Consider the following 140087-nt stretch of genomic DNA (forward strand, 5'->3'; position numbering starts at 1 on the left):
CAAGAATTGATGCTCTTTGTAAAGAAAAACATGCTATCCCATGTATTTATCTAATCCCCTAATTTTGTTCCAGAAAGGAGGCAAATAAGCTATAAACCCAAAATTAAATGAAAGATTTTTAAAGAGAATGAGAAAGTAAGACAGAGCGGAAACCACAGTGGAAGAGAGATGAGATCAGGAGAGCAGGCAGGCTTCTTTGCTGGAATTAACTGATCTGCTGCAGCCAAGATGCACAGCCTCCTTAACACAGGGATATTTTCCCCACATAAGAAGCCCAATCATTCCAGGTGCTGATTCCAGAGAAATATATTCTGTGGATTCTCTGTGTGTTGCTGCAACAACATCCTTAGCGTAAAAGTCATTTATACAAAGGCAGAAAAAAATCTGTGGAAACATCTCATACCTGGAAGGTGATGGGGGAAGGAGCAGGAATTGGCCCCATTTCTATGGAGGGCAATTTGCCTGTGGCCTATCAAAATTTTACATACCCTTAACCCAGAACTACACTTATTGGAATTTATCCCACAGATATATTCACATTTATATAATTAAGAACGTTGATTACAACAACATTGGTAAAATCTAGAGGTTGGAAGCTTTCTACATGCTCGTGGATAGGGGACAGACATATGGACCTCCCTCACAATGGAATACTATGCAGCCTTAGAAAAGAATGGCCCCACTCCTTATGTCCATACACGGAGCAATCTCTCAACTATTATAAATGGGGGGAAATTATATTGCAAGGCAGAGTGTATGCTCGCATATGCATTGTTTTTTTTTTCCTGAAAGAATACACGGGAAACTTAGATGTTGCTACCTCAAGATGTAGATGGGTAGGAAAAAGAGACTTTTACTTTTCAGTTTAGAATATACTCTTCTGTACTAATGTACTTCTCTCATCAGTAGCAAGCGTTATCGTCTTTTTTAACTGAATTAAGTTATTTTTCCTAGAACAAAAGGGGGAAAATATTAAGAAAACGCAAAAAAACACACAAGAGGGAGCAAACAGCGAATAATGGCAAGAATCTCTGTAGCTTACTGTGTCCTCGTCCATAGAATTTAATACGCTCTAACCCAATTATTCTTTACAGTAAACTTACGAAGGAGATATGTATGGCTCCATTTCACAGGTGAGGAAACTGACATTCAGGGAAATTAAATGACATAGGTACTAAGTGGCAGAGAGCGGATTCGAATCCCTAACTGTAGAATCCTAAAGCCCACAGGGCTTTTCCTCGCGCACCGCGGGTCTCTGTCTGCAGGCGGGAAGGGCGCTAAGGGAACGCCGGGCCCCACGCAGCGCAGCACCCCAGCTAGTGCCCGGGCGGCCCCGGCGCGCACGGGGTTCCACGCTCAGGGAGCGCGCGCGCACGCAGCGGCGCGGGCCCGGCGGCGGCGGCGACGACGTCACAGGCCGAGCTTTCCTTTTCGGGAGTCCCCGGCACACATCCTGTGTCCATGTTTGGGCATTTACGTCACGGCGGCAGGGCCGGGGCCTCCCGAAATGGCAGTGGCCCGGGGAGTCGGAAGCCCGGAGCCAGCGCGGCCGCTGCTATATAAGTGGGGGGGCCGCGGATCGGGGGAGCCCGGCTGCGCTTTGGAGAAGCGAGGAGCCGCCGCCCGAGGCAGGTCCCGGCGAGCAAGGGCGCCTCGGACCCCCGTTCCCTTTCCCAAAGGTGAGCACCTGGAGCCAGGAGCCCGGGTGCTTGGGTGTGTGAGGCACAGGGCACCCCAACAGCTGGCCTCCCCGTCACCCGCGCGCAGCCAAGCCCAGCGGGCGAGGCCGCCGGCGCCCCGCAGCCGCCGCCGCGCCATGCTTCACCTTAGCGAGTTTTCCGGCCCCGACGCGCTTCTGGTCAAGTCCACCGAGGGCTGTTGCGCGGAACCCAGCACTGAATTGTCCCGGCTGCCCGGTCGGGACGCGCCGGCGACTGCCGGCTACCCCGGAGGTAAGGAGAGCGGCGGAGGGTGCTCAGACGGCGGCGCAGAGCGGGGGCGCATGGTGCCTGAGAACAGACAGGGACCTAGACTGTAGAGCTGTGGGGGGTAGAGGTGGTAGGAGGCTCCAGGGTCCTGAGGTGCGCACCCCATCCCCAGCCCCTCTGTACCGCCAGCGCCTCCGCAGGAACCTGTGGGTTTATCAGGGCGTCCTTTTGCCTGTGCACGTGTGTTTTCGTGTGCATGTTTGTGTGTGCGTCTTGGGCGTATTCGGGCTCCAGCTGGATCAGAATGTGCAAAAGGCACCTTTTATGTGTCGGTGCGCCCCCAGGGTTTCGGGGTAGGGGCTTGCAGACTCTGAGGCGCGTCCTTTGATGTGCCCGGAGCTGATTCCTGCTCCCTCCTCAGCAGGCGACTTCTTGAGCTGGGCTTTGAGCAGCTGCAGCGCCGGGGGGGACTTAGCCGATTCCTGCTTCCTGGAGGGGCCTGCACCCACGCCCCCTCCTGGCCTCAGCTACAGCGGTAGCTTCTTCATCCAAGCAGTACCCGAACACCCGCACGACCCGGAGGCACTCTTCAACCTCATGTCGGGCATCCTGGGTCTGGCACCTTTCCCCGGCCCTGAGGCGGCAGCATCCCGGTCTCCGCTGGACGCCTCTTTTTCCGCAGGCCCCGACGCCTTGCTGCCGGGTCCCCCGGACCTTTATTCCCCGGATCTGGGCGCTGCCCCCTTCCCAGAGGCGTTCTGGGAAGCCTCACCCTCGGCAGGCGCCCCCTCACAGTGCCTGTATGAGCCTCAGCTCTCCCCGCCCGACGTCAAGCCAGGCCTCCGGGCGCCCCCGGCCTCCCCTGCGCTGGACACTGCCTCGGCCTTCAAAGGCCCCTACGCTCCCTGGGAGCTGCTCTCAGCTGCCCCAGGGAGCTGTGGGTCACAGGGAGGCTACCAGGCCGCCCCCGACGCCCGTTTCCCCTCGATGGGGGCCAAGATTGAAGACCTGCTGTCCATCAGCTGCCCGGCGGAGCTGCCGGCCGGTCCCGCCAACAGACTCTACCCCACGGGGTCTTACGACGCTTTCCCGCTGGCCGCAGGTGACTTAGGAGAGGTGGCCGAGGGCCTCCCGGGTCTCCTGACCCCTCCTAGTGGGGATGGGGGGAGTAGCGGCGACGGTGGAGAGTTTCTGGCGGGTACTCAGGCTCAGGTTTCTCCCCTGGGCCTTCGCAGCACCGCGGCGGACTTCCCGAAACCTCTGGTGGCAGACATCACTGGGAGCAGTGGCGTGGCCGAGCCTCCGGGGCCACCGCCGCCGACCCCATTCCCACCCACCAAGGCGCGGCGCAAGGGGCGCCGGGGCGGCAAGTGCAGCGCGCGCTGCTTCTGCCCGCGGCCTCACGCCAAGGCCTTTGCTTGCCCAGTGGAGAGCTGTGTGCGCAGCTTTGCGCGCTCCGACGAGCTCAACCGCCACCTGCGCATCCACACGGGCCACAAGCCCTTCCAGTGCCGCATCTGCCTCCGCAACTTCAGCCGAAGCGACCACCTTACCACCCACGTGCGCACTCACACGGGTGAGAAACCCTTTGCCTGCGACGTGTGCGGCCGCCGCTTCGCGCGCAGTGATGAGAAGAAAAGGCACAGCAAGGTGCATCTCAAGCAGAAGGCGCGCGCGGAGGAGCGGCTCAAAGGCCTTGGCTTTTACTCTTTGGGCCTCTCTTTCGCCGCCCTGTGAGGGGGAAATGGGTTTGTAGTTTGAGGCGCTGCCGCCCGGCACGAAAGAGGAGACCTGGCCCGACCCCCCACCCACCCCTTTTCCGGCACGTCCCGGGGCCTGCCTCTGGTCCCGCTTCCAGTTCCCTTGAAGTGCCCGTCGTTCACGCCTCGTTCAGCACCAGCTCCGTGGACAGCTCCTGCGGTCCTCGGCGCTGACTCCCGCGTCCGCCGCTCTTTGAAGAAGTCCTCTCAGGCCACCCACTGAGTAGGCACTTCCATGAGACTCAAGATAGCCTTTTGTAACTAACTTGGCGCACGCCCCACGCCCCTCATTAGAACCCCCAGAGTCAGGCTGGGGCAGCGCCGAGCCGGTCTCGCGCGGGATTTTGTACAGCAATGTCGTTTCCAGCAGCCATTGGATGTAACGTTTTGCTTTGGGGTTATTTCCTTTTGTTGTTGTTAATTTTTGTAAAGCAGACGCTACTCTCGAGCAGTTGACAAAACTGTTTATTTTTGCAATTAAAATTATTGTGCTAAAAGCTTACTGAATCTGCCATCTAAGCTCCTGACCCTTTCCCCCAAGTCACTCCCCCAGGAGAATATGTGCAAGAAGAGAAAGGAGATATTCAGCCAAAGGGATCATTACGCAGCTACTGTCAGGCACTGTGGCACATACTAGGCATTCAATAAATATGTACTGAATTAACAAATGCATTTAATCACATCTGACCTAAGAGCTCAAAGTTTTATCTGAAACTTGAGAGTGATTGAGATGTTGAGGTATTAAACATTTGGGGATATATGATCCTAAATCTTCACAATTCTAAATGCAGCAACATATATTCCATTTCAAAGGTGAAGGAGCAAAGTAGGTAACTTGCTGGGTAACCCGGCTAGTAAGTGACGGGGTCAAACTCAGATCTGTCTGGCTCCAAAGTCAATAATTTTTTTTTTTTTTTTTTTTTTTTTTTTTTTTACCAACCCGAGAATGGTGGCACTTCACCTTAATAGCGCTTTTGGAAAGGCTTCCTACCAAGAAGTGAGATAGATTCGGGAACTAGAGGAAACCCAGGCAGTAGCCATGACAATGGAAGACTGCAGTATGGCAGAGCTGTCTGTGAACAACCGAAGTATTAGGTATCACAGAAGCTCCAGCCAGTGGCTGTGCATCTGTATGAGAAACAGGGGCTGTCAGGGCCAAACGGGACTCAGCATTCAGCCAGACCATGGATGGGCAGAGCCAAGCCACACAAGGTGTTTGCCAGATTCTCACAGTCATGTTAGTTGCTCCCAAACGATCTTGTTTAGGTGGCAGCAGCCCCTTTACCATCCAGCCATGCACCTGCCATAGTCGATTTTCCCTAACTCTCCTTCCAGGTGAACCCTTCATGGCTTGGGGAGGGAGGTGGGGAAGATGGGGAATTGTTGCAACTTGGTCCCTCTTTACTCCCTGAACTCCCAACTCAAAAGCTTTTCTGGTCACCTTGAGCAGACTCTGGAAGAGTAGAAGTCTGCTGTTCACCCTCTCTCTCCTCCCCTGTAATTCCTTTCTGCTAAGGAAAAGATAGGGCCTGTCTACAGGCTTCATTCTTTTCTCCTTCAAGCTGAGCTGTTCTTGAGCTAAGAGTGCCTTACAGCCCTGTGATGCCAGATCAGCCAGGCTTCGGATCCTTTGGCTTCTTTGTCCCTTCACTGTCAGACATGCTCACCTTCCACCCCACAGTTCAGTTGACCAGAGACAAAATAATCAAGTCAGAGAATTCCATCCATTTCTCTCCTCAGGTGTTAAGTGCTTTCATGTGATCCGAGTATCTCATATTTACTAGACCAGTTTGTGGTGAAGGACTCCACATTACCTCTTCTAGAAGAGTTAACATTTTAAGAGTAGCCTGCAGAGGGCAATGTTTAACCCTGTAAAGAGGCTCAAATGATGGACCATCAGGCATTACAATAGGTAACTTGTAGATTCACAGACACAAAAGATAATGGTGAATTTCATCAGCTTCCTATTTAAGCGACCACACCTCTCACTTATAGGCATGGACCACCTGACTTCACTTTCCATGCAGAGTAAGGTAATGAAGAGCACAAAGGCCCAGATTTCAAGCAACTGGTTGCAAACCGTACAACCTAGACAAAGAAGGAAGGGCAGACAGGCTGTGGGTGGGTGGTGTCTAACCATGTCACCCTTGCCCTCTTTAACATCATTCTATCAAGTACCGTCAGCTTTATTGTGCCCCATCTTGTCCTCAAACACACACCTAGGCCTAAACATCACAAAGACGGGAAAATTGACCCCCACAGAAGTGATTTAGTCATGCTGCTCGTACCAGAGCCCAGCCTAGTTCTAGAACTCCCAGCTGAAAAGCTCCTCATAGTATTCCCAAGGGAAATTGTTCCATATGCCGGAGCTTCCCCTAGGGATTGTGAGGGAAGAGAATGTAAACGTCAGAGATGGAAAGAATTTAAATAAAATCATCAGAAAATCTACCCAAACCCAAGACCCCCACAGAATCAGGGACAGAGAGCTCTCATCTTACTTACTCCTCTTCGTCATCTAGCCCTCATAATAAGGGTGTTTTCTCAGACTTCGCTCCTAGCTCTCACCTTCCCTATTTCAACACTTGTCTTGGAAAGCACATTCATTTCCAGGCCTTTAGCGATTACTGCTGCTTAAATGACTTCTAAGCCAGCCAGCCCAAGTATCTGCCCCAGGTGTAACTCCTTGGTCAGATTAATGAACAACTCCGTGTGGGTGTCTCACTGTCATTTAAAATACTGTCTAAAACCGTATCATTCATCTATACACCCAATTTCTGCTAATGATGACTATCATTTGTTTGGGTCCCTAGACTCACCTGAATAACTTATAGTTCTTCTGTGGGATTCATCCTTGACCCCTCCTTCTCCTATATCCAGGCTGTCACTCAGAACTGTTGGATCTTACTAGGGTGCCTGGGTGGCTCAGTGGGTTAAGCCTCTGCCTTCAGCTCAGGTCGTGATCTCAGGGTCCTGGGATCTATCCCTGCATCAGGCCCTCTGCTCAGGAGGGAACCTGCTTCCCCCTCTTTCTCTGCCTACTTGTGATCTCTGTCTGTCAAGTAAATAAATAAAATCTTAAAAAAAAAAAGAACTGTTGGATCTTACTGAAGATCTTCAGGGTCTTACCTGCTCTCATCCCTGGTACATTGTTTCCTTTTATGTAGTGTGATTTTTAGCTGTGAGTTCACCTTCAGTGGGCATTTACCTGGCAATAATACTCTGTGGCCTGGGTTGAGGGTATGTTTTTCCTGAGCAATTTTGCGTTTGCTTGTGCCGTACATCCCAAAAATACCAATGGAGATCAGTCTTTTTGTTAATTTCTTTGCCTGGGTTTCCTGTATCACACAGGGGTTGTGAGTTCAAATGCTAACTCATATAGTTATGCATCCTCAAGGGAACTCCCCCAAATGGGGCCCAGGTCAGCATAGGCAAGCAATAAACCTCCCTCCCCATACCTCCTGGGGTTACTCACAGCACATCCCATGCTTATATTTCTTGGTCTCCCAGTTCTACGCCCAGTTTTGGTCCATATAGATTTTCTCTCCGTGATTGCATTTTTGGTTAAGCATTTCAGAGGTCTGTTATATTTTGTGAGTCAGTCCACATATTCTGTAGCAGGAGGGTCTTTAGTTTATCTATTCCACAATACTGATTGAAACTGAAGCCTGAATATGTTGGTTCCTTTAGTGAAACATTTTCCATGTTTATCTTCTCTGTGCCTATTGCCAGCATCTCAGTCCATGCCCCTCCCTACACATACACAAACACCATGGATATGACAATCACATAGAATCACATAACATGTAGTTGGAAGGAATTTATAAGAACATCTTTTCTAACCCCTCTATGTATAGAGAAAGAAACTGAGGCCTCAGAGATCTGAGGATTTTCTTAAGGACACACAGAGAGTGAGAGACTGAAGTGGACCTTGAACCTGGGCCTTCCAGTTCCAAGACCAGCATTTCTCCTGCATATCTAGTCGTTCCACAAACATTGAGCATTTACCATATGCCAGGCCAGTGGTTCCCACTTTTTTTCCTTTCCAATATACTGGAAGTATTCAACACATACATGAGTAACAAAGGTCATTCTAGTCTTGACTTTCATCATAGAGATACAGGGAAGAGTAATTAAGAATCTTGATAAAGTGGGAGATTTTGACAAAGCAACTTGGAATGCCTGCTATTTCTTCCCTCATCCCCCCAACTCCTGTGCCCCGTTTGAGACAAGCCTGTACTGTACCAAACTGCTTTCTGTGGTCTCTCTCCCTCCACTCCACATTGCATATCACTACTGATACAGCTTCCCTAAAGCACTCATGGTGTTGTATCCCAACATGACCACAGCTTCCACTTTCCTACAAAAAAATATACACTGCAGTTAAAGCCTTCCATATCTGAACCAGATTCATTTTCCATCCTCTGTCTTCTCTCCTTTTGCTCTCTCCTCTCCCCTTGTGTATTATCCAAATTGTCCCACACTTGAGCTCCTTCAAGAGCAGAGACCACATCTGATCCACATATGCGGGCTCCATATCATCATGCCCACTCCCCAGCACATTTAAGTGCTTAATTTTTTTTTTAGATTGATTATTTATTTATTTATTTATTTATTTGACAGAGATCACAAGTAGGCAGAGAGGCAGGCAGAGAGAGAGGGGAGGGGAGAAGCAGGCTCACCGCTGAGCAGAGAGCCTGATGCGGGGCTCCATCCCAGGACCCTGGGATCATGACCCAAGCTGAAGGCAGAGGCTTTAACCCACTGAGCCACCCAGGCGCCCCTTAAGTGCTTAATTATTGAGTGGATTGGTTCCCCCCCAAAAAAGGTCTAAAGTGCTAAAAGGAGAAGGGAAAGGAGAAGGGGAAAAGAGGAAGGAAAGCAGGTGTTTGGAGAGCATGAAGCTGAGAAAAGATCAGGAGGGAGAGATGGGCAGAAGCAGGACTGATGTCCTGCTCCAAGCCATGGGGGTGTCATGAGTGGGACCATAATTCTGGCTGGTCTGTGTCTGTCCAATTCTGGCTGAGCGCATGATTCTGTACCTCAGCTCTGGACCCCAGATGTGTCTGCCACTCAGTTCTCTCTCTTTTGGTTTCTCGGGCCCACATGGAGTGGGATTCAGTTTAACATTTTTAGAACTGTGGTTCCCATAACAACCAAGCAGGAACTGTTGTCTGTGAAATGTAGCATAAGCACACATGCGCACACGCGCACACACACACACACACATATGTGCATGTACGTATACATGTGCACATCCCACACGTGCATGCACATACACATACACACACGTGCATTCACTGAGACACATTCATACATGCACAGCATCTACCCACATGTGTACACATGCATGTATTCATCTGTATGTGTACTCACACTTGCACACGTGTGCACATGCACAGCTATGTATCTGCATGCATATACATATGCACAAAAGGCATACACAGGCATGCCCTGGATTGTTTTTGCATATCCATAGGAAGCATAGTGTGAGGACGGACAAACATCACCAGGACAAAGTTAGAATCAAGACAATATATGGACATTTTTGGTTCTCTGCAAAAGCAGGTGGATTTGGGGAAACTGTACTTTGGCGGAGGAGGGTCCAGTAAGCTTAATACAGCAAAAGGGTAGCAGGAGGGCACTGTGTTTAAGTGCAGACTTTAGAGTTCATGGACTTGAGTTCACATCCTGACTGTGCCATTCACTGGGCTCTGAACTTTAGCTTCCCCATCTGTAAAGTAGGAATAATAATAATACGTATTTAACAGATTTATTAGGACAATTGAATGATATGCATGAAATGATTAGTGTGATGCTTGGCACTTGGCTAATAGAAGCTGTTATCATTTAGGTCTTAGAAGAAGTGATTTCTCACTTGCTCAACCAAAGAAGACTTTCTGGAGGAGGAAAAAAATTCAGGAGGTCGGGGACAGAAGAGAAGATGTTGGGAGAAGGGTAGTTTGACTTGAGTGGCTTATTCTGCCTCAATCCTTATTAAATTTGCTTGTCCTCCAAAGCCACCAGACAAGTCTACAAATTATCCTTCCTCATATTAAATGTTCAATGCCTTTTTCTTAGCAGGAGTAGGATGGGGTCAAGAAAAGTCTCCATCAGCCTCATTTATTGGAGAATCCTCAGGCTATGCTGATTTCTGTGCTGTTGCAGCCAGACTGTCCCTCATAGCTTTGGTGCTCAATCCTGCCCAAGCTCACCTCTGGGCCTTTGCCCAAGTACTACCCACAGCCTGAAATGCCATCTCCCCTTTTCCTCCTCCAAAGCCCAGCTCAGCCATGGGCTTGATAGCCCTAACACCATGTCTGATCTCTCAGGGTCCCCCTGCAGCTCTGTGGACTTCCTTCCAGTCCAGGCAGATTGTTCCTGCTTCACTGGCTGGGTAGGCCTTAAGCCAAGGCCCCTCTAGATGCTCAAGTGCTAGGGAGCTAGGCTTCTCTCCTATCCAATTTCAAGGCAGGGTGGGGGTGGGGGGTTGAGAGGTGGGACTCAGGGTGAGGTGGAGGATTGGGTTGGGGTGGGTGGAAAGGAACCAAACCCGAAGGCCACTGTCTCTCTGCCTCTTTTCTCCCCCTCTAGGTCCGGGATGGGATTTGTGTTGGGGACAAGTTCTCCTCGATGATATCCTCAAGGGCAAAATTGGGTCCTGGGAAAGCAATCACTGCCGGCTTTCCTGGTTCCCTAGGGATGCCCAGAGAGAGGGGATCGACTCAAGCAATCTTGGCGGAGACCAAGCATTTGGCTGGAGGTCGCTGAGTGCACAACCTAGGGCGAGGCCCACGAGGCTGCTTAGTGACCGTGGCGCATACCCCAGGAGCAGCGCAGCGCACCCGCTCTCTTCCTGACCCACAGAACCCCATCCCCCTCCCCCGGGATCTGCCCTGAGTGGTAGCAGGCCTAAGCCAGAGTGGTCGGGCTAGGGCGGAGAGGTCTGAATTAAAGGTGGGCAGTAGAGGTTCCTGGGGCAGGGAGAGTGCACTGGGCGGTGCCGGGAGTCTGGAAGACCCAGACCCCAGGAGAAGCGCGGCCCAGCGGCCCCAGCACCCCCAGGACGGCGCCGCGGACCCCTCCCCCATCGAAGCCACCTTCAGCGGAAAACGTGGGGTCCCGGCGCAGCCGCTTCTGGCGGCATCTGCCGCTCCCCAGCTCGCAGGAGAGCCCGCCCCGAAGGAGGGGCCGGCTCCGCCCCACCTCCTAGCTGCCTCCCTCCCCCTTCTCTTCCTTTCCTCCGGCCGCGAGCCCCCTCCTCCTTCCTCCTCCTCCATCCTTCCCCCACCCGGTTTGTGTGCCCCTCCCGCTGCGACTGGCTGGGAGGCTCTGCCGCCCCCGCCCCGAGAGGGAGGCGGGGGCGCTAGCCGCGGCGGCCACCCGAGGCTGAGGAGGAGAACGAGATCCGAGGCCCCAGGGCGGCCCTGCATCTGGACACGGCACGCGGGGGCTGCCTGTGCACCCCCAGCCGAGGGCCGCGGGGCCTGGCCTCGCCGCGGGGTGGAGGAGGTAAGGGCGAGTCATGGGCGCGCTGCGGGACCGCTCCTGGAGAGAGAAGGCAGGGAGGACCCCAGCCTCTGCCTCCTCCTCCTCTTCCTTCACCCCCACAGCCCTCGGGAGGCCCGCGAGGCTGCCGGACGGGGAGGGATTCTGGGCAGGCCAGGCCAGAGGCAAGGAAGGGGTTAATTTAAGGAATTAAAATCAGAACGTTTGAGACCAGGCTTCCCATCCCCCCTTCTAGTCAGTCGCTCCCCGAGCCAGGTTGGGGGTGGGGGCGGGCTCCGGTGGGACTCTGGACCTTGGAGAGCCGGGCCAGAGGGAGGGAGCAGGAAGGGGAGCGCCCTCAAACCCAGCCCTCTCCACCTGCTTCTGGAAAGGGGTGGGGGAGGGGCGTGGTGTTGAGGCCTGGCTGGGCACCTGTGCGGGAGTCTGAGGGTGAGAGGCTTTGGGTGTCTGTGTGCGTGCTGGTGTGCACGTGTGATGGTCTGGACGATCCAGAGGTGTGCGTGTGTGTGCACGCATGTTTCTCTCTTCTTGTAGCCCAGTGCCTCCGTTGGTGACTGTCCACGGTGATCTGGCTGTGTGCTCCTCACTGCATTGCTTTGCATGTGAGTGTGTGACACGGCGCCTGTGTGCGCGTGCCACAGCGTGCCTGTGGGTAGGAGTGGGGCCTGCTCTCTCCTTAGGTCGAATGTGCAGTGAGGAGGGGCCCAGATGGTTTTCTGGGTGTGGGATCCAGGTGCTCGAGCCATGTGTGTGTGACCTTGGGAGGTGTGTGCTCGCTTGCAGGAGCACAAGAGTGAAGAGGAGCTTAGAACAGAAAAGGCAGTGTCAGGGCTGCGGGGAAGCAGGGGACTGGATGCATTGATCCCTGTGGGTCTTCACTAGACTGCTCTGGGAGGTAACCTGTGGTGACCCCAACCCAGGTGTGGAGAGCCAGAACCCTGTCCTTCTTGGGGGATTTGGAGGGCTTTGGAGAGAGTCGGGGGCATGCCTTTATTCTCCATCCACAGGGACACTTCCAGCTGCCTCCCCATCCTCAGAACACCTCCTCCACCTGCTGGCAGATGTCTCCCGAAACCACTGAGCTTAGAGCTTCATTTCTTTGGCCTCTAACGCCATCTATTAACATCCAGATCTTCCTTCCCCATTTCTGTAAGTTCTACCTTCTCTGCTCCTTTCCTGCATGCCAATTTTTATGGAAAGAGGGAGAAAGAGCTCTTGGGCCCAGAAGGCCAAGTGAGAGGTAGAGGAGAGGCCAGAGGGGGACACGGGAGCCAGGGAGCATGACCAAGAAAAACCCAACTCTGCTAACTTATCCATTTGCCTGCTCTGAATTTAAAAGAGAAAGAGACTGAGAGGAAGTTTGGCTATAGCCACACACTTGTTTCTAGATTTAGGGATGCCTAGCCTATCTCTGGTTTGGGAATATTTATAGCTGGAAGGGGGTGATGGTTGTTGAAAGGTAACTGCCAACCTGCCTTTGAGTTCCCTGGACTTTCCTGCCTCTCTGGAAGCCCACCACTCCCTTTATTCAGTCATTCAACAAATATTTATTGAGCGCTACTATGGGCCAGCCAATGAATATTGTAGAGTTGGTGTGACATTCTCCTCCCAATCAGAAGAAACATATATTAAGACTAAGAGCATGGGTTTTGAAGTCAGTCAGGTAGTACTTGGTTCAAATCCTAGCCTATCACTCATTCCCTGGTGTGTAACAAACCACCCCAGAATTTAGGGGCTTAAGACAAGAATGATTTTTATTCTTAATGGTCTGTGGGTTGGCCAGGACTGTGGCCCTGGCTGTGGGCTCTCATGGCACCTCTCAGCAGCATTCAGTTGAGGGACTGGCTGGAAAGGAACATCAAGATGGCCTTTCATCCTCCAGAGCCTCTCTACATGGGACGTCTACTTGGTCAGTAATTTAGCCTGTTTTTTAATATGGCAGCTGGATCCCAAATGGAAGTATTCCAAGAGGATAAGCCCTCTGTGACAACAGCTTATCAAGCCTCTGCCTGCTTGCTAATGTCCCATTGGCCAAAGGAAGTCACATGGCCAAGCTCTGCATCAGTATGGGAGGGGACCACATATGGGGAAGAATCCTGGGAGGCATGGTTCCTGGGGGCCATCAAAGCCACAGTCTGTTCCAGTCACTTCCTGGCCTTGGGCAAGTAATTTGGCACTGTGAGCCTCACTTTCCTCCTAAAGTAGACACAGTACCACCTGTGGGCAGCAGTGTCTTGAGGATTAAATGAGAAGCATGGTATCTGAGCAGAGTAATTAGTAGGTAAACGTTCACTGTTCAAATTATTAGACTGGAAGCATCTTGGGGGCGTGACTGTCTTATTCATCTTTGTGTCTCCAGTGGTGGTCATGGCCCCTGTGTTTGATGTCTTTTTTTTTTTTTAAAGATTTTATTTATTTATTTGTGAGGGAGAGTGCACACGTGCACAAGCAGGGGGAGCGGCAGAAGGAGAGGGAGAGAATCTCAAGCAGACTCCCCACCAAAGGGAGCCCATGGAGGGGCTTGGTCTCACCACCCTGAGATCCTGACTTGAGCCCAAATCAAATCGGATGTTTAACCAGCTGAGCCACCCAGGAGCCCCTGTTTGACATCTTTTTGTTGGGTGGATAAACTAGAAAGAAGCAGAGAAGCCCTAAACCTTGGAGCTCTGGTAGAGTGACAGAGTCATGGGAAGAGACAGGGAAGCACTTGTTATTCCAGGTGATTCTTGGATTGACTTAATTATAACCAGATTCATCCCGTTCCATAATGAGGGGCAGAAATCACTTCAGCTATATGAAATCCATCAGTTCCTCCATTATTCAGTGTTAGTCCTCTAAGAATGATGCACTGATGTCTGCTGTGTGGGAGGAAGGTGTGAGGGTGAATCATTTGCATTGTCCTTGCCCGCCAGTGTGTGCATGGGGTGGGATCTGATGTGCAGATAGGTCTACGACCATCCAGCCTGTGACACCTGTTGCCATGTGTGAAGATCTACGGTAAGGGGTGATTCACACTCCAATGTGCTTTGAGCCGAAGGAGGGAGTCGAGGAGGCTTCCTGAACAGGTAGCATTTGAGCTGGGCCTGCAGAATTCCCCATGTGGAGAAGGGAGTCCCAGGAAGAGGGACTAGCATGAGCCAAGACTTAAGGGTGTGACAGCTCATGGCACTTCTCAGTGAGCTAAGGCCCACAAGCCTCATTAAGGTTGCACATGGGAAGCGGATGCAAACACTAGGCTGGCAAGGCTGAGTGGCGCTCGGGTCCTGGCCCACCTTGAGGGCAGTCAAAGCACGGTGGACTTTACCTCCCAGAAAATGGCCTGCGCTCAGAGACTTATTTGAGAAGAAGAGTGACACGACTGGATCTGTATTTGCAGAAAACATGAGAATTGAAAGCTGGTGGAATTAGGACTACAGTTAGCAATGGTATCAATGGATCAGATAGAAGGGGATGGTTATGGTCTGGGGCAGGGGCTAGAGGAAAGAGAGTCAAGTATTTAGAAGGTAGTATTACAAAAACTGGTGATTGATGAGGTCTGAGGAGGACTTTCAGAATTCAGAGATGCTTTGCGGGTTGTATCCAAGGTGAAGAGTAGATAATGAAGATGTTGGTCGAGACGGGGAAACAGGAGAAAGAAGCAGGCTTGAAGGTGAACATCGTGCTATTGTGAGTTCATTATTAGCCATAGTAAGCTCTGAGCCCCCGACATTAAAATATCATCCTTTTCATCCTCTCCCTCTGTGCAGGCTGCTTGTAAGGTGCACTTAAAAATTAAAAAAAAAAAAAAAAACTGCTGTAAATGTCAGGTCTAAAGCTTTGGGTTATGTGTGCCTCAGGATACCACAAGTGATGGTATAGATGAGAGTTAGGTTATCCCTAAGAAGCATTTAAATATGTTCAGGTGTCTCTCCTCTTAAAAGCTCTGTTTGGAATCTCCCACGCTGCTTCTTCCCCCTTCACAATTGAGGTTCCTGTGTCTACTCACTGTCTCTACCTCACTCTCCCTTTAACCCCATCAACTGGGTTCATGAAAGCGGGGCTCCCTGAAGTCCCCAGTGGACCCTTTGCGCCTCTGCTCTGGCTTGTGTCATCAACGCCTGCTGTTTACACTACTGCCCACTGCTTCCCTCCTTGACATCCTCTCTTCCCAAAGGTTTCCCACCAGAATTCCCACCAGAATCCCCTGGCTTCTGCCGGTTCTTAGGATCTTCTTGGTTCTTCTCCCTCCTCCACCTCTCTGAGGATCCACTTCTCCCCTGCTCCCCTCTCTCTGCACCCTCTCCCCGATCCTACTCATCCACTTTTACGCTTAAGGTGCGAAAACTGTATTTTTGGCTTCACATTGCAAACTATGTACTATCTCTACTTCCAGGGCCCACTGGGACCTCAAACTTGTGACAACTACAACCAAACCAATCTCTCCCCCAAATGTGCCTTGCTTCACTTTCCCTGCAAACTGAACCACAGCCCCATCTACCTAGATGCTCAAAACTCAAAGCTGAGATTGATCCTTCACTCCTCCCTTTAATACCAGCCACAATTATTCTGTCACCAAGCCTTCTTGACTCTCCTTCCTATGCTGCTTCCATTTCCATCCTTCTCATTGTGCTCCTGCTGCCTTGGCCAACAGTTTCAACTTCTTCCTGATCTTTTTTTTTTTTTTTAAGATTTTTATTTATTTTTTTATGTATTTGAGAGAGAATGAGTGAGAGAGAGCATGAGAGAGGAGAAGGTCAGAGAGAGAAGCAGACTCCCCAAGGAGCTGGGAGCCCGATACGGGACTTGATCCTGGAAGTCCGGGATCATGACCTGAGCCGAAGGCAGTTGCTTAACCAACTGAGCCACCCAGGCGCCCATCAACTTCTTCCTGATCTTGATCCCCGGTGGGCCGTACTCTTCACTGTACCTGATACATTCATGGCACAGAGGATGGACTCAATAAATGTAACATGAATGAATTCATGTTTTAATAAAGCCCAGGGGAGAATTCTAGCCTAAAAAATATCAATTTGCGAGAATGTTAGGACTTTTGGTCACAAGGGACAGAAATAACCATTCAAATTACCTTATGCAAAAACGGATATGTACCGGGGCACCTGGGTGGCTCAGTGGGTTAAAGCCTCTGCCTTCGGCTCAGGTCGTGATCCCAGGGTCCTGGGATCGAGCCCCGCATCGGGCTCTCTGCTCTGTGGGGAGTCCGCTTCCCTCTCTCTCTGCCTGCCTCTCTGCCTACTTGTGATCTCTCTGTCAAATAAAATAAAATCTTTAAAAAAAAAAAAAAAACAAACAAAAACGGATATGTACCAACTCAAATAACTGGAAAGAAGGGGGAGTGGGTTTGGGGCATGACCGTAGCTGGGTTCTCAAAAATGTGATGAGGATTCTTCCTGGTTCTTGGTTCAGCTTCACTCTGTTGCCATACTTTTCCCCCCACCGTGCATGGACTTCCTCCATGTGGTAGGTAGAGGTTACACAAGGCCGTAGACCGCTTCATGTTCACTAGCCAGTGATCTCAGAGGAACAGGAGACTCCTCAGTCTTTCACTTATATTTCCAGGGAAGGACTCTGTTGGCTCAGCTTGAGGAATGTGGCTGTTCTGGTGTCATTCACTGTGGCCAAAGAGGTGGGGCACCATGCTAGGCCAGGCCTGGGTCACGCAGCCCTGTCAGAACCACAGGGAATGGGGAGGGGCAGCTTACCAAAGAAGGAATGAGATGTTCTATCATCAGAAGGTGAAGAAGGCTTGCCAAACAGAAAAAAAAATGTGGAGGTCCACCGCGGGAATTCTCAGGGCCTGTTTGGTAGTGGAAGCCGTGAAAATGTAGGATTCTCTGTGTTTCTGGCAGAGACCATGATCATGTGACAGTAGACAGGAGCCAGGGAAGACACCCATCTCGAGATGGTTGGCCTTGTTTAAGGAGATGAGACTCACATACCTGAAAACTTTACCAAAAAAAAAAAAAAAAAAAAAAAAAAGTCAATGCCTTTGGTTCAGCCTGGAGCATCCTTCCACCCAATGAAAACCTTCAGCTGGGCTTAGAAGAAAGGAGACTTGAGATAGGCATTTCAGAAGTGGGGTGGGGAACAGAACAGGTCCTGCGGATGGTGAGGGGGCGGGTCCTGGCTGAAAAAGGAGGCAGGTCTTAGGGCTGCAGGGGTTGCTGATTTGGGGAGACCAGAATGCAAAGGAAAATCGCCAACTGTTCTGTCATGATACTAATAATACAGGACTGTGATCAAATTTGAACAGGCAACACTTCTATTTTTCTTCTTCTTCTGCCTCCCCCTCCCTCCATCATCATCTTGTCAGCATTTGGGCAAAGCTTATACTCACGCTGAGGAAGTGTACACATCTAGGCAAAAATATTCCTAAGAATGATTCATAAGCCATTCCTCTGCTCTGGCCTGTGGAGGGAAACTGTGGGGCAGGCTGGCCTCAGTGAAGAGCCACCTGGACCTGAGAAGTCCCTGTTCTACCCTGCATAGCCACACACAGCCTGCACCCCCAGACTTTCCCCTTTCTCGGGGCCTGGCTAGCAGGGTATTGTGCAGGAAGAGGATGCTTCAAAAGTATATGGGGAGGGGCGCCTGGGTGGCTCAGTGGGTTAAGCCACTGCCTTTGGCTCAGGTCATGATCTCAGGGTCCTGGGATCGAGTCCCGCATTGGGTTCTCTGCTCAGCAGGGAGCCTGCTTCCCTCTCTCTCTCCCTCTGCCTGCCTCTCTGTCTACTTGTGATCTCTCTCTGTCAAATAAATAAATAAAATCTTTAAAAAAAAAAAGTATATGGGGAGGGGAGAAGGGAGGCTGGTCAGTTCTGATGTCCGACAGGGCCCCCACAGAAGGGACCAGCACTTGGGATGGTCGGGTACACATGGATGCCTTGATACCAGGCTGACAGGACATTATGGAATAGCCCTGTTCCTAAGCAGGTGTGTGTGTGAGTGTGTGTGTGTGCTGAATTCTATTTCTTTCTTTCTTTTTTAAAAAGATTTTATTTATTTATTTGACAGACAGAGATCACAAGTAGGCAGAGAGGCAGGCAGAGAGGGAGAGGGGGAAGCAGGCTCCCCACTGAGCAGAGAGCCCAATGCGGGGCTCGATCCCAGGACCCTGAGATCACTGAATTCTATTTCTAACATCTGTGGTCACTTTGCCAACTTCTTCAATTTCATCTATAGTTGCTAATTTATTCAGGTTTTCTATTTCTTCTTTGGTCAATTTTGGTAATTTATATTTTCCTGGAAAAATATGCACTTCATCCAGATTTTCAAAAATTTGGGCCAAGAGTTGTACCTGATAACTTTTTAGTAATTAAAAAAAAAAAAACAAACAAAAAACAAAACAACTCTGTGAGTGGTTCTATCCCTTTTCTCATTCATAGTGTTATATATTTATTTTCTTTCTTTCTTTTTTTTTTTTTTTTTTGCCCCTTGAATAGATTTGCTAGAAGACTCTTTATTTTGTTGGTCTTTTCAGAGAACTATCTTCTGGATTTACCTCTAGGGGCTACTTTTTGGTTTTAATATACCTAAATGATGGTGATGTTAGAACAGTGACTAAGTATTTTTTTTAAAAAGAAATTTAAGTCCTTGTCTTCTAGGTACTAAAGTACTTCTTGGGTAAAATAATATAAAATCTTGGATTTGCTCAAAGTTATTCAGTGGTGGGGGGGGAGTATAAGGCAGGGAAGCAGGTGTCAGATGAAAGAAATTTGTCATAAGTTGGTCACAGTTGAAATTGGATGCTGGGTACATAGGAGTTTACTGTATTTTGTATTTTGAATATGTGTGGAAATGCCCATGACAAAAACCTATGTTTTCCTTTAATCCTTGTCCCACAATGCATACCAAAAATTTTTGGATTTTACAACTCCATTGTATAAAAGGAAACCATACAGCTTGAAGTATTTGCATGCTACCAAGTCACTGTCGGTTTATGCTATTATGGTTATTTGTTTAACGCCCTTAATTTAAAAAATTGTTCTAGACTTTTAAAAAAAAGGTAATCACAAAGTACGAAAAGAAAGCATATATAACTGTTTATATAGTCTTCGGGTAGGCCTGGACTCAGTAAACTTGATAACAAAATCAGAAATCCTAAAGATTTTTACTGAAGCAAACTATCAGCTTTATTATATCAGTAAAGACCATAAACAAGCCAATCAACACACTGGAGAAAACCATTTGTGGTATATAAATGACAAGGGATCAATATTAGAAAAAGCCTTTGAATATCAGTAAGAAAATATGAATGTTCAGTATAAAAATGAGCAAAATAGCGCAGAGGCAAAGTCACCAAAGAAATAAAAGGAATGCTAAATGTGTAAAAAAAAAAAAAAAAAAAAAAATCCCGCAATAGTAATCAGAGAAAGGTGAGTAAAGGGGCACCTGGGTGGCTCAGTGGGTTAAAGCCTCTGCTTTCAGCTCAGATCATGATCCTAGGGTCCTGGGATTGAGCCCCGCATCGGGCTCTCTGCTCAGCAGGTGCCTGCTCGTGATCTCTGTCAAATAAATAAATAAAATCTTAAAAAAAAGAAAGGCAAGTAAAACAGCCAGGCCACTTTTCACTCTCAAACTGGCAAGAGTACAGCAAGGCCAAAGAGAAGCCGAATTTGGCTGCAGTTGGTAGACGTTGGGAACCATTGAAAGGGCATGAGCAGGAGTCCTCTGTAGATAGAGGAGTCTGATGCCTAACGGGACAGAGGAGAGCCCCCAGCTGAAGCCCGGGTCAGCACTCTGGGTGTGAGGAAGAGCACAGAGCAGGAGAAGAGAACCACCTCAGAAAAAAGCCCATAGGGTTTTTTTGTTTGTTTGTTTGTTTTAAGAGTTTATTTATTTGACAGAGATCATAAGTAGGCAGGGTGGGGTGGGGGCGGGAAGCAGGTTCCCCGCTGAGCAGAGAGCCCAAAGGGGCTTGATCCCAGGACCTGGGATCATGACCTGAGCCGAAGGCAGAGGCTTTAACCCACTGAGCCACCCAGGCGCCCCAAAATCCATAGGTCTTGATGGTGAGCAGAGAGCAAGGTCGGGATGGCCAGTGTGTGGTGTGACTGGGAGGACAGTGAGGAAACAAAGATGGATCCTGGGGAGTGGGTGAGGGGAAGTCCAAGGTTTGCTTTTTGACGCCGGATGTCATGGTTTCAGTCTAGAGTTTCATTACCAGTGACTGGCAGCAGAGTCAAAAGATTTAGGCTACAAAAAGGATTTGCTGTCTCTCACAATTGACAAGTCCTGGACTGAAGTTTCAGGCACATCTGGATCTGGATGGCCAAGGGAGGTCATCAGGAGTCTCTGTGTTCTTGTCCAAGGAGGACAGAAATGGCCACGGACAGCTCCAGGCCCACATTCTCCCAGCAGGCACAGGTCCTGTAGTGGCTGTATGGGCCTGGAGTGGGAAATGCGACTGATAAACAGGCTAAGGTCATAGCCCAACCCACAGTGGGGGGAATGGTTCTCCAAGGGAAAACTGGGAGTCTAGTCACAAAGGGGGACTGGAGCTGAACAGCAAAAAGTATACGTGTCCCCTGCATCCGTCCTCTAAACAAGATCTACACAGATCCTGCTACCTGTACAATTTTTAAAATGCTTCTCTTTATGGTAACACAACGATCTCTCACAAAACTTAAAATACCCTTGTCCCATCTCCAGAAGGAGATGTTCTAAGTTCTCATCCATTTAGCAGTCCGGCCCCAATTCAAGATCTTGGTGGTAGGCTGTCTCTTTGGCAGGTACTGAGCTAGGCCCTCATGGTCTTTCAGCTGAGGGCCAGACAATGATGGAGGAAAGACCAGACAGCTGAAAGCACAAAATCCTCCCAGCTGAAGAGGGGAGATGAGGAAAAATACTCAGTGATCACAGACCATATGTGGTCCACATACTCTACCAGTTGGGGAGGACGGGATTCCCGGACTCCTGTTTTCGGCTTCTTTGGTTCTGCCATCTCCAAGAGCCTCCCTGGTCCTTCAGGTTCTGTGCCACGCAGAAAAGGGGCCTTGGGGGCTCACCTCCCACTGATGCAAGTGTAAGGGGTGGGGAACACTAGATGCTTAGTAATACCTGGCCTTTGTTTTCCAGGTTTGTGGGTTTTTCTGGCAATACAATCCCCTTAATCATTAGGAAGCTTTCAGTCAATTTGCATTCAGTTGTCCCCAGAGCCATTAACCAAACTAGAGACCTCATTGGAAGTTGTAATTCTTGAATCAAGTCCCTGGTGATGGTGTTGGAGGAGGAGCAGAGGTTGTCTCTTAGCAACAGCCCTTGGTGCCCTGCCCATCCCAGAAGCCCATGGTTCTGTTGCTTCTTGGGAGGCCTCTGCCACAGGGCAAGGCAAACCCTTCCTCTAGGGTGGGAGGCAGAGTCCATCTGCCCCTTCCCACTCAAGCCGCATCCCAGTGGAAGGCTGTTTCTGATGAAAGCAATGGTGGCACGGCAGGAAGTGTTCTTGAACGCCTGAGGAGTCAAGAGCCTGCCATGGCCCAGGTTTGTCTCTCTGTGTTTCCAGCCTCCCTATCCTTGCTTGAGCTGACTTTACTAGAAGCAGAGAACTGACTCTTAATTATCTGACTCTCAGCCATATTGGATTACTGGCCTCAGGCAGAAAGCGCCTCTCTAGGCAAAGCAGCATTTTCTTCCTCTGCTTTCAGATGGGCCCCTTTCAGCCATGTGTCTCTTTCTTGTTGGACCTTACTGAGGCTGAGGGAGCGGCCACACCCCAACAGGGTGACCTTTTTTACAAGGACCCTAAAGTTCCAGGTAGGAACATTACCTGAGCTCCAGAGACAGTGGGAGAGTTTCATCAGCTGCTTTGCTGCTGGGTAGCAGGCAGGGGTCACCAACTTCTGAGGGGGGAAGTGGTACTATCTTACTTCCCCTCTTAGTTCAGCTAATTCCTCCTTAGGGTCTATTCCTTTAAAAAAAAAAAAATCCCATTTCTCATTCTAGTTTCTGAGTTAGGACTTCTTTCTAGTGCAGGTACCACAGACCTGACTCCAAATGGCTTAAACAACGAAGGGAAAGGATTGGCTCACCCAACTGAACAGACCAGATCTCAAACAGTGTCTGTGAGAAATCTCTTTCTCCATTCCAATTCTGCTTCTCTGCTTTGGCTTTGTTCCCAGGAGGTTCCTCCCCAAAGAAGCAAAGATAGCTCTTGCAGCTCTAGCCTTCCCCATCAGCTTAGACACCTGAGGCCAAAGAGGATGCTTTCCCCCCAGTAGTTCCAGAGAAGTCCTGGAGGGAGGAATGACCCCTGGACTCAACCTGGGTGATCTCTGCCCATCCTGGGACTCTGTTTGGCCAGGTCCATATTACTTTCTTACCCCTGGAGCCGGGCTGGACCATCAACCCCCACTCAAAGCATGTGGATGGAGAAAGTGGGGAAGGAAGAATGTTTCTCCAAGGTCAAAGAAGAATGATTTTATCAGGAGAAGGACTGGGTGCTGGGCTAGTAAAGGGAACAGTCACCCATACCCCCATATGGAAATCCCTGAAGGCGATGGGAACTCGAGAGCAGGTCAGGATGGAGATGCAGAGCTGAGAGTCAGTGGCTTAAAGCTAGGAGTGAACTTGTGGAAGCAAATCCGACTGCCAGGAAGAGGGCAGATGCAAAGAGGGTGTGAAGGTGGACCTCTCATCAGGAAGATTCAGAAGGCAGTAGGAAGAGGAGGTTGGAGAACCCAAATGGGCAGCTTCATGGCAGCCTGGATGGAGGGGCCAGTAGTGTCAGCCAAGGGACCAAGTGGGTGGAGATACCTGATGACAACTGGATTGATAAACGGATGGTCTGTGACCCAGAGGAGCACAGTGTCAGCAGAGGGTGGCTGAAGTCCAGTCACAGGCAGTTAGGAAGAGGAGGGCAGTGATGAGTGGGGTAGAGATTCCACGAGGTAGAAGAGGTATGACCAGAAGCCAGAGATGAGGGATGAGAGGCAGTGGGAGTTCAGGGTGACTGGGGGTAGGATGTCAGGAAGGGTGGTGGCTTGTGCTAGAAATAGCCTGAAGAAGACAAATATGGTGGCCCTTGGAGCAAAGGGCAGGGGCAGGACACTTACTGGAGACCGACCTAGCAAAGGACTCTGAAAAAGGACCTACACACCAAGAGTGGCAGTGATGGGAGGGTACAGAAGCAGGACAGGAATAAACAGTGACACACCCACACAGGTATCATCAGGTGAGGTGACAACTTGGTCGCTGCAACATGGTACCAACAGTCCACCCTGTCTGATGGGTATGGTTTGCATGACATGGAAATAAGCACCTTCCTTTAAAGACTTTTTTTTTTTTTTCAGATGTAAGATACATACAGCCAAATACATATAGCGCAGTAGCTTTAAGCATTTAGCCTGATTATTACATATGTATTCACATGTATAACCACCACTCCTATCAAGATCTAGAACATTTTCAGCATCACACAAGGTTCCCTCCTGTCCCTTCTCAGTTTCTAGTCTCCAGGGAGTAACCGCTATTCTGACTTATATCATGATGAATTTAGTCTGTTCTTGAACTCTGTATGTATGGAATCCTACAGTGTGCCCTCTGCTCTGGCTTCTTTTATTCAGCATAATGTGGGATGGGTTCACCCATGTCCTTGCATGTACCAGTGCTTCCTTTTCTTATTGCTGGATAAAATTTAATTTATCCATTCTACTGGTGATGGGCACCTGGGTTATGTCTAGTAGTAATATAGGTTGGAAGTGTTATAAGTATAATGAATGCCTCCCCCCACCAAAGATTTCTCATTCTTTCTCACTGTCGTGCATGTACACTCCTCACCCCTGCAGGTACTAGAGCAGGCCGGCCCCCTCTAGGAGGCCAAGCCATTGGGATACCCTTCTTTATGGGTGTGTGTTTCCTGGGGCAATTTCCTTACGCGTGGGGGAGACCATCCTCCTACGGCTTACTCCCTCTCTTCTAGCCTCCTCAGCCCTCGCCGTGGGCGCCCTGAGCCTTCCCGACCCCGTGGGGGGGCTCGCCCGCGGCCCCCCATGAGCGCACCCGGCTGACCAGCGGGGCGGCCGCGGTGGAGCCCGGGCGCCACGGAGGCGGCGGGGCCATGGCCTCGCTGGACCTGCCGTACCGCTGTCCCCGCTGCGGGGAGCACAAGCGCTTCCGGAGCCTGTCGTCGCTGCGTGCTCACCTGGAGTACAGTCACACGTACGAGACGCTCTACATCCTCTCCAAGACCAACAGCATCTGCGACGGTGCCGCCGCGGCCGCTGCCGCCGCCGCCGCCGCCTCCGGCTTCCCGCTGACGCCCGAGCCCGCCGCCCTGCTGGCCGTGCCCGGCGCCCGGCGCGAGGTCTTCGAGAGCACGTCCTTCCAGGGCAAGGAGCAGGCGGCCGGGCCGTCGTCCGCCGCGCCGCACCTGCTGCACCACCACCACCACCACGCGCCCCTCGCCCACTTCGCGGGCGACCTGGTGCCCGCCAGCCTGCCGTGCGAGGAGCTGGCCGAGCCGGGCCTCGTGCCCGCCGCCGCCGCACGCTACGCGCTGCGCGAGATCGAGATCCCGCTGGGGGAGCTGTTCGCGCGCAAGTCGGTGGCCTCCTCCGCGTGTTCGACGCCGCCGCCCGGGCCGGGCCCCGGGCCCGCCTCCGCCTCGCCTGCGTCCCCCTCGCCAGCCGATGTGGCTTACGAGGAGGGCCTGGCGCGCCTCAAGATCCGCGCGCTGGAGAAGCTGGAGGTGGACCGGCGGCTGGAGCGGCTGAGCGAGGAGGTGGAGCAGAAGATCGCCGGCCAGGTGGGTCGGCTGCAGGCCGAGCTGGAGCGCAAGGCGGCCGAGCTGGAGACGGCGCGGCAGGAGAGCGCGCGGCTGGGGCGCGAGAAGGAGGAGCTGGAGGAGCGGGCGTCCGAGCTCTCGCGCCAGGTGGACGTGAGTGTGGAGCTGCTGGCCTCGCTCAAGCAGGACCTGGTGCACAAGGAACAGGAGCTGAGCCGCAAGCAACAGTGAGTGGCCTGCGGGGGCCCTGTGGGCGGGTGTGCCCGTGAATGTTCCTGACTGGGTGACCGTGTGTGTCACTGCTGCTGCCACCACCGTGCGTGGGCCCGAGTGTGGCTCTGCGTGTGCCTGTGTGGCCATGGCTTGGTCCTGTGGCATCTGTGGCCATGAGCACATGATGGTGGTGTGTGTGGGGCCAAGAGCGTCATGATGATGTGTGTTTGGGACTGTGAGGACATGCAAGTACACCCGTGTGCCTGCCTATGACAGCTCGTTCTCTTCCTTCTCCATGTCTCCAGCCAAGGCCAGACCCTGCACTGTGGCACCAGATCCTCTAACCTTTTGCCGACTCAAAGATGTGGCACAGTTCAGCTCTCTCTCTTTGCCATCATCAGATTTTCCTTGTCAGCTATATCATTCCTGAAAGCAGCCAAACGGGAGGTTGCTTCTCCTATCCGCCATAACCTCACGGCCCCCTTGCGCTGCTGCCCCTTTCCTCCCCTTCCAGAACAACTCCTTTAAAGTTTATACTCCTTATCTCCAATTTCCTTCTCCACTTTCTCTCTTGGATCCACTCTGATCAGATAGATGTCCACCGCCACCACTGTCCTCCACGTCACCAACTACCTTCAGTCGCTGAGTCCCATTCCTCACCTCAGCCTGTCAGCAGCATTTGACACAAATGAAACACATGAAACAAATGAAATGAAATGAAACACAACCTGAAATGCTTTCTTCACTTGGCTTCCAGAACACTCTCCTTTTTTCTGCCCCTTCTCGGTGTTCTTTACTCGCTTCTTATTTCTGCGGTCCTTAAATGTAGAAGGAAATATAAGGATGTTATTTATCTACCCCCATCGGGATTCAAGTAAGCTCTGTGGGAGCAAGAGCTTTTCTCAGGTCTGTCCACTGCTGTGCCCCTAAATACCTAGAACAGTGCCTGACACCTAGACGGTGTTGAATGTGAATACATTTGGGAGTAAATGTTCAAGTGACTCTGAAGGGTGCTGTGTGTACATCCCAGAGGCTTCTGCATCTGAGAATGTTTCTGAAAGTGTGTGTGTGTGTGTGTGTGTGTGTGTGTGTGTGTGTGTTGGGCTGTGTGAGCGGGACTGTGCCTGTCTCAGATGGCGCGTATGCCTGCAAGTGAACAGGACATGAGCACACGTACGGAACTGTGTGTGGCCCTGTGCCCGTGAGTGTTTCCGGAAGGAGGAGGTGGCCCTGGGTGTGATTGTGAATGTCAGAGCGCTTCCGTGGGGATGAGGGATGTGTGGCAGGAGCGTTGGGGCTGGGTCAGTGGGGTGTGAGCGTGGGTCTTGGGGTCTATGGGTTGCATTTCTGGGTGCGCGGTAGCGTGGGGCGCGTGCTGCGTGGACCCACGTGAGTGTGTCTCTCCCTCCCACTCGGGGTCTCATCTGGAGGGTGGGTGGGCAGGCAGGGACCGAGGCACCTGGGTGAGAGACTGCTCCGGCCCAGGGAGGTGGTGCAGATCGACCAGTTCCTGAAGGAGACGGCGGCACGGGAGGCCAGCGCCAAGCTGCGGCTGCAGCAGTTCATCGAGGAGCTTCTGGAGCGTGCTGACCGCGCCGAGCGGCAGCTGCAGGTCATCAGCAGCAGCTGTGGGAGCACACCGAGCGCCAGCCTGGGTCGTGGAGTGGGTGGAGGGGGCGCTGGGCCTGGTCCCCGGGGCCCCGGCAGAATGGTGAGTGTCCACCTGCCGTCCCTGCTCCACTCGCACCCCTGCCCCCTCCAGTGCCACCGTGTGCACCGCCTGGCCTGGCATTCCCTGTTATGGTCCGTGCTTCCCTTCTATGGCTCTTTCCTGCAAGCCGACTCTGGAGGGGTCTGAAGGAGGGGTCCGGGAACAGGGGTGCCCCTCTGACTGGGCGGAAGTGCCAGCCCCTGAGGCTGTGATCCAACTGCCCCTGTTCTCAGGGGCCCATCTCTGCCCAAATGAGAGCCCAGGAGCCACAAGCTGGGGTCTGGGGTGCTGGGTGGGTGTGGGGAGGGGGGTGGTGAGCCTGCCTTTCTGGGCTGTCTGTCTGTCTTTTTGTCCATCTTTCCCAACTTTTTTCCTTCTCTCTCCTCTCCCTCTTCTCTTCTCTCCATCTTGTGCCCTATTTCTCCTGCTCCTCCTCATCCTCTTGCCTCCTCTGCCCCTGCCCCTCCGCCTTTCCCTCCCGCGCGGGGGCCCACAGCGAGAACACCACGCGGGCCCGGCCATGCCTAGCACATACGCCGTGTCGAGGCATGGCTCCTCTCCCAGCACAGGGTAAGCCTCGGGCCTGGCCCGTCCCACACAACCCACCCTCACCCCAGAAAGATCCACTGGCCCCCTGGTTGGTTGGCCCATCTGGGGCCTTGGCTCCTTCTCCTTTCCCCGCATTCCTTGGGTCACCTCTGTCTGCCTCTCCATACTCTTGGAAGGGGGCTCTTGGAAAGTAGGGCAGGGGGTTTGCCCTTGGTAGGGGTGGCATGGGGAGTTGGGGCCGACCTGGTGCCCCTCACTCCTCACCGTCTGGTCCACCCCACCCCAGGGCCTCCAGCCGTGTCCCCGCTGCGTCCCAGAGCTCAGGCTGCTATGACAGTGACAGTCTGGAGCTACCCCGGCCAGAAGAGGGGGCCCCCGAGGACAGTGGCCCTGGGGGCTTGGGCACACGGGCCCAGGCCGCCAACGGTGGCTCGGAGCGCACCCAGGCCCCTCGCAGCTCAGGCCTGCGGCGTCAGGCCATCCAGAACTGGCAGCGCAGACCCCGCCGACACAGCACGGAGGGGGAGGAGGGTGATGTCTCAGACGTGGGCTCGAGAACCACCGAGTCAGAGGCTGAGGGCCCCTCAGAGGTCCCCCGCCCTGGGCCTGCTCTGGCTGGGCCACTGAGCAGCTGCCGGCTCTCAGGTGAGTCCTGGAAGGGTAGGCCAGAGAGGCCAAGCTTTCCTGGGTGCTGGGCCCTCTCAGGGGACACGGGGCTGGGGCAGTAGATCTCTTGGGCTCCTGCACATGTTTTCCCATTCTCCCAGACTTCCCGCAGTGAGGATGACAAACTCTCCTACAAGTGTCCTGGGAGGCGGGGCAAGGAACTCCTGAGACAGAGCAGTGCTGCCGCACAGGGGTGTTCATGTTGGGGACTGTACAAGGATGCCATGTCTCAGGGGGTCCATTCACATGATGGGCTCGTTGACATTTACAGGACAGTTGCTGAGTGTTCACTGCAATCTGAAGTCCCTGGAACAGCAGGGAGAGCCCCCCCTCTATATATGCACAAGGCATGTGCATGTGTGGGTGGGTCAGGGTCAGGAGGTTAGAGGGCTCAGGTCAGGTGCATGGCTGCTCTTGAGTGACTGTTCTGGGCAGGCTCGCCCTGGCCTTCTGTTCACAGAGGCCGGGTTTCTATCTATCTGCACCCTCACCCTCTAAACCCTTGCCTTTCCTAGGCTTGACTCAGCTGCTTCATCTAGGGGGTGAATTTGGACAATACGCTGATGTATGATTTTTAAAAAACAGTTTACTTGAGGAAGGGTCACCTTTTTCTAAAGTGTATAATTAGAGATGGGGTGTGCAGAGGAGGGGGAAGCAGAGGCCCCATGTCCTTCCCAAGTCACTGGTCCCCCAGCAAGGGTCTCCCTCCCATGCCTGTTCCTTCTATAGCTCCCACACCACCCCCACCTCCCCACCACAACACCCCCATTGGCCTTTGACCCTCCACACTGACCTTTGACCCTCTGGTATGTGCAGCCCGCCCTGAGGGAGGCAGTGGGCGGGGTCGGCGGGCTGAGAGGGGCAGCCCCTCCCGCTCCAACGAGGTCATCAGCCCGGAGATCCTCAAGATGCGCGCTGCCCTCTTCTGCATCTTCACCTACCTGGACACGCGCACACTGCTGCACGCTGCCGAGGTCTGCCGGGACTGGCGCTTCGTGGCTCGCCACCCCGCGGTCTGGACCCGGGTGCTGCTCGAGAACGCCCGCGTCTGTTCCAAGGTGCCTGTCTTCGCCCGCCGGCCCTGCTGCGAACCCACCTTTCTTCCCGCAGAACTGGGGCCCTCGAGGTCTGGCCCTTGCATCCCTTTCAACACCCCAGCTTTAGCCTGGCTCCCCCAGATGCTCTGACGGGGCCTCCTGTCTTGGGGCTGGTCTCCCTCCAGCCCAGCCAAGCTCAGGCCCCCCATCGCCAGGCAACCCCTCTCTCCCCGCAGTTCCTGGCCATGCTGGCTCAGTGGTGCACCCAGGCCCACTCCCTGACGCTGCAGAACTTGAAGCCCCGGCAGCGGGGCAAGAAGGAGAGCAAGGAAGAGTATGCGCGGAGCACCCGGTGAGGCCAGGGAGGGTGGGTGTGGGGGGGGTACTGCGGGCACACCTGGAGCTCCACCGGGGAGGCTTCCTGGGGCAGGGAGTGGCCCCTAGCAGTGCCCTGAGCTCTTGGCCATCCACAGGGGCTGCCTGGAAGCGGGGCTGGAGTCCCTGTTGAAGGCTGCAGGGGGGAATCTGCTGATCCTGCGCATCTCACACTGTCCCAACATTCTCACCGACCGCTGCCTCTGGCTGGCCAGCTGCTACTGCCGCGCCCTGCAGGCCGTCACCTACAGGTAGTTCGCACCCTCTCCACTGGGGGCCAGAGGGGTCCCTGCGGTCTGCATACCCTTCCCCCAGGGCTCTCAGGCGAGGGGACCCAAGAGTTCTCTGGTTCAAGGGAAGGGAGAAGGTGCCACCAGAGTGGGCGGTCCCAGATCTGTCTTTTCAACAGGAGCGCCACAGACCCGGTGGGCCATGAGGTCATTTGGGCCCTGGGCGCAGGTTGCAGAGAGATCGTCTCCCTCCAGGTGGCGCCACTTCACCCTTGGTGAGCCCCAGCAGGGGTTTGGAGGGGCTGGGGTTGAGCCTGGGCTGGGCTAGCTGAGGACTGAGCCTATCTGGGTGGGCCATTCCAGAAGATGCTTGAGGGGACGGATTGACGTTCCATCAGTCTGCGTGTTTAGCTGTTAGGAGCGGGGCTTCAAAATCGGACCTGGGGTGACGTCCTGGCTCACTGGCCGTGTGATAGACGGCAATCCAGGCGTGCCTCAGTTTCTCAAGTGCAAAGTGAAGGTGACATTAGAGATCTTTTAGCCTTAGTGGGACTGTAGCTGGCTCAGATGAGCTGTATCTCTACAGCCTGTATGTCGGTGTTCAGTCAGCGCTAGCTAGAAATAGCCATGTCTGGTTGGCACACAGAAGGCCTTTGAGGAAGGTCGATGTAGCATCCACAAAGGAGGTGGTCGTTGGAGAATCCAGATCATTCACCACTCGACTTGGCGTTCCTCAAACCAGGCTTCCTTGTCCCTGCACTTTGTCCTCCAAGCCCTCTCTGCACGACAGCTCCTCCTGGGGCGTCTCATGTCCTTCCTAGCCACCTGGCAGAATCCGTCCCTGCTCCCCGGCCCCCATTCCTGTCAGGTGCCTGGGCTGGACCCCTGCTGGAGTTTGTTTTGCCGTCATCTTTCTCTTTCTGAGTCACCACCGTACTCGCAGCTCTCAGGGCCGGGCTGTGAATGTTCGCTTCCATATCCCTGGTACCAAGTGTGTAGCAGACACCAGGGAGCCCGCTGTTTGGGCCAATGCCGAGGAAGGAGGTGTTCAGGGAAACGGCGGGTTTGCTGTGTGTGGCGGGCTGGGCGGAGCAGTGAGTGTGGAGAGGAAGGTGGGGGCAAGGTTAGGAAGGTTTTGCGTAAGGGGGGTAGGTTTTTGCATTTTACCTAGGAAGTGCTCGGGAAGCCTTTTAGTATTTCTGATCTTAAAGACAGGATCACACCAGGCTGGTTATGTTCTCTGTACCCCCTCCCTGCCCCGCTCCTTGAGGGCAGGGACCATCTCTGTATTGTCACTGCTGTGTCCCCAGGGCCCAGCTCAGTTGTGCTCCGCTCTAGTAGACACTTGAGGCCCATTTGTTGAATGACTGAGTGAGAGAACATAGGAGCGAGGGGCTCGCTGTCAGCAGTGTGGCTGGGTGAACCGGCAGAGAGACTAGATGAACCCACACGAATGTGGGTGGTGGTGCGAATGGTGCATTGAATAGTTTTTCAGGAATCAGATTCTGTAGGTCTCTGCAGGGGTGAGGAAGGGTCAGGGATGATCCCAGGTTTCTAACTTGAGCTGCTGGGTGGTTGGTGGGGCCCCAGCCCGAGCTGCGGGTGGGGGTGGGGGAGGCATGAAAGAGGAGCAGCCTCGGGGTGCTATGCAACCAGAAGCTTCCTTGACAGCCGTCTCTCTGCCCCATTCTCCAGCCAGCAGCCCACGCGCTTCAGTAACCGCTGCCTGCAGATGATTGGTCGCTGTTGGCCGCACCTTCGGGCCCTGGGGGTTGGGGGTGCTGGCTGTGGGGTACAGGGCCTGGCGTCACTTGGTGAGTCTTGCTTCGGGACTGGGGTGGAGGGTGATGGGAAGCAGGTGTGGGTGCGACACGGACGTCCCGGAGGGGCTTGGGGCTGCGGCCCGGGTGGTGGCAGGAGCATGGAGGCACTAGGCCGGCTGGAGGCGACCTGGGGAGTTTGTCAGCAGGACCTCCCCTCCTCCTCCTCTCCCTAGCAAGAAACTGCATGCGGCTACAGGTCCTGGAGCTGGACCATGTGTCAGAGATCACCCAGGAGGTGGCTGCTGAGGTCTGCCGGGAAGGCCTGAAGGGACTGGAGATGTTGGTGCTCACGGCCACCCCTGTCACCCCCAAGGCCCTGCTGCATTTCAACAGTGAGCGATGGGAACGCGGGGGGCGGGGGCCCGCTGTCCTTTCTCACCATGCCTGGTCAGCAGGTAGCATACCCAGGTCCCTGTCGCTCCTTGTCAGCAAGCGCCAGCACGGGGGCGGGGGGCAGACCAATGAGGCTGCCAGTCTCTGCCTCACCACCTGTGTCTCTCGAGGCCAGTGTGGCGTGTGAGGCCTGCTAGCATCTGGTCCAAATGGTTCAGTGCCACAGACATTTATTGCCCTGTGCTCAGCCCCCACGGGAGACATGAGCTGTAGGCTGTCACCTGTTCCACGTGGGGCTCTGGCCAAGGGCAGGGGCAGGACGGACAGGTTAGGAATACAGGTTCTGGAGTTGAACTGATCTAGGTCTCCATTCTGGCTCTGCTGCTTATCAGCTGTGTCACTGGGCAAGTTACTCTGCTTCTCTGGGTTCTGTATCTCTGTCTTCTAAGCAGACATTCTGGAATGGGTGGATGGATCAGATGAGATCATGTGTGTGAGCCCCACCAGGCCCATTGTCAGCGTGAAGACCCCTCTCTCCATGCTACTGCAGACTCCACATGTGTCCTCTGATCCCACTGCCCTCTGCCACCTACTCCACCTTCACTGAGGACACGGGCGCCCAGCTGGGGCAGCTCACCCTCTTTGGGGCAGGGGCTTGGGCAGAAGCTGCTTTCTGACCCCTGCTCCATGCCCCCACTGGGACATCCTCCTGCCAGCACAGCCAGCAAGGAGCTGAGTAACCTCCAGCACCTGGTGTCACCGCCCTCAGGACCCACAGTAACCACCAGGTGGCTCCTTGGTTGCTCAGGCTACTGGGGCATGCCCCCTTTCCTGAGGTCCTGGTCACACCCAAGTCCTGAGCCCTGAAGATTTCTTGACTATCTCACTATTTCCAAGACCCTGTTCCTCCCTCCCCCTCAGCCTCATGGCCCAGCCCTGGACTGACCTCTAGGACTAACTGCTCAGCCTCCATAAGCATGACCTCCAGAACCCTCTCAGCCTCCTTTCTTCCTCCTCCTCCACTGACTTCATGGCAACATCTAGTTCCTTAAGCCCTCCATTCCCAACTTGTTTGCTGCCCGCCTCCCCTCCATGCTCCAGAGAAGACCCATCAGCCTCACCCCAGCTGCTCTGTCCTTGAATTCATTTCCAGATGGCCAGGCCATACTGTCCCCTCTGCCAGGGATGCTCCTAGAGCCTCTGCATGATTGACTGTTGCCCACTCATCCTCCCAGAGTCCACTGCAGCCTCTGCTGTATGACCTTGCCCTCCATGCCCCTCACCAACCCCTTGCCTGGTTGACCCTCTGGGTGCCATGGGCCTGCTTTCCTCTATGTAGTGCCCAGTGCCTGGCACGTGACTGTCTCTCTGTAGGGTTCTGGGTTCATTAAGTACTGATAGGAGAAGCAGCAGTCCCATTGTCCAGGCGAAACGTGAGCCACCACCTTACTGCCCACCTTTTCCCAGGCATTTGCCGGAACCTCAAGTCTATTGTGGTCCAGATTGGGATTGCTGATTATTTCAAAGAACCCAGCAGTCCCGAGGCCCAGAAGCTGTTTGAGGACATGGTGACAAAACTTCAGGTGAGGAGTTGGCTTTTAGGCCCCGCAAGACCTGAGGTGGCATCCCTAGGCTGGGGTTGCTGACCTAGGCATGTAATGGGAGGGCCCCGCTTGCCTGACCCTAAGGGGAACTAACCCAGGGTTCGGTCTACAGGCCCTACGACGGAGGCCCGGCTTCTCTAAGATCCTGCACATCAAGGTGGACGGTGGCTGCTAACCCGGGCGGGGGGCGGCAGGGCCTCTGCCAGCCCCACACCAGGGCACTCTCTTTGGACCTCCAGAGGGACCCTGATTGGACTAGACCTTTGGAGGCCTGGTGTTATCCCTGGCTTCCAGGGAAGGGTTGAGTTTCCTGTTCTTCTCCTGGGACCGTGGAGCAACAGGCCTGACCCTGGGCACTGCCTCTTCAGGGCTGGGGCTTGGACAGAAGCTGCCCTCCGACCCCTGCTCCACCCCCGAACTGGGGCATCCTTCTGGGCACAGCCAGCAAGGAGCTGAGTCACCACCAGCACCTGGTGTCATTGCCCTCAGGACCTGCAGTTAACCACGGAGTGGCTCCTTGGTTGCTCAGGCTACTGGGGCAGGCCCCCCCACCTTTCTTTCCGGTCAGGGGGCTCCACTAGGCCCCAGCCAGAGTGGGCTCCCCAAAGCAGCTCAGACTTGGCAAGGAGGGCTCCTTTCCTCATCCTGCCCTGTTCCAGCTCTCTGTGGGACATCCCCTTCAGACATCCTTCCTAGGCTCCGTGTCCACATTCCCCAGGGATAACACAGATAGGCCTATGGGTCTGGGAATGTGGTCACCCAAAAGTGGGGAGCAGGGGAACAGCGAGGTAATGGGAATGGGCTTGAAATGGCAAAACATTCATCTAGAACTTTTCCCCAGGATATTGAAACCACCACTCCCAAAGGGGGGAAATTGCCAAGTAGAGAAAACTTAGTTTTTACTGCTGTAGAAACAACAAGACCTTTCCTCCCAGCCATCGCATAACCTCATGACACACCAGAGCTAAATTCAGAGCTAAAAGGTGCATGTTTCTATACCTTCCTCCAATCCCAAGCCTCTGGAAGGGTAAGGCCGTAGCTCTGGGAAACCTTAGCAGCACTGAGCAGCAGCTCCTATCCTCAAGAAGTGTTTTTCTGGTGCTTGGGCAGGAACGAAATGGCCTCTGGGTCCCCAGTGCTGTGGGTGGGAGGGAGTCACTGGGCTGCCTTCTGTGCTGGGGCCTGGAGGAAGCCAGGAGGAGGGAATTTTGGTTCGTTTCCTTGTCTGGCTAGCTTGTTTGAAGACATGGCCTTGGTAGGGAACCAGACCCATGGAGCCAAGGACGAGGAAGAGCAGCCTCATCAGACTTGCCTCCCTCCACAGTATTCATGGGCCCCATGGGCTGTGGGCTCTGCTGGAGTGCTTCTGGCCAGGGAGGGTGCTGGGGCCCAAGCCAGAGCCACTTGGCTTGGAAACCACAGAATGCAAATGGGGGTTTTTATGGACTCCTGCACAGTTCTGGTAAGACCAGGTTCTGACACTAAGGCTCCAAAGACTCTCCCCAGTTCTCCTCTCAGAACTCCCCCAGTGGTGGAGAGGCCTTGGGTCCTGCTAACATTCACTTGGGAAGTTCTTTCAAACACTAACCTCAATCCATCTTAGGGTTTCCTTCTTTCCCATACAGGAGCCAGCTCTGCCCTAACCATTAGGCTGCCGGTCCTGGCTGGGCCCTGGGCTTCTCTAGTTTCTCAGCCCTTTCCAGGGACCTCTCTGCTACAGCCTGGCTTGGACATCAGGACCCAGCCCTGGGTTACCCTGTACGGAGCCCTTCAGATCTGGGACCCCACAGCCTCAGTATCCAGCTCCCCCGGCTCCACACCCAGCTCGTCCCTGCTCCTGTTGATTTTTCCTCCCATGGCTTATTCTGGCCCTGCCCTTGGAAGACCCCCAAATACCAAGGGTGTCTGTCATATTGGCAACTCCCTGTCCAGTCCTGCACAAAGCCTTGGCCGTGTGGCACCCCCAATTCCAGAGCAGCTTGCCCCACTGTCTCCCACCTGCCTGGCCCTGTCCCCAGGAGTTGCAGTAAACACGTTTCTGTCCTCCAGGGGCTTGTGAAGGGCTATGGGGGTGCCCTGGATGCATCTGTTTTGCCTTGCCAGCTGTACTCCCTGTAGCTTCTGCTCGAGACCCTAGGACCAGAGGTGCTGCTCTCCCCATCTCCTGGACAAAGCACAAAGGGAGGCCCTGCTTGGCCAGAGCCTGCCTTACTGAGGGATTTTTTCTGCCCCATGAAGCTTCCATCCCTGAATACAAGACTTTGGGCAATGTCTCCCCGGGTGGGTGCCCTCTGGAATGCCTGGCATCAGTCCTGGAAAAAGGAGGTCAGGGTGCCCGGGCAGGGAGCTAGAGTGGGAGCAAGGCAGTGCTGAAAGGACTGATTCTAGGAGTAGGTTCATTTACCCATTCATTCAATCATTCATTCATTCATAAGTGCAACAGCCCTGAGCACCACCAGCATTGGGGGCAGAAGAGTGAATAGGCCACCCCATTCCCATCCCCCAGCTCCGCTAGGAGGAAGTTTGGCTAGGAAGTCCCCACCTTGTATCTCCCAGCTGAGTGTGAAGGGGGTACAGGACCTATGGCATTGGTCCCTGGCCCTGCCAACAGAAACGATGGGTCATAGCGTGTCCCGCCGCACAGCTGCCCCAGAGCTCACAGACTCATGCACGTTGGACTTCATGCATGCTGAGAAGTGGCAGGGTGCAGGGCCCTCATCCCCTGGCTCAAAGCTATTTTTTGACTCTCGGGGATGAGCCCTGCTGCTGTACGGGGAGCCCATTTGCAGAGATGCTCCATTTGGTCACTTTGGCAACCACAGAGCACGGCTGAGGACGGGCAACAGGGATGGAGGGTCTGGCCACTCCTGGAGCACCTGTCCTTCACTCACTCGGAGAATCCTCCATATCTCACACCTAGTAAGATGCAAAGGGGGAGGAACATCAGAGCGAGGAAATCGAGGCAGGACATGCTCCAGGGCTCCCAGGCACGTGTAGAGGTCCCATGGGCTCCAGCACTCGGGTGTCCTACACCTGTCCCTGCCACGTGGCCTGGACCCAGCAACACAGAGGCTTGGCGCACTCCGCTTGAGCGCTTCGTCAGGCTTTGGGCTGCCTCCCCGTGGCACTAGCAGGGAACAAAGGTGGTGCTGTATGTACCTGACCCCTGGGAGAGCGGAAGGGTGCTGCCCAGAATTGTGGCTTTCCACTGGCCAAGAAACCACCTAAGGACCAAGGCAGCCCAGGATTTCCTGGTCCTGTGAGAGTGGTTTGAGCGAGCCCCTCAAGAAATGCTTCAAAAACAAAAAGCCACCTTCCTCCCAAAGCCTGCTGCTCCAAGGTTTGGCTCCATCCTTTGCCTTTGGGTCCTTGCCTGTTCCCCTGGTCCTTTGGGCTATGGGGGGGAAGCTGCCCATATTCCTCTAAGGCGCTAGGCTGAAGACCTTCCCAGAGTGATTACTGGTGCCAAAGACCCAATTCCTGGTGGACAGCAGAAATGGTGAGTGGGGACAGGGCTTACCTGCCCAGAGGTAATAACTCAAATTGATGCCATCTGTCCCGCCTATTGGTTCCTCCCCCAGGGGCCTGGCACTTCTCTCTTTAACCCTGGCGGTCATGCTTTCTCACCCGGCCTTGTTCCAGGCCTGCATTTCTGTATATACTGCTGTGTGTTGTGTGTATGTATTTATTCCTGGACAAGCGTATTCATCTGCAGCTTCTGCCTGAGGATAAGGTTTAGGATTGGGTGAAGACCGGAACACCAGGGCCAACTAAGGCAACCAGCTCCTATTCCTTCCCCAACACCCTGGGACCCTGGCCAGTCCCAAGACTGCCCTGACAATCAGGCAGGCTTCCCCACCATGAGCCCAAGCCTCAGTTCTGCCCCGGCAGGGTCCTGCATTCAAGTGCAGAGGCCTGAGGCGACCTTGGCTTGCCTCGTGACTGGCACCAGTAGGCTTGGCTCTAGTGGGCACTGCTAGTGGGGCCCTCCACGAGTGGCCCCCAGGCCTGCCTTCCCTGCACGGCCAGGCTGCAATGGGCCTGAACCGTGAGCGGAGCTCCCCCAAACCCAAGCACAGCAGGCGGAGGCGGAGAGCGTTTTTTGGTTTTGTTTCTGAAGTGGTGCCTGTACCTCCAGCCCCCAGGGGGCCTTCCCTGGCCCCACTTCTCTGCCCGCCCCCCAGGCATCACCATCCCAGCACTTTGCTCCACGTCACCCATAGGTGCCCTCTGCCGAATGTACCTAAGTGTATGTATTTAAAAGGACTCATGTGGGCATCAGAGAATTTATGACTTTGTATCCAATAAAAGATGGTGAAACTGGACTATCTGCCAGGGAAGTAAACGGTAAGTGGCCGTATTTTTGTCCGTCTGTCACCAAGCCTTTCTGCCCCTTAAGTGCAGAGGCAGGAAGGTGGGGGGTGTGTGTGACCTGAACAGCATTGAGAGTGAATAAAGCATTAGGAAGACCTGTCTCAGGGCTCTAGACATCGCTGTCCCTGCCACAATCACTCTGCACACAGATGAAGAGCCTTGGGGTGTCATTTCTGACCCTCAGCTGGGGGAGGCCATTTTAAGGACAACAGGACAAGTCCAGCAGGAGCACCAGACACTGCCCAGCCCCTCAGTAGCCTGGCCACCTCTACAGGAAGCTCTAGCCAATCAGGCTCTGGCCTGGGGGAGAGACCAAATTGACCATTGTTTTCTGGCCTCGACTCCCCCATTTTGCTAAATGAGGTTGCCCCACTGATTTGATTACTGAGGTCTTAAAATATTTAAAATCAGAAAAAAGACCAGGGGTTTGGGCTTAAATTATGTGCGGTTCCAGCATCGAACAAGCAGATGAACACGCGTCCCCAAAACTCCAAGCCGGATCTTCTGTTCCCCATAGGGGCAGCATGGTGGGGACTCAGAAAAGTTAGTTTACCCAGAGACCATCAAGTAGGGAGGGATGCCCGACTCCACAGCCTGCCCAGCACCCCATCCTGCTCGAGTCCACCTATCCAAAGGTGGGCCAAACTCAAGACATTTTCTTCCTGATCGCCTCCCATTGTCAGGCAGCTAAGGCTTCCATGGCTCAAGGAGACAGAGTCCTCTAGCTTCAACAATGACGATAGCTAGCTACAGGCTGGCTCTCAGGACAGTGTGAACGAGAAGGCAGTCCGACCCTGCTGATTTCCAGTTTATCTGTGCTGGCCACTCCAAACCTCCACCGGTCAGATGAAGGCAAAAGGAAGCCCCAAGACCATTAGTGGTTGAATCGAGAAGACCAGGTGGGTGCTCCTCAGCCACCTCCTCAATGGACTTCTGAACAATCACGACAGAATTTCAAGAGGATGTGGCCTCTCTAGAACATTCTTCCAAGACCCCTCAACCATGAGATCTTGAATCAGACCAAAGACTGAGCCAAGAGTATGGAGGTGAAAGGAGCAAATGAAGTAACGTAACACAGGTACTCAAACCCAGAGAAATCCTGGGAGCAGTGCCTGGTGAGGCCAGGGCTAAACAAGAGGACATCAGTGTCCCAGCCACTTCTGGGATAAAGGAAACTAACAAAGTGAGACTTCCAGATGGAGGTTCCCAAGTGGAGCTCCCTACTGCACACTCTGCCTTAACAACCAGAGGCTGCTGAGGACTCAGCCCGACAGAAAAGATTTTTCTGTGGGTGAATACATACAAAAGTAAAATCCTGAGCTGGAGTCAAGACACTTCCAAATAAAACTCCCGTGTCCAGGTAATTTGTAAAGTGAATTCTAAGTCTTAAGTTTATTTAAATAACCTCCAGTGAGAACAGAGTGGACCAATGACTACCCCTTCCTCGTGATACCAACTGACCAAGACAGAGTAAGCACACCCTGCAGCCAGCCTGCCAGCCCCCCGCGAGAGGGGCAGGGTGCCTCTCAGTGTGGGCGGCCCCGGCCCCGGCCCCGGCCTGCTGCTGGGGGAGCGTCCACTGTTGAGCGAGGGTTTTTGATGGTTTCGTCTACCGACACGATAAGGCAGGCGGCCTCAGACGCTGCGGTCAGGGCGTTGATGCGCACCATGGCTGGCTCCCACACGAAGGCCTCGAAGTTGTCAGTGATGTCCTCGTTATTGATGTCCACTCCGTACCACATGCCCCCCTGAAAGAAAAGGAAAAGAGAGGAGGTAATAGGCAACTGCTCTCAAATTTCCTCCCGCATATCCTCCAAAAGCTTCTGGGTGTTAGAAAACCTCATTCTCTCTGAACTTGTCCGAATTTCCCCAAGGAAGATGGCGTCTGCCTGGCGTCACCCCAGGAAGCTGGGTGTGCATGTCTTTCCACCCGTGCCCCTAACGCCCACCCCCTTCAAACCCTGAACAAGCTGCTCACACAAGAGCTCTAGGACCTCTTCTGGGCAACATACTGTGTTTTGGGGAGGCCCCACCCTCAGGTCACCCTGGGGGCTGTGTATTTCTCAAGAGGAACACTCCCCAACACCCCCCACTACTTGGCTCACTGCTTCCATTAGTTCCCATTTCAGATGAGGATGTGGAGATGCAGAGAAGTGAATGTTTGCTTCAAGCCCTCAGGCAAGTCAGAAGCAAGGCCACTCACTGAGTGCTGCTGTCACAGTGCCTAGCACTTAACACCTTTCAACAAGTATCTGCCAAACAGCGGATGAACCCAATAAGCTCTCCAGGAGATCACAACTTAAAGGCAGCAGAGCCCTGGCTGGACTGCTAGTTGAAGGGGCTCCGGCCTGCTTACCACCACCCTGGGAAGCCCCATATATGAGGTCAGCGTGTGCTTCTGGGGAGGAGGCGGCAGGGTCCCCCTGGTTCCTCTGATGGCACCTCGGCTCTCTCTGCCCTCAGAGACACAGTGAGCTGGTACCGGCTCCGGTTCCAGCCCTGTCCCTGGGGCCCAGCATGCAGAGCCTGAGTAGGCACGGCACACGCTCCAAATTGAGGCCCACACACCCAATCCCTGGACCCAAGGGAAAAGGACCCACCTGGGCATGCCGAGCCCGCAGCTTGTTGAGGATGTTTGTGGCATCAAAGCCAGCATTGTCACACAGCTGGCGTGGGATAATTTCCAAGGCCTTGGCATATGCCCCGATCAACAGCTGCTGTTTTCCCGGAATGGTCCTTGAGTAATCCCGCAGGTACTTGGAGAGCTCCATTTCAATGGCCCCGCCGCCAGCCACCACTGAATCGTTCTGCAGAGACCAGACCCACCTCTCAATGCTAACAGGCCCCTGGTCCAAGCTCCAGCCACAGCCAAGCTAGACCAGCCAGTCAGCAGGCCCTCTAGCTCCGAAAGGGAGTGGTTCCTCATTCCTCCCACATCCCAAACCCCAGGAAACCTAGATGCGGCTCTTTTCCAGCACATCCCAACTGCAATCCGATGAACCTTCTGGTTTCTGACCATCTTCAGGGTCACCACGTAGTTTGAGGGTACAGGTACAATCGTTGGGATGGCTGATAACAGCAGCTTCACGGATGGCTCACAAGTCATAGCCTTTAAGACAGTATCATCTATTCTGAGAGACTGAGACTGTTTCTCTATGACTTGTGAGGCAACTGAGGGCCAACAGACCACTCAGGGAAGGACAGGTTATACAGGGAAGAAATCACCACACAATCCAGGGTCTCATCAGCTGGGGAGGTAGAGCGGGCTGTGCGGGCAGGACACCCCCAGCCTAGTACCTTGATGGCCCTCCTGACAATCATGATGGCATCGTGCAGGGACCGCTCTGTCTCCTCCATAAACTGCTCAGCACCGCCACGAAGGATGATAGTGCAAGTCTTGGCCTTGGGGCAGCCAGTGAAGAAATTGTACCTACACCCAGGATCAAATCATACACGTTAATTTCTGCTGCCAGCCTGCTATGTCTGACCTCACCACATCCTCCCAACACTCAGTAGCTGCTCTTTTGTTCCTCACTAGGGTTTTCCAATCCCACTCTTGTAGACATGTTCCGGGCAAAATTTGGGGCTGTAACCCTGGGGCACTGCAGAGTCAGACCTTAGACCCAACTTGACCTCCTCCCCTCTCGAAATACTTCATATCCGAGTTCTTTATGCCCCAAAAGGTGAGACTTCAAAAAAGAGGAGCACATGCACATCCCAGAAAAAGGCAGAAGGCCAGACCCAGGCAGGTCCTGTGACCTCCGCCAACAGGCAGCCCAGGCCTATGGCTTACCTCTCACCGCCAATCTGTGTCTCTTCAAAGACTTGGCAGCGGCCCAGCACGTCTGATGACAGAGCATTCACGCTGGTTTGGATGGAGCCTCCACAGGCCTGAGGAGCACAGGAAAGTAAGACCACCTGGCAGTTAAGGCTCCCGTGAAGCCAGAAGACAGCTTCCTGCCACTCAGCCTGAAAAGCCATTTCCCATGCTAAACCCTATACCAGTGCCCCAGAGCCTCCTGCCCTGGATAACCCACTCTCACCCTTACCCCCCGAAAGAGGAGAAAATAAAACAGAACGAAGACACATGGCAGGCAAGCAGGCCTAGTTAAAAGGAGATGGGGACCCTTTACGTCAGCCAAAACCCACTCCCCCAAACTAGCGCGCCCTGGGTCCAACTACTACTTAGGATCAGTGCTTTAGACCTAGCAGATCTTTGGTGAAATGCTCAAAAAAAAAAAAAAAAAAAAAAAAAAAAGGGAGGAAATCTGGCTGGGAACACCAATACTTGAGTTTCTCTAGCTGACCATAGCATTACTACTAGGTTCCCGCACAAACTAGATTTCCTGACTTGTTTCGGTTATACCGAGCATGTGCACATGGGGACTGGAGTGCTTCTAGGCCAAAAAAAGTGAAGACAGGCCTAGAATCATGTGTCAACCTGACAGCACACCAGGAGTAAATGAAAATTCCTCCAGGGCCACAGAGGCCAAGAAGCAGCCCTCGAACATTTGGTTACCATCATTGTCCTCTTCAGATCCTCCTCCGGTACTCGGCCAGCACAGAACATGTCCCTGTCAGCAAAGTACTGGGTGGCCACATCCCCAATGGGGAGTTTGGACAAGACGACCTTCGCTCCAGAATGATGGATCCTCTCTAACTTGTCATAGAGAATGTTCCATTCGGCATCGACAATTGCCTGATAATCCTTAAGAGACCCAGAAAAGGATGAGGATGCTTTTGGGGGGAGATCAGCATATATGGTAGGCTAAAGTATACCCCCCAAAGTAAAATATGCTGATTTATCTGGGAATTAACAAGGGTAACCAGAAGAGCCCCTCCTCAGTCCAACTAAACAAGGACCCTATACGGTAACTTAGGAACCACCTAAAACTTTTAAATGCCAAAACAGAAAATAACCCCAGGACTGGGAGTTCCTCCAGAGCTGGCATGCCAAGGTGTTAAATAGTTTAGCCTCACAGATCTAGATTCCTTTGAGAAGCTGTACCCACGGAGTTCCCAGTGACATGACCCCTTCCCCCAGAGGCCATTCCGTGCTGGGGGCACGTTACCTAACAGCACCTGCTTATAGCTGCGAACACTGCTACCTCCAGAGACAGCCTTGGTATCATTGGTCATGGGAGCACACCTGTCCCTACAGTGTGGGACCCAGTGCAGAAGGGCCTTCATCTGCTCAAATAAGAGGACTCAAAAACCTGGGCTCGGTGTATAGGTGGAAGGCCCCGCTAGCCCCGTCTCAGGGGCCAGAGAATTATTTCAGCAGTTCTTACCTACCCAAATCCCCTCACGTCAGGTCACTCAGGGAGCAGAGTGGGGAAAAAAAGTGGGCCTAGTACTTGGACATCAACATATTCAGGGGGCCAGGAGGAGAACGGGGTCCATAGGGAGCCTGAGAAACAGAGCTGGGCCCAAGATGTCCACAAAGACCAAGGCTTTGGCCCAGAAACCTGACCATTTCAGGCCACTGCCAGCTGGTGGGGCCTACCTCAACAGTGTGGACTCTGATTTCAGCATTATCTTTCTCAGCTTTCAGCTCAAGCTCGACATTTAAAAGGGCGATCATTGGATTATTGTACTTTTTGGGTTGCATTTCAAACCCAGCATAAGAGAAAGTCTTCTTGAACGCGACGCCAGCTACCAGCTGGGACTCCTGTTTGAAAATAACAAAACAGTCAACAGTTCAGTACTGGCATGAAATGAAATCAAGCTAGTGGTGTACTAGGCTAAGATATGTCTATTCCTGTGAACCTGAAAGAGTTAACCATGTCTTCATTTTTTTTTTTAAGATTTTATTTATTTGACAGAGAGAGAGAGATCACAACTAGGCAGAGAGGCAGGCAGAGAGAGGTGGGGAAGCAAGCTCCCTGCCAAGCAGACAGCCCGATGCGGGGCTCGATCCCAGGACCCTGAGATCATGACCTGGGATGAAGGCAGAGGCTTAACTCACTGAGCCACCAGGCGCCCTGACCATGTCTTTATATCACTGTTACGACAAAGCCTTTTCATTTTCATAAAACCTGGGAAAAATACAAAACATATTTTGGCTGTCCCTTCAGTATCAAAAAAATCAATCATTCAGCTTACAGAGACTAAGCATGGTAAAGGCCATTTGGGCTCTCCTCTAAGACTGACCTCCAAAGCAGGAGCCAAGGGATAATGCTGAATGTATACCTCCAGTGCCAGACAAGGGACCAGGCATTATGAATAAGGTACAGGCTGCCCAATGCCTTCCTCTTCAATCCCAAATCAACTCCCTCCCAGTTTTCTACCGGACACGCCTCCCCACACCCCCTCTATCTGTCCTGCGTGTGTGCACACACACTCTGACCTCTGTGTGGTAAGCTAGGCGCGTCCTCTTCCCAGGAGATGAAGCCAGAAGGGTCAGAAAACCCTGTACAGTTCCCTAGCTACAACTGTAGCTTCCTACATTTCAGTCCCTCAGAACTTGAGCTTCCTGTGGGTTGGATTTAATAGTAGGGAATAGTAAGAAAGCATGCTGCCCTTGGGACGAACTTCAGCACTATCCAAAGACTTGGGTTCAAATCCCGGATCTCTCTTATTAAGGGACCAAGTTATTTCCCACTCAATAAAAAAGGGTATATTCAGCTCAAAGACCTCCATGTTCTCTGTGAGTGCTAATCTCTAATACCATTGCCTAACAGTGAACACGTGTGCACCACTCAAATCCACAGCATCCTAAAGGGGTGATGCCTGAGCTCAATCAAGATGGATAAGCAGAGGGGCACCTGGGTGGCTCAGTGGGTTAAAGCCTCTGCCTTCCCCTCAGGTCATAATCCCAGGGTCCCAGGATCGAGCCCCACATCAGGCTCTCTGCTCAGCAGGGAGCCTGCTTCCCTTCCTCTCTCTCTGCCTACCTCTCTGCCTACTTGTGAGCTCTGTCAAATAAATAAATAAAATCTTAAAAAAAAATTCTAAAATATGTTGTTAAATGGACAAAAGGGAATTACAGAACACTGTATTACGAATAAACCCTTGTGTTTAGAAAAGCAGTATTTACATATGTGTTTACAGACACACAGTATGCTGGAAGCACTTGCATGCCCATGCACACGCACGTGCACGCACACACACGCGCGCACACACACACACACACACACACTCTTAATGGTGGTTGTATCTGGGGCATTTATTTTTATCTTTAGGCCCCTTTATATATTTAGAACTATGTATCATCTATTCAAAACAAATGAATAAAAGGTGTGTCCCTTGGGGGGTGCCTGGGTGGCTCAGTGGGTTAAAGCCTCTGCCTTCGGCTCAGGTCATGATCCCAGGGTCCTGGGATCGAGCCCCGCATCGGGCTCTCTGCTCCGCAGGGAGCCTGCTTTCTCCTCTCTCTCTGCCTACTTGTGATCTATCTGTCAAATAAATAAATAAAATCTTAAAAAAAAAAAAAAAAAAGGTGTGTCCTTTGAAATAGAGTGGACTGAGAAGCACTTCTCAGATTTATTCGCCAGGAGGGTCCTAAATAATTTATCAGATGGAGCTAGGGCTACCCCCTCCTGCATCACACAGAGATTCTAAACATTGAGTTCAATCTCCTCTTCTGCTGACAAGTAAATACAGGTCCAGAAAGTATGTATAGTCATAGGCTGTAGTGACAGCATGGGAACCACAACTCTAGTCTGACTTCCAGCCCAACACACATTCTCTCAGCACCTGTACAGCGTGCTCACCTCCCGCACCGACCTGTCTGCAGAGTCCATATGAAGGCAGGAGCCTCCTGGGGGGCTGTGGCAGGCTTACCTCCAGGGCACCACCTTGCACCTTCTTGATTCCAATCATCTTAAGCTGCAACAAATCATCGAGCATCATCACTGCATCCACCACCATCTTGGCGAAGAAGGCTTTCTGCTGGGAAATCAGCTTGGAACTCAGGGCGGTCATGGCACACTTCTCCAGCAGCTTCCTCTGCTCCCTGGGACACAAGGATGGGTGGGACCTGCGTCAGGCTCTAGTCTTGAGTCTACTGCAGTGTGGACGGGGGTTCTGTTCTGGTGTCTAAACTCAGCCCACACCACCTTCATCTTCCGCATCTTTAGGACAGATTACCACTGACAGATGGTGACCATAGCCAGAGACCTCGCGTGGGACAGCTTTAAAACCCCAGCATACAGCCCCTTCTGTGCTGTGTAAGCTGGCATATAGTCAAGGATCTGGCAAGAGCCAAATAGCCCCGGGCCCGTATAGGGTGGCAACACACCTCTACATCCAATTCGGCCACAGAAAGTCAAGGTTCTGACAAAGCCCACCAAAAACTTACACTTTATCTTCCTTCTTCACCGTCACAGCGATCTCTTTGATCTTGTTAACTGCCTGCCAACAACAGAAGCCTAGTGAGTCCCTGGCACCAAAGGCAACCTGGAGAGGTGGGTCCCAGACCATCCTGCCGCTCTCTAATCTGTTTACTCCCAATTCTTAAACATTCCCACTCTGCAGCTGAAACAACACTTCCAAGTCCTATAGCTGCCCGAAACAAAGGTCTCTACAGTTTAGAAAACTCCCAGTGACAAATAGGTCTAGGCAAAGGTATGGCATAGGTATAATTCTGAAAAACCAAGGTATTTCTAGAATTTAACTCTGAATATGCAAAGAATACACTAAAATAAGTGAGTGGAAACAAGCTAGGATGCTAGACTGGGCCAAACCTTCTGGCTTACGAAAAACACCCAGGACGTCTTCCAGCACTTTATTTATCAGATATATAATACGTTTGTATGTTAAACTTAGTATCTTTTCAAAAGCACTTCTCATGTATGATCTCATTTTAATGTTACCAACCCGAAACAGATAGTAAATAACTTTGGGGGATGGGGGGAGAGAATCTCAAGTGGACCCCACTGAGCGTGGAGCCTGAGCCAGTGCTTCATCCCATGACCCTGAGCCGAAATCACAAGTTGGACACTTAACTGACAAGGCACCCAGGTGCCCCTGGAAGAGAGAGAGTAAAGGGAAAAAGTAAAGCCTAGAAGGACTGACTTGCCCAAGATCACAGAATGAAGGTCAAAGATCAATAAAAGCAGGGTCCTGACGTGTGCCATGAGGAACTTGATAAAAAACAAACCAAAAAACCCCAGCTCTCACTTACTGAGTCCATCAGGAAACCTGAAGCTTGAAGAAATAGCTACTGAATGGCAGATCTGAAATTTGTAGGGAGAAGTCAGAAAAAGTCCAAGGAACCCTATCACCAGCCTCTCTATACCCCACTAAAGGTATTATCCTAGGAAAAACATGAAGGTACCCAAGCACATGGCCAGGGTAGCCAATATTCCCATACCAACTGGGTGGCAGTGCGGAAAGCTCGGATGATGATCTGTGGGTGCAAACCTTCCTCCACATAGGGTTTTACTTGCTTCAGAAACTCAGCAGCCAGCAGGGTCACAGAGGTGGTACCATCACCGACCTGGAAGCAGATGACAGGAAATTCACGTTTTCTCATGTTTAGAGATAAACTCTGAAACTCCATTTTTAGGCAACCTACCCATTTAAACTGGGACTGTTTAAATGGGTGTAAAATGTTTTTTCCTGAAAGCACAGGTGATAGCAGTTAGGTATCCATCCCATCAAAAGGCTCTGGGCTACAAAATTAATTCCCCAGCCAGGCCCATTCTCCAAAGAGAGCTGATTTGGACAATCAAAGTTCCTCAGGGTATGAAGTCACATAAGCAGATTAACCAAGAACTTATATATTACACACAGGCATGATGAACAAGATAGGCCCAGTCACACTTAAAACACTACTGTGTCCCAGGTAACCATGGCAGCAAGAGACAGGACACAAACATTCTTTAAGGAATATGAAGGACTACAGAAGTTTCCAAAAAGCTAATTTCCGCCAAATCCCACTAAAACAAACCTTCCAGGAAAGGCCAAAAGTCCTTTACATTTTATACACTGTTTGGAATAAGCAGGTAACAAATCTGCTAACCTAACATAGTCAATTTCTACAATGGGATCCACACCCTATTTTTAATAAATGCGAAAAAGAATAAAAGCTAAAACCAGTTCACATCTGATCTGGCAGAAATTCACTTTCAACTCACTTATGTCCATTGTGTAATGTGAGGGATCTCCAAGGGGGAAGAAGTGGTACTGGGGTAAAGGGTTTAAGTGGCCAAACTCCTGGCCAGAAAGGTTATTAGTCCCTTCTTGGAGATAGTAACAGGTCAAATTCAGATTATTCTCACTTTAATTTTTACAAGTTATACTGTTTTATAGGCTACTGGGTCTCAATAAACCTTTTTATATAACTTTAGAAAATATCTGTGATACTCTAAAATGCAAGCCTGTTTCCTCTCAACAGTTATTATCAAGATTCCAGTGTTAGATTTTTTTTTTTTGTAAAGATTTTGTTTATTTATTTGGCAGACACACAGAGAGATGTAGCGAGAAAAAGAGCACAACCAAGGGGAGCCTCAGGCAGAGGGAGAGGGAAAAAGAGGATCCCCACTGAGCAAGGAGATTGACTTGGGACTCCATCTCACGACCCTGGGATCATGACTTGAGCCAAAGGCAGAGGCTTAGGGAACTGAGCCACCCCAGTGCCCATAGAGTTAGAAATGTTTTAAGACACACTGGTTAATGTTGTCATTTCATACACTTGAAAATGGCTGAAGTGGCAAACTTTATGTTATCTGTATTTTACCAGCATGGAAAAACAACAGCAGGTAAACTGGAAACCTTAGAGTTTCCAGCCCCATCTTATAAGGTGACTAACATGTGAGAGATTTTTTTTTAAGATTTTATTTATTTATTTGACAGGCAGAGATCACAAGTAGGCAGAGAGGCAGGCAGAGAGAGGAAGGGAAGCAGGCTCCCCACTAAGCAGAGAGCCCGATGTGGGGCTGCATCCCAGGACCCCGGGATCATGACCTGAGCCGAAGGCAGAGGCTTTAACCCACTGAGCCACCCAGGTGCCCTGAGAGATTTTTTTTAAGCTAAATATACTAAAATTATTTTCGCCTGTTTCTTTTTGCTTTTTTAAAAAATTAACATATATTATTTGTTGCAGGGATAGAGAGGTTAAATTATTTACAAGGTCACGGATATGCATGACAGTATATGGCCCTGGTCCTAAGATCTCAGCTACATGCAGTGAAAGAGTATAAATTTTAAAAGACTATCAATACCATCTAAATATTTTATAAGTATGTACTACTTGTGAAATCATAATTTCAGAGTTAAAATAAAAAACTTTATGCGAGAAAAGCAAAAGAGCAAGCAGCCATGCATTTCAACCTTTACTTAAACACATATGCTTGATTTCCCCACCTCAGCATCTTGGGATTTGGCAATGTCCACTAGAGTCTTTGCTGCAGGATGGACAACATCAAGAAGTTTCAAAATTGTGGCCCCATCATTAGAAATTGTTGCTTTGCCTTAAAAGGAAAAACAGAAAGTAAAAATTTAAAGACCCTTTTCCCAACTGGACTTGGGAGCCCACACACACTTTACTGGGATGGGACAGAGAAGATCGTGGCATCTATGAACTGATCTTTTTACAGACCTAGCTCTGTGCACAAAGCACCTAAAATCACAAGCTTCTGAAAGACCATGAGCTCCTGATTTTCTCCGAACAGCACTTTGCACACCTCAAACTGAATGTAGAAAATATTACTTCAAATGAGAATGAGAAACTGTTTAGATATTCTTGACACAGTTAATACCCTACTATCTCCCATGTCAGCTAAGACACTAAAACATGAGGGGAAATTCTGTTTTGGTGACATGATACAGTGGAACGACCACAGGCAACTCAGATGGTTCTATTTCTCGTTTCCAGGCTGCCTCTTCCCAAGAAGCAACAGGTTCCTGAGACCAACTTCTCCCATATATTCCCCTAAGATTTATCTAGCATTCAGGACAAAGTACGAAATGGAACTGTTTCACAGCAAGCCATCAGAGATCTTAAAAGCAGTAGCATTTGTGAGGCCAACCTCTGCTACCCTGAACACTCCCCAGGAGTGTCCTCTCCTGTGCCCTGGCCTGAGGAACCCTGCAGACTCACCTCGGCCATCTACGATCAGCTTGTCCATGCCACGAGGGCCCAGGGTGGTTCGTACAGCCTCCGCAATCACCTGGCAGGCACTGATGTTACTTACAAGCTGGGGGATGCCTTGGGAGCTATCAGTCCCCTCTTTCAACAGGATAACTGGTGTGGGCTGGAGAAGAAAGAACAACGGGCTGCTTTTAACAATCATCTATTGCAATGAAATTCAAGGAGGGGCGAAAGGATAAATGTTTCCATCTCCCCCGTAACAGAAATATATGGAGGCCTTTTAAAGATCCAAGAGAGAGAGTATGTGCACATGCACACACATACACAGAGGGAGTGTAGAGGGAGAGCAGCAGACGCCCTGCTGAGGACCAAGCTAGCTGCAAGGCTCGATCTCATAACTCTGAGATCATGACCTGAGCTGAAATTAAGAGTCAGACACTTAACTAACTGAGCCACCCAGGCGCCCCTCTGAAGGCTTTTAAAAACTATATTCCCACTGTCCACCACGCTGATTCCTTGACCAGCACCTATATCCAGAGATACAGCCAAGAACACAGCATACCCTGCAGGTGTGCTAGAAAATGGTATGAGGAGGATGATTTAGTCTAAATCAAATACTGTGTTCTCCAGCGCTCAGCGGAGTAAGCATAGCCTTTTCAACTCTTACACTATCCCCTGTGTTGAAGAATTAGGTCACAGCACAGGAGGACGAAGCTCAGTGTTCACCCTCCAGCAAAACCACCACTTATCTGCATTATGGCTTAATCCTACAGAAGTTGACGGGGCACTGATGCAAAACACGAGGCACCAACAGCTTCAGGTGGTGTCCTGGAGATGCCCAGACAGGCAGCTTACTAACCATGCTTAGCTGGAGTGCACAGAAGGAGCCAGGCAGAGAAACAGATAGCCTCACAAAATGACAAAAAATCTAATTCGTACAATGATGTTTCCATCTCTCAGTGTCAGTTCCATAGGGCTTCCCTGTGACCAGTCTCCGATCAAATGCCCCACAGAAATTTTCATCTATTTTGCAGGCTAGCCTTGAGAACAGTCATTATTCCTACAGGGGCTTAATTTGGAGACCCGCCTTAGAAACTCTGGGAAGACAGGGATGCTTCCCCATTTTAAAACTTTGCTTAGAGACCTTTGCTTCAGTGACTGTTAGCACAGACAGTAATTCCTCATCTTAGCAAACCAGAGTTTGTATCAAAACCTGTGCCTTCCGAGATGAGCTCATAACCAGATTCAGTCTTCTCTGCGTTTGTAACTTAATTTTGTGTTGTGAAACAGAATATAGTAAGGGTGCTATTTCGAAACTTGTTATGCTATATGTGTACTACTAGGCTATGACTTAAAATGTACTTCTTACCATGGATTGCTATACGAAGTCTGAAAGCCACTGCCCCTGTCCACCCCTAGTCTGAGCAGGAAAGACACAGGAAACGAAAGCACAAGAGAGATCTTGATCCAACAATAAGGAGGCATGGATTCACACATCAGAAAGCCTAGTGACCCATGAGGGTGACTCCATATTCACTGGGCAATTCCTGATAAAAGCCAACTCCTCTGGCCAGTGCAGCTGGAGGATAGTGGGCAGAAGGAAGACTGGAATAAGGCTGCAGATGCAGGCAACAGCCAGATCACATACTCAATATAGACCATAGTAAGAAGTTTGGATTTTATTCCTACAAAAGGAAGCCCTGGAAAAACTTATTGCAGAGGAATGGCATGTTCCGATTTACATTTTATCTATATAAAATATAAAGAGAAACAAAGTAGGAGGCAAGATATAGTATGTAAATGCATACAAGGGGCTGGGAAGATGAGCAAGAAGCTGTAATGAGTAAGAGTGTGGGAGTAAAAAGGGTTCTGATGCTTTGTATTGTGGATTTTCTGTTTTGTTTCAATGTTTTCCTAATAAACACATACACTACTTTCTTTCTTTTTTTTTAAAGACTACCTGTCAGATAACCCCCGAAATCTGAGGTCAGGCATGGGCCAGAGAGAAAATTCCTTCCCTTTCACCAGTGTCCCAGGTCTGACAGCAAGAAATGGCTTCTTTATACTCTCAGCATTCTTTCAGGCCTCTTACACCTTCTGTAAGGAAAAAGGTATTCCGTCCAAAGGCCTTACCCTCTCTCAGTCCTGCTAAATTATTCCTCATGGCAGCCCCAAGCTTCTTCGGTTCATCCTTGCCCTGCATAGTGTTACACTTCAAATCAAAAACTAACTTATATCTCAAACTTTTCCTGTTACCTTCAACAAATTTTCACTTCTCCAACAGGATAACTGAACAATGCTTATGAAGACTTTTTCTTACCTCCACCTCCAAACTGTATGCCTATTTATAAGAGCTACCCTGACATTTTTTTTTCCTTTAAAGATCTTATTTATTTGAGAGAGAGAGCACAGGGTTGGGGGTGGGGGGCAGGCAGAGGGAGGAGCAGACTCCCCGCTGAGCAGGGATGGTGTGGTGGGCTGTGATCCTGGACTCTGGGATCATGACCTGAGCCAAAGACAGACGTTTAACTAAGCCACCCAGGCGCCCCATTTTTTTAAAAGATTCTATTTGGGGTGCCTGGGTGGCTCAGTTGTTGGGCATCTGCCTTCTGCTCAGGTCATGATCCCAGGGTCCTGGGATCGAGCCTCGGATCAGGCTCCCTGCTCAATGGGAAGCCTGCTTCTTCCCTCCCCTACTCCCCCTGCTTGTGTTCCCTCTCTCGCTGTCTCTCTGTCTCTATCAAATATACAAATTAAAAAAATCTTTAAAAAAATAAAAAATAGGGGTGCCTGGGTGGCTCAGTGCGTTAAGACCTCTGCCTTCGGCTTGGGTAATGATCCCGGGGTCCTGGGATCGAGCCCCTCATAGGGCTCTCTGCTTGGCAGGGAGCCTGCTTCCCTCTCTCTCTCTGTCTGCCTCTCTGCCTACTTGTGATTTCTGTCAAATAAATAAATAAAATCTTTTAAAAAATAAAAAGTAAATTTTATTTGTGAGAGAGTGAGTGCACAAACAGGGGTAGGGGGAGCAGAGGGAGAGGGACAATTTAGATTCAGTGCTGAGCCCACAACCCAACACAGGGCACTGTCTCAGGTCCCTGAGATCATGACCTGAGCTGAACCAAGAGTCAGATGGCCAACTGGCTGAGCCACCCAGGTGCCCCTACCCTGGCTCAGCTGGTAGAGCATGTGTCTCTTGATCTCCAGTTCATAAGTTTGAGCCCTGTGTTGGCTACAGAGCTTACTTAATAAAGTGTGTGTTTGTGTGTGAAGATATTTTTAAAAAGTAAAAAACAAAACACTTTCTTACCATGCCAGCAATTCATCAGTGCCCCAATTCTTCCAAGATGTTTTTTTAACAGCAGCTACTAGGGGCACCCTGAAGAGAGGATCCCATAATTCCTTCTGCTTCCTCTGTGTACAATTTTTATAACGCCAGCCATCTTAAAGTATGAGCTTTCCAAAGGTAAGGATTATAGTCATCTCAATTTGTGGAGTGCCTAAATTTGGCCACATATCAAGTAATATGCAACAGCTTTTGATACTGAAAATTCAACTTTATACAAACCATGAATTAAGATAGCACTGGCTTGGGCACCTGGGTGGCTCACTTGGTTATGCCTTCAGCTCAGGGCATGATCCTGGAGTCCCAGGAACGAGTCCTGCATCAAAAAGGAGTCTGCTTCTTCTTCCGACCCTCACCCCCTCATGTGTGCGCCCGCTCTCTCAAATAAATAAAATCTTAAAAAAAAAAAAAAAAAAAAGGCACTGGCAGGGTGGTGAAACGAAATCCACTGAGAATTCTTAAGTACAAAGCAAAGAGGGCTCAGAAGCAGCTGACAACATAGTCCCCACGTTCCCTATGCTGTGTAGGCTGGGCCCATAGAAATGGCAGGCTGGATAAACGAGGAATCCTAAGGGAAGGGAAAGGTGGCAGAGCTGGATTGAACCAAGCCAGGTCAAGCAGGATGGGTCCTCTTCTTTTAGCTCCTGGAGGACACGCACTGCTATGGAAAGTCCAGCTTCTTTCCTAAGTTACTTTTCAATCTCACTCATTTTTACTAAAGTAAAGAAACAAGAGCGGAACCAGTAATCTGCCAAGGGTATCGTGGAAGGCTCTGGAATTTCAGCTTAATGACCTTCATCTTCATCCTCCTTAAAAACTTTTATTTATTATTAAAGCTTAATGTTCTGTAAAACAACAACAGGTGTTCACATGCCAAGGCATATAGTGCTCAATACCACAAAGGCAAGGACACATGTTCCTTACTAGTGTACTGAAAGTCACCGGACTGAGTTATCATGGAACCCTTTTACCTCTCTTTTAAAAACTTTATTTATTTAAGTAATTTCTACCTCCAATGTGGGGCTTAAACTCATGACCCTGAGTTAGGCGTTGCATGCGGTATGGACTGAGCCAGCCAGGCACGCCTTTACCTATCTTCTGATCACAGAAGCCTTCTGGAATACCGAGGGCTAATTCCATGACAGCAAGGATTTTTGACAGAAGTTTCAAGTCCCAAAAGGAGTCTTGTCAGTAGGACAGATTACAGGGAGGGAAGAAACCAACCACTTAGCAGAACAGCTAAGATCTGCTGAGTGCTTACTCCATGCTGGATGCTCCGAATGTAGCAGCTCAAAGAATCCCCTTAATACCCTAAGGGCAGGAAATTTAATAACAAGCTCAAAGTCACATACCTAGTAGATGGCCCAACTTAGTCACAAAACCTAGGCATCCAGTGTAGCTCCGGAGCCCTGAAGGCGACTTCAAGAATAGGTACTGCTGGAGAGGGACTGAAAAAGGGAAGTACTAGAGGTATGAAGGGGAGAAAAAAGTACAGATAAATTCTAGGTTCCTTCTATCATGGGTACAACTGGACTCCCAGGGCATCCCGTCACAGAATGAACACACACCTCACACGTGTCAGTCTGACGTTTACCAGGACAGGAAGTGGCTGCAGAAGGCCAGCACATAACAGAAGATTTCCTCTGACAAACCAAAATGAGTCAGTGAACTGCCAAGTGCACCACATGGAGCAGCATCTAAGTTAGGGTCTTGCCTCAGACACCCCCTTAAAAGCTGGCCCTGTTGAAAAGCAACTCAAGAGACAGCAGCAGGCTTGGGATCCATGGAAAGCATCTAAAGCTCTCAGATGGCACAAAGGGCTGGGGCGGAAGTGGGCTGGGCTACAGGGGGCCTCCGGGATTCATCAACACCCCTAATTCAAGAAAAGGAGACCCAGCGTTAGATGGCCAACTAGAAAAGCCTGGTCTGATGCCAAGTCCGGAAGGACAAACGGAGTCGGAGTCAGAGCCCGGGTCTTCCCACCTCTGCCGTAGTGTCCCCATGTGCCCTGTCCATTCTCCTGGCTGAGGAGCTGCAGCCCCAACAACCAGCTGCCATTACATGACATTCGGTAGGCACTAAATATGCTTTTACTTAAGTAACGAACGAGTGAGTGGTAAAGTACAAGCCAAGTCTGTCTCCATGTATGCAGCAGCAGGCAGGCTGGGGGACCCGCGAGCAACCACAGTTGAGCCCCTCCGCTCCGCCCAACATAAGGTCCCCATGCTGCCCGTTCTAGGAAGCACACGTTTTTTACACCTCACGTTTCCCATGGCACCCGCCGACCGTGTATGCACGCACGCTCAAAGTCGCAGTCGTTTAACACAGCTTATAATTGTGGGGGGGCTCCAAAAACCCGGTCCCCTAAGCGGGCTCGCGGCCCCGAAGCAGCCTGGGACTTGTAGTCCGCAGCCGGCCAGACCAAAGCCTTCCCTCCAGCCCCACAAAGGCCTCGCCCAGAGCCCCAGTTCCGTGCGGGGGCCGAGTCAGGCCGCAGAGGGCCGGGGTCGCCGGAGACAGGGCATCCGCGTAAGGACAGAGTCAGTAGGTAGCCGAGGGCCCTATGGGACCGACCCAGGTCAGGCGGTGCCACCCACGGGCCGGATGGCAGCGGATGGCCACAGATAGGCGAAACGCCACTCACCATCATTTTGGAAGCTTATTCACTGGCCAGCTACGCCTCCCGTCTTCTCCGCGTCCGGGCGGCCCAGCAACCCCACAATCCCCCGCGCCAGAGAAGTCCCCAGAAGCTTCGCCAAGCCGTTGGCTCGGGAGAGGAAGGGGACGGGCAACTTCCGCCACTCTATGGCTTGTTACCACAGAGTCTACACGGCTAGAAGGGCCAGAGGCTGGGCCTTTGGGGGCGCTCTTGGGAGAAGTGTTGGTTACCTACGGTCGCCGGATTCGGGTTGTGCTTTTCTCTTTGAATATGTAGAATCCTTGTTCGGTCTGAGTCACCCGCTAACCCTCATTCCATCCCCCCTCACCCCGAACGCCAGACCAAGGAATACAATAAACACGAACATTTATTGAGCGCTATGGGATAGGCTTACGTTAAATATGCACTTGGGTGAGAGATCTCATGAACATTTCTAATCCTATCGCGTTGGTACTATTATCATACCCATTTTATAGATGGAGGAACTGAGGCTGAGAGGTTATAAAAGTTGTCCAAGGTCACAGCTATAGGCTAAGTGGTAGAAAAGCAGGCGTGGGCACCCGGCACCTGGCCCCAGTGCCCGTTTTCTGGCTCTGCGCTGGCCACAGCCTCCTCGAGGGAGGGGATCACTGAGCCGGGTCCCCAGCGCCTACCAACAGAGAGCGCGCAGGCACTGGAGGAACTGGGCAGAGGACGAGCAGAGTGGAGGTCGCGGAAGACCACCTGAGCACCACACGAACGCCTTCCCAAAGAGGGGGTGAGGAGGAGGAAAGCACGGTTGGGAGAAGCAAATCGTCGTCTTGCTAGGCGGTCGCAGGGAAGATCCGGCCGAGTCCGTACCCGCTGACGGCCCCGACTTTCCGCGGCTGAAGCGAGTCCAGAGGGCTGCCCACCTCCAGTTTGCTTTCCTCCCCGGCCGGCCCACCAGCCCGCGCTGTCCTGGAGCCGAATCCAAACTAAGAAATGCTAGGGCGCGGGTTGGTCGGGGGGGGGGGCGGTGGCAGTTGCTGTTAAGAGTTTAGACCAATCAGTCCTCGGCCCCACTTCTCTGGACCAATAGGAAGTAGGCTAAGGCGCAGAGGCGGAAAGTGTAGCTACACGAACAGGCATCAGAGCCAATCAGCCGTGGGCCTCGTTCCCGTCCGCCAACCAGCAGCAAGAGCGGGTCTGGGGGCTGGAGGCCGGAGCAGCTGTCAGGCTGAAGTCCGGCGAGCTAGCGCGGTGGGGAGGCCGGAGGAAGCGCGGCGCCGGGCCGGGCCCTGGAAATGGTCCCCGGCGCCGCGGGCTGGTGTTGTCTCGTGCTCTGGCTCCCCGCGTGCGTCGCGGCCCACGGTGAGCGGCAACGGGCGGGGCTGCGCTGCGGGGCGGGGCTGGCCCTCTAGCTCGCTCGCGTGTCGGGCCGGGGAGTCACGGGTCACCTTGGGGACCCCGCGAGTTCGGGGCAGGGCAGGTCTGGGGATGGGCGACTGGACTGGGTGGGTGCTGGCCCCTGGCGACTTGAGCAGGGCGCGGCCTGAGGCTGGACTCTGAGTCCTCATCTCCCCACGTCGAAGCAGGACTCCTCTCCACGCCCCCAGTAGCGCCGACCCAGATGGCTGAAGGGGCGACCGGGAGAAAGAACAAGGGCCAGCTACAGATAGTACAAGCTGGAGATACGTATGTGAGCATACAGGGACATTCTTACACGTGGGCTCACATGTACAGGCACACACGTACACACACAACCTGTTTGCTCCTGAAGGAGCAAGTAAACATATACACCCTACACACACTTGAGCACATACGTGTACCCACACTTGATTTACACAGATCAGCAGATGCAAAGGCCAGACGAAGATATGTGTGGGAAGGAGGAGGAGTTTAAAGAAGGCTTCTTGGGAATGTATCTGTATCTGATGGGAAGTCCCCACTCCCGGGGTAAAAGCTGTGAGCCCAATGCCAAGCCAGTGGAACTCTCTCTGGTGGCTGTGATTTGGCCTGGAGACAAGGATAGCTAAAGCCACAGTCAGTCCTAACCCTGACACACAGTAGTGGTTTGATAGTCTGTTGACTGACTATTTGACCTGTGGCAAGCAGCTTCCACATTTCCACATTCCTCAATCTCTCTGAGCTGAAGAACCAGGGATTCAAGTCCAGGTAAAATATTAAACTTTGGTGCTGAAGAGAAGATCCCAAACCCCAGAAAAATCTGGTTGTTCTGAAAATTGTCTTCCTCAGTGCAATGGAGCTGAAAATAGTTCTTCACTCCTTCGACAACCTTTATTGAGCACCCACATATCCCAGCTGCTGTTACATAATGTGGATACAGCATTGAACTAAGCTCTGAAACTGTGGTTCTTGCCTTAGTGGAGAAGACAGACATTAAACAAAACAGTATGAATACTGTATAATTACAAGTTATGTTGAAAGTGTCAAAGGAGAAAAAGCTCATTTTGGAGGGGCATGGGGGGGAGCAATGACAGGGCAGAAGGTTTCTCTAGGAAGTGGCATATCAGTTATGACCTAACCAATGAGTAGGAGTGAGCCCGGTGAAGAGGCATAGCTGGGGTGGGGTAAGGGGAGGAAGCCTCCCACACAGAGGCAACGCCTGTAAGAAGACTCAGAGAAGGGAAGAAACTGAAAGGAGGCCAGGAAGGAGTAGATGAGGTTGTAGCAGCCAAGGGCCAGATGGAAGAGGATCCTACAGGCCACAATTGAGATTTAGATTTTATTTTGAACACAAAGGCTAGTTGTTGAAGGGTTCTGGAGCCGTAAGTGTGGTGACCTCATCATATTTGCTTTACAATATTTTAAGAAGCCCCATGGCTGTTGTTTGGGGGACTAGACCATAGAGAGCAAGAACAGAGGCAAAGAGACCAGTTAAGAAGTTGGACCCATGAGGACAAGAAAGGACAGTGGCTGGACAAGGCGCATGGCAGTGGAACCAGAGTCAACTTTTAAGTTTTAGTGAGAATCGTTTTATACTCAGGCTACCACAGCTCCACCTTGAAACTCTCAGGTCCACTTCAGAGCAAAGATGGATTCATCCCAAGAGAGAGAACACAGAGGCTCTCCCTGTGTAGCAGCAGCAGAAGCAGCAGCAGCAGAAGCAGCAGCAGCTGATTTGTCTGGGGTTACTAACTTTCTTTGCATCAGGGCAGAGACCATCCATCTCACCCACCAGGAGGACTCAACATGGCTAAAGCTGGGCCCCTGAACCCAGACTACAACCAGCCCCATTGAAGACAATGGGTCCATGATCTGAACTTGAACCAGCTTGTTCTTTGGAGGCTTCTCACCCGTACTCTTTTATCTTTCAGGTTTACGCATCCATGATTATTTGTACTTCCAAGTGCTGAGTCCTGGAGACATTCGCTACATCTTCACAGCCACACCTGCCAAGGACTTTGGTGGTATCTTTGTAAGTTCAGGGAGACCCCTTTGTCTCTGATCTTGTCTCCATCTCCATCCCACCAAGTAAGGCGACCCTCTCATCCCTTCAACCAATACTTGAGTGCTGGGACAGGGGAGAATGCAGAATCCTGGTCTGTCCTCCTGGGGCTGCTGTGTAGGAAGGAAAGATTTCCAGTTAGCTACCCTCCCAGGTGTAATACAGACTTGAGCACCAGACAGGGACAAGCTGTCTTCTTTGGGGACATGAAATAGTGAGAAACCAAGGGCTCTGCTAGCTTTGTCTGCACTATGTGACTTAAGGCAGGTTACTTCCCCTTTCTGGGTCCATACCAACTCTCCTACGTATCTCATAGAAAGGCAGGGTCGAGTGGGACAACTAGATAAGCCTTTGTGAGAATTTAATTAAAAGACTTCAGTGCCCGACATACCTAAACCATTCCGTGTTTCCTTCACACTTTGGGAGAAACCAATAGGGGATTGTCAGCCTGGTCTTGGAACTGGCATGGCTCCTCACCCTGACCTATCTAAATGTCTTCCAGCACACAAGGTATGAGCAGATTCACCTTGTCCCTGCAGAACCTTCGGAGGCCTGCGGGGAGCTCAGCAACGGTTTCTTCATCCAGGACCAGATCGCTCTGGTGGAGAGAGGGTAAGGAGCAGACAGACGCTGGCACCAGAGGAGGGCCCGGCATAGGGTAGATTCTGAGATCAGTGTTGGTGGTGGTGCTCTGAAATAGCTGTTCTTAAATAATTCACATTTTGAATGGTCTTTAAGAAATGTCTTAAGATGATCCGTGCCTTTTGGCCACTTATAAAAAATTCTCCCTGGTCCTTCTTTCATCCTTGCAGTGGCAGTCTGGAGGAGGGCTAGCTAGGACCCTGTCTTTCCTTTGGTCTCATCACCACCTCTTCCAGGGGCTGCTCCTTCCTCTCCAAGACCCGAGTGGTGCAGGAGCACGGCGGGCGGGCAGTGATCATCTCTGACAATGCGGTTGACAATGACAGCTTCTACGTGGAGATGATCCAGGACAGTACCCAGCGCACAGCTGACATCCCTGCTCTCTTCCTGCTCGGCCGAGATGGGTGAGGGCTCTTTATCTCTGGCTGTGTCAGCACCAGGCTGGGTGCCATGACTTGGGGAGGTCAAGGGCAATCACCAGTCCTTTCCCGCAAGCTTCAGTTGGAGGGCCAAGTCCTTGGGCTCTAGAACTCCCAGAGTGATGGGGACAGTGGGGCATGATGGGGTGCTGAGAAAGTGACCATCACCACCTCTCTTCATGCCCTCCCAGCTACATGATCCGCCGCTCCCTGGAACAGCATGGGCTGCCATGGGCCATCATTTCCATCCCAGTCAATGTTACCAGCATCCCCACCTTTGAGCTGCTGCAACCACCCTGGACCTTCTGGTAGAAGAGTTGGTCCCACATACCAGCCTTAAAACAACTCTGGGCTTGGAAAGGAAAATCCAGGAATTCTGCTCTTTGGGATTTGGGGACAGGTGGAGTTGGGTAGAGGAAAAAGGCTTGGGCCTTGGCTATGCTAAAAGCCACGCCAGTGGCCTTCCCTTCCTCAGGGCCCCCAAACATCTCATGCTATGGGAAGAGGCAAGAGTCAGGCCCCAGAGCTTCTTGGCTAGAATCTGGAACAAAAGGGGCTAAAGCCAAGTGGCCCAAGAGCCACCTGTGACCTGTCACATCCCACCTGGCTCCAGCCTTCCCTTGCCAGGGTCTCCTCAGTGTGCTTCACAGCACTTGCTGGAGTAGTTCTAGGAGCTGCTGTTTGAGGAATTAATAAACCCTCACTGACTTTTTAGCAATAAAGCCTCTCATCAGGGTTGCAACTGTGTCCTAGAATAAGAGCACATGGGCGGGAGGGGCCTTCCTACTCATCTGGTCCCATGCCCTTATTTTGAGGGGTAGGAAACTGAGGCCCCCCAGAGGGTAAATGACTTAACCAAGGTCCTTCAGGACCTGTGCTTAGGCTACCACTAACCTTGGATCCTGATACAGCCTGCTTCCTGCTCAAGAACTCAGGAAGCCATAGGTCAGTCCCCTGAGAAGACTCCTGTGGATCTGGTCCTGGGGATCCACACTAGACCACAGAAGACCTGGGCTATTGGCATTTGGAAACGTGCACAGCAGAGCGTGGGTGGAGAGTACAGAGAGGAGCCCAAACTGAGGGGCTGCGGCTCCCCTCTCTGCCATCACCTGGTCTACACTGTGTGCCTCTGCACCACCTCAGTGACTGCTGTGGGCCCCAGGCTGCTTGTCAAGTCATTCTCCACAAAGCATTCCTGCAGAGGCCTGTCACCACTCACACTTTATTGGGAACAGTGGGCAGGCGGGGGCGGGAGGGGGTGCTGGCTGCTGTGAAGGAGTAAGAGCCCAAGAGGCCACACAGGTGGGGCACCACCTGACTCATGATCTAGGACAGCCTATGGGGTGGGCACCTGCCCTCTCAGATCCCTCAGCAGGGGTGGTGGCAGGCCCGCCAGGAAGGTAGGCAGGCAAAGAAACTGGAAGTGATGGGCTATAATTCTCATAGCATCCAACCCAAGAGTGAGGGGTGGTGCTAACTGGGGGGAAGTGGGAGGGTGACACAGGCAGGGCTTAAGTCAGAATATCTAGCCTAGCTCCTCTAGGTTTCTGGAAGACTTCATTGTTCCTCTCTGGGGACCCCAAAGATGGAGATGGAGGCCAGGAGAGCCCCTCACTGACCCATGTTAAACTGGTCCCAGGGAAGCCTTTTGGGCATCCAAAATTAAGGAGCGCAGGCCTGTCATGCCCCAGTGTCAACCAAGCTGCTGGAGTCCTCGGTGGGAAAGAGTGTGAGGAAGGGGTGATGATCCCCCACATGCCCCTCCTGAGGGAGGCAGAGGCCTCTTGCATACCCCATGTGGCCAGCCACTGTGCCAGGGCCTGAGAAGCAAGGCACAAGGTACAGAGATTCCGGAGTCTGGGGAAGGGGTTAATCTCCACTCCCCCAGAAGTCCAAATAAGGACATGAGGAGGTGGGCAGAAGGAAGTATCCCCTTGGTCCCGTGTCCAGGGCACAAAGCCTCAGGGGAGATGCTCTGGAGGCCTGGAGGCCAGGCTGCTCCTTCCTGCCTCTCCCAGCAGTGCTAGCAGGAGGCAGTTGCCTTAGCAGCTGTAACAGTGGGAGGTGGGGAAGAAGGTGGAGGCAGCTCAACCCCTCTCCTGTCATTTCAGAGCAGTCAGGCCGTCCTCAGATGGCCACTTTGTTACCCCCTCTGTAGCAGGTTGAAAGGGGTGAAGCCTCAGGTGGACAGGTAAGCGGGACCGGGGCAAGAGACACTGTTAGGGCCTGACCTTGGCTGCAGCTGCTACACCTGGAGAGTGTGTGCATGTGTGTGTTTGTGTGTTGTGTGGGGGCAGTTCTGAGAGGCTCAATGACAGCGCAGAGCCTGAGCCCCTCAGCAGCAGTGTCCAGGGCATAAGGTCTGGTGGGAGGTGAGTGCCTAGGGCCTAGGGTCCGGCCTCTGTCCTACCCTCTGGCAGAAACAGAGCTGGAACGGGCGGGGGGTGGGGCGGGAAGATAGCAGGCAAGGAGAGTGGGGAGCTCCTTCCAAGTCTCCCCTCTGGGGGGAGGCCCCCTTTTCCTGCAGGGTCTGGGGCAGGGCCCCTTCCAGGCAGGGTGATGTCACACATCAGTCATCTCATCGCCTAGCTCCGCATCTTCTGGCTCTCCTTCCTCCTCCTCTTCCTCTTCCTCCTCCTCTGAGGTCACATTGGGTTCATCAGCCTCTGCCAGGCATTTGGGGCAGGAACAGACAAACAGATAGTTCTCTCTGCAGGGGATGGGGGGAGGGTGGTGAGGGTGCAGTCGGGCGGCCACCAGGCCAGAGCCTCCCGGAGCCCGGCCACCCACCACATCCCCGGCTGGCACCTGAGGATCTTGTGGCGGCTGTGGCGGCTGCGCTCCCGCTGACAGCAGTCTAAGTAGCTGATACAGATTTCCTGGAGGGCAGAGAAGAGGAGGGGTTGGACGGCTGTGCTCTCTCTTAGATGGGCTTGGGGCCTCCCCAACCACTGGCCCACCTCCCTGGATCGAGGTCTGCCTCCATTTTCCTGTGCCCTTAGCAGACTGGCAAAAGGCTCAGCCAACTTGTGTCTGAGACGGAGAGGGGACTGTGGTTGGCCTCAGGCCACGGCTATGGGCACTCAGTGGCCATGGTCTGTGGCTGGGGTCAGAAATTATCTTGACACAGTGCCACCTGCTCTGGAAGAAGACTCAGCCAGGCTCCATGCACTGTACTAACAGCCCCCAAGCGCACACATAACCCCACAGCCCCAGCCACGAAGAGTCATCTCTGGCTTTCTTAGAAGCTGTGCATTTGTTGATCAAAAGGTGGCTAGGAAGAAGCTGGGCACTAGTTATGTCTCAGTCACTGCTCTGAGGCTTTCTGGTTATTTTTTGAAGAACTGGGGGGTAGGATGGGGTTAGAGCATAATCATGGGTAAAAAGACTTCCGCCCTGCGGCCAAACAGCCTGAACTTGGGGCTCTAGCCACTGTTGCTCCTAGTACTAAGGGGAAACTTGCAAGGCCCACGCCTCCCCGCCCCACAGCTCCCAGCCCCCTCACCTCTCCTGGCTTGATATCCTCCAAGGCAGTAACATGCAAAAGGAAGTTGTTTTCTGGGAAGGAGGTCTCTGCATTGGGGACACAGCTGTGGTTACCTGGGTCATGAGAGGCAAGTCATAAGGATTGCTGACTAACAAAAATAACAGCCTGGCAGAGCTCCCAACCTTCCTTGTTCTCTCATCACTGCTACAGCTGCGCAGGTCTTGGCACCCAAGTTTCCTAACTCCCTGTCCAGTGCTCTTTCCTGAAGACCCCAGAGCACAGGCACAAATGCACTCCCACTTCACACCCCCTCCCACCTGCCATCGCTGCCCCTGCTGTCCTCAGCACTGGCAGCTTGATTCTCAGTTGTTTCCAGTATCCTGCAGAGGGAGGGACAGGGCTGTGAAAGGAACACCTGCCCAGGCCGGACCACTTAACTCAGTCCTGTCTGCTACTGGGCATCTGGGAACAGCTGAGCCAGGGCCTCTGCAAGCCTAGTCTGGGGGGCAGAGTGGCCCCAGGGCCTGGGAGGGGGGGCTCACAGTGAGGAAACCCAGGGGGAGAGGCTGAGATCTGGAAAAGACAATTGTGTGAGCTGGCTTTGCCCCTCTCTGTCAGGGGCTATTGAGCCTCGGCTTCCAGCCTGAGCTCCCTCCCAGGAGCCTGAGGACCTCCCAGGCTCTCACAACACTCCCTCCCACCCCCCCAAACCTGGCAGGGCAGTGGCGGTGGGAAACCGAGTCTTCCATTTGCAAGAATCAGAACTCTTGCGTCCTGCCTTAGCACAGGGCCTGGCCCACTGGAAGGTTTTATATATACACATATATTGAGTCCAGCGTATGAATGAATGAGAAAATGATGGAACGAAAAGGCCCAGGAGAATCCCCAAGGAAACTCAGACCTAATCCTGCTCTCAGACTCCTCTCCACCAGCCTACCGGGGCCACCCCTCCTCAATGCCGGGACTCACAGCAGCTCTGAAGCACAAAGAGGCCAGATCCTTCACAGTTAAGAAACTCGCCAGTGGCTGTAAGACAGTAATATGCAGATGTTATTCTACCCATTTTACTGGGGGGAAAAGAAACTAGGCTTGTGAGGACAGGCACTGGCTCCACTGTCTTACCACCTGGCCACTACCAATTCATCTGAACTTGCTTCTTGGAAGCATGAGCTTTTCTGTAAACGGTATCACCTTACTTGTCCAGCACCCCCCACCCCCAGCATCGAGCCTCTGTACAGATCTGAGAGTCATGGCTTATCTACGTGTCCTACGGATGGATCTGAAGATCCCCATAGGCACACAGGGGTTATCTTCCCCAACCATCCGGTCAGAACTCCCTTAGGGGAAGGCTGTGTGTCTGACTGAGGGGCATCTGAGGTTGGGTGAGACCAAGGCTCCATCTCACCAACCTGCCTCGATGTCCTTGTACAGCTGGTCAATGAAGGCGTCCAGCTGCTCTCGGTCCTGAGGCTTCAGCTCCAGAGCATCACAGGCATGGACCCACTGGCTCAGGGAGCTGGGGGTCCCAGGCATCCACGGTTGGAGAGGAGCAGGCCCAGCTCACAGGGCTCTCCACCTCTACGTGAGTTAAGTCCACTTCCTTCTCCAGGGCAGGGGCCCATCTTCCCCGAAAGACCAAGGCTCCCAAGAGCAAATTCTAACACCTCAGTCTTCTGACTCCCACCACTGTCTCCAGTCCCGCTCTCCGGCCACAGAATCATACCTTACCCCATCCTAATCCTGAAAGGAGGTGTGCTACCTTCCAGCCCTAAGGGACAAGTTCAATAGCTTTGGAATGTTCTCTCCTAACCTGGTCCCAATTCCTTGGCCATTGGTCCCAACAAGAGCAAAGAGAGACCGGAATCCATCTGGAGTAAACCACTGTGGGGAGAAGAAAAATGAATGCTCAGGTTACAGCCACTCGCTTTTCTTCCTGACACAACTCTCTGTTCAGGAAGTCTTCTGTGAGTCAGTCCCATCACAACTTCATACCAGGTCAGCTCTGGCTTAGCTCTCTGAGTAGGAGGTGCTGACCGGGTTGTTCCTGGAGAGCTAGAACGAGTAAAGGACCATTGGTCCCCCCCGCTGCCCCCGCTCACCTGGCTGAGCGCCTCCTCATAGAGGGCCTCTGTGAAGAGTCTCCGTAGAAGTTCCAGCTGGCCCTGGTTTGGGGGAAGCAGGGAGAGATGTGCATCCCTGGGGATTTGCCATGAGCACCCAGACAGGCCCCAGAAGACCAGGAGAGGGAAAGAAAAAAGGACCAGCTCGTGGAAGAGCTTTCCCTAAAGGCAAAGGAAGCCCATAGAGTCTTTATTTGTAAAGAACTTTGGCAATCTGGTGGATTGTTCCAACTCAGGGGGGCGAACCCCAAATTCCTCCCTATCCTACAGCGATTGTACCAGGAGGGCTGAGGCAACGTGGCTTGGAAGGTCTGTCCTCACTGTCATCTACCAGGCTCCCTGACCTAGTCTCTGGACCAGCCTGACTCCCTATCTCCTCTCCTCAGAATGAATGGAGGCCCCCCCAGCTCCCTTTAAGCCCTGCCTGTACCTATAGGGAGCTCCTGCATGGAAGTTGGCTATCCTCGGTGAGAATGTGTAATCTTTGGGTGGGAATAGGTACTCAGCACATCGGCAGCTAAAATCCTCCTGCTTCACGCTGCTCCCTCACTCTGTGGACCCCCAACCCTCTGTTTTCCATTATAACTGACTTGCCCACTGCTATCCTATCATGAGATTCTGCCTTACTTTGTCAGGGCACCCAACCCCTCTTTCCTCTGTCATCACCCCACTTCTCAACTCTTGGTCCATGTTAGGTCACAAGGTTAAATAGTAGCAGGAATATAGGCCCTCTAAATAGATTTTTGGCCCCAGGCTCTAACCTCTTCCTGGGGCTGGGAAGGGACCAAATGTGGAGCTCCTATCAGACAGCCACAGAACCATCCAAGGCTGTTGGGGATGGGGGGATCTCAGGAGAAGACTGACCTTGAATTTGTCCCCCAGGAGTTTGTGGACAATTTCCTCCTCCTCATTGGCTGTTTTATTACAGAACTGGGAGAAGAGCCTTATCCAACGATCTTTATCCTTGGCCTGCAGTGAACAAATATACTTCAGAGTCACATTCACTATGCCCGTGCGTGCATGCATGTGGACGTGTGGACTCCGGGACGCCTGCCTCCTTGCTGCTGCTTGTGCCCAGGCAGGAGGGTAGCCTGTGACTCTAGGCCCCTGCCGTTAGGGAAACACCAGCACACAAGAGGTTCTGTGTAGACCCTTCTCGGCCTGGGGACTTCCTCCCTGCCACACCCGCACCCAACCATCTCCCCAGCTGGGCCAGGCTAGCCGGTTCAACACCACTCGGAGAAACAGGATGATGAGGCTGAGAAGCTTCAGTGTTAATAGAAGGGGTTGGAGTGGCTCCTCTCACTTGACACGTGAGGCATGATCTTGAGAAAGTGGCGCCTGGAAGCTGAGTGTGTGACCTGCTGCCGCACAGGACGCCCTCTCCCAGATCAGAGTCTCTTGCCAAAACTGTGGGTAGCTGCTCCTGATGTTTCCACAGCCCAGGCGGAGCTCTGCATCCAAGGCAGGGTCTCGAGGTTGCGGGGGTGGTGACTGAGGCCAAGAGGCAAACGAGGTCAGAACCGGCTGCCCTGGGAGAGCTGGGTGGGCTCACCTGCTTCACCGTGGCCACCATCCGGGCCATCAACATGATGCTTGCCGTCTCAGGGGGGTAGTGAACACTCCTGGGGAGAAAGAAAAGGATATGGCCTGAAATTCCCTCCGCGGTAGCTGCGTGCAGGAAGTCCAGGCTGACTGCCACAGAGAATCCTTCCTGCCGACTCCATTTATAACCAAAGCGAGGAAGTCACTGGCAAGGACGTGGGCAGGACTTCACATCTCTATGGGCACCATGGGGCTCTTCCTGGGAGTGTGTAAAATGCTGAGGACAGTGGGACTGGTGGCTCACATGGAAGGTGATGTGACCTCAGTTTAACCCTGAGATGGAGGAAAAACCTGGGGGATGGTACGTTTAAGAAAGATGACTACATCTGCTCATCTCAGGCAGACAGGCAGAGAGGGAAGATAAAGGGGAGAAGAGATGAAGTGCTACCTACCTCCAGGCCTCCTGCAGCTTATTGAGAGGGTGCAGGGGGTCATCCTGGGAGGGCCCTGGGCACAGGACCTGATGGTACTGCTCAGCAGCCGCCAGCCGACATTCTGCACTGCAGTACATCACCTGGTAGAGTGGGGCGACGTCAGCACTCCAGGATCTGGCCACGGGGTGAGGCGCAGACGGCCCTCCATGCTACTCGCCTCCGCTAACTTCTCGGAGCAGCCTGATCAGCAGCTCAGTGGCATCACGAGGGCCGAAAGCACACGGAGACCCGGGGCATGTGAGAGGGGCACCCAGGCTTATAAAACAATGGGAAGGAGGGAGCTTTCAGACAGAGGGAAGAGCCCCTGCTAGGCTGCTGGGAAGAGGGCAAGTTTCCAGCAGACCTATTTTCTAGACGGTGGGACTGGGACAGGGAGGACAAAACTGGAACAGGAATGGAGCCTTCAGATGCTCTTCCCCTCCATCATGGCTCGCTGGGGCCCTGAGCAGGTCTGTTGTCATTCCTGTCTCCTCGCAGAGGACTGCAGCTAAGGCCTCTCCTCCACCCACCTTCCAGGTGCAATCCCGGGGGCTGCTTACCTGACAGTGCGGACAGTTCTGGTGGAGGTCCTTGCGCACAGCACACAGCTCAGGGTGAGGCAGAACCTGGCCTGGCTTCCCAGTCAGCCTCTGAGCATTCTCCTCTGCCTTCTCCAGTGCCCGAAGGCAGTGGTCACAGGCTGAGGAAGAGAGCCACACAGGACAACGTGAGAGTCTTTAGACCAGGGGCCATGTTCTGTCTCATTCACAGCAGTATCCCGAGGGCTAACAATGGTGGCTGGCGTGCAGCACGTGCTCAACAAACATTTGGGAAGTAAGTGAATGAATGACTGTGTTAAAGAACAGAATGAGTGAATGCTTTCACATGCATTCCAGGGCAGACTGGTTTTCTTCCCTCTCTGGAGTCCCACCCCTCCTGTCAGGCACTCTGCCCTTCCCAATGTGACTTAAGCTGTGGAGCTTCCCTCCTATCCCCCAGACTGTGCTTTCCCCACATTCGGCAGCTAGCTGTCCCTCCTTTCATGTTTGTCTCTAGCCTAAGAAAAGTGTAAAGAAAGCAGGTGGCTGGAAAAGCTAAGGGCATCCTACCTGCTTCTGATGCCTAACTCCACCTGTTTTGATCAAAGGGCCTGTGGCCTCCTCTTGGTGCAGGGCGGCATGTCAGCACAGAGACCTTCAGCATGACACTCAGGCCCTTATACTCTGGCTCAGACTGAGTTCCACCTAAGCAACAGTCCTCCCCACCCCCAACAGGGAGCAGGCTGGAGGAGCCCCTCTACGGCTCACCCCAAGTCCCAAATGCCCTGAAGCTAGAGAGAAGCATGCTTCTCAGGCATGGCTCTCCAAGGGAAGATGAACTTCTTTCCCGACGCCTGAAGTCCCAGAGACATCAGCTAATGTAGCTGTCTTCCATGCACAATGGCAGCTGGGCCCAGCAGCCACGAGGAGTGGATGAGATGTGCTCACCTCGGTAGCGATAAAGTGCATTCCAGAGAAACTGTGCGGCCACCAGAGGCCGTTCTACAAAGATGGTCTCCCCCTTCCGGATCAGTTGTGTGGCAAACAGCCCCTTACCCTACCAGGGAGAGAAGGAATAGGATGATCACAGGGAGAGAGAAGACCTAGCTCCAAGGGTTCCCGGAGGGCTGGCCAGCATCACCTCCCACACACCCCCCTCTCAGGAGAGGCCTCTCTGCCTTGGGAGCGTTCATGGAGCATGGTCAGCACCCTCCATAACTACCTCCTCTGGAAATGCAGCTCTGACCTACTTTCAGGCCCACTTCTTTCAGCCTGGTCAGAGCAGAAGGACTAGCATGGAGAGGGAGCCACCATGTCAGCCAGAGGAGGAGAATTTTTGGAATGGCCGGAAGCGCACCGAGGCTCCTGTACCAGGAGCTGGTAATGACAGAACAATCTTCTTGGTGTCACCCATGTGGCCCTCCAGGACCCTGGCAGTGATGCTCCTGCTCAGAGCTGCAGAGGACTCCTGCAGAAGAGGGAGCCCTAGGTTGGGGGAGAATGTGCTGCATTTCTCTGGTCCATGGGGCACTCACAGGACCCAACCAGTTCTCAGTGTTATACTGAAAGGAATGATGATTCCGAGCCCTAATACCACCTGCTGTGACCTTGGAGCCAACCGCTTCATTTCTTTGCATCTGTTTTGTATATGAAAAGTATTATCGTACTACCTACCAGGTAGTTTCCATGACACACCTCAGCCCAGGTGAATGTACCTTATGAGCTTTAGCTCCTTACTACTCAGAGTGACGTGACAGACGGGCAGCACGGGCGTCATCTGGGAGACTGTTAGAAATGCAGAGTCTCAACCCCCTCCAACAGACTTGCTGAAGGAGAATATGCATTTTAACAAGATGCCCAGGTGATTAGCGTGCACGTTGAAGTCTGAAGAGCTCTGTCTAAAGCACTGTGCACATCACGTAAGACATGAAGGAGGTGCAGAGGGACACAGAAGACGGCTTTGGGACCCAGGCAGTTACTGGCCCTGTGGGGCACTTACTCCCACCGTTCACTTAGAGAAGAAGGGTGCCTCCCTGACCTGCACTGAACTGTCACCAAAAGAGAAAGGAAGAGAGAAAGAAAGGGGGAGAGAGAGAGAGAGAAGGGAAGGAGGGAAGGAGGGAAGGAAGAGGAAGGCAGGAACTGACTGACTGATACAGCAGTAAATCGTCCCGTCATGTGGCCTCTCAGGTAGCTCCCCACTTCCTTCTAGCACTGGCACTGTGGCTAGAAAGCAGCACCTCCCAAACTCAGAGAAGCAGGGATGTGTAGACCAGGATAACCCTGAACAACCCATGAGCTACAGATCACAACCCTGAACAACTTGGGTAGCTCTAGCAGCAGAGTGGGACAGCTAGCATGAAACCTCTGGCTAAAGCCGTTGATGCATCCTTGGTTGTCTTCTTGGAACCCCACCTTCAAGCCTTTCAGGGCCGGACCCAATCTAGCAAAATGAAAAGATGGTCTTCCTCTATGGGACAAAGGGAGATGAACACAGACCCACATTATCGTTGACAATCTCAAATCTCAACACTGGGTAAATAACGATGTCTTTCTCTCTCTTTCTGAAGGCCCAAATGCAGAAAGTTGACAATCTCAAATCTCAACACTGGGTAAATAACAATGTCTTTCTCTCTCTTTCTGAAGGCCCAAATGCAGAAAGGATTTAGTAATCAAAACAATGGGAACAGAATCAGAACTGGTTTCTTTATGAAACCACTCATCCTCCAAACATAAAACAGTGTTTTAAGAAAAGCAGCTTTCATTAATATCACCAAGAGGCTTGGAGAGAAGTGAACCTGATGAGAGGGCCAGAAACTTGCAAAGATGGCTCCAATTTGAAAAGTTAAGTTTTAGGAAAAAGACTGTAAATTTTAAAAGCTTTACTGCATGGGTAATTTTCTAGGAACATAGAAATTACCAAAACCAAATTCAAAAGGAAGAAAGACTAGGGACACCTGGGTGGCTCAGTTGGCTGGGTATCTGCCTTTGGCTCGGGTCATGATCCCAGGGTCCCATGTGGAGCTCCTTGCTTGCGGGGGGCAGCCTGCTCCCCCCTCTGCCTAATGTTACCTCTGCCTCACGCTCCCCCTGCTTGTGCTCTCTCTTTCTCTGACAAATAAATAAAATCTTAAAAAACAAACAAACAAACAAACAAACAAAAACAAAAGGAAGAAAGCCTAGACAAAGAAGCAGTACCCGATATCTGGCTGACCTGTACCTGTACGGCATTCTGGTTGGCATCCATCCTCTTTGGTCAGACACTATCATGTTCTGATTGGTCCTGTCCCTGGCAGAGTAGCTGCTAAATTTTTGAAAGCTTGCTCCTGCCAATATCCAGAGAAGCAACAGAGAAAATAGTAAAAAACAACCCCCATGTGAGGCCCCTAGTCCATATGGTTCATGAGCCACCTCTCTCAAGCCAAAGGATAAGTAATTCTCATGTTATTTAAACTACTAAGTAACAGAGAAAAAATGGAAAGCATCTCCATTTTACCAAAAAACAAGCATAACTCTGATCAGTAACCGGAGGAAGAGAGCACAAAGAAAAAAACCTCACAAGCAATCTCACTTGATGAGTACAGATGCAAAAAGCCTGGGGTAATCTATCTTGTCACCATGTCTAAGTGGGTATGTGATTTTCTCCAGCTGCAGATCAGACGTGGGCATGGAGAGGCTGGCCAGCTCATTCTTCCAGAGGTAGGGTTTGATAGAAGGCTAGGACAGGACAACTGTAGAGCAAGTAGAGCTGCTGATGTGATGATGTGAGAGGAAGATCGGAAGAGAGGAGGGGATGAGAAATAGGTGGTGCAGTGAAGGCGAAGGTGACTATCTCCGTGTGCTAGGAGTGATGGAACCTGGACACCATCAAACTATGAGCTGATCAAGAACACCAGAGGCCTGTGTGCAGACAGAGATGTGAGCGGCTGAGGAGGTCAAGAATATAGGGGAGCTGCTTTATCACGGAAGGAGAGGAACGCTCCAGATGCATCTGAAGTGGGAAGAAGTCAATGGAAGGTTGGGCTCTGAAGAGCAGAAGGTAGATGACTAGAGAAGGCTGACATCTTGGGCAGGGACTGGGGATACACACAGCCATTACACATGATAAATTATTCAACCTCCTCAGTAAACAAAGAAATGTAAATGAAAACAAAGCCATACCATTTTGCACATATCATATGGCAAAGTTAATTCGGAAAGAAAATACTCTGCTAGGGAGAACAAAAGGATGTGTGCACAAAAATTGAGCTCGAAGACTTCGGACCTCAAGATGAAATATAAAATAAAATATAAAAGTCCATAAATAAGTAGTTGGTTGACCTATTTAGAAACAGGTTTATTGATGTTGATTTACTACTGCATCAAAAAGCGATTGCAAAAATTGTAATTTTAATATCCACATATTTGCACAAGCATAGGATTATGAGTGATTTTTGCCTTCTCTTTCCTCATATGCATTTTTCTCATTTTTCTACAAGTAACTTTTGAAACACAATAACATAACAAAATCATGGCATTTCTCTGCCAAAACGCTTCAAACGGGCCACGGGTTTAGAGCTCAGTTTCCAAATTCCTTAGCATTCCAAGGCCTTTCGTGAAGGGTCCTGGCCTCCCTCCACACCCATTTCCAAATCTCACTCAGAAACTTCCCTGAGGACCCACGGTTTTAGGACCCACGGTTTTTTATACCTAAGTTCCCTCTGCTCAGCATATCCCCGCCCACCGTACCTGGTGCTCAGCAGCAAAGTGCCCCCCTATCCTGGCCGGAAAAGCCCGGCACCACCCGCCTCGGCCCCGCCCGGAACTACAGGAGCAGAGCCCCGGGCTGGCGCACCGGGTCCCGCGGGAAGGGGGCGCGCGCGCACGGAGACTTCGGAGCCCCGGGTCCACCGCGTGACCTCCCCGGAAGCCTGCGCGCGGGGACAGACAGGGAACCCCCGGGCCGCGAGTAGGGACCGAGCCGCAGAGTCCGAGCGGCAGAGGAGCTTCTGCTCCGGGCCTGGGATTCCCGTGGGGCTGTCTCCAAGGTCGGACAGGGTAGGGGGCTCTCGGAGGGTCCGCCTTGGCCTCACCTTAGCGCTGCTTACGAAGCGGACTTCCACGGCGACCCGGGCCCTACCCGCCACGCCCACGCAGAAAGAGAACACGTCGCACATGGAGGCCGCCATCTTGGGCGCGCCTCCTCCTTATGACCCTTGACCTCGCCTCGACCTGGGAGGCCCCGCCCCCCTCCGGCCCCGCCCCCGGTGTGTGTGTCGGAGGACCTCGGGTCTGCGCTTTAGCGAGTACGAATTTAGATCCCTTTAATCAACGTGTTTAGGTCGTTTGGTTCGGTGGCTGGTTGTAGCTGGGTCTGCCTTTGTGTTTTACATCTGTGCGGTTTTTCGTCTGTGTCTTCGTACATACCTGTGTATCCTAGCCTATGGGTGTGTGTATAGTTTTGAGGTATTTGTGTGCAGTTCGTGTTTATGTGCCCTGTTGTCTCTCTCCACCCATTGGCCCGTTTTGAGTCAAGCGCTCTTTAGACCCAGCCGGGAGCGGGGTGGGCAGCAGTCAGCCGACCTCTACCCTCTCTGATCTACCTGAAAGGAGGGACTAGCTTACTGCACATGTCCATCCTACTCGCTCGGGTGCAAGAATTCCCCTTTCTTTGGGCCTTCAAGCTGGACTTGTGCTTCTCTCAGCCCATTCAGGGGCATAGGCACCTTGCAGCCTAGGGGTGGTGGAAGGTGGTACACGGTGCACCTCAGGTCTGAAGACCCCTGAAATTGTATGCAGGAGTGTGCATATGCACATTGTCTTGGAAACAGGAGAGGGGCCTGTTCTTTCATTCAGGACCCCAAAAGCCTGAAGGAATGGACTTATAGCATCTGTTCCCACAGCCAAGGCTGACCACTGTTTCCTTGTCCTCCAGTGGATGCTGTGCTCCTTGAAAAAGGACATTGTTTGCATCTGTTATGGTATCATGGTGACATCAGGGATTGGGTAGAGCCCAGTAATTGCTGAATAGGTTAACTCTTTATTTTTTTAATAATCTATATTTTTTAAGATTTTATTCATTTGACAGAGAGAGACACAGCGGGAGAGACACGAGCAAGGGAAGTGGGAGAGGGAGGAGCAGGTTTCCCGATGAGCAGGGAGCCTGATGTGGGGCTCGATTCCAGACTCTGGGATCATGACCTGAGCCTAAGGCAGACGCTTAACCACTGAGCCACCCAGGCGCCCTATTTTTTAATTTTATTTTTAAAATGAGTCAACTGAAGAAGCTGGTGCTGGAAGAGACAGATGCAGCTGGATCCCTTTGATTAACAGAGTGGACTTTGGATCCGGCATTAGGAAGGATTTCCCTGAAGACAGGTAGAAGGGCTCTTGAAGCTGGACCCTGGCCTCCCTCAAGTCTGTGGCCTGGTGTCTAGGAGAGGATGGTCTACCACCAGTTGGAGGCATGTGGTTTTTCCAAGACAACCTCTTCTCCCTGTCTTCTCTCCCGCAGACAGCAGTGGGGACCATGCCTTCTCCCACCACTAGGTGGCAGGGCACGCCTCTTTCACAGCTCACCTCAGTACCCAGAGGCCATTCTAGATTTTCTATCAACACCCTCTGCTCAGGAATGCAGAGCACTAAAGAAATCCGTTCTGTGCTGGTGACTGGGCTAACAAGAACAGGCTATCAGCATGCTTCTTAGAAACTGAGCAGCTTCCTGGGAAGGAAATGGAACCACGAGTTAGGGTCTTGAAAGGGGAGAAATTATAACCATCTCAGGGAAATACAGCAGAGTTTGTGACAAAATGCCTGCCTTGGCAAAGGCAGAGCCAAATTGCTCTATTTTATGTAATGATGGAGAGGGGGCAAGATGGGTAGCTAGAGGGAAAAAGATGGTGGTCAGGGTAGCATGTCTGGTCCTAAGCAGGGAGCTGGGGCTGAGCTCCTGAAAATGGTGACAGTTCAGACAAAAACAAGAAAACTTTGGGAAACTCTTCGAAGGGAAGTAGGCTAAATGGTTTACCTTTCCCTCACCTTTGCTCTCAACTCCACTATCTCTGGTGGGGAAGAGACTTCTAAGGCCCAGACACTGATTCAAGGAGGTCCCTTCTCCACAGCCAGACCGGGAAAAGATTAGTCTGTGGAGAGGTCAGTGCTGGTGTAAACACCACACATTGCCCCCAACACTTGCTTGGGCCTGGCACCCTGTAACAACTTTACAGACATCCTGTCAGTGCTGGGAGGATGAAGTTGTCAATGTACCCATTGTACAGATGAAGAAAAAAGGCTCAGTAGTTCCAGTGAGTGCCCCCAAGAAAAACTAGCCCAGACAGCCCAGGTTGAGCTTCTGTCCCAGTCCTCAGCTGTCCATTCCTGACTCAGGGTCTTCTCTCTGGTTGCTGTTGTCAGAGCTGCTGGAGGGTTCGTCTTGGGAGGCAGCCATGGAAGGCACAACGGGCAGCTTCAGCCTTTGCTGCTTCTGATACTTGACCCTGCGGTTTTGGAACCAGACCCTCACCTATAATCAGAGGCAATGGTCAAAGATTAGAATGTGACCAGCAGTTTCCATGGTTTCCCACATTCCATGGTGCCCACTGCTTTCTGGGCCCACATTCGCTCTTCCTTCTAACGGGAGCATTTCCTTCAAAACACCCTTCCCTGTAATTTTAGGCACCATTTGTTTATCCAACAAATATTTATTGAGCTCCTATTATGTGCTAGGCACCATCCTAGGTGATGGTGATACGTGGTGAGCAATAGATGTATGGTCCCTGACCTCATGCAACTCACAGTCCAGAGAGACAAACAACAAACATGGAAACAAAAACAAACACAAATGGGGGTTTGAACCTCCCTGAGGAACCAGCACTTAGGCTGAGGCTCAAAGGATAAGAGGCCAGTTTAATGAGGACAGAGAAAAGCAGGCTGGATCAGGAGACAACCTGTAGGAAAGCTTGGGGTGTTTGAGGACCGGAAAGGAGGAGAGCATGGCTGAAAGATCTGGGAGTGAGAGATGGGGAAGTGGAGAGCGAGACAAGTGGGAGGAGTCAGCAGGGGCCAGATCACCTAATACCACGGAGGCTGTGGGTAAGGAATATCAGCTTTAAGGCTTTTTTTTTTTAAGATTTTATTTTTATTCATTGGACACAGAGAGAGATCACAAGTAGGCTCCCTGCTGAGCAGAGAACCCAATGCAGGGCTCGATCCCAGGACCCTGAGATCATGACCTGAGCTGAAGGCAGAGGCTTAACCCACTGAGCCAACTACTCAGGTGCCCCAGCTTCGAGGCTTTTAAGTGGGATGTGACATAGTCCTGTTTGCTCAGGTGAATTGCATATCTGGCTGCTTTGTGAAGAATGGATGAAAGGAGAGGCAGAGACACAGCTGGCAGGCTACTGTGATAATCCAAAAAGAGCTGGGACCAGGATGAACTAGGGGCAATGGAGAAAAGTAAAGCGATCCCAGCTGTATTTTGGAGGTACAGGTGACAAGGCTTGTTGATGGACTGGAAACAGGAGAGGGGGAATCTAAGAGGACTTGATATTTTGAGCAACTGGATGGATGGTGGGGCCATGAGTAGGGAGAGGAACAGATCTGGAAAGAAAGTCAAGAATTGAGGTTTAGACTTAAATTTGCAATGCCTGTCCTAGAAGACATCTAAATGGAGACCTCAAGAAGGTAGGTTGATGTACAAGTGAGAAAACAAGAAGATAGGTGAAGATACACAACTGGGAGTTGTTAGCTTATAGATGGTATTTAAAACCATGGGATTAAATGAGATGGGGGGGGCAGAGGGCAAATATGAGGTCACAAAGAGAAGAGTACCCTACAGAGGTGACAGAAAAGTGGCTAGAGACCTGGAAAACCAAGAATGCGGTGTCTAGAAGCCAAGAGAAGTATGTGTGTCAGTAAGAGAAGGAGCAGTCAATTGTATTAAGTGGAGAGTAAGATGAAAGGAAAACAGCTGCTGAATTTGACAACATGGAGAGACCTTGAGGGGAAGTTCTGATAGAATGGGAGGGGAAAATTCATATTGGAATGAGTTACATAGTTGGGGAGTGAGGATGTAGAGAGACTGTCACAAGTTCTTGGCAAGTCTGCCTGTGAAAAAAGCAGAAAAACGGTGTAGTTAGTAGCTGGAGGGGGATATGGAGGTCAAGTGAATGGTTATTCTTATTTTAAATATTTAGTTCCTTGAACATACTTAATTTCACCCTTTTTTAACGTGGAAACATAAAGTTCTAGGTTAATATCTAGATTAATGGGTGTTGTTCCCATAATGTGTTTTCCTATGGGACTATTTTCCTCATTCATGTAGGGAGTGTACCAATGATTAGGGCCTGTCTCCCCCAGTGGCCTGGCAGAGAGGAAGAAGGCCCAGGTCTTCCCAACAACCTCACCCAGGGCCTTCTGGAGAGCAGTGCCCACCCCCAGGTACAGCCCTGGGCTTGCAGGAGTCCCTGCTCCTACCTGGTTCTCCGTAAGGTTGAGCTGGGCTGCCAGCTGAGCTCTCTTCTTCCCCACAAGATTGTGCTGCTTTGTAAACACATTCTCCAACTCTTCCAGCTGCTTCAAGTTAAACATAGTCCGAACCCTCTTTTGGGGTCTCTCAGTGTCCTGGAGTTCCTCTGTTGGAGCCCAGTCTGGGGTACCCCAGAGGCCTGAGCAGTGAGTCAGCTCTAAGCCTAAAGAGCCTATGTACACACGTGTACACACACACACACACACACACACAAAATATGCATAAAATACCTCTGGAAGAATAAAGAGACTTGGAATCATTGGCTGCTTGTGGGGTGGGGTTAACCAGGTGACTGGGGGACAGGAATGTTAAGGGAAACTCTTCTCCCTCTAACTTAGTAAACATTTTGAAGTTTGAACTGTATCAATGTAGTAACTAACTATGCAAAAACGAACTTGAAAATGAGATCACTGTAATATAAAGCAGTAAACTGCAATTCAGAGCTCAGCTGCCTGAGGAAGTTAGGGCAAATTGGTTTGGAGCCCTGAGCGCAGGTCACTCCCCTGCCGTTGCAGAATTTGGATGGGTTTTGAGAGCCTAGAAAGTGGGTGGGGTGTAAATGCAGAACGGAGAGCTCCCAGGGAGTGGCCACCAACTCAGATGGTTACATCCATCTTGGCACGGGTTGACAAGGCTTGCACTAACTTTGCTCAAGGGGAGGTGGAGAAGCATGAATCAGATTGCCAAAAACGGCGAAAGCTCCTGGAGGTGGCTGTTAACGCTAGAGGAGAACTTTAGGTCAACATTTACATTCTCAATGGGATGTAAGACATCAGCCCCACATCCGGAGGTGCCCCTTCTAAGAGCGCTCTACACATATGTACTTGAGCGTGGAGCACTTAAGTGTGGAGCCTAAGCTCCACAGACCGGAGCTGTGGGGGGGCGCCACGGGGGTCTGGGCATTGGTCAGCTCCTCGCTGGACCTCACCACCGCAGCAGCCGCTTCTCCCAGCTAAGAAAGGGCCGTTCCTTTGGGAAGAGAGCTGCTCTGGCGTTATCAAGCCTTCTCACAGGGAGTGTGGAGGGGGCAAGAGACTCTATAAACCCTTTCTTGGGGGACGCTGTGGCCCTGGCCGGGTCTTCCGAGGCCGCGTGGGACCCACCCGCACTTCCCCCTCCGCCCCCGCGCTCACACACACCTCCTGCCCGCTCAGCAGCTAGAGTGCGCGGCGGCCGTCTAGAGGCCAGTCCCTCTCTCTGGTCTCGGATTCCACGGCAAGGTCAAGGGTCATAGGACCCCTTCCCACTCCGGCCGTGCGCGGTTCTCAAACTCAGGGACTTCTCTATCCTGTGCCCGCGGCCGCGGCTGCTACGCTCCAGCCGCCCCGCCCAGTTCCCAGGTCGCTGCGCCGGGGCACCTCGTACCTGTGACGCCCAGGCCCTGCAGGCAGCAGAAGTGAGGCACGCGGAGCCCCGGCCCCGGCAGTTGGGGGCACAGCTGGTGGAGACCCACGCCCAGGTAGGTGGGCAGCCACGTCGCGGGAACCCGGGAGGGAGCGGTGCCGAGCGTCGCGGCGGCGCAGGGCGGAACGGCCGGCGGGGAGGCGGTGGGCGCGCGGCGGGCGGGCCTGGCCAGGATGGCCTCGACGGAGAAGGACGACTCGAGGCGCCCGGGACCGCGGGGTGTGCCTGGGCCGGCCGGGCGGCGCTGGGGCGCAGGGGGATCGCCAGAGAGTGGGGACTGGTCCCGAGCGCCGGGGGGAGTGGGCGGCCGGCGGCCTCGCGGCACTGGGCTGGGCATGGCGCGGCCCCCGCCGGGACGGGCCCAGGGAGCGGGGCCAGGGCCTGTGGGCAGCGGTGCGGGGAGTGCGAGAGGCGAGGGGGAGTACCCCACGATGAGAGAGACTCGTCGGTCAGTAACCGCCCCAGCGCTGGGCGAGGGCTCTTAAATTTGGCGGGGCGGGGCGGGAGGCCGGCCTTTTCCTCCAGCCGCCCAGGCGGGGCCTCCGGCGCCCTGCGGGGCCCGACCCTCCGGAGTCCGCGCGCGCGCCAAGTCCAGGTGGGCACTCCCTCCCTCCCTTCGCGTTTGAAGATGCCCACCCTGGTGTGGTCGGGAAAGGACCCTGGGCTCGCTGTGGCTCGCTGGTGATTCTGCGCGAGCTACCCGACCTCTGAGCGCCGTCAGGCCTGGCCTTATCTTTGCGCCATCTTTGAAGCAGAAGCCCCAGCCAGATTCACCTGGAACTAAGCAGACCTGAAAAAAAAAAAAAAAAAAAAAAAAAAGTTTTATTTAATTTAAATATCTTGATAAACACAGTGAAAAGTAAATTTCCCATCCGGCTTCCCAGCCACTCAGTTTCCCCTGCCTCGAGTCACCGCCATGGTTACCAATTTCTTTTTGGATTTTTCCAGGAACTTTCTGCACCCACATTACCTGGGTCCCACTGGAAAAAAAAAAAAATCTTTCCTCTATCCCAAAAGGTGGAAGGGAAAAAACTGTAATGGTTTCAGCTTAAGAAATAGTCTTTATCACCAATGCATAGGAGCTGTGTACAAAACTCCTTGAGTTATGTAGGTTTAGGGCGGGCATTTGTATCCCTGATTTTCGGATGAATAATCAGTATTTACCAGCTGTTGTTCTTGAGCAAACTACAAGTTACTGTTTGTATTTCCTTACCTGTTAAATGGGAGATACTAGTAGCTACCTCGTGGAGTTGCTGTGTGGATTACATGAGTTAATGCATGTGAAGGGTTTAGAATTGGCTTGGTGCACGGGGAGCGTTCTGCTGGGATTGTGGCACTCAGAGGGATTCTTGGTTCCAATGCTCCTATTGCCGTTCTGCCTCCTCAAACTGATGGTAACATTGAAACTACTAGATCAGGTCAAGGGCAGTTCCATGCCATTGTCAGCAGGCATCGGCTGTTTGGGACACAAGGTGCCCATGTCTGCTCTGCCAGGTAGGGACTAGAGGAGCCTTGCTAAGGTAATGGAGCCTCCTGCCCTGCCTTTCTTCCCCTTTCAGCAAATACTTGCCCCACCTTCTGGACAGCCCCCCAGGCAGCCTGGAGTCTGAGACTGTGGGTGAGATCATCAGTGACTGGCCCAGCTAGTCCCAGGTCTAGGATTACTGTGGTCTGGCCAGGGGGTGCTGGTCAGAGATGAGGAGACACCAAGTGAGGATTCTGGGGAAGGGGTGTGGGTGGGAGGCAAACTCAGAAGAGGAGCTCTTACTTACCTGAAGTCAGACCCATTGGGGGATCAAGTGAAAGTTGAATCCCAAATCCTACACACACCATTCCATTTCTCAACATATTTCTTTTTCTTTTTCTTTCTTTCTTTTTTTTTTTAAGATTTTATCCACTTATTTGGGAGAGAGAGAGAGCATGTGTGTGAGAGAGAGCACAAGCAGGGCGAGTGGCAGGCAGAGGGAGAGGGAGAAGCAGACTCCCTGCAGAGCAGGGAGCCGGATGTGAGGGTGGATCCCAGGACCCAGACACCCCAGCCAAAGGCAGACACCTAACAGACTGAGCTACTCAGATGCCCCAACATATTTCTTTTTAAGGAGATTTTCCTCTAAGAGTGTGGGGCTGTGCTACCTTGAGGACCCCCCACACACAGACACACAGATGGCAGTGTCAAGATACCAACAGCATGCCTATGAGGAGGGACGTGAGCACCCACCTCTTCAAAGACAATAACAGCTCGTGCCGTTGGTGGTCAGTGGAGCACAGTGATAGAAGCAGATTTTGGAATAGGATAAACTTGTCCTTAAGTCTCAGCTTTGTCACTGAACATTTCTATAACTTCAGATAAGTGGATTATTCACTCCAAGCCTCCAATTTCTTGTAAAATGGGAATGATCTCTTGGGTAAGAAAATACTCACTTGATGGGACTGTTACAAGGATTAAATGAGATTGTGTTTTTAGCTAAATGGTAACCTTTTTGGGGAGGAGAGAGGCTATTTAGATTGGTAGATGAGCTAGGCTTCTTAAAAGGGTTCAGTGAAAGTATGGGGACAGATTTATAAAGCCAAGATAAAGTGTCTGGTCTGTATCACTTTATGCACTGAGATTCAAAATGAGCTAATTTGGCAACAGCAAGCACCCTGGAATTAGAAGCTGACAAAGAGCAAGATAAAACTTATAAGGTGGAAGGCTCAAGAACATTTTTTTTAATAGATTTTATTTATTTATTTGACAGAGAGATTACAAGCAGGCAGAGAGGCAGGCAGAGAGAGAGGGGGAAGCAGGCTTTCCGCTGAGCAGAAAGCCCAATGCAGGGCTCGATCCCAGGACCCTGAGACCATGACCTGAGCCGAAGGCAGAGGCCTAAGCCACTGCGCCACCCAGGTGCCCCAGGCTCAAGAACATTTTAAGTCTATTTTTATTGTTTTTTGGTAAAGAACATAGTCACTGTGTCTCCAGCTCAGGCTTTTCTTTTTTCTTTTCTTTTTTTAAAAGATTTTATTTATTTATTTGAGTGAGAGAGAGAGCCCATGAGCAGGGGCAGAGTGAGAGGAAGAGGGAGAAACAGACTCTCCTGCTGAGCAGGGAGCCTGAAATGGGACTCCATCCCAGGACGCTGGGATCATGACCTGAGCCAAAAGCAGACTCATAACTGACTGAGCCACCCAGGTGCCCCTCTAGCTCTGGATTTTCAGTACATAATTCACTGTATTTCACTACATAGTTATCTGTTTTCTGTTATTTCACTTAATCCTCCTCAGACTATAAATTCCTGAGGACAGACATTAATATTCCCAATTTAAACATAAGTAAATAGAACAAGAGATGTTAACAAAGTTGCTAGCTTTGGGAGTTTAGCAAAATGTGGTTTTAATTTGCATTTATTCCCTGAATACTGTTTATGTTCAGCATCTCTTCACAAACTTATCAACCACTTGGGATATCCTCTTTTATGTGAAGTGCCTGTTCAAGTAGTTTGCTTATTTTTGTGTTGGGTTACTATCTCTCTTTCTTTGTGAGATGATTTACATATAGATAGATAAAGATATTTTGGGATCAAGTTCCTTGTTGCAATATACAGAGAAGCAAATATCTTGTCCCATTCTGTGGCCTGCCTTTTCATTCTTTTATTGTTAGGTTTTTTTATGAACAAAAATTGCTAATTTTATTTTATTTATTTATTTTTTTAAAGATTTATTTATTTATTTGACAGAGAGAGAAATCACAAGTAGGCATAAGTAGGCAGAGAGGCAGGCAGAGAGGGAGAAGCAGGCTCCCTGCTGGGCAGAGAGCCCGATGTGGGGCTCGATCCCAGGACCCTGGGATCATGACCTGAGCCAAAGGCAGAGGCTTAACCCGCTGAGCCACCCAGACACCCCGAAAAAATTGCTAATTTTAATAAAGTTTAATGATCTGTTTTTGTGTCCTTTAAAAGAAAACTTTGCCTGCCCCAATTATGAAGATGTTCTCCTGTTATTGTCTTTTTAATTCTTTGTTATTTTAGCTTTTACATTTAGGTCTGGAATTTATTTTTGTGTAGGTGTTAGGGAAAAGATTTTAAAGGATGAGTCAAAATCGGAAGCTATAAAGCAAAGTATTGATTGATTAAAGAACACAAAAATTTTTAAAATTAATTGTAACAGTGGTTTGTACCTGTACTTTTTCTTTCCTATGATTTAAGACATAAATACATTTAAAGAAAAAACAATGATTTTATGTAAAAGCTAGTAACTTTTGTAATTTTGGTTTCTAACTCCAAATCTTGTTTTCTACATAATATAAGAAACTAATGTACTTAAAATATTTATGTTTTTGGGCACACAATGCATAAAGATGTAATTTTGTGGCATCAACAACTGAAAGAGATGGAGACAAAATTGTAAAGGAGCAGAGTTTTTGTTATACTATTGAAGTTAAGCTGATATAAATTCAAATTAGGATGTTATAACTTTATGAGTTAACTGTAATCCTCATGGTAACCATAAAGAAAATAGTTATGGAATATACATAAAAAGAAATGAGAAATGAATTTAAACATTTCACGAATAAAACCAAACATAAGATAGTAGTGTTGGAAATGAGGGACAAAATCTATAAGGCATATAGAAAACACAGAACACAATGACAGAAGTCAATCCCTCCTTATTGGTAATTACTTTAAATGTAAATGGATTAAACTCTCCAATCAAAAGACAGAGTGTATATCCCCATCTGATGAGAAAGAACTTCTTTGTTTTTTCCCAAGGGTAGTCAGATACATTCCACTGAACATAGTCTATCATGTCCAACTGGACAAAAATCAACTTTTTTTTTTTTTTTTATTAAGGTGGGTAGGTACTATATAGAGAGGAAAGCTTCACATGAGCATTTCTTCTTAAGATCTCCCTTCTTGGTTAAGATTCACAAATCCCCTTTGATATAATGATCTATTAATGTGCTGTACTTCATGTATGAACATAATACTAATTATCAAAGGTCAACTTTGAAATTAATCTAGTTATGTCCTTCAGAGAGAATAGAAATAGGTTGAAGTCATACACATGTGTCCATCCATATATATACCAGTGGAACTGAACCTTAGTTTTAAAATGCCTTAGGGATGCCTGTGTGGCTCAGTGGGTTAAGAGACCAGTTCTTGGTTACCTCAGGTCGTGAACTCATGGTTGTGGGATTGAGCCCTGCCTCAGCTATGCACTTGGCACAGAGTCTGTCTGAGAATGAGAATGAGAAATGAATTTAAACATTTCACTAATAAAACCAAATACAAAATAAGATAATAGTGTTGGAAATGAGGGACAAAAGCTGTAAGGCATATAGAAAACACAGAACATAATGACAGAAGTCAGTCCTTCCTTATTCGTAATTACTTTGGATTTACATTACATGTAAATGGATTACATCCCTCTGCCCCTCCCCTCCACAAGAGCTCTTTCTTTCTTTTTTTTTTTTTCTAAAGTTTCTTTTTTCTTTTTTTAATTCATTTGACAGAGATCACAAGTAAGCAGATAGGCAGACAGAGAGAGAGGAAGGGAAAGCAGGCTTCCTGCTGAGCAGAGAGCCCGACATAGGGCTGGATCCCAGCACTCTGGGATCAGGACCTGAGCCAAAGGCAGAGGCTTTAACCCACTGAGCCACCCAGGTGCCCCTCCTTCTCTTTCTTTCTTTCCTTCTCTCAAATGAATAAATACATCTTTTAAAAAAGATTTTATTTATTTATTTGACAGAGAGAGAGAGATCACAAGTAGGCAGAGAGGCAAGCATTGGGGGTGGGAGGAGAAGGCTCCCCACTGAGCAGAGAGCCCAACATGGGACTCAATCCCAGGACCCTGAGATCATGACCTGAGCCGAAGGCAGAGGCTTAACTCACTGAGCCACCCAGGCGCCCCAATAAATACATCTTTACAAAAAAATAAAATGACTTAAATGTAAGCCTTGAAACGGTGCAGCCTTGGAAAAGGCAGCACATTAACCAACAGTCAGGACACCTGGGTTCCAGTACCAGCTCTGCTAATAGGTTTTGTGACTTTGGATAAGATTGTAATAATTACTGAGTGGTTCTTAGGCTTTGAGAAATTGAGCTGGATTTTTATCCTATTTAATCTAAATAGCCATTTTGTAAATTAGATAATACATTTACCTTGTACAGGTGAAGAAATTAAAACTCTGAGAAGTTAATTAACAATAGCCAAGATCATGCAGCTGGTAAATGACAAAATTAGGGTTTGACACAAACTTTTCTCTGCATTAATCTATTTCCATCACTTAATCTTTTGAGTCTTAGTTTACTTCTTTGTAGATGTGAGATCTATATATTCTCTGTGTCCTTTGTAAATTTGCTGTTCTTTGATTTCAGTGTAAATATTTAAATGTAATGTTCTGTTAGTATCCATTTCACTGACTGCTGGCAGACCTTTTTCTCAGTTTTTATTATCTATATTGAACATTTATTTCAGTCAGACTTATCAAATTATTAAATTCCTATTTGGGTTGGGTTAACATACCATAACATCATTATTTAGTTTTACGTTTGTTGTATTTGTAAAATAAATATTACAGAACTTGACACCTGCTGTCTGAAGCTATAAGTACCCTTGGCTGAAAGTAGAGGTGAAGGCAACTTCTTCCAAAGGGTACGGGTAAAGAAGTACCTACAGTCTTTTGCCAACTGCTCTTCACTTTTGCTGTCACTTTGGCCTGGTGCCTAAAGATAAAAGTATTATTGTATATGTGGGGGGAAAAAGGGCAGCAGTTTAAGATGGGTTAAATCAAATGATCCAACTATGTTATGTTTATAAAAGAATCACTGGAGGTCCAAAGTCACAAACACATTGGAAGTGAAACAATGGAAAAAGATATTCCATGCAAATAGTAACCACAAGAGCAGGTATGGATATACTAATATCAGGCAAAATAGAATTTAAATCAAAAAAGGTTAGAAGAGACAAGGACATTATATATTAATAAAAATTTCAATAAAACAAGAGTTTTAACACAAATAGTTTTGTACCTAATGATAGACCATCAAAATATATGAAGCAAAAACTGAAAGAATTGAAGGGAGAAATACAGTTTTACACTAAAAGTTGGAGATTTCAGTACCCTACTCACAATAATGGATGGAACAACCAGACAGAAGGTAAATAGGGAAATAGAGGACTTAGCAGAATAAAATTGTTAAATCTGACAGACATATACAGAACGCTCTAGTCAACAACAGAACACACATTGTTTCTCAAGTGCTCATGGGACATTTTCTAGGATAGACTATTTGTTAGGCCACAAATTAAGTCTCAATGGATTTTAAAAGTTAGATCCCATACAAATCTTCTCCTCCAACCACAAGGGGATGAACTTAGAAACCAATAACAAAAGGGAAACTGGAAAATTCACAAAATTGTTTAAATTAAATAACACACTTTTAAACAATAGATCAAAAAGGAAGTCACAAGGGATATAAGAACATACTTAGAGATGAACAAAGATGAAACACAACTGGGGCACCCGGGTGGCTCAGTTGTTGAGGGTCTGCCTTCGGCTCAGGTCATGATCCCAGAGTCCTGGGATCTAGCCCTGCATCAGGCTCCCTGCTTGGTGGGAAGCCTGCTTCTCCCTCTCCCACTCTCCCTGCTTATGTTCCCTCTCTTGTTGTGTCTTTCTCTGTCAAATAAACAAATAAAATCTGAAAAAAAGAAAAAAGAAAAAAAAGAAACACAACATACCAAACCTCAGGGGAATCAGTGAACGTGCTATTATGGGGGATATTTATCGTTATATATACTTCATTCAAAAACAAGAAAGATCTTTGGGGCACTTAGATGGTACTGTCAGTTAAGGCTCAGGTCCTGATCTCAGGGTTGTGGGATGGAACCCCATGTTGGGCTCCATGCTCAGTGCCAAGTCAGCTTGAGATTCTCTCTCCCTCTCCTTCTGCCCCTCCCACTGATACTCTCTCTCTCTAAATAAAGCTTAAAAAAAAAAAAGATCTCAAATCAATAACCTAATTTTACCACTTAAGGAACTAGAAAAATAAGAATAAACTAAAACCAAAGATAATAGAAGGAAGGAAATAATAAAGACTAAAACAGAGATATATGAAATATTGAAAAACAATAGAGAAATGTAATGAAACCAAAAGTCGATTCTTCAAAAAGATCAACAAAATTGCCAGACCATTAGCTAGATGGACTAAGAAGAAAATAGAAGACTCAAATTACTAAAATCAGAAATGAAGGTGGGATATTGCTACTAATTTTATAGAAATTAAAAGGATTATGAGAAAAAACAACAATTGTATGTCAAGAAGTTGGATAACCTCGATGAAATGGACAAGTTCTTAAAACACAAACCTACCAACACTAAATCACAGAGAAATAGAAAATTGGAATAGACCTATATAACTGTAAAGAGATTGAATCAGTCATCAGAAACCTTCCAACAAAGAAAAGCTCTGGACCTGATGGCTTCACTGGTGAATTCTACCAAACATTTATTTTTATTTTTTTTAAGACTTTTTATTTATTTGACACAGAGAGAGAGATGATCACAAGTAGGCAGAGAGGCAGGTAGAGAGAGAGGGGGAAGCAGGCTCCCTGCCCAGCAGAGAGCCTGACATGGGGCTCGATTACAGGACCCTGAGATCACGACCGGAGCTGAAGGAAGAGGCTTAACCCTCTGAGACACCCAGGCGACCCCCTACCAAACATTTAAAGAAGAACTAATAACAATTCTTCTCAAAGTTTTCCAAAAAAATTGAAGAGGAGAATCAAAGAGGAGGGAGCACTTACTCATTTTTGTGAGGTCAGCATTACCTCATAGAAGATAGCTGGATGAAGATATTACACAAAAACTACAGACTAATATTCCTAATGAATGTAGATGCAAAAATCCTTAACAAAATACTAGTAAGCAGAATTCAGTAACATATTAAGAAGATTATACACCATAACCAAGTGGAATTTATTCCTGAAATGCAAGGATGGTCAACATATGATAATTGATGAATATAATTCACCACATCAACAGAATGAAGAAAAAAAAACATATCTATGCAGTTGATGCAGAAAAAGCATTTGGCAAAATTCAACATGCTTTCATGTTTAAAACACTCAACAAACTAGGAATAGGAGGAAACTCCCTCAACATAGTAAGAACCAAATAAAAATCCACAGTGAAGACCGAAAATATTTTCTCTAAAATCAGGAACAAGGTTTCCACCACTTCTGTTCAAAATGTGACTGGAAGTTTAAGCCAGAACAATTAGGCAAGAAAAAGAAATAAAAGGCATAGGAGTGCCTGGTTGGCTCATTCAGAAGAGCCTGTGGCTCTTGATCTTGGAGTCATGAGTTTGAACCCCACACTGGGTGTAGAGATTACAAAAAAAAAAAAAAAAGAAAGAAAGGCGGGCATCCAAATTGAAGAGGAAGAAGTAAAATATCTCTGTTTACAGATAATATGACTATGTATATAGAAAACCCTAAAGATTCCACACCAAGAAACCCGTTAGAATAAATTATGAATTCAGCAAAGTAGGATTAAAAGTCAATACATAAAAATCATTTGCATTTCCATACACAAATGATGAACAATCTGAAAAGAAATTACAAAACCAATTCCATTTACAATAGCACCGAAAAGAACTAAAATACTTAGGAATTAATTTAACCAAGGAGGTAAAAGACTTGTACGATGAAACCTACAAAACATTGCTGAAAGAATTAGAGAAGACACAAATGGAAACAATTCTATGTTCACAGATTGGAAGACTTAATATTGTTAAAATGTCATTGCTACCCGAAGTGATCTATAGACTCAATGCAATCCCATTAAAATCCCACTGACATTTTTCACAGAAATAGAAAACACATCCTAAAAATCACATGGAATTTCAAGTGACCCTGCTTAGCCAAAACAATGTTGAAAAAGGAGAAAAAAACTGGAGGACTCACACTTCCTGATTTCAAAACTTATTTCAAAGCTACATTAATGAAAACACAGTCTTATTAGCTAAAGCAGACACATAGACCAATAGAATAGATTAGAGAGCCCAGAAATAAACCGTCACATGTATGGTCAAATGATTTTTGACAAGGACTCCAAGACCATTAAATGGGTAAAAGACAGTCTGTTCAAGATTTTATTCACGTATGAGAGAGAAAAAGAGAACACAATTGGGAGAAGAGGGGATGCATACACGGAGAGGGACAAGCAGACTCCACACTGAGCAGGGAGCCTGACTCAGGGCTTGATCCAGGGACTCCCGGATCATGACCTGAGCTGAAGACCAGAGCCACCCAGGTGCCCCAATATTGTCTTTTCAACAAATGGTAGTGGGAATACATGCAAAAGAATGAAGTTGGGCCCTTACCCAACAGCAGATACAAAAATTAACTAAAAATTGACCACAGACCTAAATGTAAGGCCTAAAACAATAAAGCTCTTAGAAGAAAACATTATTTGGGGCACCTGGTGGCTCAGCTGGTTAAGCATCTGCCTTTGGCTCAGGTCACGATCCCAGGGTTCTGGGCTTGGGCCCCACATCAAGCTCCCTGCTCGGTGGGGAACCTGCTTCTCCCTTTCCCTCTGCCTGCTGCTTCCCCTGCTTGTATTCCCTCTCCGTCAAATAAATAAACATCTTAAAAAAAAAAAGGATTGGGGCACCTGGGTGGCTCAGTGGGTTAAAGCCTCTGCCTTAGGCTCAGGTCATGGTCCCAGAGTCCTGGGATCGAGCCCCGCATCGGGCTCTGTGCTGAGCGGTGAGCCTGCTTCCCTCCTTCTCTCTCTGCCTGCCTCTCTGCCTACTTGTGATCTCTGTCTGTCAAATGAATAATAAATAAAAAATCTTAAAAAAAAAGAAAAAGGATACATGGTTCAAAAGCTTCACAACATTGGATTTGGCCGTGATTTCCTGGATATAACACAAAAGGTACAGTAACAAAAAGAAAAATAGACAAATTGGACTTCAAAATTTAAAAATTAAAAAAAAATTTGTGCATCAGAAAACACTATCAATGTGCATCTGTCACCATGAGCATCAGGTGTTGTATGGAAGTACTGAATCACTATATTGTACACCAGAAACTAATATTACACTGTATTTTAACTAACAGGAATTTAAATGAAAACTTAAAAAAAAGACACTATCAACACAGTAAAAAGACAACCCATAGAATGGGAGAAAATATTTGTAAATCACATATCTGATAAGCCTACTATAGCTAGGATATATAAAGAGCTATTACAATTCAATAATAAAAAGACAATTAAAAAACAGGTAAAGGATTTGAATAGACATTTCACCATAGATGTACAAATGGCCAATTACCACATGAAAAGATGCTCAACATTGCTAAACATTAGGGAAATGCCAATCAAAACTACAATGAGAGATCACTTCATACCCAGTAGGATGGTACTACCAAAAAAAAACAGAAAACAGGGACACCTGGGTGGCTCAGTTGGTTGGACGACTGCCTTCCGCTCAGGTCATGATCCTGGAGTCCTGGGATTGAGTCCCGCATCAGGCTCCCAGCTCCACGGGGAGTCTGCTTCTCTCTCTGACCTTCTCCTCGCTCATGCTCTCTCTCACTGTCTCTCTCAAATAAATAAATAAAATCTTTAAAAAACAAAAACAAAAACAACCAGAAAACAATAAGTGCTGACAGGGATGTCAAGACATGGGAACGCTTGTGCCCTGTTGATGGGAATGTAAAAGGTAAAGCTGCTGTGGAAAACACAGCATGTTTTTGATGGAAGTTCCTCAAAAAAGTAAAAATAGAATTACCATATGACCCAGCAATTCTACTTCTGCATTTATGCCCAAAAGAATTGACAGCAGGCTCTGGAACAGAGATTTGTACACCTGTGTTCACAGCAGCATTATTCACAATAGCTGAAACATGGAAGCAACACAAGAGCCCACCAGTGGATGAATGGATTAGCAAAATGTGGTTAAACACACACAATGGAGTATTATTCAGCTTTCCAAAGGAAAGAAATTCTGCTATATGGAAAAATATGGGTCACTCTTGAGGACATTATGCTAAATGAAATAAGCCAGTCAAGAAATGACAAATACTATATGATTCCATTTATATGAGGTACTTACTAAAAATAATAAAGATAGAAATTAAAAAAACAAAAGATAGAAATATAATGGTGGTTTCCAGGAGCTGAGTTGAGGGGGGTGTGGGGACTTACAATCTAACAAGTAAAGAATTTCAGTTTTATAAGATGAAGAGTCGTCATCATCATCATGGGTGGTGATGAGAGTTGTACAGCCATGCAAGTGAATCTAATACCACCGAATGGCTAAAATGGCAATTGTTGTGTATATTTTACCACCACAACAGGGAAAAGTGGGGAAAAAAAGACAATGGAGAAATCTCTTCAATGTAGTGAGAGAAATTAACTGTCCACTTAGAAATTTATATCTTATAATTTTGTTAATTATAATTATATATCATAATATTAAAAATAAACATAACAATTTTATATCATTTAACATATTAAACTATCATTCAAGAGAAAAGTAAAAATGAAAACATTTTCAGACATACAAAGACTAAGAGAGTTTGCTACCCAAAGACCCTTGCTTTTAAGAGACATGCTAAAGAGTAGGTTAGCAAGAAAAAACAAAACTCATGAGGCACAAGAAAAATGAGCACAGAGGTCTATTAATTTGTCAATAAGTTTTCATCAACTATCAATTATTAGTAATTTTGTAAATTATAAAACTAAAAATTCAACAGGAATAATAAAATTGAGCATATTAATCAATGGCTTGTTAAGGTGATTGACTGATTTTATTTATTTGTAGGCAAAACTAATAGTTAAGATTTTATATTAAAAATTTATGGGGGCACCTGGGTGGCTCAGTTGGTTAAGCCTCTGCCTTTGTCTCTGGTTTTGATCTTGGGGTCCTGGGATTGAGCCCCACATCAGGCTCCCTGCTCAGTGGCGAGTCCTCTTTTTCCTCCCCCTCTGCTTCTCCTCCTGTTCATGCTCCCTCTGCCTGTCTCTCTTTCTCTCAGATAGAATAAAATCTTTAGAAAAACTTGTGGACAAAGACTAAAAGAACAGAAATACAATCTATGCTTCCAAACCAGCAAATGATTTTTTTTTTTTTAGACAGAGAGGGGTGGGGAGAGGGAGAGAGAATTCCAAGCAGTCTCCATGCCTAAGCCTAGCATGGAGCATGATGTGGCGCTTGATCTCAGCCCTGAGATTGACCTAAGCCCTAATCAAGAGTTAGACACAGCCCACTGAGCCATCCAGGCATCCCCAAATGAGCAAAAGATATTAAAAGGGGGGCAGTATATATGTGGAAAATTTTATCGTTTCTCTAGAAGGTAATAAAGGAAATGAACAATTTTTTTTTTAAGAATGGTAAACAGAAAACACAAAAGAAATAGGTGAAAAAGTCCAAATCAAGAAGCACTAACACAACATAAAAGAGAACCTTTGCCAATGTTTAAATGAGATGAGTGTTTCTAAACCAGAAGGGAAGGGGATGGTAGACCAGGATAGCTTCCCCAATTTCATGGTTCTTGAATTTGCTCTTAAAGGTGTTTTTATGAAACATTAAAAAAATATGAAAATACTGTTCCCACAATCTTCTTCTTCTTCTAGCAGAAGAATCTGCTAGAGAAAAAGCTTCAGACAACCAAAATGACAGGACAGAAAACAACATAAGGTATAGTGGCCATGATTATCTGTGGTCCCTGACATCACAAATATGAATCTGATCAAGACTTTATTTTTTTTTAAGATTTTATTTATTTACTTGATAGAGATCACAAGTAGGCAGAGAGGTAGGCACGGGGCGGGGGGCGGGGCGCGGAGCAGGCTCTGTGCTGAGCAGAGAGCCCCACGTGGAGCTCGATCCCAGGACCCTGAGATCATGACCCAAGCTGAAAGCAGAGGCTTAGCCCACTGAGCCACTCAGGCGCCCCTGATCAAGTCTTTAGATCTAACTCCCAATTCACAGGAAATATGGTGGCCAGAGCAACATGTTGAATGCCACAGGGATGCAATCAGCCAAATCCAGGATATGGGACACTCTGTCTGACACACTGTCCATCTTCATCGATAAATAAAGTGGAAGAAAAAAAGATGGAGAACCTATAGGTTAAGGGTCATAAGAGAACTATTAACCAATTGCAATTATTGGATCTTACTAGGAGTCAAGGAAACTGTTTAAGTACTTATGAGGTCATTGAAGAAATTTGAATCTTGGAAATTGAATGATGTGAAAGATTATTGGTGTTTTTTTTTTAGGTATTGTAATGGTATTTTTTTAAGGTGGTAATGATTTTTTAGGTCACATATAATAAATCCTTATTAGAAAAACCTGCTGTACTGTTCATACGTGAAAATATGTGATGTCAGAATTTGCTTCAAAATAATCTGGGCTGGGTGAATGACCAACACACGACTGGCAATGAGCTGAAAATTGTTGAAGTTGGCTGATGAGTGCATGGAGTTTCATTATAGGATTCTTTATGCTTTTGTTTATATTTAACATTTTCTGTAACAAAAAGCAACAATAAAAATAAAGACTAGCAATAAATGAATTGTGTTCAACATAAGCAGGTAGGGGAAAAGCCAATATGGGAAAAAGAAAATGGAAGAAAAATGCAGATAAGAACAAAAAGTAGTGAAATAGAAAAAAAAAGATACAGTTAATAGAAAAAGATGTTACAGTTGAGAAGATCAACAAAATCCAAAATGGTTCTTTGGAAAAGATAATATAATCAGCAAACCACTATCAAGACTTATCAAGAGTAAAAAGAGGAAAGGCATAATAAAAATTGTAAGGAATGATGACAGAGTAAGGCTGGAGATAAAAAAGTTATTCCACTGTAAGCGATTGTCATGACTAACATTGTCAATACACTTGAAAACTTATGTGAAAAAGGTAATTTTCTAGAAAAATGTTAATTGTCAAAATTGACTTTAGAAAAAACAGAAAACAATATACCACTGACTGTTCTTTAGTAATTAACATTTTATGAACCATTTACCCCTCTTCACAAAAAAGAGTCTAGTTCCAATAGTTTTATAAAACAAGTAGTCCTGATTTTATGCTGTTTCAAAGAGGTGAAAAAAGGGAAAGCTACCCAAATCATTTTTTAGCCCAAATAATTTTTTAAAAAGATTTTATTTATTTGACAGAGATCACAAGTAGGCAGAGAGGCAGGCAGAGAGAGAGAGAGGAAGGGAAGCAGGCTCCCTGCTGAGCAGAGAGCCAGATGCGGGACTCCATCTCAGGACCCTGGAATCGTGACCTGAGCCAAAGGCAGAGGCTTTAACCCACTGAGCCACCCAGGCACCCCAAGCCCAAATCATTTTTAAGGATGTGTTAAGTTTGATATTCATACCAGAAAAAAATGGTTTATAAGACAAAAATCATAAACCAACTATCCTATGATATTAAGGTGCTAAAATGCAAAGTAAAATATTAGCAATTCATATTTTGCAGTTTATATAAAAATAATTAATCTTGTTCAAGTAGGGTTTGTCCTGGAAAGGTACAGAACTTCAGCATCATAAAATCTTTTAAGGAATATGCCATATTAACAAATTAGAGAAAAATACATGACACTTAATAGCCACAGAAGGAAAAAAATACAGAAGGAACATTTATTCAATTTCCACAATCATTTAAAAAGGTAAAGTTTTATCTTTAAAAAAAGTAAAGTTTTAGTAAATTTAAGGGTAAAGGTAGTCATCAAAGTAGTATTCCATATAAAAAGGTTGAAGAAAAAATATAATAATCTTAATAGGTACAGAAAAAAATTTATAAAATTCAACATTACTTCACTTAAAAAGTAGGTCTTCTATCAAAATAAAGGGTAAAGGATAGTCATAACAAACCTATAGCAAGGGATGCCTGGATGGCTCAGTTGGTTAAGCATCTGCCTTTGGCTCAGGTCATGATCCCTGGGTCTTGGGATCCACCCCACATCGGGTTCCCTGCTCTATGGGGAGCCTGCTTCTCCCTCTCCCTCTGCCTGCTGCTCTGCCTGTTTGTATTCTCTCTGTCAAATAAATAAATCTTTAAAAAAAAATAAAGTCAGAAATAACACATGTATATCCATTACCACAGTGTCTTTTTGTCATTGTACTGGTAATGTTAGCCAATACAATAAAACACAAAAAGAGAGATATGATTGGAAAGGAAGAGACAAAACTACTCTTGTTTGTAGACAATATGATTGTCTATAGAGAAGTTAAGCAAATCCACAGAGAAAGATTTCTGGAAATGTGATCAATATATAAGAATTGGTAAAGGTAAATATTATTAACAAATGTAATTAAAAATATATCTCATTTGTAATTGCATCATAAACAATAAAATACACTTAATAAATTTAAAAATAAACTTAAGAGATGTATAAAATGCTTAAAGGGAAAATTACCAATATTGAAGGACATAAAATAAGATCTGAATATATGGATAGAAAGACTCACTGTCCAAAGATGACAATTCTTCCCAAAATTATCTTAAAATTAAATGCAAGTAAATTTTAAAAAATTTATGGAATTATAAACTTGACAAACTTATTAAAAAACTATATGCTGAAGCACCAAGGATATCTAAGACAGTATGAATAGAATATCTAAGACAAAATGAACAAGTTGAAGGAAGTTGCCTTACCCAACATCAACTCTTCTTATAAAGCTAGAGTGATGAACATGGTGTGCTATTAGCATAGGGATAGATGAATGGGTCAGTAGAACAGAATGGAGAGCGCTGATCCTTCGGTGACTTTCCAAGAATAAGCATGGCTGCTTCACTTCTATTTTTCAAATGTCATGCAAATGTCTCCTGTGGCCAGCTCTAGACCAAAACCATACAGGAAAGGGAATTCTAGGAAGTGAGATTCAACTTAGCGAAGTCAACACAATACAAAGCACCATAGTCCATGCTTGGTCAACTTGGCATCCACAAATACCCATTTTCACTATGCTTAACTTTGAAATAAAGTTTGAAAGCAAAGGATAGTAAACTTGCACTTCTGCTTAACATGATGCGTCGCTCCCTTGCAGAATGAAAACGTGTGAGATCAATTTGTTATCCATATGTAGAAAGAAAAAGTACATTCTTAATGCTCCCCACCGCAAGAAGAGTGATGCTCATTTCTCTTCTAGCTGAGTCATATTCCCCCTGTGATATCTTATAACTTAATTGCTGACAAGTAATGTTAAAAACTTATTTAGAGGGGTGCCTGGGTGGCTCAGTGGGTTAAGCCTCTGCCTTCGGCTCAGGTCATGATCCCAGGGTCCTGGGATCGAGCCCCGCATCGGGCTCTCTGCTCAGCGGGGAGCCTGCTTCCCCCCCCCTCTGCCTGCCTCTCTGCCTACCTGTGATCTCTGTCAAATAAATAAAGAAAATCTTAAAAAAAAAACTTATTTAGACAGTAGAGGAATGGGGAGGAGAGACTTTTTTATTAACGCGGAAAAATATTTACACTGAAGTAAGAAGAAAAGTTTCATACTTCTGCAATTGTTTTAGCTGGTATTTATAAATACTCTTACACTTCCCATTTCATACTCCCTGCCTGGTGAGGTGACCTTGGTTTCTGGTCTGGACCCATAACACTTCTTCCTGCATTGGGTTGCAGTAGTTTTGCTACTGAATTTAATCACAGGAATGGGAAGAGAGCCCCATTCTCCCCTTTGGAAGTCAAGACAGTCACCCCAGCAGGACCAATAACCTTCTTAGCCTGTTGATTCACTGGCAAGAGAAGTTCAAAGTAGCCAGGTCCAGTGTCAACGTCTAGCTGAGTGGAACCACTTCTCTGTGCCCTTTTTGGGGAACTAATACCTCTAGATCAGCAGAACCCAACATTTCAGAGACCGAAAGTAGCATTTTTTTGCTAGAGAAGCATCGTGTGTTATATTGAGGAAAGCTATTCTCATTTATTTTTTTTAAATATGTTCTTTTTGTTCTACAGGTTTTATTACTTATTTGAGAGCGAGAGTGAGAGAGAGAGAGAATATGAGAAGGGGTAGGGTAACAGGGAGAAGCAGATTCCCTGCTGAGCAGGGAGCCTGATATGGGGCTGGATCCCAGGACTCCGGAATCATGACCTGAGCCGAAGGCAGATGCCCAGCTGACTGAGCTGTTCTCATTTCTAACCTCTGCTTCCTGACCCATGGATCACTGCTTTGGGAGAAACAGCAACATAGGTCAGTTGCTGATCTAGAGAACATCTTGCATCCCAAAGGACATTACCCAAGCCCTGCAAGGTGTTGCCACCCAGGTGCTACTGTAACTGAGGCTTCAGAAGGCCATTTTACTGTTCCCTCAGGCCAGCTGCTCAGGGTGATGGGGAACATGTTAAGATCAGTAAATTCCACGAGCTTGAGCCCATTGCTGCTCTTCATTTGCTGTGAAAGGAATTCTTTGGTCAGCCATAGAAACTTTCAGTTCCCTCACATGAACCTTGAGATGGGAATTTAAAGCCCTGACTCATCATACTCTTTCCCCAAATTCTTCAGGGCATTTTAACAATCTACCAATCTTAATTCTAATTATATTAAAGCAAATAGTCAATCAAAACACTGACTTCCATAGGCACCAAATTACAACTGTCTACAGATGATCACGTAAAGAAACTTTTTCTCCTGTATCAGTGATCCCTGTACCCTTGGTAGCCCTTGGTAATCCTTGGTAAGGGTCATATATGCCTTTTTTTTTTTTTTTTAGATTTTATTTATTTATTTATTTTGAGAGAAGGAGAGAGTGAGCACGAACAAGGGGGAGATGCAGCTGGAGAGGGAGAAGCAAGCTCCCTGCTGAGCAGGGAGTCTGATGCAGGGCTCCATCCCAGGATCCTGGGATCATGACCTGAGCCGAAGGCAGATGCTTAACGACTGAGCACCCTAGGTGCCCTTATTTATGCCTTTAAATCTATTTAGATCACAAATCAATTTTATAATCCAGACCAAATTTAGAGAAGGCATCACTCACTAAGGTTCTGATCTTCTTGGAAACCATGTCTGCTAACATGTTCTGTATTAGTCAGGATACAATCTGAGAAGCTGGACTACGAGGCATGACAAAGAAGGACTTTCTCATGGGAGTTTGTACCCAATTATGGGAGCTGGTTATATAGTCTGTATATAGGATTGTTACTTCTTTCTCTGGGGCTGGGGACAGGGACAGGCAGTTGAGAAGGAAAGATGTATGTGCGGGAGGGGAGCAAGGACAAACTGGAAACTGCCTCACTCTCATCCCGACTGTAAGCCTCTGACTCTATGAGTGCAGGTGACCTGCAAGAGAATCTGGTCCTTTGTTTTAGAACTAAATCCACACCTAGCTCAGGAGTTGGGGAAACTGCTGAGGCTCTGTGGGAAATAAAGGAGCTTTGTGCCCGTCTGTTTCTCCCCACCTCCCCTATCAGCAAGGTGAGCCAGCAAATCTGTCATAATGCGTGAGCCAGCCCAGGGCCTGCCTTCCACAGTGTAAACAGGCAGCGGCTGCTTCACTGCTGTTGCCAAGTATCATGCAGATTTCTCCTGTGGCCGGCCCTAGCCCGCAACCACGCAGGGAGGGAGATTCTGGGAAATGTAGTCCTAGCTTAGCCAAGCTGACTACAAAGCCACTACACTCTTTATCAAAAGGTTAAAACATATATAATCTAAGGCATAAATATGTGGTATAAGCATAAAGACATTATTGAGCAGGAAAACTATGTCAATTAAAATGAGGATGGAGGGCACCTGGGTGGCTCAGTCAGCTGGGCATCTGCCTTAGGCTCAGGTCAGGATCCCAGGGTGCTGGCGTGGAGCGCCGCATAAGGCTCCCTGCTCAGCGGAGAGTCTGCTTCTGCCTCTGCCTGCTGCTCCTTGCATGTGCTCTCCCTCTCTCACTGTCTCGGTCTCTCAAATAAATAAAAATCTTAAAAAATAAAGATGAGCTCTGGGGAGGAAGAAGGGAACAGGACTAGGGAGGGCCTATAGGCTGCCCATTTTCTGTGACGGTTTATTTCTTTTCTTTTCCTTTTTTCCTTCCTTCCTCCTCCCTCCCTCCCTCTCTCCTTCCCTCCCTCTCTTCCCTTCCCCCTTTCTTTCCTTCCTCCCTCCCTCTCTCCCTCCCTCTCTCCCTCCGTTCCTTCCTTGTAGGCACTCTGCCCAGTCCGGAGCCCAACTCAGGGCTTGAACTCATGACTTTGAGATCAAGACCTGAGCCGAGATCGAGTCAGACACTTAACTGAGCCATCCAGGCACCCCTGTGACATTGTATTTCTTAAAACTGCTGTCATATAGCTGTTTGATGAAGTATGTCATGGTGGATATATGGGTATTCTTTTTATTATTCTCTATACTTGCTTGTAGGTTTGAAGTGTAGAAGGAGGGAAAGGAGGGAAAAGGATAATAACACGAATTGCTGATGTTTACTGACCACTAGACTTGGCCTTTGGATTATGCCACTTAGGTAGAGAACAGGTTTCTTTCTCCGGATTGAGGGAAGAAGCCCAGCTGTGGACACCCATATTCTGTCTGAGACCTAGTCGGGGTCCCAGAGCGACAGGGACCCAGGAAGTTGGAGAAGATGTATTGTGCGGGCCCCTCTGCTGCCCTTTCTCCCAGCACCCTTGAGAATTCTTGTCCCTTTCTCCTTTCTGCCCTCTCCTCTGCGGGGTGTCTCTTCATCTCTCTTGCTCTCTCGTCTTTCCAAAGAGGGGCTTTGCATCCAGGAGAAAGGTGCTCAGTGGGGTAAGTGCAGGTCTTTTGAGTTAAAACGCAATGTAATAATAATCAGGCCTCAAGGGAAGCCCAGCCCGCAGGATGAGAGGGCCTGGGGCTACCGTAGGGAAACCCCACACCCCCTCCCGCTGCCCCACTGCCTCAGCTCCCGCCCACACCTGTTGTTCCCCTCTTCTGCCCCTCCTGCATCCCCTTGCACCCGACAGGCCAAGAGCAAACAAGGTTGTTTGTTCCTCTCTTCCCGGAATGTGCAGGGACACAGGGGCGGCTCTCTCTATGCAGACAACACACATCGCACTTTGCAGTTACCTACTGTTGCCTAACTTTTTCTTATATATGCTGCTTTTAAGACTTTCTCTGAAATCCTAGGTCTTCAATTAGACTGAAGTTAACAAACATCTGTTTGTTTGAGGCCCATTTCTTGTGCTGGGTTTATGATGGGTACAAAGGAAAGAAGAATACAGTTTCTTCCCAGTGGGAACTCACCATCTCATGATGGTGGGGGTGGGTGCAGGGAGATTCACAACCATCAGACTGAAGGGGCAGTTCTATGGGAGCAGAAAGGAAAGAAAGTAGTTACAACTTCAGAGATCCAGGAGGGCTTCTTGGAGGGAACTTTCCTCTGCAGATAACCTTCAAAGAGAGGGAAGCTTATGAAAGCAAGGAGTAGGTGAGATGAAGCAGACAGAAAATGCTGTGAGAGAAGAGAGAAGGGCTAGCCAGTATGGGCCCCTAGGGGCCTCCCAGCTTTAAGAATGGGTAAAGGCAGAGGGAAGAAGGAATGCTCAGAGAGAAGAGAGGAGGACTGGGGCAAACAATCCTCATGCAATGACACTAGGATGTTTTCTACCCACTTTAGAGTACTTTAGAGCTGGTTGGGCCCTCAGCAGCAAACTAGTCAAAACCCTTTCTTGTACTGAAAAGGAAGGACATTGAGACCCAACTGATTGGGGAGTGATGTGCACAAAAGGGAAAACTGGGTCCAGGACTCAGCTTCCAGCTCACGCGACCCCAAGTCTCTGTGACAATCCAAGACCCAAGTCAGCACCTTAACTCTCGTTCTGGCCAGCAGCCGTGCCTGCCACAGTGCCTAGCCCACAGTGGGCACAAACCTACTGAATTCTGTGTCTTCCTTATTCCTCCAGTTTCTGAAGAAATGGCCAAGAAAGAGGGATGGTCCTCTATCAAATCTTGTCCTACCCCAGGCTCTGGGTGGGGGGGTGGGGTGCATCCTGATGGTGCCTTCTTGATCCCCGAAGTCATGCTGTTACTCCCACTTTACAGAGGAGGAAACTGCATCTTGGAGAGCTAGGTGGTCTGCTTTAGAGCTGGTGAACTGCCTGAACTCAAACCCAGGTCCATCTGACTCTAAATTCCATGATGCGGGGGTCAGTGTAAATGGTTGAAATGGAATTTCATTGAGTTGACATCCGTTCCTTGCCCACAGCCCTTGGGGCAAGATTTTTTTCCCTTTGGGGTGAATAGGGGATGGCATTGTAGTAGAAGAGTGTGTACGAAAGAGGGTAAATCCTTCTAAGGACCACCTTGCTTTCACTGTCATAACTGATTGAACTTCCCCCAGCAAACAAAGTTGTTGGTTCTTTTTTTAAAAGTCACCCCCCATGTCTTTAGTGCCTTTCTGCATCATGGGCTTTAGAACCCAGTCTGAGGTTGCAGAAACTCAGGGGCATTGTTGAAAGGGAAACACATAAAAAGAACCGCATTATAGTGTGTGTGACCTCTCCAAGTGTCTTGTAAACAGATGCAGCTGGACAGAGGAGAGGATGAGAGAACCATCTAGAGAGAGGTTTCTGTGCTCAGAAGAAAGGAAAATGGAGATGACAGTGATGCTGATGGTGTTGGGGTGTATGAATTTTGCAGGGAGATGTGGGGTGGTGTTGAGCAGGGATAAAACAGACTTGTCACAGGCTCTGCACACCAGCCCAGATCTCCCCTCATCCACACAGGTGGGTTTCTGGGGTTGTCCCCAGGCCTTTGCCATGCCCTACTAAGGCTGGGGAGGTTGAGTCCAGGTTGGGAACAGGTTGGGAGAGAACTGGGTGGGAGGAAGCACTGAAGTCCTGGGAAAGCTCGTGGTCCAGGCCAGGTGCAGAGGCCAGGCCTTGCTGTCAGCGGGAGGTCTAGGAGTGGGGCAGGGACTCTGGCTGCCTGTTTGTTCAGCACTGAGCTGCGGTTCCTGTTAGGAAATGCCCTTGTTGGTGTCCAGGCTGATTTGTTTGCAGTTCGCGCTTACATGGGGAGCTGCCCTTCGGAGTCCTGGCTTCACACATAGGGGTAGGCGTGGGAAGGGGGAACATGAGCAGAACCCAGAGCCTGCAGGGTCTGGAGTATAATCTGGGAAAATGAATTATCTACAGCTTCTGGTGAGGAGAGGGAGGGTTGGGCCTCACGGGAAGCTCAGTCCTGCCTTCTTGCTTTCCAGAGAAGAGCCATGGCAGAGGTCTGACTGGGGAAGGGCTTGGAGTCTGGCTTCCTCACTCCCCTGTGGGGATTGTCTAGTGAAGAGCAAAACATCCCAATGCAGGTTCCACCTTGAGATGCTGATTCAGTTGGTCTGGGGCGTGGCCAGGCCGTTGGGACTGATAAAACCTTCCCAGGTGATTCCAGCTGTGCCGCCAAGGTGAGAACTGCTGTTCCAGAGTCTCCCAGCTTCTCAAACCTTCACATGCATATGGCTCACCTCAGAATCTTGTTGGATTATAGATCCCACTCAGTAGGCCTGGGTTGGTTCTTTAGCTTCTGCGTTTCTAACACAACCCCAGGTGATGCTAATGCTGCCGGTCTGGGGACCATACTTTTTTTTTTTTTTTTTAAGATTTTATTTATTTATTTGACAGAGAGAGAGAGATCACAAGTAGACAGAGAGGCAGGAAGAGAGAGAGGAGGAATCAGGCTCCCTGCTGAGCAGAGAGCCTGATGTGGGGCTCGATCCCAGGACCTGGGATCACGACCTGAGCCGAAGGCAGAGGCTTTAACCCACTGAGCCACCCAGGCGCCCCTGGGGACCATACTTTGAGTAGCAAGGCTCTGTACCTGCTTTGGACTCCTCATTCCAGTTGTCCTCATTGCTCTGAGGGAAGGGGGTAGAACCATGAACCCAAGCTTCCTGCACCTGTTCACCCGGCCCACCCTTTCCCCACTACCTCACTCAGTGAGTAATCAACAGGCATCCCAGACTCTCTGGCCGAGGTCAGAGCTCTAGTCATTTTTAGGGTCTAAGTGGACTGAACAGATCCCAGGCCCTATCTAAGACAAACCGGTTCAGCTGGCTCCAGTTGGGAGTGTGGTAGAGGGAGGGAGCGGGCAGGAGCCAAAGCAGCAGGCACATCCTTTTCTGTCCTGTTGGGCAGACAGGACCCACATATCCTATGGTAGGGCACATTCCTAAAGGTGGGTGTAATAATACTTTCCTCCCACACAATCTGTTACAAGGAGGCCTTGCCATGTCCCCAGCCACTCTTCTTGGACCGAGGCTAGCCCTCTGACTTTTTTTGCCCTATGGAACGTGGAGAAAGTGACTGTGGAACTCCTGAGGCTGGACCTTATGATCTGAAGTTTTCCCTTTGCCTTTTGGGATGCTCACTCTTGGGATCCAGCTTCCACCGAAGAAGCCCAGACTAGCCATGTGGAGAGTTGTAGAGAGGATCCAGCCTTCCAGCCCACCCTGCCAAATCCCTAGATGTGTGAATGAAGCTATCCAGAATGCTCTAGTCCCGGGCATCTGACAGCAACCCAGACCAGCTACAGAATTTGTGAGGCCCACTGTAAAGTGAAGACATAGGGTCCCTTGTTCAAAAATGATTATGAATTTCAGGAATAGCAACAGCAGAGCATTAGATCAACTGCAGGGCCTCTCTGAGCATGGGGCCCGGTGCAGTGGCCTAGGTCCCAGGGTTGTGGAGCCAGCCTGATTGCAACCTCCTAAGAAATCCTAGCTGATACCACATGAAACAGGACATCCCAGCTGAGCTCTGCCCAAATTCCTGAAGACCAGAGTTGTGAGCAAATATAGTAGTTGTTGTTTTAAACCACCAAGTTTTGGAGTGGTTAGCTACGCGACAGCCGATCCCCAAATCCATCCCATGGCCCAACTCTTTCTCAGGATGGGAGAGCTGTGACAGGAGGCACCAGCAGGCCAGACCTGTGGCCTAAGAACAATGACAGGTCATAATGCTTGTTCACTAAATGGACGAATCTTTTGACGATGCAGCCAACTTACAGACCGCAGCAGGTTAAAAACTAACTCCAGCCCAGAGTTCCAAGGTGTGATTTCCCCAGAATATGCCGACCTGGAGGAAGGCAGAGGAGGCAAGGACAATGACCCTGCTGTTTTTGCCTTTTCTCTCGGGAGGCAGGGGGATGTGCAAAAGAAGAAAGGTCTTGCTAGACAGACAGACCTAGGCTTACATCCGGCATGTGACTGGGGAGGCTCACGCCTCCTCATCTGTTCTCATCCTGCTCCCCTTGTGGCTTTCCCCATCTCTGAAAATGGCAACTTCATCCTTCTACATGCTCAGGCCAAAAAATGCAGTCATCCTTGGACCTAGTCTTTCTCTCATCCTCACATCCAGTCCATCAGCATAGTTCTCATAAGACTTCCTTCCAGATATACCCGGAATCTGACTTTACCCAGCCACCCACACTGATGCTACAGTGGGCCAAGCTTCTTGTCTCTTGCTAGGATCACTACAGTAGCTACCTATCTGTTCCCTTGCTCCCATTCTTGCCCCTCTCCGTCCTTCAACCCGGCATTCAGGGTGGTTCTGGCAAATGGGGTTAGAGCATGTTACTTCTTTGCTCAGTATCCTCCAGTAACTTCCCAAGTCATTCCAGGTAGGGGCTGACAAGGCCCTTGACAATGCTTATTTCTCTAAACTCATCCAGTACTCTTCAACACCTGCCTCCCCATATGTACACACACTCCGATCCAGCCACACTGGCCTTTGGCTTTCCCTTGGACAAATCTCCTCCTGCCTCAGGGTCTTTGCACTTCTGTTCTCTCTGCCTGGAACACTTGTCCTCCAGATATCTGTAGGGTGCATTCCCCATCTTCTCAAGGTCCCTGCTGAAATGTCATCTTTTTAATGAGGTCTTCCTTGACCTGACCCTCTCTGCATTGTCCTATATTCCTTATTTCCTCATACTGCTTAATTTTTCTTTGTAGTACTTATCACCATCCAACATACCTGTGTTTTACTAACTTATTTATTTTTATAATATCTCTCAACAAAAATAAAAGCTGTCCAAGGACAGAGATTACCTGCTTTGTTTACTGCTTTTTCTCTTTGTGCCTGGAACTGAGCTTGGCCCAGAATGATCAGCCCACAAATATTTGTTAAATGAATAAACCAAATGAATGAATGTAACTGATGTTAGCTTCACCTAATACAGCCCACTTTGTTGGATTCAGTGAAATTGAAAATAAGTAATAAAGATACAGCTCCTGGCATAGAACAGGGGCTTGTGCATGCATATGTGTGTGTAGCAGGGAGGAGATGTGAGCCGGGCAGGAAACAGCTCATCAGCCCGGTTAGTGTCTTCCCCTTTGGCTAGGTGCTCCTCTCCCGGCTCCTAAGGAGCCAGGTAGGGGTGCCTGGGTGGCTCAGTTGCTTAAGCATCTGACTCTTGATTTCCACTAGGGTCATGATCTCAGGGTTGTGGAATGGGGCTCTGTGCTCGGAACTGTGGGGTCTTCTTTCTTGTCCCTCTCCCTCTGCTCCTCTGCCACCCCCCCACCCTGCTCATGCTCTCTCTTTTGCTATCTTTCTCTCTCAAATAAATAAATAAAATCTTAAAAAAAAAAAAAAAAGGAGCCAGGTAAGCTGTCATGAGCTTGAGTTTCTGGTTCAAGATCACCAGGGTGTTGGCTTTTTTCTAGGGAATTCTGGGTAGGGATTGATTTGGGCCAAATACATCACATATCACTTGAAACTTACCACTTTTCTAAGCAAAAATTGTACCTGAATCCAAGTTCTTATAAGTTCTCCCTGCCATCTCTCTGAATCATCATTTAATCCAATGACTCTCAGTCTTTTTTATGCATTTAATATAATTTTTTAAAAATTATTTTTTAATGATTTTTTTTGCTTTTAGACCTCAGAAACAGAGCTGGCTTTCCAACCATTCATGATCGTTACCCTCAGAGGTCCATACTAGACCCCACTCCTCTTTTTGTCTGTCTTTTCCTCTTTATCCTCATCCTCTTGCCCGTTCCGCCCCACCCCAGTCAGCCTCTCTCTCATGTATTTGCTGTTTTTTATTATTTATGGATCCATGTAAAACATGTAGGGTGGTTTTGTATATAGGTTTTAAATTTATATAGAGTATTGTGTATAAATTCCTTCCTTCCTTCTCTTCTTTTTCTACTCAAAACTATTTTAAAGGTCTCTCTTCAGTGCTGTATGTGCAGAAGTTTCATTGTTTCTAATACCTGTTTTCTAGAATTTCACATTGTGAATGAAAGTCTGTTGTAGGTTAATTTTTATCTGTGGAAAACCTTCTCTGTTGTTGAAAAGCTTAGAGGATGATTTCCTTATCATCAGTGTTCAAAACTCTCAACAAGACACTTGGATGTATATTTTCTCTCCACACATCTTTACAGCTGAGGGCAGCCAGCAATTGGAGGGGGGAGTTTTGGATGTCTTGAAGATGAGGTGTCTGAAAAGCCTCCCAGTGGAGACACCAGACAAGATGTTGGATCTGAGAAGGTGTCTGGGCTGGACATAGATTTGAGGGTCATGTTCATGTGGATTCTAGTTGGAAAAGAAAAACACCAGTGCATGAGATGAAAGATGGAGGAGGATGGGCAGGTGGGGAGATGAGCAGGCTGAGCTCCTGAAAACAGGTGTTGGAGGTCTTGTTTTTAGGTAAGCAATTGTTTTCCTCCCCTCCATTTACAAAATTCTAATCAAATATTTCAAACACTAAGAAAATTATAGATGAAAACACAATAAATACTAAGAGGCCACCATCCAACTCTATTGACTGTAGCTTTTGCCATGCTTATTTCAGGCCCTTTATATAGGAGCCTTTTCTTTTTTAAAAAATGTTATTTATTTATTTAACAGAGAGAGACACAGTGAGAGAGGGAACACAAGCAGGGGAAGTAGGAGAGGGAGAAGCAGGCTCCCCGTGGAGCAGAGAGCCTGAAATGGGGCTCGATCCCAGGACCCAGAATCAGGACCTGAGGTAAAGGCAGACACTTAACAACTGAGCCACCCGGGTGCTCCAAGTTTTTATTCTTTAAACCACATTACAGTTGCATACGCAGCCCCTTTGAGCCTCTCTCCAGTCCAATTCACTGGAGTTAACAATCATTCTACTTTGGGGTTATCATTTCCATTTATGGTTTTATACAATTTCTCCATAGTTACTTATCTATAAGCAACATATTATAGCATGAGGTGTTTTGCATGCTTCTAAACTTGAGATATTGTGGCATCCTACTGTCCTTCATCATTCTTCAGCTTGCCTCTTTCACACAGCACTGTTTGCAAGCTTTGTGTACGTAGCCCTGGTTTATTACTCTTGGTTGCTGTAGAGTACTCCAAAGACGAATATGCTACAATGCACCCATTATACTGTTGAAGGACATTTGGGTTGTGTCCAGTTTTTGGTTATCCAAACAGTCCTGCAAAGGACTGCACCTGCGGTTTTGGGCTACTGGTCACACTCACTGGAGATGCTTCAGGGATGTAATGAGCATCTGCTGTGTGCTGGGTATGGCGAAATCATAGCAGGGAATCCTTGTCACAACCCACGGAAAATGAATACTTCTTTACAAATAAGGAATCCAAGGCTCAGAAAGGAGGGTAAGTCACTTATCCACAGGATACAGGTAGTACATGGCCGAGGAGAAGGGCACTCTTTCCTGCCTCTAAACTCCTCTGGCCTTGACCCTGTCCCTTCTTCCTCAGGGAACTCACAGCCTCAGCCTTGGGGGTGAGGGTGCAACCAGAGCTTTCCTGGGCTGGTGTTTCCGCTGGCTGGAACCACACCTGGACTTGGTGCTGCAGAGGGTCCTGTCTGTGCTCACTGTCTGGACTGGCTTGGCCCAGAGACAGAACAGATAGGTGTATGATGCTGGCCACTGGGCTGTTTGTGCTGAACATAGAGTCAGGCTTGCACCTGCTCTGGGGCTAGAGTTTCGTGGGAGGCAGGACCCAGTTTTCTCAGGCTTGGCAGAGCTCCTTGTACAGTGCCCTGGAGAATATAAACTCTCTGTTCTGGCAGGGGTTTGTAGGGGCCTGGACTTGCTGTCAGGAAACCTAGGCTCTGGGCAGGTCCTATATCTAACTTGCTGTGTGACAAGACCCAGAAAAGTCACTTAGGCCCCTTGTGAAGTGAGAAGATAGCCTCAGGGGGTGCTTATCCCATTCATGGAGGCAGCATTTTGCTTTTTAAGTACCTGTCCCTCCTGGGCACCGTCTCAGGGAGACTGAGAACACACCAGGGCTAGGGGGCTCCTGGAACCTACAGACTGAAGGGCAGGGTAGACGGAAAGGGTCGTCTCTCGCGGCAGTCACCAGGGGGCGCGCGCAGACCGTGTGATGCGGCCGGCCAGGACCTGGGCTGCCAGTGGCACCCCAATCCCTGGTGTCTGGGCAGCCCGGGCAAACGCGCGGGAAGCAGTAAGGCCCTTTATATGGGAGCTTAAGCTTTAAGATCAGTTTGGTCTGCAGGCACCTCAGAAGCTCCAGGAAATGAAGCCTGAGCCGAGGAGGAGGAGGGGCGCAACGCTGTGTCCCAAGGGGCTGTAGAGCACGGGTGGGGAAGGGAAAGAACGGCCAACGCTGCTCTCTGGCTGATGGCGTCAACACTTTCTAACCCTGGGGAAAAACAAGCATTTTCCACCTCCCAGGCGAAAGAGTATAATGTAGAGTCAACTGCAGGAGACCCCCAAATGTCAAAAGGAAAAATACCTCATTTTTCCTCTGATTCCTCTCCAGACCTTGGAGAGGTGGGGACAAGGAAAGCGACGCTACCCCTACCCCAGCTGGGAAGTAGCAGTGCTTGTATAGGGGACCCATTCTTCTGCTCCCAGATCATAACATTTGCCAACCTCAAGTATCCATGGTCCTTCTGTCCTGACAGTATAGGTTCTTTTCTGATTCTAAAACTAATATATACATGAAGCATAAAAATAAAGCAATACTGAAATTACCATTAAGAAAATGAAAGCCCTCTCATAATTGCTTAACAAAATAGTCACCGTGAATGGCACTTTTCACATTTCTTTCTTTCTTTCTTTTTTTTTTAAGATTTTATTTATTTATTTGACAGAAATCAGAAGTAGGCAGAGAAGCAGGCAGAGAGAGAGAGGGAAGCAGACTCCCTGCTGAGCAGAGATCCCGATGTGGGGCTCTATCCCAGGACCCTGGGATCATGACCTGAGCTGAAGGCAGAGGCTTTAACCCACTGAGCCACCCAGGCGCCCCCACATTTATTTCTATTTTATATATACACTAACACACATATTTATTACAATGATCTTTACAAAAATCATTGACTCAAACAATAGCACTATTCTTTAACTTGCTTTATTTCTCACTTAGACATTGGACATACTAAGTGTCCATATATCTCTCTGCCTTATTTATTTATTTATTCATGATAGAGAATGCAGGGGGTGGGATAGAGAGAGAGGGAGAGAGAGAATCCTAAGTAGGCTCAACACCCAGTGAAAAGCCTGATGCTGTGCTCGATCTCATGACCCTGAGATCATGACCTACGCTGAATCAAGAGTTGGTTGCTCAATGGACTGAGACACCCAGGTAGCTCAGCTCTGCCGTACTTTTAATAACTGGTTGTACAGCGCACTGATACACTTAACTGAGCCAGCCCACCACTGATGGACCTTAAGTTGTTTTTCCATTTCTCCTCATGACAAGCATTCTTTTTTTTTTTTTTTTAAGATTTTACTTATTTATTTGACAGACAGAGATCACAAGTAGGCAGAGAGACAGGCAGAGAGAGAAGGGAGGAAGCAGGATCCCTGCTGAGCAGAGACCCTGGGATCATGACCTGAGCCGAAGGCAGAGGCTTAACCCACTGAGCCACCCAGGCGCCCCCATGACAAGCATTCTTACAGGCACTGTGCTCCCCGCAAGTTACTCTTTAGGAGAGATTCTTAAATGAGCACTTTCTAGGATGAGAGAGACGCTCATGTGAATGTTGGCTGATGCTGCACTGTGCTCCACAAGCTGATTACCTGGCCTGTGTGTCCACCCACAGTGCGGCCAAGTTCCTGATGGGTTTCGCCACAACCTCTCTGGAGGTGAGGCTGGAACCCTTCAACTCTTGGAACTGATGGTTGCCTGACTTGGTCACTTCTGGAGGTCCTAGCAGCTCGCTAAGGAACCTTAGGGGAGGGTGAAGAGGAAGGAGGGCCCACAGGTCACGGAAGAGGATTTGTTTGTTGAATTCAGAAATATCAATGGCATGAGAAAGGACTTCATAACTCCAACAAGAGCAGTGATTCTAAAGTGGCTTTACCTTCCAAGGGGTGGGGGTGGAGCAGAGGGGCCAGTCATTGGAGTGAGGCACCAGTGAGGGTCCCTGGGAGGGAACCGTGTTACTCTTGAGGGAAAGGGGCCATGTCGGCACAGATGCCTCAGGGACCAGTCCACTGCTTTTTCCAAACTCTAGCATCTGTCTGGAGGTGGAGGGAAATTCTATGCCTGGCCATACCTCCCAGTTCCAAAGGAACATATAACCTGTCTTTGAAGGAGAAGACAGATGGCTAAGGCCCCTCACAGAGGGATCCTAAGACCAAATCAGATGCTGAATTGGTTCAAAGGGCCTCTGAGCTGGAGAAACCCTGGAGGGCTTTCTGGAGGAAGTGGTTGAAACATCCGTGCACCTTGGTAAATGAGCAGGATTTGGACCCTCTGAGAAGCCTGAGCAAAGGCGGTTGTAGGAATGGTCAGTCTGTTCCGGAAACAGGAAGGAGCAGGGATTGAGGGTAAGTTGGGTGGGCAGGGCAGGAGAAGCTTTAGCTGGGGATGCGGCAGAGGCTGGTGTGGGGGTGTCCTATGGAATGGGGGTGCCTCCCTCGCTGCGCTGGCCCGGGGCTGCTCCGCCCTGGAACCACTGGCACAGCCGCAAAGCTGCCAGCCCCCAGGTGAGGGGCCCATCACTCTCGTCTTCACAACTCCACCTTTGGCTTATTTTCCTTCTCCAAACCCAACCTGAGGTTCCTCACCTCACCTGGCAGACGGTGAACTAGGGGTGCGGGAGACGCGAGGGTTAGTACCAACCCTGGGAGGCAAATCAGGGAGGGTCAGGGGGTCGGTGCCTAGGGTTCCTCCACTCCACTTTCCTCTTCCCCTTCCTCTGCCCTTTTCTTGCCTCGTGACCCCTCTCCGGGCCTGCTCTCTCTCCCGTACCCTCTCTCTCTCCCTTCTCGCCCCGTGACCTTTTGTTCCAAGCCAGTTTTTCGGGAGTTGGTCCTCCATGTGTGCGCTCATTAAGGAAAGGGTGCAAAATTCCTAACACTGGAAGAATTAAAAAAATGCTTTGCTCCGTCGCCGGGTGCCTGTCTCCTCGGAGCGGCCCCCACCTGCTGGCGGCCACGGCTGCCAAGCCTCTCCTGGGCGGGGCGCAGAGGTCCCGGCCGGCGGGGGAGGGGGGCCGGGCTCCCCCTGACCCCCACCCCGCCCCGCCCCTCCGCCCAGCAGCACGCGGCAGAGTCACGGCCCGGCCCGCGCCGCCGCGGGCTGAATCGAGCACTGGGGATTGAGGCGGCCGCCCGGTGTTTGTCCAGCGTCCGCCCCCGCCGCAGCCGGCCCTAATCTCCGATACACTTGCGAGTTGGTTTCCTGCCCCGGGGCCCCGGCTCCCCGAGCAAACAGGCCGAGCGCGGCGCTGCATCCGAAATGTGGCATTTGAGCCGCTCCGCGGGAGGAAAGCCGGAGCGCGGCCTGTCGGGGGTAATTGCCCTTCTCCGCCCCTAATCCTCCTGCCCGGCCCCTCCCGCCCGCTGCGGCCCATTGATTAGCGCCATAGCCGCGGGCTCAGCCCAGTCCCGGGAGGGGCGCCCCCGCTCCGCACCCGGGGCCTAGGAGGCGGCAGGACCCGCTCCCCGCCCCTCACTCCCTGCGGCCTCTCTCTCCAGCAGGGCTGTCTGGACTCGAAGGCGGAGAATGTCCCTGGAAAGGGCTTTGAGGTTGCGGAGGCGGAGGGAGTGGATAGGGGAGAATGAGGTGGAGAGAGGAGGGGAACAGCCTCAACCTTGCCCAGCCACACCCCAGTTTGGGGAGGTGAAACCCCCTCCTCCCCCACAGACCACGCCGTCCGAAGCATGGTAAGGGAGGATCCGCAAGGGCCTGGCTGGACTTTATTCCATCCCCCACCCCCCCCCACCCCCCGAGCTGACTGTGGAGCTGGGGGTTGACAGGTCCCTATGCACCCCAAACCACTGTCCGGTTCCCAGTGCTTCTGCGGGTGGCCAGGGCCTGCTTCCTGTGGGTCGCCCTGAGGGGCTGGGGTCTTGCAGAGACCTCCTTCGGACATTCATTCACTGAACCTGGTGGTAGAGATGAATGGAGTCCTGAGCTCAGAGCGCTCCAAGAGGAAATACACCTCCTCTATTCACCTCTTCTGAAGTCCCTGAAAAGGCCAGTGCAGTGGAAGAGAGAAATAGGGTCATATGGGAGCCTTTGGGGGCAAACCCACTGAAGCTTGAGAGATGGCCTCACAGGGACAGGACTATTTTCAGCTGGGGAGAGTTCTCTTCCCTTTTCACTTTCCAGCCTCCCATGCAGGCCTCCAGGATGCATCTCTTTCTCTCCCAGAACAGCCACCCCAGGCCAGGAAACCTGAGGCTTGGCCTTCTGGTCTAGGCCCCTGTCAGGGCCTCGCGGACAGTTCGAAGCTTGGCTTCTCTGTGTCCTGGCAAGTCTTGTTGTTGTAGCCCTTGTCGGGGGGTGGGGGGGGCGGTGGTGGTCCAGGGAGCAGGGCCTCCTCCTACACCCTGAGGCCCAGAGAAGGAAAGACGCTGGGCTGGGGTAAGTAGAAGGCTGCAGGAATGGACACAAAAGCAGAAATGGAGGAGAGAAAGCAGGTGAAGAGGGTTGGATAGTGACCTAGCACCTCATGCCTACAGGCCTCCCCTCCCGTTAACACCCTTGTACAGAGCTGTGACTAGGGTGAGGGAGGTGAGGCACCCCAGAGGGCACAAATTTAAGTAGGTGCTCCCTTTCAACATTGTGCAAAGGCAGGGTCGGCACCCTGGAGGGAGCGCCTCCTTGCCTTACCCTGGTCTCTAGCCTGCCCTCATTGCCCTAAGGGAGCACTCCCCCCAGCCAAAGGGAGCCCCAGTCACTGCCTGTCACCTGCTGATTCGCCTCCTAGCCAGACACCCCCTTGACATCATCCTCGCTCTTCACCTGGTTGGCTCCGGCTGTCTCCCAGCTGGGATAGAGCTGCCCAAGACGGGGATCTCACCCCTCTGAGACAGTGCCCAGGCAGATAGTGTGTGTCAAACAAAAAAATTGCTGATGATTGAATAAAATGACCCAAAATCTTCTACCCTCCTAGCCCCAAGTCTGAATTTTTCCCTCTGGACATGGCCAGCCACATTGGCCACCCTGGGCTTGCTTGCTTTACCTTGAACCCCATTTAATCCTCAGGCCTTCTGCCTGAGCGTGAATTTGCACAACTGGTGTGTTTGTTCTCATATCCTCTGTTACTAAGCCCTGCTTCCCTCTCCAGCCAGACACTGACTCCCTGAGGACGGGGCGCAAGGCTGGCCTGGAATTCCTTATGTGGCCTGCAGCACTCAGCCCAGGGTGGCACTCAGTGTATGCGACATGGTGAGCACCTGGGGCCCTTCCACCCATCCGAAGACTGGACAACTCTCACGCCTTATTTCTGGTTGAGGTGAGGGTGATCAAGGTCGCATGTCTCTACAGTGACAGAGCTGGGCTGAAGTCCGGAGCCTGTGTCCCAGGAGCAGGGGAATCTCCACCTGGTGTTGAGTAATTGCATCAGGCATATTACGAGGGTGTAGTACTACCTCATGTGTGTCGGTGGGGCTGGTGGGCCTCAGCTTTCTCCTATCATACCAGGTGCATGGCCACCAACTGCAGGGAATGTGACAGAGCACGCGCGAATGGGTGGGCGTGTATGTGATATCTGCTGGGGGTGCGTGTGTGGTGTCTGCTGTGTACGGATGTGTGTGTGTGCCTGGGGACGTGTGTGTGTGGTGTCAGTGGAGGGTGTGTGTGGATTCTGTTGGATCTGAGTGTAGGTTGGTGTGTGGGGGGGTGTTGGCTGTGTGTGTGTGTGTGTGTGTGTGTGTCTGCTGAGTGTGGGCATGTAAGTAGTATCTCTTGGGTTCTGTCTGTGTGTTTGTAGTGTTTGCTAAGGGTGAGGGTAAGTGGTATCTGTGGGGTGTGTCTGCGGAGCGTGTGCAGTGCTGGCTGGGAAGTCTGTGTGTAGTCTCTGCTCTGTGTGCATGTGGGTGGCTGTCGTGCCTGTAGGCTGTATTGTGATGCTGCCTTCCGGAAACTTCTGTGTAAAATGCCTGATGATATCCCCTGACCACTTACCGTATGCCTGGGCAGAGGCTGCTGCCCCTGTGCCTGGGCTGGCTAGGGAGACATGCCTGGAGGGCCTGGGGGTCCAGTGACTCAGGAGGTCAGGAAGCCGAAGGACAGCAGTAACTGACATGACCAGGGTGCATGGAAACCCTGGCGGGGACAGGCACTGGCTTCAGTGAGTGGACAGAGGCAGCGCCTGGAGTCTCAACTCTATTGAATACAGAGGGCAAGGCCCCTGCACCACACAGATGCTGGGCAGGGAAATGGACAGGACATGTCAAGTCTGGATCTCAATCCAGGCCACACATTCAGTCTCAGCACAATTCAGAAGGAGAAAGTGCTGGGAGAAGGCTGCACTCAGATGGTTGGGCAGGCGGGGCAGAAATGTGAGTCAGCTCTGCATGGGTATCCCTATTGGCATCCTTCCATGCAGAGATGGCTCCATGCCCTGCTGGGCACAGGACTCAGTGAAGAAAGCAAGAGCAGGATCTCAGCCCCACTGCCCACCTGGCTGCGTACCCTTGTGCCATGTACAACCTGCCCAACCATGCACAGTGATCCTGGGGCTTGGCCTGGGAACCTGCAACTTCTGCTTCTTCTGGAGCAAAGATGTCCTCTGGGCTTTGGAGGGGAGGGAAAGCTTGACTGACTGGGGTGGGAATGGCTTTGGAGCAGGATAGCTGGAGGCCGGCTGCCTGGGCATACTCTCTTCAGGGCTAGCCTTCACAGTGAAGGCAGGGCAGAAGGTACCAGCAATCCAGATACTTACTGCTCCACAGAGTGCCTGAATGGCCATTCATTGCCCACAGAAGAGCTATGACAGGGAAGAGACTACAAAAGAAAGTAGCAAGATGGCTGACCAAAAAGAGCATTCAGAAAGGAGTCTGGTAGAGGAGAGAAGCCTCCCAACAGTAAACCAAGTCACCAAGATGACCCAGAACTAGATTTGTCACCCCTGACTACTAACTTCTTTCTGGTCTCAGTTCTGTCATCCAATTCAGGGTGTTGGGATAAAATGACTTTAAGGTTCTTTTCCCTATGACTCTGACACAGACATAACTAGCCTGGCCTGGGGCTGACCAGATGAGGGTCACACTAGTCCTGTCCCCATTCACAGGGACATTGGGGGTGGGGTGGGGGTGGAGAAGGTGGGTGGCTCAGGACAGCTTATCCCCAGACAGAAAACCCAGCCTTGTGTCCCATCTTGCTCTCTGGAACACTGTGCTCATGTGTGAACAAAGACTTGAAAGGACTGTTATGGACTTTCAGCTCCAAGGAGGCTATGCCTTTCTAACTCAATTCTAGTATTAAATTGGAGCTGACATCTATATACTTTCAGGGCTGAGATTCTGGGAAACTCTGGCCAAACTCCAGAGCTGATGAGAGTAGTAGCCTGTGACCATTGATTTGGTTATTGGGGCCTGGAGGACAGAGAAGGGCAAGAGGCAGAGAATTCAGGCCTTTGGAGGTGAGAGGAAAGTGGAGGAGGACAAGCTGACAGCCTTAGCGCCGAGGAGGGAGGAGGGAGCGAAGCAAGATTTTTCACCCCTTCAGTAAAACAAACAAAAAAATTATTTCTATTTCCTTCTCTGAGATTAATGATAAACTGTCTGTCCCCTAAAAGAAAATGATAAAGACTCTAATTTTACTTGGAGGCTTAGAAATGCCATTTCTACGCAAAACAGGGAACCCATAATCAGACTTGAGCGGGGCAGAGCTTTGATGGAAAATGTTTTCCTCTCTCCCTCTATTTCTTCCCCTCCTTCCCCTCGCAAAGCAAGATGCCCGACAGCTAAGAACAATGCTCAATAAAGTGAAATAATATTTTAGTCAAAATAGGCCGAGACTGCTCCCAGCCAACTGTAAATTAGCATTTTGAGGGCAAATATGCAGACAATTTGAGATAATGAAGCCTGATTATTCAATCCAATGAATGTTAACTAGGGAGCAGAGGCTCCACTGCCTTATCTCACTCCCTTCGATTTATTTTTTTAATCATTTCACATTTGAACTCTTTATTTGTTTCTGTTTTATGCACCTCCTCCTTCACACACACACACACACACACACACACACACACACACACACCCTGCCTTCTTCCCCTCCTGTGCTCCTGCCTAGGAGGAGGCTCCTAGGCTGCTGAAGAGGACCGTGGGAGATGGCCTGTCTGTGTACCCGGGATCCCAGCCTGGCCTTCCAGTCAGCTCAGCAAGCCCCACGGAGCACCCATTGTGTGTGTGGCCCTTTGTGGAGTCCGAGGGGGCTGGGGGGGGAGGGGCAGGGGCGACCGGCACTAAACAGATGGATGACAAAGACCCTGCTTCTCTGAGCTTAGAGCGGGCCTGGCCGGGCCTGGGCTGTGGGGAAATCACACAGGTATATAAAGGAATGGGCCTTTAGTGTGTGAGGTGCAGGGATCTGGGATAGACAGGAAATCCAAAGACCAGGAGGAATTCCTTTTGAGGTCTTCCACCCACCCTCCCTGAAAAAGGCCCAGAGGGAGCTTCCTGCTGCCCATCCCCAGGAGTTGTGCATGACACCTTCCTTAAACTAGTCTTCATTCTGGGCAGGACTAACTTCATAGTTTGCTGGGACCAGTGCAGAATGAAAAGCCAGAGCCCCTGGTTAAAAAATCATTGAGAATTTCCAGATGGGGACAGCAGAGCTTTAAACCAAACATGGGGGCCTTCTTCTGAGCCTGGGGCCTGGGCAACTGTGCAGGCCATCCACCCATGCCACAGGCCCTGGCTCCAGGAGCGCCGGGTGGAGGTAATCTAAGCAGACTTTCTGGAGGAGGAATGAGGCAGGAACCCCCAGTTCCTGAATACAGTGAATGTTCTCCAGCCCAGATATTATGTTTACTTAGTGGTGGAGAAAACAGCTCCCAGCTGGGCGAGGAACCCTCCAGGCTCTGGTGCTCACCTGAGCCTCAGCTTTCCCCTTCGGCCTTGGCCCTGCTTTTTCCCGCACCAGTGCCTGCCTCCCCCTTCTGGCCCCTTTTCCCGTGGGCTCCAGCCTCTGTGCAGGCCCTGCAGCTCCCCTTCCCTCTGTGCCCACTGAGCATCCCTCACGGTATGCACACAGGAAGCTTCCTCCCATACATGGCCTCACCCTGGTCTGCCCTCCTCAGAATGCCTACTCCCACCACACCTCCTGCTCACAGCGGCCCATGTTCACTATGCCCAGACCATTCAGTGTGTCTGTTTGTGCTGGGATCCTCACCTGGAGGCTCTTCCTTCAGCCCCCTCCTACCAGTCCCCCCCCGCCCATCAACGCTGTTTCCTTCTCTCTCTTCACACCCAGCCAAAGAGCTCTGTTCTCAAATGGCCTGGTTCTCCTGCCAGCTCTGCCCTGCTTACTGCCATGTGCTCTCAGGCGGGTTATTTCTGAGCCTCCATTTACCTGTGGGTACATGGGAGTGGACTCAACCCTGTCCCCTGAGGTGCACGGGATGGGGGAGTGAGCTGGTACTCACATTTAAGGTACATTTAAGGGGACCGGCCCTCTTAAATGTGCACGTTAGCTTCCACTCTGGGAGGCCAAAGCGTGTGCTGCCCATCTCAGAACTACTGTGCCATTTGGAGTCCGCAACATGTATGGTGTCTTGCAATCTTGTACATTTTCTTCCACCTGGCTGAGTTTTCCCCAAGTGGTGTGGTGGGCACTGAGAATGGGCTCCTTCAGCCTCCCATGCCATCTCATTTTTGGCTGGAGAGGTTGGAAAAGGAAAAAACACATTTCCCAGAATCCCTTGCAGCTAGGGTTCTGGAAGTGAATAGGATTCCACCTCTCAGTTATCCATGATATCTGGAAGGTAGGTATGAGAGCGAGGCTGTTTCCTGCCTCTGGTTGTTTCTGGTTCTTTGTTTTCTGCAGCAGCTTCCCTTAATCCATTCTCTAGCTTCTGGGTATCAGAAGGCAAAGACAGTGGTGACAATGGCAGTCGTGGCTCAATTCTGATTTTGAGATCTCTGTACTGCAGATACAGTGGTTTGCAGATACATAGTTCAAGGGATGGTTTCAGAGGGGGTAGTGCCACCAGAGTCAGTTCAGAATTCTTCTGGAAATCATTCCTGGGTGTTCAGGTTAGGACCCACTATTCTGGCCCCTCCAACAATTTTGAAAGTACCTGATTCTCTGTATTAAATATCTCCTTATTTAAAATGCCCAGAGGGGTTTTCTACACAGAGCCTTGACAGGCACAGGTGCAAACCCGGCCTTCTTTTTCTCCTAGACACCCACAGCATACCACCTAATGTAGGTCTCCTTCTCCTAAAGAAAACATCATACCAGCAGACCTAGCCCCATGATCAGCCTCTGAGCTGCCCAGCTCATGTGCTGGTCACTGCCTGTTTGCACTGGCATTCATTCCCTGCCCTTCCCCTGCTCTGTTCTGCATGCAGGGAGCACCCCCACCCAACCATGGGTTACATGTCTCAGGATTCTCTGTCCCCTGGTTTCCTGTTGGGTTGAGCCAAGGCAAGACACTGGAGGGCAGGAAGAAGGAAAAGGCCAGAGTATTTCATGTCTTCTCTTTCTTTGCTGACAGTGGCATCTAATCTGTGCAGCCAGCTTCTGCCAGACACTCCCCGCAGATGGCTCCAGCCCCCAGTCCTTGGACCTTCCAAGTCATAGCTCTGGCCTGGCAGTCCCAGCTCTGGGCTCTGGGAGTCACCCTCCCCTCCAGTGTCCAGGTCCAGGAGTAGGAGCAGCTTCTTGCAACTTTTCACCTTGAAGTTGCCTCACCTTCCGCTTTCTGCTTTCCGGTTCTCCCCACATTCCTGTAACTGGATTCTCAAATTAAATCCCCTCCCGAATGAGCTACCTGGTGTGAGTGGGTTTCCTGACACTGCACTCCCCAGACGTACCGCGCCAGTAGTGGGCCCCTGAGCCACATCTGCCCTCCTCACCAACACAGCCTGCCCTGGCCCAGCCTGAGGAAACATCTGGGCAGAGTCCTTCAGGGTCCCATTCCCCTGCTGGGGAGTGGGGGTGGGAGTGGGGGAGGAGCCAGGGTGAATGGCAGCTTTCGCCAACACCTCACTCTTCTCTTCTCTTCTCGACATGTTTACTCACAGGCTGTCTGGAAAGTGAGAATCCTCCCTAATGGATGTTTCACCCAATTAAATAATTAACTCAGAGTGTTGCTAAGCATCCTTAGCAAATGTCTTCCAGTCCTGGAGGCTTCCTCATGCCAGGCCGTGGCTGCTGCCAGCCAGGGCCTGGCCAATACCCACACAGAAGAGGCTGGCGGGAGGAGCCAGGAGGCTGGGGGTGGGCGCCCAGTGTTTCCAGACCTTGAGGGTGACAAGTGCCCTGAGGAGGGAAGGGCAGGAGGGGTGCTTAGAATAGGGAGGCTGAAGCTCATAGGAGGGGCAGTAGGCCATGGCGTAAGGTGCCTATAGGGGAGAGGCTAAGTATGTTAAGGTTCATTCATACAGGTTCTATGAACCTGAACCAGAACCGAATCATTGCCTACTACCCACTCAGTCCTTAAAAGAAATGAAATAAGTTTATGTGGAATGGAATGCAAAAGATCTCCAAGATATGATAAGTGGGAAAAAATGTAGAGACCAATGCATACAATTTAACTTAGTATTAATAAAAACAACACGCACATGAATGCACGTACCTGCATGTCTATGAAAGAAAGCCAGAAGGAAGCATACCACACTGCTTCCAGTGGGGGGTGGGGGGTTGTGCCTGGAGTGGAGTGAGGAGAGGTGAGAGTTCCCCTCCTACTCTCCGTGTTCCTGAAATGCTAGACTCTTACAACTAGAATATATTATTCTTTCACTTCTACAATTAAAACAAACAAATAAAAAATGTAGTGAGGACTACTGTTAGAAATAAAAAAAAAAGCTATGTTTTAAAAAATGGCACAGAGGGAGGATGTAGGGGATATTATAAATTGAAGACAATAGATTCTTAACCTTAGGGAATAGATTATTGAATCAGTATTTCCCAATCATTTTGGCCTCATGTCATAGTGAGAAGTCGATTTTCAGCAGATCCCAGTACATGTGTGTGTTCGTGTGTGTGTGTGTGTATATTTGAAATAGAAATTCCACAAAATGATGTTTGCATTTGGTACATATCCTGCAGCTTAATATTTTCTATTCTTTCCTAATTTTCTTTTAGAAGTACTAGTTGCGATCCTCCAAATTGGTTTCATGAGTATTAATGGGTTCCAGGCTAGTTTGGAAAACACAGCCTAAACTGATGGGTCTCTTAGGAAAGGCTTGGCCATCAGGTCCTCCGGCACCCCTTCCCCCAGGGAGAGATTTTCTTCACTGGCAGGACCACGAGAAGGAGGAAGGCCACGCTGGCTGGGTATGCTACCAGCCCACGGGTCTGTCTTGGACCCATTATGAGCCAGAATTAAACCATTATGAACCAGAACCGAATCACTGCCTACTACCCACCTAAGAAAGACAGGAAGAAATGAGGAAGGAAGGAAGAAAGGAAGAAAAATGAGGGAGAAAAAGAGGTACGAAGGGTGGGAGAGAGAGAGAGAGAATCAAAAAATTCCACATGAGGGAGATCTCCTCCACTGGAATAGCCCAGTCTTAAAGACAGAAACCAAATCCTACCGAAGTTCAAAACCCAAGTCCTCAGTGCTAGCTGTGTGGCCTTGGCCAAGTTCCTTAATCTCTCTGCCTCTCAGTTTCTTCATCTGTAAAGTGGGCATAGATAAAAATACCTCCTTCCCTCAAGGAGTTGTAAGGCCCAAATGGATGAATACATACAGAGCCCGAAAAACAGTGCCTGTGGTAAGTGTGGGCTTTTACTGTTCTGCTTTCCCTCTTGACTGCTCCTGCTATGGAGGTGGGGCAGGGGGGAAGTGCTTTGGAGGTCAACTGCCTGCAGAAATGAATGAAATCTAGGAGAGCCCATTTCCACCCTCTCCCCTTGGCAGGGCAGTGGGCTGGAGCCGCCAGATTGAGGGGAGATGGAGTGTGGCAGGCTCTGATGGGGCTGATAAGCCACGGCTCCCGCTCCCTTGTGACTGCGCCGTGGGGGCTTGGCCCCTGCCCTTGACTCCCCCGCTCCCACACACTTCCAGAGCCAGACCTATCTCCGCCATCACCGCCCCCAAGCCAGTCCCACCCGCCCCCTGACCTCAATGGCAGAGGTGGGAGACAGACATCCCCTGTGGATTCTGGAATGGCTCACCCCATCCTCTGGCTACCCAACCTCCACCCTCATGAAAGTGGGGCTACTGCTTCTCACCTCGTCTGCACCTGGGCACTACTCCCCTGCAGCAGGTGCGCAGCTGTGGCCAGCCTCCCTCCTCCCCTCTCCAGCCCAGGGAAAGCCTCCTTGTAGCACCTGGCTCCCTGAAAGCCCTTTCTGTGACCCGGGTTCCTATGCACAACCCGCACCAGGCCTATCTCAGCCATCACTGGGCCGAGGCCAGCATCTTCAACTTGGTCATCCAAATATTAGGGAATGGTGCTATCTATTTAGAAACCTGGAAACCGCATCCAGAAGTGTTAAAAGTAACCTTCTGAGCAGCCATGTTTCTTCTTTTGGAATTAGGGCGGAGCAAAACAGTATACAGTAAATGGATACTTTCCGATATACAGTTGTATGAGTTTTGGCAAATGCACAGAGCCTGGAGTCAAGATATAGAACACTCCCATCACCCTCCAAAATTTCCTCCTTCTGTCTCCTTTTAATCAGCTTCCCCTCCACCCAACCCCTTACAATCACTCTTTTGTACTTCTTCCCTGAAGTGTTGCCTTTTCCTTAAATGCCGTGTACTTAGAATACTAGAGCAGGTAGCCTTTGACGGCGTCTTCTTGTGCCCAGCATAACGCACAGGAGGTTATTCGTGTGGTTGCGTGCGTCAACAGTGTGTTCCTTTTGATGGCTAAGTAGTATTCTACGGCATGGGTGGACCACAGCTCACCTATCCCTTAGAGGTTCATAGGTATTTGGACACTTTCTGATTGGGGCTATAATTTAAAAAGCTGCTATTTGGACATCAGTGTACAGGTTTTTGTAAGAGTGTGTTTTCACTTCTCTTGGATAAATACCTAGGAGTTGGGTTGCTAGGTCATATGCAATTTTTTTTATAGTTTTTTTTTAAGATTTTATTTATTTATTTGACAGATAGAGATCACAGGTAGGCAGAGAGGAAGGCAGAGGGAGGAAGGGAAGCAGGCTCCCTGCTGAGCAGAGAGCCCGATGCGGGGCTCGATTCCAGGACCCTGGGATCATGACCTGAGCCGAAGGCAGAGGCTTTAACCCACTGAGCCACCCAGGCGCCCTGGTCATATGCAATTTATTTCAAAATAAAGAAAGCAAATCTCCTTCTTAGTCCTCTGGCTTTCCAGGAAACCTCCCTTACTTTTTTCTTTGTGTTTTTCCAAAAGGGTGTATGAGTGTGTGCACGCATGCATGAGAGAGAGAGAGAGAGAGAGGGAGGGAGGGAGAGGATATATAATCTTTAAAAAAAAAACCACAAATGATCAGATAATACACATAATTTGCTTTTGTTGCCTTTTTCACTTAATGGATCTCGAAGATTTTTACTCTCTTAATTCTCTCTTAATACTCATTCTTTTTTTATAGCTACATAGTGTTCCATACCTGGGTGTACCCTACTTTATTTAGCAAACACGTATTGATGATTTCTGTCTTTGGAATTACCATGTTGTCATGAACATCCCTTGTGCCAGTGTTGAGGCAACTGTAGGATAACTCACAGGTTGGGTTCTTAAAAGAATACTATACACCCCAGTCACTGGTGGCTCCCTTCCTCCCCTCTTCCTTGGCCCATAGCATTATGACCTGTGTCCCCACCCCACCAGGGAAACTGCTCTCACCAAGGCCGCCACTGGCCTTCATCCCTCGACCTCCTGGATTCTCTGAGGCAGGCAATGTTGCTGACCCCATCCTTCTGTTTCAAACATTCCTTTCCAGGGCTTCTGGTCTCTCTTGGTTCCCCACCTCTCTCATGGTCTCTTTCCTGTTTTCACTCCCCCCAGCCCTGCTGCAGACATTCACTGAGATCCACTGGTATCTCTCCTGCCCCCACGTCTTCAGCCACACTTGCTTCCAGGTAGCTCCCACTTTCTGTCTGCAGTCCTGACCTCTGTTCTCAGTTGTCCAGACCACACGGTGCGATCGACACCCCAGACCTAACGCAGCATCTCACAACCCTCCAAAGCTGGTCCTCACCTCCTGCCCTGGCTTATGTATGGGTCTGCCATACTGCCAGGAAACTGGGAGACCTTGTGTCCCCCTTTCATGCACAGACATGCACTGTATCCCCTCACTCTTTTCTTCCATTAATTATTCACCAAAAGTTGTTCTTCTCATCGTTCTTCCTCTTCTAATCCCAGGATTGATTATGCCCTGCATCTGTGCTTCCCATAATAATGTGCCAGGGACTGTGCGAGAATTACCAGTCAGATGCACACCCCACCCCATAGCATCTTATAAGAAAGATGCTATTAGCCTTTTAAAGCTCAGATTCAGTAACACTTCTAGGAAGTAGTGGAACCAGGGTTTGCCACCCCCCCCCAGCCGTCCAGAGCCTGTGCTTGTGACTATACCACTGTACCTTCTTACTCACCGAGATTGTCTTATTATAGATCATCTGGCCCCCAGACCTTATCAAGTCCAACTGTCACTCAGCTCACAGACTGATCTTCCTAAAATACTGCTCTAATTACACCACAGCTCTGATCAAATAAGTGACTTCACTGCCTCTAAATAGAGCCCTGATGCCAGACTTGCCACTCAAGGCCCTCCGCGCCCTGGGCGCAATCTGCCCATCCTTACCCCCCACGTGCACACAAACCTCCAGCTGTTCTGGCATGTCTTCTCATTCCCACAGGTCCATCCTGGCTCACACATGACCTTGCTGGGGGTGTCATCACCCCTCTTCTCAACCAGGGCAGATCTGTCCCCTCCCTTATGGCTTAGGTAAATGCCACCTCTTCCAAAGTCCCCCACATCACAGAGAAAATACTACCTTAAAAAGGGAATGCCCTCGGGGCGCCTGGGTGGCTCAGTGGGTTAAGCCGCTGCCTTCGGCTCGGGTCATGATCTTGGAGTCCTGGGATCGAGCCCCGCATCGGGCTCTCTGCTCAGCAGGGAGCCTGCTTCCTCCTCTCTCTCTGCCTCTCTCTGTGCCTGCCTCTCTGCCTGCTTGTGATCTCTCTCTGTCAAATAAATAAAAAAAAAAAAAAAAAAAAAAAGGGAATGCCCTCAACACTTGCCCAAAAACTTCTCTCCTTTAACTTCTCTCCTCTTTTAACATGAATTCCAGCCTCTGCTCCCACTCCAACCAGTCCTATCTTCCCAGAGATCTCATTTTAGAAATTATGCTGGACTGAAACCAGTTTGGTCAAAATCAAGCTGAACAGAATAACTATTTTTTAAAAAAGATTTTTATTTATTTATTTGACAGACAGAGATCACAAGTAGACAGAGAGGCAGGCAGAGAGAGAGGAGGAAGCAGGCTCCCCGCTGAGCAGAGAGCCCGACGTGGGGCTCAATCCCAGGACCCCGGGACCATGACCCGAGCTGAAGGCAGAGGCTTTAACCTGCTGAGCCACCCAGGCACCCCCAGAATAACTATTTTGTCAAAAAAAAAAAAAAGAATATTCCAGAGTCATTTAAAATTCAATTTCTTTATGTTTGGGTAATGAATAGGTTTACATTGTTAAAAATTCCAAAGATAAAAAGGATACAAAGTAAAATCCCCCCCTTCCATCTCCCAGCCACCTGATTATTTTTCTCACAGGAAACAAACATTATTAGTATCTTTTTTTTTTTTTTTTTCAGATCTATTTTGTGGTGGGACTTTCTCCTCAAGTGTGGGCTGGACTTCAGGGCTTATTTGTGGTGTAGACTTCCAGGACTAGGGAACTTGCCATGCTCTCACAACACACTCGAGTTGCCATGTCACAAGGACCTCAAGTAGCCTCTGGAGAGACAAGGAACCGAGGTCTCCTGCCAACAGCCATGTGAGGGAGCCATCCTGGAAGCAGAACCTCCAGCCTCGGGTGAGCTTTCAGATAATCACAGTGCCCACCAACATTTGACGGCAACCTCGTGAGATACCATGAGCCAAAACCTCCCCAGCTGAGCTCTTCCCAAATTTCTGGCCTACAGAAATGGTGTGATAACACAGAAGTTGCTTGTGTCTCCCAGCAGTCACCAAGAACTCTGACTTCTCTAATACTGAACCATTATTCCCAGGGGAGAGATACGTAGTTAGATCTTGTGAGCCTCTGGTCACATTTTCAACTGATCAATGTATAACTTTGTTCTACGTTAGTTTCTGTTTAAGAACACCATATTTAATATATATGGTAAATTTGTTAACGTTGAACTTACGGCCAACAGCACTATAACTTATAGCTGAACAAGGGTTATCTAACACACATTTTTTCTGTAAGCTTCCTTGTGCTGAAGACCATTAGATGGAGCCTAAGCACTGCACTTGGGAGCTATTTTGTGGGAAATCACCCATAAAAAGTACAGAAATGTGAAGAACATGGCACTAAGCAGACTGTGACAAGGGTACCCGTTTACAGTAGGAGAGCTGAAACAAGTAGGGGGAGCATCAGCTGGTTCAGTCTCAGCTGAGAAGGTGAGTATAAATTTCTCCTTGCTCGGAGCCTAGCTGCCGATGACCACAAAAGCACTTCAGGTATTGATTTTGGGCTTATAAATTAATTTTAGCAAGTGGGTAAGTTCACAAATACAGAATACATGAAAATGAGGACTAACTGTAAATACCTGTTGTTTGAGGCTACTAAGAACTGGAGTAATTTGCTCTGCAGCAGGAGGGATATAAAACACTTACCTTAATATGCATGCTGTGATCCCAGTTCTTGCCAAATAATGATATATGCATAGAAAAGGATTTGGAACCAAAAATACCAGTATGAGTGACTTTGGGTAAGTGGAATTATGGGTGTTTTTTGAGAGCCCTCGTTTGATGGTATATTCTGATTTCTCCTGAAGTAAATATGTATTACTTTATGATAAGAAAACATAGCAAGACATTTAAAATTATCTTGTTACAGGTTGTGTTTGTTTCAGTTAGTTACCTATTATCGGACAATGATTTTGCAGTAAATCCCATATTGTTAGACATTCATAAGACATAACCAATCCCTTCTTGGATATTTAAGTAGTTCTATCCCATCTCAAACCAGATAACTTTTGGATCAAATTTTTGGGGCCACATGTTTTACTTCCTATTCTATCACTCTCTGTGGTCCTTTATCTTCAACCTCCACTCTTTGATTCCTTCCCAAACCTTGCTCTGGTTTTTCCTATTAAAACAAACAACCCTCTTCTTTCCCCAGTAAGATACATTCACAGCTCCCCTTTCCTCACCCCCAAACTCTTGGTCCACTGTGGTACACCTTGTGCTGTATCCATTCAGCAAAAGTGTTCCCCCATGTCCTGTGGCTACGTCTAATAGATACTCCTTGGGTCCTGTATTGCCCTAGGACTTTCTGCTGTTGCTCCCTCCCTGTCTCTTCTGGGTTTCCACACACTGACTCCCTTTCTCCCTGTCCTCCTGCTCCTCGGTGGTCCCTTCAGAGCCAGCGCTGCTGGGCCTTGGTCCTCTTCCCTCCTCATTCTACACCCCCGCCCCGAGGAGCTCCCTCCCCCATCGGCTTCAGTTGCACCTTTATGTTGAGGGCTTCCACCAGGCCCCGTCAGCTGTCTGGTGTTGAGCCTGAACTCCCACAGGTAGGTCAGCTGTCCTCCGGGCCTCTCACTTGGTTGTCTCAGAGTCATGACACCCGGCTTGCCCCCACAAGGCCCATCGTCCCCCTCCCCTAGTCTCTTCAGCCTCTTCTTCCCTGTCGCCATTCTAGTCTCCTACGTGAGGAGCTTGGGAGTTACTTCCTCTGTTCCTCAGACTCCTCAAAAGTGCCTGACACTCAGGAGCGTTCAATTCGTATTAATTTTATGACTTAATCAACCACCAAGCCCAGTTGATTCCACCTTCTGAGTGACTCTAAAAACCGTGGGCCTCCCTCCACCACCTTCTATTGTCTGTTATTTCTGTTTCTCCATTACTGTGTGGACCCTATCTCAGAGGTGGCAGAGCTGGGAACCCAGGACACCCGAAAAAGATGCTGTGGGAGCGTGAAATCCAGCCTGCTCTCTGGGCACCAGGCGGTGGGACCTGGCACAGAGCTTCTCCTCTTGCAGCCGCAGCCCCATCCTCCTCCATCCAAGGGTAAGGGGTGCCTTTGAAGCTGCCTATCCTCCGGGCTGCCTCCGAAGGGGCATTTCTTTCTAGACATTGAAAAACAAGATGAGATTCATCCCTGTCCAGTGTCTGGTCCAGCAGGATGCACATCCACCTTACACTGGGTCGGCATGACTGAGCCCAAGAGAAAAGGGACTCCTGCCTTCGGGAGGTCCCATCCCAGCTGTGAGCACGGACAGGAGGGAGGAGCAGCGAGGGAGAAGAGTGGAGGAGAGGTGTGCATGGTGAAAACAGGGCGGCAATGAGGATGGCCAGGGTCTGGGAGAGGAGAGGGTGACTACTATCTTCGCTGCTCGCCGACCTCCCCAAAGGGCAGCCATTGCTGACTGGGGCAAAGCGACCTTATCCCACCAACACACACGTCCAAGAAGCCCCCTGTTCAGGCCAGTCACTCCGGGAACGCAGCCGCTCGAAGGAATTGTAGTTCTCCAAATGACCAGCAGAGGGCGCGCTCAGTTCGCCTCTGCTCCGTGCGGAGCGGGGTGTGTGAGGTAAACTCTGAGGGGAAGGTTCCCAGAAGCTACAGAATGTGGGGAGCGAGTATGAGGGAGATATGAGCTGACTTCCACGCTTCTTTCACGTCCCAAACTCAGGAATAGAGGAGAGGAGAGATGGGGTGGTAGTCAGGCAAAGCGAGTGGGGTTTGAACCTGTGGAATGTGACCTCCTGTGGGAGATGTGTACTGGGAAATTAGGACACAGTTCTGGAGCAGTGAGGGAAGACTGGGGTTAAATAAGCAGATTTGGGGTCACAGGGCAATGGTGCAATGCCTGAAGTATCTGAGATTGCCCATGGAGCATGAGCAAGAATTATTTATTTATTTGACAGACAGAGATTACAAGGAGACAGAGAGAGAGGAGGAAGCAGGCTCCCTGCTGAGCAGAGAGACCCATGCGGGGCTGGATCCAGGACCCTGGGATCATGACCTGAGCGGAAGGCAGAGGCTTTAACCCACTGAGCCACCCAGGTGCCCCAAAATGTACTATTTCTGATGAAAACTAGAAACTATAAAATACAGTGCATATACACTTAAAATAGTTAAAATGGTAAGTTTTATGTCATGTATAGTTTATACAATAAAAAATAAGAAATACTATAGGATTTAAATTAATTTTTTTAGAAAGTTGCACCACCCATGAGGAAAACTCTTAAGCATTGCTTGAAAGAAGAAAAGAAAAGTGAAATAAATGAAGAGACACACCATGTTCCCAGATGCTGTTATTGTTTGGTATTTTAAGTCTGTTTTTACGCCCCGTGACCTAGACATGACTGGAATTATTTTATACAGGCCACATTACCCACATGTTTACTGATTTCTCTGTTCACCTTTCCTTCTTAAGTCTCTGCCTTTCCTTCTAGGATTATTTTCCTTCTTCCTGAAAGAACATTCTTCAGCTGTCTCATAGTACAGATTTACTAGTGCTGAGCTCGGTTTTTGTTTATCTAGATATGTCCCTAGTTCACCTGGTTCTTCTTTTTTTAAAAAAAGATTTTATTTATTTATTTGTCAGAGAGAGAGAGAGCACAAACAAGGGGAGTGGCAGGGGGAAAGAGAAACAGTCTCCCCGCTGAGCAAGAAGCCCAATGTGGACCTCCATCCCAGGACCCCGGGACCATGACACTGATCGGAATGGCAGACGCCTAACTGACTGAGCCACTCAGACATCCCTCACCTTGTTCTTCAAAGGTAGTTTTGCTGAATATATAACTATCGTGACCGTTACTTCCTCCTAATCCTTCAGTATATTATATTGCTATCTTCTCTATTCCACTCTTGCTGTTGACAAATCTTTGTCAGCTTAACTGCTGTTTATTTGTAGGTGATATGACTTTCCTTTCTGATGGCCTTTAAAAAGTTTTGTTTTTTTTTTTAAGATTTTATTTATTTATTTGACAGAGATCACAAGTTGGCAGAGAGGCAGGCAGAGAGAGAGGGGGAAGCAGGCTCCCCACTGAGCAGAGAGCCCAATGTGGGGCTCAATTCCAGGACCCTGGGATCACGACCTCAGCCGAAGGCAGAGGCTTTAACCCACTGAGCCACCCAGGCGCCCCCCCTTTTTTTAATGGAGAATTTCAAATGCACCCCAAAGCAGAGAGAAGAGTTTAATGAACTTCCACATTTCTAACACCTGGCATCAACAGTTAACAATATTTTGTCAACAGTGTTTCCTCTAATCTATCTCTCCTCCCTGAGGCATATTTTGGTTTTGTTTATTCTGGATCCTTTAAAGCAAATTCCATGGGTGCCTGGCTGGCTTAGCCGGTAAAACATGTGACTCTTGATCTCAGGGTGGTAAGTTCAAGCACCATGTTGGATGTAGAGATTACTTAAAAAAAAAAAAAAAAAGTTAAAAAAAAAAAGCAAATTCCAGATATATAGATATAGATCAGACTGTGTCCTTGATAGTAAATTACCTTTTGCTTTATTTCTATGTTAATCTCTTGATATCATCTAATTCCTCATGCATGTTCAAATTTCTCTGATTGTCCCAGAAAGGTCTTTTTAAGTTGGTTTGCTTGACTCAGCATTCTGGCAAAATGCTGTCATAGCTGCACTCTTCTTGCATTATGCTAAGAGGCACATTGTGTTTGGGTTATTGTGCTTTGATGTTAAATGCATCCATTACTGAATTAAAGGGTGTGAAGTGGTGATTTCCTTCTAATTCTGTCATTCCTTATCCATTTATTAGATGGAATTAATCTATTAGAAACTTCTCATCAACTCATTGATTGAAATGCAGTTGATGTATCAAGGTAATTATTGAGGGTGTGTGTGTGATTATCAAATTATGGAAGTTTGTATATTTCATGTGCTCAATATGCAATCATGATTATTTATTATGATTTCTGATGTGAGATTATCCCATCTTTAGCAAGTATTCCTTCAGGTTGGCTCCTGTATTTTTTAACATTACTCTGGTAGTCATTGACAATTTTATTACTTTAAGAGTTAATGAAATCTCCCAGGTACATCTTGTATATTTCCTGTCCTAGAACTGGAATCAGCCATTTCTCCAGGGAACCTCATTCTTTTTAGTGAGAAATGGTATTTAGAGAGCAAACTTTGGTTGTTGAGGGTGCTTATTGCTGCTGGGTTGTCACATCTACAGAGAACAGAGCAGGAAAATACCTATTGAACCTATTATTTAGAAAGAAAAGTAAGGCATGAGTTCATATTGATGTTTCCAATTCAATTTTAAGATTACAAAGGTTTTTAACCGAACTTAAAACAATTTTTTCAGGGGTGCCTGGGTGGCTCAGTGGGTTAAAGCCTCTGCCTTTGGCTCAGGTCATGATTCCAGGGTCCTGGGATCGAGCCCCACATAGGGCTCTCTGCTCAGCAGGGAGCCTGCTTCCTCCTCTCTCTCTCTGCCTGCCTCTCTGCCTAGTTCTGATCTCTATCTGTTAAATAAATAAAATCTTTAAAACAAAACAAAACAATTTTTTCATCTCTGGCTGCTTTTACAAGCACTGCTTTGTCTTTAGTATTCTTCAGTTTCCTTATAAGCATTTGGGGGCAGATTTCTTCTTATTTATCCTTTTTGCTATTATATGGTGCATTGTGTATTGCAAGTTCATTTATTTCATCAGTTTTGGAATACTCTTCCTTTTTCTCTTCCTATATTGCTTCTATTGCATTCTTTCCATAATGCCCTCCTGCAATTTTAATTAGACAGATGACAGGCTTTTTCATTCTGTTCTCCATAGCTCTTAAATCTTCTGCCACAGTTTTCTTCTTCCGTTTCTCTTTGCTGTGTTTTAAGTAATTCCTTCAGCTTTTTCGTCACTATTTCTCTTTTCAGCTGTGTCTAATCTGTGTTTAATTGTCAATGTACTCAATGAGGTGCTTTTTTAATGGTGGTGTTAATATGTTTATTGATGAGAAACCGGAGGAAGATTATATTTCATCATCAGCTGAGAGCTTAATTAAATTATTTTATGTACATAAAATGAATACTATGAAGTCTTTTACTGGTATTCATGAAAAAATACAATGTATTAAAAATAATGCATAAATAAAAACAACAAAAAAAAGAGAGGTTGCTCTAGACTAAGAGAAATTTAAGAGACACAATTACCCAAGGCAATATGTGGGTCCTAATGCAAATAGACTTTTTTTTTTTTTTTTTTTTTTTTTTGAGAGTGGAAGGGTGAAGGCGCCTGGGTGGCTCAGTGGATTAAGCTGCTGCCTTCGGTTCAGGTCATGATCTCAGGGTCCTGGGATGGAGCCCTGCTTCAGGCTCTCTGCTCAGCAGAGAGCCTGCTTCTCTTTCTCTCTCTCTGCCTGCCTCTCTGCCTACTTGTGATCTTTCTCTGTCAAATAAATAAATAAAATCTTAAAAAAAAAAAGAGAGAGAGAGAGGAAGAGTGGGGAGAGGCAGATGGGGAGGGAGAGAGGGTCTTATGAAGGCTCCCTGTTGAGCATGGAGCCCAATGCAGAGCACAGTCTCACAATCCTGAGATCACGACCTGAACCAAAATTAAGAGTCAGATGCTTAACCAACTGAACCACCCAGGCACCCTCCCCCCGACAAGAAAGACAATTTTGAGACAATTGGGGAAATTTGAATATGATTCTAGTATTAGGGAATTCCCAGGAATTATTGTTAATTTTGTTAAATGTGATAATGGCATTATGTGTGTATAAGAAAACAGCTACATATTTTAGAGATGTATTAAGTATAGAATTTATTTAAAAATACTTCAGCAGCAGCAAACATGCACCACACACAAGAGGTAAAGATGATGCAAGTTTGACAAAATTTTGGTGATTGTTGAATCTGGGTAAGAACCATATGGGAATTCATTAAACTGTTCTCCCCACTTTTTGAGTATATTTGAAATTGTCCATAATAAGTTATTTTTTAAATCTTTAGGGAAAGGCTATTATACTATATCCTGTTAATATCTACAAAATCTCCCAAGTCTTACTGTGATAGAATGCTTTACAAATTCTGTCTGAACAATTTTTTTTAAAGACTTTATTTATTTATTTGACAGACAGAGATCACAAGTAGGAGGGAGGCAGGCAGAGGGAGAGGAGGAAGCAGGCTCCCTGCTGAGCAGAGAGCCCATGCAGGGCTCGATCCCAGGACCTTGAGATCATGACCCGAGCTAAAGACAGAGGCTTTAACCCACTGAGACACCCAGGTGCCCCTGTCTGAACAATTTTTGCTTAGTCTTTTTTATTTATCTCTCACAGTAATAATCGATACTTAAAAATGCTGTGTAAGATTCTCAAAATGTCATTACTTTGGGATCACTGCAGTAGCATATATGGTAGATGTCACCACCATCATCCAAACAAAGCAAAACATGCTGCCTTCTTCTATGTGAAGACTAGTAAAACATCTCACCTAAATTTTCTTTTTTTTTAATATTCCAATATGAGGCTCATTTCTGAAAATATTAATCCTTTTGCTGCCAAACTTCCAACTCAGCTATAAGATTTTTTTCCTGATATATGTGATAACAGTGATATATGTTCACTATGCAAAATGTTTACGACACATAAAAAGATAGACGAGGGAGAAAACCCACATTTAGTCAAAATGCCCATATGCTGCACTGAGGATTACTGAAATATATTTCCTTTCATCCTTTTAAATATATGGTCTTACCAAATACTAACTAAATACAGGAGACTATGCATTACATATGTGTAAAATGCAAGGAGTAAAAGCAAAATGAACATCAGGGGATCCACCACTCAGTTAGTAAACCACAGCTTTTGAAATCCTTGCGGCTCTTTCCAGATTCCTGTCCCTTTTCTTCCCAAGGACATTAAGGTGTTTGGGCTTTTGTGTTTTCACTTCTCTACTTTTCTTTAGAGTTTATCACATATATATTAAGCAGTTTCATATGGTCCAAACTGGTATCCATTTTTAGGCAATATATATTTTTTAATTTAGTTTTGACTTTGCTATAAATCACACTGAAGGTGTTTTTCTGCAGTTTGCTTTTTCACGGTCATGACACTTGTTCCTGTTGGTTAGTATCTCTCTATGGCTTTCTTCTCCCCACTCAAATGTGTTGCATGGGCTGCAGTCTTCTTTATTTTTCTTTTTTCTTCCACCGACACGGGATTACACTCATTTCTGTGCATAATTTGTGTAACTGAGAGAAGAGTATGGATATAAGTGATATTTCTATTTGTTTGTTTTCTTTTTTCTTCTTTTTTGAGATTTTTCTCATTTCCACTGAGCCCAGCAAAAACATCACGTTTTGTGTGGTCTCTTATTATTTCGCAGTGGGAGGGCCCTTCCTCAGAGACCTTCCAGACTATTCTCCTGGAAGCGAGAGCCTGTAGCACAATTTGTAGACTTCAGATGTGGAACAAATTGAATGTCCATTGGTCGGGCAACAATTGAATGAACTATGGATTACTGGTACAGTGGGCCACTGTGGAAGAGTTTAAATCAAGAACAGATGGATCTGTGTGTACTGACATGGAGAACTGCTAATACAGTGAAATGAATAAAATAAGCCAGAACTCTATGTGGCATGATCCAATTTATATGTTAGAAAAATTCCCAAGTCAGGGATGCCTGGCTGACTCAGTCGGTTGAGCGTCCGACTCTTGGTTTTGGTGCAGATCATGATCTCAGGGTTGCAAGACTGAGCCCCACATGGACCTCTGTGCACAGCAGAGAGTCTGCTTGGAATTCTCTCTCCCCCTCCCCTTATGCCCCTTCCCACCGCTGGTGTGCTTGTGCACTCTCTAAAATGAATAAATAAATCTTTTTTTTTTTAAATGCAAAAGTCTAAGTCAATATACATGGAGGCAAATAAATAGAAACAGGCCTTGAAGAGTCCCCAGCCATGTGTTAATAATAGTTACCTCTGGGGGCAGGAGGAAGCTCAAATAGGAGTGGGGGGCTAAGGCTGAGTTTTTATATACATCGGTGTGCTCGCTTTGGCAGTACATGTACTAAAATTTATATACATCGGTATGGTTTGATTTCTCCTTTTTTTTCTGGTACAAGGAGAATACACTTACATATTACTTCTGCAAATTCCCTGTTAAAAGGGAAGTTGTCTGCAGTGTCATTTGCCTCAGAGAGGCCAAGGCAGGACTGCAGAGTCCACTGAATTCGGCACCAGAGGCTACTGGGGACTTCAGGAAGAGCTGCCGCTGAGGTGGATGGCAGGCTGCAGGGGTGAGGAGAGAGCCAGAAGCAGCATCAAGATGGGAAGTGCACCTGTGAAAAGGGGCAGCGGGGCAGGGAGGAGGAGCAGGTGAGTAAAGGTTCTTAGAGGATGGAGTTTGGGAGCAAAGACATCTGCCTGAACCAGGTGTGAAGGGTGAGATGTGGCTCTGAATGGGAAAACAGGAACCTAGTGACAGAGTCTGAAGGCTCAGGAACAGGGCGCCTGGGTGGCTCAGGGGGTTAAGCCTCTGCCTTCGGCTCAGGTCATGATCTCAGGGTCCTGGGATTGAGCCCCACATTGGGCTCTCTGCTCAGTGGGGAGCTTGCTTCCTCCTCTCTCTCTCTGCCTACTTGTGATCTCTGTGTCAAGTAATAAATAAAATCTTTTTAAAAAAATGAAGGCTCAGGAACAGGTTGAGAATGGTAGATGGGTCAGGATGGTTTGTTCAGGAAGCAGCCCATGCTTATTATTCCAGGACATCCGTGGCTCATTTATCTGAGTGTGTGACCTTGCATGTGATGCCTTGTGTGTGTCGGTCAAGGAGCCTTGCACAGTAGGATTGCTGAGGTTGAATGGTCGACCCTTGTTTGGAGCAGGGGGAGAGGAGGTTGTGGGGCCAGCTTGAGAGTGTGCTGTCAGAGGCAGGTTAAGTGATGCCTCATGGGGTCCAGTTGCGGCCGGCTGAATAAAGAAGAGAATGAGGAAAGAAAGCACCTGATACCATGCCGGGTGCATTTGTAGATGGTCTGTCAGTACTCGTTGACTGTTGTCAAGGGATTAGAAGGCTCAGCAAGATTGAAGAGCACCCGTGTTGTGAGACTAAGGTAGGAGGGGTAGGAGGTCATAGTCAGAAAGTGGGATATTGAGAGGTTGTGATTTCGACAGTGGGATGGTTTTGGTCATGACCAAAGCTCAGCTAGGGCTGGATGGACTGGGCTAGGGGACAAGGTCTGCTTAGGAAATCACAGAACAGTGAGGGTTTTATGAGTGTTGGGAGATCTTAAGAATTGGAGTGTCCTCCCCTTCCTAATAGTTCTCAGCTTTTCTAGGTTTTTGTCTCTGGCCTCCCTCCTCATTGGTCTTTGATTGCACATTCTCCTTTCCCTGTGCCTTCCCTTGCCATCTAGTTAACTTTCTGGCTGAGTTGGAGAGTGCCTGAGCTCCTGGGCACACCCACCCCCAAGTACTTACAACACCTCCAGATCTGCTCCCTCCTGATTCCTAGATCTTCATCCTGTGTGTGGGCTGTTCCTCAAGTCCTTGAGATTCTTGTGATGATGGGAGCACCTATTCGCCTGCTCAGAGAGAGAGGAACTCTTACAGTTAGAATGATTAGGTATTTTACAGTTGTTCAGAACCTGTGACTTGCCAAAACGTTTTCAGAAGCACCATTTCTTTCTACTCCTCACATTATCTCAGGAAGTTAACATGATACAGCAAATATGTGCTGAGGGAGTCTGGTGGTGGGGGCAGGAGATGGCACATGACCATGGAGACCTTAGAGGTTAAATCTGAGCTTTAGATATGCTGGGCCAGACACTTGAATTTTGTGGGGCCCCCAAAGTGAAGAGTCTCACCAGGACTGACTCACACTGACCAAACCAATGAGAAATTGGTACACACGCCAGATCTAAATTTTTATTTACAGTAAGGACTATAGGTGCCTTGTATATCTACAATCCTGCCCTGGGAGATCTCATCCAGGCTCATGGCTTGAAAAAGCAAGTATGCCCTGACGTTCCCAAGTATGTATCTCTAGGCCGAGTCTATTCTCTTCCTTATCTATCCAACGGTCTAGTTTATCTCTCCTTTGAGTTGACTAATAGGCATCTCTTGGCTGCTCCAGTTCCTCCCAAGATGAGAATTCACTTGGGCTGCTGGCTTCCTCCCTGAACTAAACACAGGAGGAATTATAGAGGGCAATGCGGAATCCAGGAAATAGCAACAACAAAGAAGAAACGCCTGGGAGCTAAAAGGCTGTTTAGAACTAGACTCTGTGTGTGTGTGTGTGTGTGTGTGTGTGTGTGTGTGCACGCGCTCATGCTTGCACACAGAGTAGCTGCAGCCTGAGGCAGAGGTGACAGTAATCGTAAGGACACAAGAAAAATGGACTTTCAGCTTTTGCTTCTCCCACACCTTTGCACTGGACAGACATTGCTTGCCTTACACTGCAGAACTGCAGAGACAGTGGCTCAGGCCATGGTCAGGGTGTCTGTGGGGAGGAACTTAGAGCAGCATGAAAGCCCCCTCAGGGTCAAGAGTTGATAAATTAGGGGAACAACTGTTTTTGAGTATATCTTCACTACCTCATCCTTTGCCCTCTAAATATTGAGGCTGGCCCTCCCAATCACTCCAGGTGGCTTCCTTCCAGCACAGGGTGGAAAGTAAAATCGAGGCCCCAAGGAGTTTTTGGCCAGGTGAAGACCGTTAGAATTAATGCCATGTGCTTGTTTGATGCCTACGGTGCCCCCGTCGAGATCTGAGTCCCTGTTCTCTCCTTGAACTTGACAGCCTAACTGATACTGAGTGGCCCTCAGTCCCTCCCCAAAAGGCAGTATGGAGAAGAGTAGACAATACCCGCAGGGAATATGGGCTCACAAGCCTAACTAGTGGGACACTCAAAGCATAAAATTAAACCAAAAGGAAAGTAAAATGCACCATGCATAACATCAGAAATAGGAGGATGAAAGCAGGTGTATTAGTACACATGGACCAAGAAGTTCACATCAGCTCTATAAATATACAAAAGTCATATTAGCAGTGGGAAAAAAATTTCAAAAGAGCCAAATGAAAATATTAGGAATGAAGAAGATAATATTTGAAATAAAGAACACAAAAAGTGAGATATATAACAGGTGAAAACTAAATTAATTTGAGATGATCATATTGAGAAATACTCCAAGAAAGACTCATTAAATACTGAGGATGAAAACTAAAAGTTAGGGTGAGGAAGGTAGAGTTAGAAAGCCCACATCTGTAGCAGAGTTCAGAAGGAAAAAAATGAAAAGAGATAGAAGAGTATATTTGAAGAAACAATAGACACACATTTTTCAGGTTTAAAAAGGGTGAATGATCAAATAAATAAATAAAACTAAAAAAAAAAAGAAAAAAAAGAAGAAGAAGAAGGGTGAATGACCTCAGATTGAAAGGGCTGTAGAGTGGAAAATGAAGGAGAGAAGGGAAAACCCACACAAGATATCAGATGGTAAAATCTAAAAACACCAAAGAGAAAACTCTGAAAGTACTAGATCAACATTAGATCTCTCATCGGCAACACTAGGTGTAAGAAGATAGTGGAATAATATTTCTTAAGTACTTAAAAAAAATAACTTTGAACTGATGCCTTTACATCCAGCCAGGTTGTCATTCATATGTGAAAAAAATTCTGAGGCAGCCAGGCCTCAAAATGCTCCCCCAAAAAAGACCCACATCAGAAGAGCATCTCTGGAGGGCCAGAAAGCAAGGACACATGAAAAGATAGATGGGGTGACTTCACATGGTTTAACCTAATATATAAAGCAAACTGTTCAACAGACATTAACAATTGTTAAATTGAAGTGGAGGGATATATTGCTGTTCATTTTATTGTTTCTATTTTTCTGGAAATTTGGAAACTTTCATAGTGAAAAAAGTTTTAAAACATTTGGAGGCAATACACAAATAAGAAGAGACACAAACCCAGGAGACTTTTCAAGAAATATATAGAGTAAGAGTGATTCGATACATTGGTAAAATTTTCTGTCATTTAAACAACAACAGCAAGAACAACAAACTTAAGATTAAAAAAAGGAAAAAGAGGAAGTATATTCACGATAGTCCCAAATTAATATTCGAGACAATACTAAATTGATAGTGGATTGGAAGTATAGATAGAAATTTGGCATTTTGATATAACCCATGGGTCAAAGAAGAAACCACAAAGAAAATTATTAATGTTTTGAACTGAATAAGAAAGAAAATTTGACATATCCAAATTTATGAGATGCGGCAAAAGCTTTTATAGGAAAATGTATAGCTTTAAATGTCTATATTAGATAAGAAAAATGGTCTCATATCAATAACTTAAGCTTCCACTTTAAGAACCTGGGAAAAGGGATCCAATTAAATCCAAAGCAAGCAGAAGGAGGAAAATAATAAGGATTAGAGTGTAAATAAGTGAAACAGAAAAATAACAGAGACAAAAATCGATAAAACAAAAAGTTGGGTTTTTTGAAAAAGATTAACAAAATTGACAGATCTTTAGTTAGGCTGACCAAGATAAAAAAAAAAGAAGAAAAATATAAATTATAAAATCACTACTGACTTAACAGAAATAAGAAGAATATGAGGGAACATTACAAATTCAGTAACTTGGTTGAAGGAGACAAATTCCTAGCAAGATATAGATTATGAAAATTGAAACAAGAAGAAAGAAAATCTGAATAGATCTATCACAAGAATAATACTTAAAATCTATTAAAAAAAGAAGCTCATTCCCAAAATATTTCACAGGTGAATTCTATCAGATATTTAAAGATGACATAGTACCCGTCTTTCATAAATTCTTTTATAAAGTGGAGGAGAAGGGAATACTTCCCAAATCACTATATGAAATTGTGTGTTCTTTATGAATATAGATATGAAAATCCTTAACACAATATTAGCAAATAAAATTCCGCAATATATAAATAGAATTCTATTTCATGACCAAGTGGCCTTTATCCCAAGAGTGCAAGGTCAGTTTAACATCTGAAAATCAATTAAGGTAAGTCACCATTTAATAAAATAAGGGACAAAAACCATATGAGCCTCTCAATAGATGTAGAAAAAAACATTCAACAAAATCCAAAATCCATTAATGGTAACAGTTCTTAAGCTAGGAATGAAAGAGGACTCCCTCAATTTGATAAAGTATATCTAACCAAAACTTACAGTCAATGTTATATATAATGGTGAAAGACTGAATATTTCCCCATAGGA

General features: G+C 49.0%; 6 protein-coding genes across 10 annotated transcripts; 3 read left to right on the top strand and 3 right to left on the bottom strand.

The window, feature by feature from the left end:
• Positions 1–1528: 1528 nt before the first annotated feature.
• On the top strand, positions 1529–4190 carry EGR4 (early growth response 4). 2 transcript variants are annotated; one of them, XM_032873635.1, is made up of 2 exons: positions 1529–1952; positions 2350–4190. In XM_032873635.1, the coding sequence occupies exons 1-2, from the start codon at positions 1817–1819 to the stop codon at positions 3663–3665; spliced, it is 1452 nt and encodes a 483-aa protein (XP_032729526.1). In that variant the 5' UTR covers positions 1529–1816; the 3' UTR covers positions 3666–4190. The 2 variants fall into 2 exon arrangements, with proteins under 2 accessions (XP_032729526.1, XP_032729527.1); XM_032873636.1 differs by having other exon boundaries at positions 1761–1952; positions 2353–4190.
• Positions 4191–10922: 6732 nt separating this feature from the next.
• On the top strand, positions 10923–34948 carry FBXO41 (F-box protein 41). Of its 2 annotated transcripts, XM_032873638.1 has the most exons (15): positions 10923–11197; positions 11729–11796; positions 12202–12343; positions 24111–25141; positions 26613–26838; positions 27335–27408; positions 27674–28032; positions 28870–29111; positions 29327–29442; positions 29564–29716; positions 29875–29970; positions 31391–31509; positions 31692–31850; positions 33319–33434; positions 33568–34948. In XM_032873638.1, exons 4-15 carry the CDS (start codon positions 24249–24251, stop codon positions 33628–33630), a joined length of 2616 nt encoding a protein of 871 aa, XP_032729529.1. In that variant the 5' UTR covers positions 10923–11197; positions 11729–11796; positions 12202–12343; positions 24111–24248; the 3' UTR covers positions 33631–34948. The 2 variants fall into 2 exon arrangements, with proteins under 2 accessions (XP_032729529.1, XP_032729528.1); XM_032873637.1 differs by lacking the exon at positions 11729–11796.
• Positions 34949–39192: 4244 nt separating this feature from the next.
• On the bottom strand, positions 39193–55989 carry CCT7 (chaperonin containing TCP1 subunit 7). 2 transcript variants are annotated; one of them, XM_032873639.1, is made up of 12 exons: positions 55854–55989; positions 49876–50029; positions 49140–49246; positions 47146–47271; positions 46132–46184; positions 45615–45786; positions 43336–43500; positions 42349–42537; positions 41623–41720; positions 41127–41259; positions 40430–40636; positions 39193–39577 (listed from the first exon to the last, which is right to left on the bottom strand). In XM_032873639.1, exons 1-12 carry the CDS (start codon positions 55857–55859, stop codon positions 39356–39358), a joined length of 1632 nt encoding a protein of 543 aa, XP_032729530.1. In that variant the 5' UTR covers positions 55860–55989; the 3' UTR covers positions 39193–39355. The 2 variants fall into 2 exon arrangements, with proteins under 2 accessions (XP_032729530.1, XP_032729531.1); XM_032873640.1 differs by lacking the exons at positions 46132–46184; positions 49140–49246; positions 49876–50029; positions 55854–55989 and having other exon boundaries at positions 47146–47207.
• A 1045-nt stretch (positions 55990–57034) lies between these two features.
• PRADC1 (protease associated domain containing 1) lies at positions 57035–61101 on the top strand. Its single transcript, XM_032873643.1, has 5 exons — positions 57035–57200; positions 59168–59268; positions 59801–59910; positions 60177–60344; positions 60551–61101. Exons 1-5 carry the CDS (start codon positions 57134–57136, stop codon positions 60669–60671), a joined length of 567 nt encoding a protein of 188 aa, XP_032729534.1. The 5' UTR covers positions 57035–57133; the 3' UTR covers positions 60672–61101.
• Positions 61102–61562: 461 nt separating this feature from the next.
• On the bottom strand, positions 61563–73707 carry SMYD5 (SMYD family member 5). Of its 2 annotated transcripts, none has more exons than XM_032873641.1 (13): positions 73596–73707; positions 69472–69580; positions 68545–68684; positions 67964–68085; positions 67522–67591; positions 66831–66935; positions 65946–66008; positions 65657–65727; positions 65256–65362; positions 64816–64872; positions 63865–63959; positions 63168–63238; positions 61563–63069 (listed from the first exon to the last, which is right to left on the bottom strand). In XM_032873641.1, the coding sequence occupies exons 1-13, from the start codon at positions 73689–73691 to the stop codon at positions 62922–62924; spliced, it is 1254 nt and encodes a 417-aa protein (XP_032729532.1). In that variant the 5' UTR covers positions 73692–73707; the 3' UTR covers positions 61563–62921. The 2 variants fall into 2 exon arrangements, with proteins under 2 accessions (XP_032729532.1, XP_032729533.1); XM_032873642.1 differs by lacking the exon at positions 73596–73707 and adding an exon at positions 71744–72256.
• A 1539-nt stretch (positions 73708–75246) lies between these two features.
• Positions 75247–79769, bottom strand: NOTO (notochord homeobox). The gene is made up of 4 exons (XM_032873593.1): positions 79394–79769; positions 77977–78200; positions 75541–76024; positions 75247–75499 (listed from the first exon to the last, which is right to left on the bottom strand). The coding sequence occupies exons 1-3, from the start codon at positions 79767–79769 to the stop codon at positions 75866–75868; spliced, it is 759 nt and encodes a 252-aa protein (XP_032729484.1). The 3' UTR covers positions 75247–75499; positions 75541–75865.
• Positions 79770–140087: the final 60318 nt, after the last annotated feature.

This window comes from Lontra canadensis, unplaced genomic scaffold, assembly GCF_010015895.1.
Source record: "Lontra canadensis isolate GAN:19392208 unplaced genomic scaffold, GSC_riverotter_1.0 scaffold50, whole genome shotgun sequence".
Classification (NCBI taxonomy): domain Eukaryota; kingdom Metazoa; phylum Chordata; class Mammalia; order Carnivora; family Mustelidae; genus Lontra; species Lontra canadensis.

Bases quoted from the DNA above. Each gene is read 5' to 3' on its own strand.
- EGR4 (XM_032873635.1), top strand. From the start codon at position 1,817: ATGCTTCACCTTAGCGAGTTTTCCGGCCCCGACGCGCTTCTGGTCAAG. The intron at 1,953-2,349 runs GTAAGGAGAGCG...CTCCCTCCTCAG, and splicing joins GACTGCCGGCTACCCCGGAG to CAGGCGACTTCTTGAGCTGG.
- FBXO41 (XM_032873638.1), top strand. From the start codon at position 24,249: ATGGCCTCGCTGGACCTGCCGTACCGCTGTCCCCGCTGCGGGGAGCAC. The intron at 27,409-27,673 runs GTAAGCCTCGGG...ACCCCACCCCAG, and splicing joins GGCTCCTCTCCCAGCACAGG to GGCCTCCAGCCGTGTCCCCG. The intron at 29,971-31,390 runs GTGAGCCCCAGC...CCCATTCTCCAG, and splicing joins GTGGCGCCACTTCACCCTTG to CCAGCAGCCCACGCGCTTCA.
- CCT7 (XM_032873639.1), bottom strand. The intron at 47,272-49,139 runs GTGGGGAAATCA...ATCTGCTTCCAG, and splicing joins CCAAATCCCAAGATGCTGAG to GTCGGTGATGGTACCACCTC. The intron at 45,787-46,131 runs GTAAGTTTTTGG...CTTGTGTCCCAG, and splicing joins GTGAAGAAGGAAGATAAAGT to GGAGCAGAGGAAGCTGCTGG.
- PRADC1 (XM_032873643.1), top strand. From the start codon at position 57,134: ATGGTCCCCGGCGCCGCGGGCTGGTGTTGTCTCGTGCTCTGGCTCCCC. The intron at 57,201-59,167 runs GTGAGCGGCAAC...TTTATCTTTCAG, and splicing joins CGCGTGCGTCGCGGCCCACG to GTTTACGCATCCATGATTAT. The intron at 59,911-60,176 runs GTAAGGAGCAGA...CACCTCTTCCAG, and splicing joins ATCGCTCTGGTGGAGAGAGG to GGGCTGCTCCTTCCTCTCCA.
- SMYD5 (XM_032873641.1), bottom strand. From the start codon at position 73,691: ATGGCGGCCTCCATGTGCGACGTGTTCTCTTTCTGCGTGGGCGTGGCG. The intron at 66,009-66,830 runs GTCAGTCTTCTC...CCCCCAAACCAG, and splicing joins TCCTGGGGGACAAATTCAAG to GGCCAGCTGGAACTTCTACG. The intron at 63,070-63,167 runs GTGCCAGCCGGG...CATCCCCTGCAG, and splicing joins AGCCGCCACAAGATCCTCAG to AGAGAACTATCTGTTTGTCT.
- NOTO (XM_032873593.1), bottom strand. From the start codon at position 79,769: ATGCCCAGCCCAGTGCCGCGAGGCCGCCGGCCGCCCACTCCCCCCGGC. The intron at 78,201-79,393 runs GTACGAGGTGCC...GTGTGTACATAG, and splicing joins GCAGGGCCTGGGCGTCACAG to GCTCTTTAGGCTTAGAGCTG. The intron at 76,025-77,976 runs GTAGGAGCAGGG...CTCTGATTATAG, and splicing joins TCAACCTTACGGAGAACCAG to GTGAGGGTCTGGTTCCAAAA.